General features: G+C 43.3%; 2 protein-coding genes across 16 annotated transcripts; one reads left to right on the top strand and one right to left on the bottom strand.

Annotated features, from left to right (window-relative positions):
* Positions 1-37,283: 37,283 nt before the first annotated feature.
* LOC109903761 (uncharacterized) lies at positions 37,284-58,721 on the top strand. Of its 6 annotated transcripts, none has more exons than XM_020500677.2 (7): positions 37,284-37,820; positions 37,989-38,103; positions 53,310-53,425; positions 54,155-54,254; positions 54,867-54,988; positions 55,234-55,328; positions 55,888-58,721. In XM_020500677.2, exons 1-7 carry the CDS (start codon positions 37,730-37,732, stop codon positions 55,927-55,929), a joined length of 681 nt encoding a protein of 226 aa, XP_020356266.1. In that variant the 5' UTR covers positions 37,284-37,729; the 3' UTR covers positions 55,930-58,721. The 6 variants fall into 6 exon arrangements, with proteins under 6 accessions (XP_020356266.1, XP_031658894.1, XP_031658895.1 ...); XM_031803034.1 differs by having other exon boundaries at positions 37,312-37,820; positions 54,101-54,254; XM_031803035.1 differs by having other exon boundaries at positions 37,317-37,820; positions 37,966-38,103; positions 54,047-54,254.
* On the bottom strand, positions 56,709-126,249 carry sec16a (SEC16 homolog A, endoplasmic reticulum export factor). Of its 10 annotated transcripts, XM_031803032.1 has the most exons (32): positions 124,641-124,913; positions 121,824-124,208; positions 120,672-121,199; positions 106,306-106,442; positions 105,903-105,991; positions 94,926-95,097; positions 93,679-93,877; positions 93,325-93,508; positions 92,907-93,049; positions 91,774-91,835; positions 91,351-91,489; positions 86,595-86,837; positions 86,217-86,314; positions 75,333-75,414; positions 74,421-74,538; positions 69,202-69,313; positions 68,616-68,721; positions 68,081-68,221; positions 67,719-67,832; positions 67,438-67,639; positions 66,880-67,280; positions 66,750-66,797; positions 66,526-66,669; positions 65,871-65,960; positions 65,641-65,697; positions 62,981-63,104; positions 62,354-62,494; positions 62,104-62,189; positions 61,907-61,978; positions 61,402-61,461; positions 59,382-59,465; positions 56,709-59,065 (listed from the first exon to the last, which is right to left on the bottom strand). In XM_031803032.1, exons 1-32 carry the CDS (start codon positions 124,674-124,676, stop codon positions 58,994-58,996), a joined length of 6,669 nt encoding a protein of 2,222 aa, XP_031658892.1. In that variant the 5' UTR covers positions 124,677-124,913; the 3' UTR covers positions 56,709-58,993. The 10 variants fall into 10 exon arrangements, with proteins under 10 accessions (XP_031658892.1, XP_031658886.1, XP_031658887.1 ...); XM_031803026.1 differs by lacking the exon at positions 124,641-124,913 and adding an exon at positions 126,123-126,249 and having other exon boundaries at positions 120,672-124,208; XM_031803027.1 differs by lacking the exon at positions 124,641-124,913 and adding an exon at positions 126,176-126,198 and having other exon boundaries at positions 120,672-124,208.
* Between the last annotated feature and the right edge of the window lie 17,930 nt (positions 126,250-144,179).

The raw sequence follows: 144,179 nt of genomic DNA, 5'->3' as shown, positions 1-144,179 counted from the left end.
TGTGGGGAAAAGAATTGGAAAACGTCAAGCGGTCTGAATACTTTTGGAAGGCACTGTAGATGACGAGTACCTTAGTCAGAAAATCCCAGGAGTGGTCAGTGCACGTCTCCTGACCCGTATGGTAAATGGAAAGAAGGAGAAAAGCCTATCGATATTATTGTTGTTTGAGGAGACGCTGCTTGGATATGTGAGGTATGCATGCGGTGAGAGCATTTGTGTTCAAACCATTACAGTGTGGGAATTGCCAAATATATGGTCACGTGTGACATGTTTGCAGATGGGAGAAGTATAGTGTTGACCTGATGTAAGAACCTGATTAGAATGACTTTTTTTATGGGAAAGCAGGTTGATTTTTTGTTTAGTTAATTTTTTAATTTTTATAGTTTGTATGATATTTGATTTATTTTTACCCACATTATTACCTTTTTTGTGATACTTATTATTCACCCGCACAGTAGGTGGCAGAAGCACATCAAATTGTTGCGAACGCCATTATACCATAGAAGAAGAAGGGACACTATTTGACAGAGCTTTGTCATTTGTCTCTTATGTCATCGCCTCTGTTTAGTTTGCATTATTGATTGAACAAACTGCACATGGATCCAATGGCTAGTAATATTTATTACATTTTAGGCTTAAACTAATTTTGAAAAAGATAGCTAATTGTCACGTTCTGACCTTAGTTCTTTTGTTATGTCTTTGTTTTAGTATGGTCAGGGCGTGAGTTGGGTGGGTTGTCTATGTTCGTTTTTCTATGTTGTGTTTTGAGTTTGGCCTGTCGTTAGTTGTCTCTGATTGGGAATCATACTTAGGTAGCCTTTTTCCACGTGTGTTTCGTGGGTGTTTGTTTCCTGTTGTAATGTTTGTTTCACATTTCAGGACTGGTTCGGTTTGTAGCATTCACTTTGTTATTTTGTATTCTTTACTGTTCAGTTTAATAAACTAAAATGGACACTTACCACGCTGCACATTGGTCCGATCTCTCCTACTCCTCCTCCTCAGAGGAGGAAGAAGAAACCCGTTACACTAATAGCTAAATCTAATAAAGCAAATATTCATTCAGTCAAGTAGGTATCAACGTTGTGGGAACATGTTTGATTATGACAACGGAACTGTTTTAAGACTTATGTCGTCCACAAGATTGAATTAATGAACAGAGACTGTGTGGGCGTAGAGAGGAGAGGCTGAAACAAGATACATGTGCAAGCTGTTCTCAAAGTAAAAGCTGTGTGTGTATCTGACGTTACGGCCCGTGTACACTACTGGTGAAACACCACTTCCCATTCATTTTCAATGGAAGGAAAGCGTTGAGAAGCGGAGAGGGCAGTGGACCCTCGCCCAACGTGGCGTGGCGTGGGAGGCGGTGAAAAAGTTCAGCATTTCCCAACTTTATGGAAACCACCAGCGGCGACCGCTGGGGAATGACCAATCATATCGAGTGGTCATATCGTCCCATGACGAATTTGACACTATGCGACCCATCGCTGGTGACTTTCTTCAGCTAAGATGGATGACAAAAATACTATGATGGAAGCAAATGTAAGTTATGTCATAACGAGTCATGCAAAAAATGTGCAGTTGAGATGAACATGTTACTTAATGTAGAGCAGCTGCGATTTTAGCATGTACATCTTGGTGGGGCCAAAAAAATTATATGTGGGACGCGTGCTAGCAAAGCCACTAAACGGCGACAAACGGTGCCCACAAACTGTTAGGGCCTACATAAAACTGTCCAACAGCAGAGTCCCAACACCTTACCACTGCTAAACCTGGCTTTCAGGGAAGACTTGTCTGGCAGCGAAACAGTTCATTCAGCCTCATTTACTGCCTTTAAAAAAAAACATAGCTGATTTGGCAAACTTGCTTAAACAATTGTGGCTTCCACTGACAATTTAGATGTAAAAGTTATGACATAAGGGGATGACAAGCGGATAAGAGGCAATACGGGGGCGACACAGCCACTCCATTGAATAGCAGGCTAACATTAGTGGTTTCTTTGTGATGCTTGCAGTTAGCCACTGATTCCTTCCAAACAACTCATTGTTGAATTTGCGATTTCCAACTTGTTGTGTAATCTTTATGTACAATGGCCATTGGACACCGATATGTTTTATCTATAGTTTCTCTTCAGTATTTATATTCATATAACCAGGATTAAAAAGGATTTGCCCGATTTGTCGACTTGATGACAACTGATGATGACTGCTAGCTAAGACTTTGAAAGTAAATCCAATCAAAACTACTGTAGATATGTGGTTTGATGTCATTCTATCTGTGGCCAATGACCTTGAGCCTTCTTTGATGGGCACATCTAATATAACACTATGGCAGAGCCCAAGGGGCAACATTTTTTGAGCTCTAACCTTAGAATTGGGGATGACGTACTGTCCCAAGAGTGACAGAAAACTGAGCTAATCGGGCACAACGCTCTGTATTTTCTGCTGACTAGCCCCACCACGACAGAAAGCACTGAGCTAGATTGAAACACCTCCAATTTGGAGCTGCCTTACTCAATAAAGCAAAAAGAGACCATGTTTGTATGCAGCTTTATTAACTCAATGCCATTAAATATATTTTTTCATTGTTTGAAAACTGACATGTGACATGTATTAATGCCAAAATAACAAGCAAAACAGGCAAGCCCTGAATGAAGGGTCGCTGCTAATGTAGAGACAAACGATTCTGCCTATTTGTTTGTCATAAAGTTAACATAAGCCAGCGTCGTGGAAATTTCCTATATTACCAAATCACGAGAGAGCAAACCACACACAAGTCAGAGTTATCATAAAGTCCATGTTTAATTATATGAGCTTCACCATAGTCCTGTGACTCTCAGATCAATTCAGTGTCTATAAATGAATTCTCTGAGAGTGCTTACATATTGCAACTGAGATCCTTTATAGCAAAGACACACATAGCCAGACAGCATTGGCTATAAATTATTGTTCAGTTTGGTCTCCTAAACGAAGCTCTTATCTCGTTCTTGGTACAAAATAGTACCAAGACATTACCTCATCCAATGGTATATATCAATTGTCATTTTAGACACTCCCATCCCAAATATAACCCATCCTGGACAAGCTCACAGAGAGGAAAGTGAGCCTCTAGGTCAAGATAGGGGCAACCAGAGAGGGAACATAGAATGGTTCCAGACACTGCCATCCTCCTCTTCCCGATGGGAAAAGTAGGAAGTGACTGGCACACAGACATTGTGGAGCCAAGAGATAATTGGTTCCCCCTCAATCATCCATTCACATGGTTTAAAAGATATGTTTACATATGAAGACAAGCTTGACCCCTCCCCTTTCTGGGGCCCAAGAAACTGAGCCCTGACAGGGAAATGATAACTGCAAACGGCCAACACTATAGTACAAAAAGATACATTCTAAATTACAAGTATCTCACAAGCATATTATGAAAATAAAACATCCTATCTATAAATGTTACCTAAAGATTTCTGATTCTGCCCCGACACCAGATAGCTGGCTTTATGGGTGTTGTGATATGAGTACGAAATTGTAAGTAGTGTTTAATGTTATAGGGACTCATGAGAGAACCAGCTGTCGTCTTGTGAAACAGTGGCTGTAAAGAATCAAGCTAGTTAAAGCATTTACTGCAAATTGAATGTACAATTTTGTAAGTTTGCCTTGCTGATTTTTCCCATGCAATGCAGCTGAAGTAACGTAGCTAGCTAACTATTTTCTTGCTTATTGTGCAGTGGAGGATAAAAATACCTGTATGCCTATGGATGTGTAGCTAGCTATGTAGCCAATCTGTGTTTGGACCCTAAAACGTTTAGTATAAATATTAGTTCAGAACCTAGCTATGAACCTCTGCTATCATAGCCTGTTGTATCGACGTCAAAACAGTTGGAATGACATTAATGAAGCCTATGGATTGAGGAGAATATAATATCCCTTTATTGGATGCAAGTCCTGCAGTTGTCGGAAGTTTACATACACTTAGGTTGGAGTCATTAAAACTCGTTTTTCAACCACTCCACAAATGTATTGTTAACAAACTATCGTTTTGGCAAGTTGGTTAGAACATCTACTTTGTGCATGACACAAGTAATTTTTCCAACAATTGTTTACAGACAGATCATTTCACTTATAATTCACTGTGTCTGACCCAATTCCAGTGGGTCAGAAGTTTACATACACTAAGTTGACTGTGCTTTTAAACAGCATGGAAAATTCCAGAAAATGATGTCATAGCTTTAGAAGCTTCTGATAGGCTAATTGACATAATTTGAGTCAATTGGAGGTGCACCTCAAGGCCTACCTTCAAACACAGTGCATCTTAGCTTGACATCATGGGAAAATCAAAAGTAATCAGCCAAGACCGCAGATAATTGTAGACCTCCACAAGTCTGGTTCATCCTTGGGAGCAATTTCCAAACACCTGAAGGTACCACGTTCATCTGTACAAACAATAGTACGCAAGTATAAACACCATAGGACTACGCAGCCGCCATACCGCTCAGGAAGGAGACGCGTTCTGTCTCCTAGAGATGAACGTACTTTGGTGCAAAAAGTGCAAATCAATCCCAGTACAACAGCAAAGGACCTTGTGAAGATGCTGGAGAAAACATGTACAGAAGTATCTATATTCACAGTAAAACGAGTCCTATATCGACATAACCTGAAAGGCCGCTCAGCAAGGAAGAAGCCATTGCTCCAAAATCACCATAAAAAAGCCAGACTACGGTTTGCAACTTTGCACTCCCATTTTTGGAGAAATGTCCTCTGGTCTGATGAAACAAAAATAGAACTGTTTGGCCATAATGACCATCATTATGTTTGGAGGAAAAAGGGGGACACTTGCAAGCCGAAGAACACCATCCCAACCGTGAAGCACTGGGGTGGCAGCATCCTGTTGTGGGGGTGCTTTGCTGCAGGAGGGACTGGTGCACTTCACAAAATAGAAGGCATCATGAGGAAAGAAAATTATGTGGATATATTGAAGCAACATCTCAAGACATCAGTCAGGAAGTTAAAGCTTGGTCGCAAATGGGTCTTCCAAATGGACAATGACCCCAAGCATACTTCCAAAGTTGTGGCAAAATGGCTTAAGGACAACAAAGTCAAGGTATTGGAGTGGCCATCACAAAGCCCTGACCTCAATCCAATAGAAAATGCGTGGGCAGAACTGAAAAAGAGTGTGTGAGCAAGGAGGCCTACAAACCTGACTCAGTTATACCAGCTCTGTCAGGAGGAATGGGCCAAAATTCACCCAGCTTATTGTGGGAAGCTTGTGGAAGAATACCCGAAACGTTTGACCCAAGATAACTTAAACAATTTAAAGGCAATGCTACCAAATACTAATTGAGTGTATGTAAACTTCTGACCCACTGGGAATGTGATGAAAGAAATAAAAGCTGAAATAAATAATTCTCTACTATTATTCTGACATTTCACATTCTTAAAATAAAGTGGTGATCCTAACTGGCTTAAGGCAGGGAATTTGTACTAGGATTAAATGTCAGGAATTGTCAAAAACTGAGTTTTAAATGTATTTGGCTAAGGTGTATGTAAACTACTGACTTCAACTGCATATACGTACCCAAGCGCTGAGACAACACAGCTCCTATCCCAGCCTCGGATGTGTCCACCTCCACTATAAAACGCCAAAGAGGGATCCGGATGAGCCAGCACGGGAGCCGAGGTAAACAGGGCCTTCAGGTGACCAAAAGCCCTGTCCGCCTCAGCCGACCACTGCAGTCGCACCGGTCCCCTCTTTAGCAAAGAGGTAATGGGTGCTGCTACCTGACCAAAGCCACAGAGAAACCCCCGGAAGTAGTTGGCAAACCCTAAAAACCGCTGCTCCTCCTTTACCGTGGTTGGAGTTGGCCAATTCCGCATGGCTGAAATGCGGTGCTTCTCCATCTCCACCCCTGTCGTGGACAGGCGGTACCCTAGGAAGGAGACGGACTGTTGGAAGAACAGACATTTCTCAGCCTTGACGTACAGGTCATGCTCCAACAGTCGACCAAGCACCTTGCGCACCAGGGACACATGCTCGGCGCGTGTAGCGGAGTATATTAGAATGTCATCTATATACACCACTACACCCTGCCTGTGCAGGTCCCTGAAAATCTCGTCTACAAAGGATTGAAAGACTGATGGAGCATTCATCAACCCGTGCGGCATGACAAGGTACTCATTGTGCCCAGAGGTGGTACTAAATGCCGTCTTCCACTCATCCCCCTCCCAGATACGCACCAGGTTATAAGCATTCCTGAGATCCAATTTTGTGAAGATGCGCACCCCGTGCAATGATTCTGTCACACTGGCTATGAGAGGCAGCGGGTAACTGTACTTTACTGTGATCTGATTTATACCTCAATAGTCAATACACAGGCGTAAACCTCCATCCTTCTTCTTCACAAAAAATAAACTTGAGGAGGCAGGTGAAGTGGAAGGCCGAATGTATCCCTGTCCCAGAGATTTGGAGACGTATGTTTACATAGCCGCCGTCTCCTCCTGTGACAAAGGATACACGTGACTCCTGGGAAGTGCTGCGTCTACCATGAGATTTATCGCACATTCCCCCATCAATATGGGGTGGTAATTGAGTCGCCTTCTTTTTACAGAAGGCGAGAGCCAAATCGGCATATTCAGGGGGGATGTGCATGTTGGAGACCTAGTTTAGACTCTCCACCGTAGTTGCACCTATGGAAACACCTACACACCTCCCTGAGCACTGACGTGACCATCCCTTGAGAGCCCCCTGTTTCCACGAAATAGTGGGGTCATGATCAGCCAACCAGGGACGCCCCAACACCACAGGAAACACAGGTGAATCGATCAGAAAGAGACAAATTCTCTCCTTATGATCCCCCTGCGTTATCATACATAGTGGAGTTGTGACCTCCCGGATCAGTCCCGACCCTAAAAGACAACTATCTAAGGAATGTACAGGGAAGGGCACATCAACAGGAACAATAGGGATCCCTAATCTATTTGCAAATGAACGATCAATAAAGTTCCCAGCTGCGCCTGAATCTACTAGCGCCTTATGCTGGGAATGCGGGGAAAACTCAGGAAATTCTATACATACACACATGTGCGAACCAAGAAGCTCTGGGTGAGTCGGGTGCCTACTCACCTGGGATGATCCACCAGTGCCCTTCCTGCTGCCCCAACTCCCTGGAGAACCTTCCCAGCACCGACCAGCAGTGTGCCCTCTGCTGCCACAGGTGGTCCAGGGAATGGCCCCCCCTCTGGTCCCCCTAATAGCATCACCTCCTAGCTCCATCGGTGTCGGATCTGAGGTGCTGAGGGATGGAACTGACGGACCTCGATCCGGACGTCTGCGGGAGGCCAACAGGTTATCCAGCCTGATGGATAGGTCCACCAGCTGGTCAAAGGTAAGGGTGGTGTCCCTGCAGGCTAGCTCCCTACGAACGTCCTCGCGTAGACCACACCTGTAGGGCCCGCTCATTCCATCCTGCGCCGGCGGCCAGAGTTCGAAAGTGCAGAGCGAAGTCTTGTGCACTCCTCATCCTCTGTCTGAGATGATACAAGCGTTCCCCTGCCGCTCTCCCTCAGGTGAATGATCAAAAACCGCCCGGAAACAGCGGGTAAAATCCTCATAATTGTCCAACGTCGGTCCTTCCCTTCCCCAGACTGCGTTGGCCCATTCAAGTGCTCTACCAGTCAGACAGGAGATGAGGGTGTTTACACTCTCGCGTCCTGAAGGAGCTGAGTGAACGGTTGCCAGGTAGAGCCCCAGCTGGAGTAGGAACTCCTGGCACCCTGCAGCCACTCCATCGTAGACCCTCGTGAGTGCGAGCCGAATCCCACTGGATCCAGGTGAAGGTGGGGTGAACAGCGGTATGGGTTGTTGTGGGAGCTGGGGTGATGATGATGAGGTTGCTGGAAATCCCCCTCTTTCCCATCGCTCCATGGTTTGCAGCACACGATCCATGGCTGTGCCGAGACTTTGCAACATAGTCACGTGCTGCTGGACTCGCTCCTCCTTAGGTAGAGGAGGGCTGTGTGCACCTGCTGACTCCATTGAAGGTGCATGTTCCTGTCAGAGTCTAGGTGATGTGGGTAAGGCGGATTCAGGCGCAGGACACAGAGATGAGTAATAATAGTAACTTTACTCAAAAATAATCTTCCAACAAGGAGAACGAAAATCCAGAATCACATAAACGAGACAACTGACAACAATAAACACGCACAAAACCATGATGGCCCCAAAGGGTTAAAAAAGGAAATAATTCAAACATAATGGGAACCAGGTGTGTACAATACAGACAAAACAAATGGAAAAAGAAATATAGATTGGTGGAGGTTAGAAAGCCGGTGACGTCGACCGCCGAACGCCGCCCAAACAAGGAGAGGCACCAACTTTGACGGAAGTCGTGACAATGAGTGAGTGTAAGAACAGAGGAGCAGGGAAGACAGCATATGATTAATGAATTACAATGAATTACTACCCTAATATTCTCTCAGTTCATCACAATTACATAATAGTGTCTCTAGTGGTGTCTCCTAACAGCCTTGGGCCCCCAGTTGGCGAGGATGGGACTGGCTTCCTCTGTCACATCAAAACATACCTGCAGATGAGAGACAGACGGATAGAGAGAGAGCATGATTAAGCCTGCTTTTTTTATTCTAACACTGTCAGTCATCATAATCATCAGGAGGTGAAATGCAAAACTGACCTTGGATCATTAACTCTGGGACTACTACATCTCTATCTGTATTTCAATGTAAAGCATCTCTTTAATAATAGTTCCTGTTGACCCGACCAAGTGACCTCTCACCTCTGATCATGCTGTGCCCTCTATGTGTCAGCCAGTTCAGATGCAGGAGGAGTTCACCGACACAGCTGATATAACCTAGATGATTTAGGGAGAAGAGGGAGAGGGATGAAGTGAAGGAGAGGAAATAAGGTAGTTAAAGAGACAATGTTCAACAGGAATGTGTGTGTGTGGTCTCACCGTGTGTCCACACTAAATGGCTGCAGGGTACTTTATACTGAAAAACATGCAGACACATGAGGACAAATAATATAGCGTAGTTTTATAAACAGAAATAATGAAGTGTCTTACTATTCTCCATGGTTGGTCCTCTTGCCTGTTTGTTGAAGGTGGAAAGAGCCACAGTTATACACCTGAGCCTGCTTACTGCACAACACAATCCATCAATCAGATTGATACATGAGTGTGTAGGTGTGGGTTAATGGGTGTCTAATTGTTCTAATTTTGTACAAAATGGGTGACTTAAAATAGCCTGTTTTGTTGTTGTACAGACATTACACCCTTACCTAAACAACACCCTCACCTCAGAAGTAGAAATGAAAAAGAGAGAAACTGGGAATTTACAACTGCCATTGACATAGCTAAGTACTGTATGTCCAATGGCCGATGAGCACAGATACGTTTTATCTATAATCTCTATAATATCTTGCTAGCTGAGATTTTGAAAGTATGATGTTGACATCATCAGTCCAATCAAAGCTACTGTAGATATAACGTGATTTGATGTAATTTTATCTGTGGCCAATGACCTTGAGCCTTCTTGGATGGGCACTTCTAATGTAACTCTATGGCAGCACCCAAGAGGCTTGAATTTTCGAGCTCTACCATTAAACTTGGTGGTGATGTCGTGTCTCCATGACTGACAGAACACTGAGCCAATCACGGTGCAACTAGAGAACTTTACCAACTATTACGCTCTGTATTTTCAGCTGGCTGCCCCACCACGACAGAAAGCGCTGAGCTTGGCTGAAACACCTGCATTTTAGAGTTGCCTTCGTCAAGAAAGCAAAAAAGAGACCATGTTTGTATGCAGCTTTATTAACTCAAAGATAAAAAAAAAAAGTTATATTGTTTGCAAACTGATATGTGACACGTTTTAATGTCAAAATAACATGAAAAACAGGTAAGCCCCCACCAAATTGTATTGACTTTTTTGCTAAAAATGTGGGTCTCAAAACTGGTGGGGTTCTGCACAACACTTATGCCATTCCTTGCATGATATGGCTTTGTATATACTAGAGTCCTCAAACTACACTCTGGACCCCGAAGCCAGTTCCATTGCCTTTTTTAATTTCCCCCCTCTAATCAGGGACTGATTTAGACCTGGGACACCAGGTGGGTACAGTTAATTATGAGGTACAATAGAAAAACGGCAGGGTCCGGACCTCTTATGGTAAGAGTTGAATATCCCTGTACTAGAGTATAATGCCATATTTACATCTGTTTTTCAGTGTGTAATGTGCAATGAACTAAATTGTATCTTACAATCCCTCTTATCCTACACATGTTCAGTAGACAGCAGAACATCCATAGACATGGAGCTGCTGCAGCAGCTCGACCACTTCCTACAGGTAACACGCACACACAGGAATGGATGAGCACACACACACATGGTCATAATTTCCACATAGAAAGGCTTAAAGTCTGCACGAGAATCTTATGAGTTTTATTTGTGTGTGTGTCTGTGTGGTGTGTATATGTGTGAGGTAAGGGGGCAGAGTGAGTGTTGCCCCGATGTGCTCTGTTAGAGGGTATGTATCTGAAGGCTGTAACTGTTTGTAGGAAGTGAGGAGGCAGACTTTGTCGTACCCACTGTTCTCTCTGAAGGGGTTAGTGTGTGAGGGCTCTGCTTCTGATGTTACTCCACCTGAGAAAGAACTCACCAGGACACACATCTCAACCGCCACATATGTGTCAATGTGTGCTTGCGCGCGCGTGTCAGTTGTTTAAGTCTGCCCTACTCATAAAAGTGTTTTCACTATTCTATGAAGTTGATGTGTGTTCTCAGTTGTTTGTTTAATCTCGTTCTCCGGACACTTCCGCCCAAATGCGGAGAGTCTGGTGGGCCAACACGTCAAACTGTGGTCAGAGGGAGCTGGGGTCCAGACAGGAGATAGTGGGAGAGGTGGAGAGGGCAGTGGACTCAGTGGAGGACACTGCTACCTCCTACCTGATGGGTAAGTAGACATACATACAGTGGGGCAAAAAAGTATTTAGTCAGCCACCAATTGTGCAAATTCTCCCACTTAAAAAGATGAGAGAGGCCTGTAATTTTCAAAATCCAGAAAATCACATTGTAGGATTTGGAATTAATTTATTAGCAAATTATGGTGGAAAATAAGTATTTGGTCAATAACAACAGTTTATCTCAATACTTTGTTAAATACCCTTTGTTGGCAATGACAGAGGTCAAACGTTTTCTGTAAGTCTTCACAAGGTTTTCACACACTGTTGCTGGTATTTTGGCCCCATTCCTCCATACAGATCTCCTCTAGAGCAGTGATGTTTTGGTGCTGTTGCTGGGCAACACAGACTTTCAACTCCCTCCAAAGATTTTCTATGGGGTTGAGATCTGGAGACTGGCTAGGCCACTCCAGGACCTTGAAATGCTTCTTACGAAGCCACTCCTTCGTTGCCCGGGCGGTGTGTTTGTGATCATTGTCATGCTGAAAGACCCAGCCACGTTTCATATTCAATGCCCTTGCTGATGGAAGGAGGTTTTCACTCAAAATCTCATGATACATGGCCCCATTCATTCTTTCCTTTACAAGGATCAGTCGTCCTGGTCCCGTCGCAGAAAAACAGCCCCAAAGCATGATGTTTCCACCCCCATGCTTCACAGTAGGTATGGTGTTCTTTGGATGCAACTCAGCATTCTTTGTCCTCCAAACACGACGAGTTGAGTTTTTACCAAAAAGTTATATTTTGGTTTCATCTGACATTCTCCCAATCTTCTTCTGGATCATCCAAATGCTCTCTAGCAAACTTCAGACGGGCCTGGACATGTACTGGCTTATGCAGGGGGACACGTCTGGCACTGCAGGATTTGATTCCCTTGCTGTGTAGTGTGTTACTGATGGTCGGCTTTGTTACGTTGGTCCCAGCTCTCTGCAGGTCATTCTCTAGGTCCCCCCGTGTGGTTCTGGGATTTTTGCTCACTGTTCTTGTGATCATTTTGACCCTACGGGGTGAGATCTTGCGAGGAGCCCCAGATCGAGGGAGATTATCAGTGGTCTTGTATGTGTTCCATTTCCTAATAATTGCTCCCACAGTTGATTTCTTCAAACCAAGCTGCTTACCTATTGCAGATTCAGTCTTCCCAGCCTGGTGCAGGTCTACAATTTTGTTTCTGGTGTCCTCTAGAGCAGTGATGTTTTGGTGCTGTTGCTGGTGTCCTTTGACAGCTCTTTGGTCTTGGCCATAGTGGAGTTTGGAGTGTGACTGTTTGAGGTTGTGGACAGGTGTCTTTTATACTGATAACAAGTTAAAACAGGTGCCATTCATATAGGCAACAAGTGGAGGACAGAGGAGCCTCTTAAAGAAGTTACAGGTCTGTGAGAGCCAGAAATCTTGCTTGTTTGTAGGTGACCAAATACTTATTTTCCACCATAATTTGCAAATAAATTCATAAAAAATCCTACAATGTGATTTTCCGGATATTTTTTCTAATTTTGTCTGTCATAGTTGAAGTGTACCTATACTGAAAATGACAGGCCTCTCTCATCTTTTTAAGTGGGAGAACTTGCACAGTTGGTGGCTGACTAGATACTTTTTTGCCCCACTGTAAATAGAAATCATAACCGTACCTAATATTTCATCATATACATTCATATATTTACACACGTGCATGGAGCTCTGTGTGTTCTGTCTTTTATACAAATATGTCCAAATCGGCTCTAACATAATATATTTTCCCAGCTTTATTTCTGTTAAGAACTTTATCCTCGATAATTTCAGTAACCTAACTGCTTTAGCTCTGATGTGATACATTTGTAAGAATTAAGTTCCAAATGAATCTAATGCTATTGTTTGGATAACTTTGCTGCCCTTATTCCCTAAGGATATTGTCATGTATACTCCAAACACATATCAATTCATTCAATCGGACAGCTGGCAAAGATGTTCAATAATTCATCAATTTAAAGAACTCCATGCAGTTACTAACAATTAAATGTTTTTATTGTAACTTAAACAACAATCAAATTTAACATAGAAACAAGCATTTAACATATTAACAAAACAAACAATTTCAAGTCAACCAACTTCACGTCAAGAAAAAAATGTCAGGTCCAACATTTTTGACACCCTTGATAAAGATAAAATAAATAACTATAATAAATAACTATAATAAATATAGAGCTATATTATATGCTCCCAGAAAATATTATTTTATACTCAGAGAAATAGATTATATTTAACAACCAATAATTTCAAAAAGGCCAATCAACCAACACTTCCAATTATTATGTAATTGCAGGGCTACAGCATATTGATGCCATAAGTTAATGGTGCCACCTGTCAATTATTTTAGAAGGTGGGATAATGGTGATTTAAATGGTTTCTCTGCCCAGATCTGTCTACACTTGTAAGATATCCAGATGCAATGTGTGCCCGACTACCTCCGGAGGTGGTAAGGAAGATCAGATCACAATGCGTCTTTTAATTGTCGACACCTGTCTGAAATGTGGGCACAATCAGAATTTGGACAAGATCGGGACAATGATGGATGTTAGAACAAGGTATAAACAGGGCTTTTGTCTCCTTTGCAACCTTGACCTTCTACCCCACCAAAACAAACTGTATTTATTATTTATTTTGCTTTGGGAATCTTTCAAAACTTGAAAAACAAAAATAACTCCATACAGCGCGGGCACCAACTGATTGTTGAATATGTACATATGGAACAAATCCTAATGACAACAACCCATCAAACAGCTGCATTCATTACGGTCTGGAATACATTACTAGTCCATCTGAATCTCATATCCAACTTATCAATTCAACCCCTTCATGTACACTCCAAAGTAATTGTCACTCGACTGTACAAAAGTTTTGTATCCCTACTTTGTGAGTTGTGTGTTGGTAGTTCTACCATAGGGTAAGAAGTGTGTCAAGTGCAGTAGCCAAGGGCCACAGATTGAAAGTAGTAAGCCTCCCCCTCCCAGAAGCCTCTTCACTATCAAGACCCTTGCAGTGCCTCCTCATGGCAACACATATGGTAAGTAGCTAACTTAATGCTCATGCTAAACTGCTTGCGATCTTGCAGCAGCAGTGGGCCACAGAGATATAATGTGCATGCCCACTCTCATGTGGACACGCCCAACCACTGCCCCAGCTATGGGTTAATAGTTCAAGAGCTCCAAGCATCAAAGGGTGGAGTGGGACTCTGAGCGCAAACAGCCAACAGCAAATGTCAGGAGGATCTGTGCCCCCTGATGGTCCAGGACTTGGGGAGATTGAGGCATAAAAGATGGTACCTATTGGCCACTAGTTTTCCAATTGTAGAAAAAAAACATTGTATTCTTTATTCCTACCTTAATATCCATTGATATGACTGTTTTCTATCAGTTATTCATAGAATTGCACCTGTGTCATGTAGGTAATTAGTCCAGACTCCTTAAAAAGTAGAGTTATTGTGAGTACACATGATATATAAGGAAATGATTTATTTGCAAATAAGCATGGAACTATGGTCAATGAATACAATGTCATATCTAAGGGCGAAACTGGATTGTATCAATACTATGTTGGGGTGTGGATAAGGCAATGGAGCTTAGATGTAAGAAGCGTGGGTTGTGTGAGAAATTGGGTTTAGGTGTTTACAGCCAAGCTGATGTGTGGTAGTAAATTACTGTTTTGTTGATTTAGAAGTACATGATATTCAGGAGATGTCGCCCTGCATCTCAATATTTGTTTTAAACTCTTTTAAGCCGCTGGGAGGAAGACCCCTCTTCCATCTAGAGAGTTTATAGCAAGATAGAGAAAATGGTTCTTGCAGCTGACTCCCATCCTGTAGTGGTGTAAAGTACTTAAGTAAACAAATATAAGAACTACTTAAGTATTTTTTTTGGTTATCTGTCATTTACTATTTATATTTTTGACATCTTTTACTTCACTACATTCCTAAAGAAAGTACTCCATACATTTCCCCTGACACCCAAAAGTACTCATTACATTTCGAATGCTTAGGATCACAGGAAAATGGTCAAATTCACAGACCTATCAAGAGAACATCCCTGGTCATCCCTACTTCCTCGGATCAGGTGGACGCACTGAACACAAATGCTTAGTTTCTAAATTGTGTTGGAGTGGGCACTTAGCTATCCATAATGAAAAATAAAGAAAATCGTGCCGTGTTGTTTTCTTAATATAAGGACTGTGAAATGAGTTTATTTTGTTACTTAAGTATATTTTAGCAATTTACTTTTGATACTTATAATTAAAACCACATACTTTTAGGCTTTTACTTAACGAGTATTTTAATAGGTGACTTATACTTTAGTAATTTTCTATTAAGGTATCTTTACTTTTACTCAAGTATGACAATTGGGTACTTTTTTCCCATCACTCACTTCCTACAGTGGTGGTTTCTGTGCACCTTGCTGACCAGGCTCCACCAGTAAATCCTTCAGCAACAGGTTCTGAAGGACACGTTTTCCTGTGCTGTATACAGAAGTGAGTGATCTCTGACCTTCTCACTGACTGCCACATTGAAAGCAGTGTGTAGGTCACACCAATCTTTTACAATTTGCATTTAATTTAGCTGAAAGTACTTGCACATCCAACATGACATGTGTTACACACAGCAACAAGCACTTGCCATGCCTGATGGTCCTGGGCCAATTTTTCAGCCAAAGACAGGCTCATGGTCTTCAAATCATTTGTATCTAGGCACAAGGCGAGACCCAAATGCAGACACAGGAGGCAGATGGTTGGAGTCTTACAATGTTTATTAATCCAAAGTGGTAGTCAAGAGAATGGTCATGGACAGGCAAAAAGGTCAAAACCAGATCAGAGTCCAGGAGGTACAGAGTGGCAGACAGGCAGGCAGGCAGGTCAAGGCAGGCAGAATGGTCAGGCAGGCAGGTACAAAGTCCAGAAACAGGCAATGGTCAAATTCAGGAGGACTAGAAAAAAGAAAATGCAAAAAGCAAGCGAACAACAAAACTGCTAGTTGACTTGAAAACATACAAGACAAACTGGCACAGAGAGTGTGCTGTCAATAACGAGGACAGGTGAAACTGATCAGGGTGTGACACATTCGTGGTTGAATCAGAGGTATGGATTAAAGTTTAAAGGACAACAAAACCATGTTGTCTTGACACATTTGGTAAAGGGCAGTTGAAAGTACGCTCAGCAAAGTATTCCATTCAGATCATACATACATAGCATTTCAGTTATACCTTCATTCTTACAGATTTATGGGGTGATCACATCAGAGCCAAAGTAAGGTAGCAGTTACTGAAATTATCACACTCGAGGATAAAGTTAATATACATGAAATATTAAATAATATTTTATTCACATCAATTGACAACTAACTCTTGCGACTGGCATATCAACAGAGTTGATTGGAATTTGTTTAATTGCAGCTCATACAGGGCCTCTACATACATACAAGACCTCTACATACATACAAGGCCTCTACATACATACAAGGCCTCTACATACATACAAGGCCTCTACATACATACAAGGCCTCTACATACATACAAGGCCTCTACATACATACAAGGCCTCTACATACATACAAGGCCTCTACATACATACAAGGCCTCTACATACATACAAGGCCTATACATACATACAAGGCCTCTACATACATACAAGGCCTCTACATACATACAAGGCCTCTACATACATACAAGGCCTCTACATACATACAAGGCCTCTACATACATACAAGGCCTCTACATACATACAAGGCCTCTACATACATACAAGGTCTCTACATACATACAAGGCCTCTAATGACAAGGCCTCTACATACATACAAGGCCTCTACATACATACAAGGCCTCTACATACATACAAGGCCTCTACATACATACAAGGCCTCTACATACATACAAGGCCTCTACATACATACAAGCCTCTACATACATACAAGGCCTCTACATACATACAAGGCCTCTACATACATACAAGGCCTCTACATACATACAAGGCCTCTAATGACAAACGCTCTACATACATACAAGGCCTCTACATACATACAAGGCCTCTACATACATACAAGGCCTCTACATACATACAAGGCCTCTACATACATACAAGGCCTCTAATGACAAGGCCTCTACATACATACAAGGCCTCTAATGACAAGGCCTCTAATGACAAGGCCTCTACATACATACAAGGCCTCTAATGACAAGGCCTCTACATACATACAAGGCCTCTAATGACAAGGCCTCTAATGACAAGGCCTCTACATACATACATACAAGGACTCTAATGACAAGGCCTCTACATACATACAAGGCCTCTACATACATACAAGGCCTCTAATGACAAGGCCTCTACATACATACAAGGCCTCTACATACATACAAGGACTCTAATGACAAGCGCTCTACATACATACAAGGCCTCTACATACATACAAGGCCTCTAATGACAAGCGCTCTACATACATACAAGGCCTCTACATACATACAAGGCCTCTAATGACAAGGCCTCTACATACATACAAGGCCTCTAATGACAAGCGCTCTACATACAAGGCCTCTAATGACAAGCGCTCTACATACATACAAGGCCTCTAATGACAAGCGCTCTACATACAAGGCCTCTACATACATACAAGACCTCTACATACATACAAGGCCTCTAATGATAAGCGCTCTACATACATACAAGGCCTCTACATACATACAAGGCCTCTAATGACAAGCGCTCTACATACATACAAGGCCTCTACATACATACAAGGCCTCTAATGACAAGGCCTCTACATACATACAAGGCCTCTAATGACAAGCGCTCTACATACAAGGCCTCTAATGACAAGCGCTCTACATACATACAAGGCCTCTAATGACAAGCGCTCTACATACAAGGCCTCTACATACATACAAGGCCTCTACATACATACAAGGCCTCTAATGACAAGCGCTCTACATACAAGGCCTCTAATGACAAGCGCTCTACATACATACAAGGCCTCTAATGACAAGCGCTCTACATACATACAAGGCCTCTAATGACAAGCGCTCTACATACAAGGCCTCTAATGACAAGTGCTCTACATACATACAAGGCCTCTAATGACAAGCGCTCTACATACAAGGCCTCTAATGACAAGCGCTCTACATACATACAAGGCCTCTAATGACAAGGCCTCTAATGACAAGGCCTCTACATACATACAAGGCCTCTAATGACAAGGCCTCTACATACATACAAGGCCTCTAATGACAAGGCCTCTACATAAATACAAGGCCTCTAATGACAAGGCCTCTACATACATACAAGGCCTCTACATACATACAAGGCCTCTACATACATACAAGGCCTCTACATACATACAAGGCCTCTAATGACAAGCGCTCTACATACATACAAGGCCTCTACATACATACAAGGCCTCTAATGACAAGGCCTCTACATACATACAAGGCCTCTAATGACAAGCGCTCCACATACAAGGCCTCTAATGACAAGCGCTCTACATACATACAAGGCCTCTAATGACAAGCGCTCTACATACAAGGCCTCTACATACATACAAGGCCTCTAATGACAAGCGCTCTACATACATACAAGGCCTCTACATACATACAAGGCCTCTAATGACAAGCGCTCTACATACATACAAGGCCTCTAATGACAAGGCCTCTACATACATACAAGGCCTCTAATGACAAGCGCTCTACATACAAGGCCTCTAATGACAAGCGCTCTACATACATACAAGGCCTCTAATGACAAGCGCTCTACATACAAGGCCTCTACATACATACAAGGCCTCTACATACATACAAGGCCTCTAATGACAAGCGCTCTACATACAAGGCCTCTAATGACAAGCGCTCTACATACATACAAGGCCTCTAATGACAAGCGCTCTACATACATACAAGGCCTCTAATGACAAGCGCTCTACTTACAAGGCCTCTAATGACAAGCTCTCTACATACATACAAGGCCTCTAATGACAAGCGCTCTACATACAAGGCCTCTAATGACAAGCGCTCTACATACATACAAGGCCTCTAATGACAAGCGCTCTACATACATACAAGGCCTCTAATGACAAGCGCTCTACATACAAGGCCTCTAATGACAAGCGCTCTACATACAAGGCCTCTACATACATACAAGGCCTCTAATGACAAGCGCTCTACATACAAGGCCTCTAATGACAAGCGCTCTACATACATACAAGGCCTCTAATGACAAGCTCTCTACATACAAGGCCTCTAATGACAAGCGCTCTACATACAAGGCCTCTAATGACAAGCGCTCTACATACAAGGCCTCTAATGACAAGCGCTCTACATAGAAGGCCTCTAATGACAAGCGCTCTACATACAAGGCCTCTAATGACAAGCGCTCTACATACAAGGCCTCTAATGACAAGCGCTCTACATACAAGGCCTCTAATGACAAGCGCTCTACATACAAGGCCTCTAATGACAAGCGCTCTACATACAAGGCCTCTACATACATACAAGGCCTCTACATACATACAAGGCCTCTAATGACAAAGCGCTCTACATACAAGGCCTCTAATGACAAGCGCTCTACATACATACAAGGCCTCTAATGACAAGCGCTCTAACATACATACAAGGCCTCTAATGACAAGCGCTCTACATACAAGGCCTCTATTGACAAGCGCTCTACATACATACAAGGCCTCTAATGACAAGCGCTCTACATACAAGGCCTCTAATGACAAGCGCTCTCCATACATACAAGGCCTCTAATGACAAGGCCTCTAATGACAAGCGCTCTACATACAAGGCCTCTAATGACAAGGCCTCTACATACATACAAGGCCTCTAATGACAAGGCCTCTACATACATACAAGGCCTCTACATACATACAAGGCCTCTAATGACAAGGCCTCTACATACATACAAGGCCTCTACATACATACAAGGCCTCTACATACATACAAGGCCTCTAATGACAAGCGCTCTACATACATACAAGGCCTCTACATACATACAAGGCCTCTAATGACAAGGCCTCTACATACATACAAGGCCTCTAATGACAAGCGCTCTACATACAAGGCCTCTAATGACAAGCGCTCTACATACATACAAGGCCTCTAATGACAAGCGCTCTACATACAAGACCTCTACATACATACAAGGCCTCTACATACATACAAGGCCTCTAATGACAAGCGCTCTACATACATACAAGGCCTCTACATACATACAAGGCCTCTAATGACAAGCGCTCTACATACATACAAGGCCTCTAATGACAAGGCCTCTACATACATACAAGGCCTCTAATGACAAGCGCTCTACATACAAGTTCTCTAATGACAAGCGCTCTACATACATACAAGGCCTCTAATGACAAGCGCTCTACATACAAGGCCTCTACATACATACAAGGCCTCTACATACATACAAGGCCTCTAATGACAAGCGCTCTACATACAAGGCCTCTAATGACAAGCGCTCTACATACATACAAGGCCTCTAATGACAAGCGCTCTACATACATACAAGGCCTCTAATGACAAGCGCTCTACTTACAAGGCCTCTAATGACAAGCGCTCTACATACATACAAGGCCTCTAATGACAAGCGCTCTACATACAAGGCCTCTAATGACAAGCGCTCTACATACATACAAGGCCTCTAATGACAAGCGCTCTACATACAAGGCCTCTAATGACAAGCGCTCTACATACAAGGCCTCTAATGACAAGCGCTCTACATACATACAAGGCCTCTAATGACAAGCGCTCTACATACAAGGCCTCTAATGACAAGCGCTCTACATACATACAAGGCCTCTAATGACAAGCACTCTACATACATACAAGGCCTCTAATGACAAGCGCTCTACTTACAAGGCCTCTAATGACAAGCGCTCTACATACATACAAGGCCTCTAATGACAAGCGCTCTACATACAAGGCCTCTAATGACAAGCGCTCTACATACATACAAGGCCTCTAATGACAAGCGCTCTACATACAAGGCCTTTAATGACAAGCGCTCTACATACAAGGCCTCTACATACATACAAGGCCTCTAATGACAAGCGCTCTACATACAAGGCCTCTAATGACAAGCGCTCTACATACATACAAGGCCTCTAATGACAAGCTCTCTACATACAAGGCCTCTAATGACAAGCGCTCTACATACAAGGCCTCTAATGACAAGCGCTCTACATACAAGGCCTCTAATGACAAGCGCTCTACATACAAGGCCTCTAATGACAAGCGCTCTACATACAAGGCCTCTAATGACAAGCGCTCTACATACAAGGCCTCTAATGACAAGCGCTCTACATACAAGGCCTCTAATGACAAGCGCTCTACATACAAGGCCTCTAATGACAAGCGCTCTACATACAAGGCCTCTAATGACAAGCGCTCTACATACAAGGCCTCTAATGACAAGCGCTCTACATACAAGGCCTCTAATGACAAGCGCTCTACATACAAGGCCTCTAATGACAAGCGCTCTACATACAAGGCCTCTAATGACAAGCGCTCTACATACAAGGCCTCTAATGACAAGCGCTCTACATACAAGGCCTCTAATGACAAGCGCTCTACATACAAGGCCTCTAATGACAAGCGCTCTACATACAAGGCCTCTAATGACAAGCGCTCTACATACAAGGCCTCTAATGACAAGCGCTCTACATACAAGGCCTCTAATGACAAGCGCTCTACATACAAGGCCTCTAATGACAAGCCGCTCTACATACAAGGCCTCTAATGACAAAGCGCTCTACATACAAGGCCTCTAATGACAAGCGCTCTACATACAAGGCCTCTAATGACAAGCGCTCTACATACAAGGCCTCTAATGACAAGCGCTCTACATACAAGGCCTCTAATGACAAGCGCTCTACATACAAGGCCTCTAATGACAAGCCTCTAATGACAAGGCCTAAGGCTCTACATACATACAATGCCTCTAATGACAAGGCCTCTACATACATACAAGGCCTCTAATGACAAGGCCTCTACATACATACAAGGCCTCTACATACATACAAGGCCTCTAATGACAAGGCCTCTACATACATACAAGGCCTCTACATACATACAAGGCCTCTACATACATACAAGGCCTCTAATGACAAGCGCTCTACATACATACAAGGCCTCTACATACATACAAGGCCTCTAATGACAAGGCCTCTACATACATACAAGGCCTCTAATGACAAGCGCTCTACATACAAGGCCTCTAATGACAAGCGCTCTACATACATACAAGGCCTCTAATGACAAGCGCTCTACATACAAAGCCTCTACATACATACAAGGCCTCTAATGACAAGCCCTCTACATACATACAAGGCCTCTACATACATACAAGGCCTCTAATGACAAGCGCTCTACATACATACAAGGCCTCTAATGACAAGGCCTCTACATACATACAAGGCCTCTAATGACAAGCGCTCTACATACAAGGCCTCTAATGACAAGCGCTCTACATACATACAAGGCCTCTAATGACAAGCGCTCTACATACAAGGCCTCTACATACATACAAGGCCTCTACATACATACAAGGCCTCTAATGACAAGCGCTCTACATACAAGGCCTCTAATGACAAGCGCTCTACATACATACAAGGCCTCTAATGACAAGCGCTCTACATACATACAAGGCCTCTAATGACAAGCGCTCTACTTACAAGGCCTCTAATGACAAGCGCTCTACATACATACAAGGCCTCTAATGACAAGCGCTCTACATACAAGGCCTCTAATGACAAGCGCTCTACATACATACAAGGCCTCTAATGACAAGCGCTCTACATACAAGGCCTCTAATGACAAGCGCTCTACATACAAGGCCTCTAATGACAAGCGCTCTACATACAAGGCCTCTAATGACAAGCGCTCTACATACAAGGCCTCTACATACATACAAGGCCTCTAATGACAAGCGCTCTACATACAAGGCCTCTAATGACAAGCGCTCTACATACATACAAGGCCTCTAATGACAAGCGCTCTACATACATACAAGGCCTCTAATGACAAGCGCTCTACATACAAGGCCTCTAATGACAAGCGCTCTACATACAAGGCCTCTAATGACAAGCGCTCTACATACATACAAGGCCTCTAATGACAAGCTCTCTACATACAAGGCCTCTAATGACAAGCGCTCTACATACAAGGCCTCTAATGACAAGCGCTCTACATACAAGGCCTCTAATGACAAGCACTCTACATACAAGGCCTCTAATGACAAGCGCTCTACATAGAAGGCCTCTAATGACAAGCGCTCTACATACAAGGCCTCTAATGACAAGCGCTCTACATACAAGGCCTCTAATGACAAGCGCTCTACATACAAGGCCTCTAATGACAAGCGCTCTACATACAAGGCCTCTAATGACAAGCGCTCTACATACAAGGCCTCTAATGACAAGCGCTCTACATACAAGGCCTCTAATGACAAGCGCTCTACATACAAGGCCTCTAATGACAAGCGCTCTACATACAAGGCCTCTACATACATACAAGGCCTCTACATACATACAAGGCCTCTAATGACAAGCGCTCTACATACAAGGCCTCTAATGACAAGCGCTCTACATACATACAAGGCCTCTAATGACAAGCGCTCTACATACATACAAGGCCTCTAATGACAAGCGCTCTACATACAAGGCCTCTAATGACGAGCGCTCTACATACATACAAGGCCTCTAATGACAAGCGCTCTACATACAAGGCCTCTAATGACAAGCGCTCTACATACATACAAGGCCTCTAATGACAAGGCCTCTAATGACAAGGCCTCTACATACATACAAGGCCTCTAATGACAAGGCCTCTACATACATACAAGGCCTCTAATGACAAGGCCTCTACATACATACAAGGCCTCTACATACATACAAGGGCTCTAATGACAAGGCCTCTACATACATACAAGGCCTCTACATACATACAAGGCCTCTACATACATACAAGGCCTCTACATACATACAAGGCCTCTAATGACAAGCGCTCTACATACATACAAGGCCTCTACATACATACAAGGCCTCTAATGACAAGGCCTCTACATACATACAAGGCCTCTAATGACAAGCGCTCTACATACAAGGCCTCTAATGACAAGCGCTCTACATACATACAAGGCCTCTAATGACAAGCGCTCTACATACAAGGCCTCTACATACATACAAGGCCTCTACATACATACAAGGCCTCTAATGACAAGCGCTCTACATAGAAGGCCTCTAATGACAAGCGCTCTACATACAAGGCCTCTAATGACAAGCGCTCTACATACAAGGCCTCTACATACATACAAGGCCTCTAATGACAAGCGCTCTACATACAAGGCCTCTAATGACAAGCGCTCTACATACATACAAGGCCTCTAATGACAAGCTCTCTACATACAAGGCCTCTAATGACAAGCGCTCTACATACAAGGCCTCTAATGACAAGCGCTCTACATACAAGGCCTCTAATGACAAGCGCTCTACATACAAGGCCTCTAATGACAAGCGCTCTACATACAAGGCCTCTAATGACAAGCGCTCTACATACAAGGCCTCTAATGACAAGCGCTCTACATACATACAAGGCCTCTAATGACAAGCGCTCTACATACAAGGCCTCTACATACATACAAGGCCTCTACATACATACAAGGCCTCTAATGACAAGCGCTCTACATAGAAGGCCTCTAATGACAAGCGCTCTACATACAAGGCCTCTAATGACAAGCGCTCTACATACAAGGCCTCTAATGACAAGCGCTCTACATACAAGGCCTCTACATACATACAAGGCCTCTAATGACAAGCGCTCTACATACAAGGCCTCTAATGACAAGCGCTCTACATACATACAAGGCCTCTAATGACAAGCTCTCTACATACAAGGCCTCTAATGACAAGCGCTCTACATACAAGGCCTCTAATGACAAGCGCTCTACATACAAGGCCTCTAATGACAAGCGCTCTACATACAAGGCCTCTAATGACAAGCGATCTACATACAAGGCCTCTAATGACAAGCGCTCTACATAGAAGGCCTCTAATGACAAGCGCTCTACATACAAGGCCTCTAATGACAAGCGCTCTACATACAAGGCCTCTAATGACAAGCGCTCTACATACAAGGCCTCTAATGACAAGCGCTCTACATACAAGGCCTCTAATGACAAGCGCTCTACATACAAGGCCTCTAATGACAAGCGCTCTACATACAAGGCCTCTAATGACAAGCGCTCTACATACAAGGCCTCTACATACATACAAGGCCTCTACATACATACAAGGCCTCTAATGACAAGCGCTCTACATACAAGGCCTCTAATGACAAGCGCTCTACATACATACAAGGCCTCTAATGACAAGCGCTCTACATACATACAAGGCCTCTAATGACAAGCGCTCTACATACATACAAGGCCTCTAATGACAAGCGCTCTACATACAAGGCCTCTAATGACGAGCGCTCTACATACATACAAGGCCTCTAATGACAAGCGCTCTACATACAAGGCCTCTAATGACAAGCGCTCTACATACATACAAGGCCTCTAATGACAAGGCCTCTAATGACAAGGCCTCTACATACATACAAGGCCTCTAATGACAAGGCCTCTACATACATACAAGGCCTCTAATGACAAGGCCTCTACATACATACAAGGCCTCTACATACATACAAGGGCTCTAATGACAAGGCCTCTACATACATACAAGGCCTCTACATACATACAAGGCCTCTACATACATACAAGGCCTCTACATACATACAAGGCCTCTAATGACAAGCGCTCTACATACATACAAGGCCTCTACATACATACAAGGCCTCTAATGACAAGGCCTCTACATACATACAAGGCCTCTAATGACAAGCGCTCTACATACAAGGCCTCTAATGACAAGCGCTCTACATACATACAAGGCCTCTAATGACAAGCGCTCTACATACAAGGCCTCTACATACATACAAGGCCTCTACATACATACAAGGCCTCTAATGACAAGCGCTCTACATAGAAGGCCTCTAATGACAAGCGCTCTACATACAAGGCCTCTAATGACAAGCGCTCTACATACAAGGCCTCTACATACATACAAGGCCTCTAATGACAAGCGCTCTACATACAAGGCCTCTAATGACAAGCGCTCTACATACATACAAGGCCTCTAATGACAAGCTCTCTACATACAAGGCCTCTAATGACAAGCGCTCTACATACAAGGCCTCTAATGACAAGCGCTCTACATACAAGGCCTCTAATGACAAGCGCTCTACATACAAGGCCTCTAATGACAAGCGCTCTACATACAAGGCCTCTAATGACAAGCGCTCTACATACAAGGCCTCTAATGACAAGCGCTCTACATACATACAAGGCCTCTAATGACAACGCTACATACAAGGCCTCTACATACATACAAGGCCTACATACATACAAGGCCTCTAATGACAAGCGCTCTACATAGAAGGCCTCTAATGACAAGTGCTCTACATACAAGGCCTCTAATGACAAGCGCTCTACATACAAGGCCTCTAATGACAAGCGCTCTACATACAAGGCCTCTACATACATACAAGGCCTCTACATACATACAAGGCCTCTAATGACAAGCGCTCTACATACAAGGCCTCTAATGACAAGCGCTCTACATACATACAAGGCCTCTAATGACAAGCTCTCTACATACAAGGCCTCTAATGACAAGCGCTCTACATACAAGGCCTCTAATGACAAGCGCTCTACATACAAGGCCTCTAATGACAAGCGCTCTACATACAAGGCCTCTAATGACAAGCGATCTACATACAAGGCCTCTAATGACAAGCGCTCTACATAGAAGGCCTCTAATGACAAGCGCTCTACATACAAGGCCTCTAATGACAAGCGCTCTACATACAAGGCCTCTAATGACAAGCGCTCTACATACAAGGCCTCTAATGACAAGCGCTCTACATACAAGGCCTCTAATGACAAGCGCTCTACATACAAGGCCTCTAATGACAAGCGCTCTACATACAAGGTCTCTAATGACAAGCGCTCTACATACAAGGCCTCTACATACATACAAGGCCTCTACATACATACAAGGCCTCTAATGACAAGCGCTCTACATACAAGGCCTCTAATGACAAGCGCTCTACATACATACAAGGCCTCTAATGACAAGCGCTCTACATACATACAAGGCCTCTAATGACAAGCGCTCTACATACAAGGCCTCTAATGACGAGCGCTCTACATACATACAAGGCCTCTAATGACAAGCGCTCTACATACAAGGCCTCTAATGACAAGCGCTCTACATACATACAAGGCCTCTAATGACAAGGCCTCTAATGACAAGGCCTCTACATACATACAAGGCCTCTACATACATACAAGGCCTCTAATGACAAGCGCTCTACATACAAGGCCTCTAATGACAAGCGCTCTACATACATACAAGGCCTCTAATGACAAGCGCTCTACATACATACAAGGCCTCTAATGACAAGCGCTCTACTTACAAGGCCTCTAATGACAAGCGCTCTACATACATACAAGGCCTCTAATGACAAGCGCTCTACATACAAGGCCTCTAATGACAAGCGCTCTACATACATACAAGGCCTCTAATGACAAGCGCTCTACATACAAGGCCTCTAATGACAAGCGCTCTACATACAAGGCCTCTAATGACAAGCGCTCTACATACAAGGCCTCTAATGACAAGCGCTCTACATACAAGGCCTCTACATACATACAAGGCCTCTAATGACAAGCGCTCTACATACAAGGCCTCTAATGACAAGCGCTCTACATACATACAAGGCCTCTAATGACAAGCGCTCTACATACAAGGCCTCTAATGACAAGCGCTCTACATACAAGGCCTCTAATGACAAGCGCTCTACATACAAGGCCTCTAATGACAAGCGCTCTACATACATACAAGGCCTCTAATGACAAGCTCTCTACATACAAGGCCTCTAATGACAAGCGCTCTACATACAAGGCCTCTAATGACAAGCGCTCTACATACAAGGCCTCTAATGACAAGCGCTCTACATACAAGGCCTCTAATGACAAGCGCTCTACATACAAGGCCTCTAATGACAAGCGCTCTACATAGAAGGCCTCTAATGACAAGCGCTCTACATACAAGGCCTCTAATGACAAGCGCTCTACATACAAGGCCTCTAATGACAAGCGCTCTACATACAAGGCCTCTAATGACAAGCGCTCTACATACAAGGCCTCTAATGACAAGCGCTCTACATACAAGGCCTCTAATGACAAGCGCTCTACATACAAGGCCTCTAATACAAGCGCTCTACATACAAGGCCTCTACATACATACAAGGCCTCTAATGACAAGCGCTCTACATACAAGGCCTCTAATGACAAGCGCTCTACATACATACAAGGCCTCTAATGACAAGCGCTCTACATACATACAAGGCCTCTAATGACAAGCGCTCTACATACAAGGCCTCTAATGACGAGCGCTCTACATACATACAAGGCCTCTAATGACAAGCGCTCTACATACAAGGCCTCTAATGACAAGCGCTCTACATACATACAAGGCCTCTAATGACAAGGCCTCTAATGACAAGGCCTCTACATACATACAAGGCCTCTAATGACAAGGCCTCTACATACATACAAGGCCTCTAATGACAAGGCCTCTACATACATACAAGGCCTCTACATACATACAAGGCCTCTAATGACAAGGCCTCTACATACATACAAGGCCTCTACATACATACAAGGCCTCTACATACATACAAGGCCTCTAATGACAAGCGCTCTACATACATACAAGGCCTCTACATACATACAAGGCCTCTAATGACAAGGCCTCTACATACATACAAGGCCTCTAATGACAAGCGCTCTACATACAAGGCCTCTAATGACAAGCGCTCTACATACATACAAGGCCTCTAATGACAAGCGCTCTACATACAAGGCCTCTACATACATACAAGGCCTCTACATACATACAAGGCCTCTAATGACAAGCGCTCTACATAGAAGGCCTCTAATGACAAGCGCTCTACATACAAGGCCGCTAATGACAAGCGCTCTACATACAAGGCCTCTAATGACAAGCGCTCTACATACAAGGCCTCTAATGACAAGCGCTCTACATACAAGGCCTCTACATACATACAAGGCCTCTAATGACAAGCGCTCTACATACAAGGCCTCTAATGACAAGCGCTCTACATACATACAAGGCCTCTAATGACAAGCTCTCTACATACAAGGCCTCTAATGACAAGCGCTCTACATACAAGGCCTCTAATGACAAGCGCTCTACATACAAGGCCTCTAATGACAAGCGCTCTACATACAAGGCCTCTAATGACAAGCGCTCTACATACAAGGCCTCTAATGACAAGCGCTCTACATACAAGGCCTCTAATGACAAGCGCTCTACATACAAGGCCTCTAATGACAAGCGCTCTACATACAAGGCCTCTAATGACAAGCGCTCTACATACAAGGCCTCTAATGACAAGCGCTCTACATACAAGGCCTCTAATGACAAGCGATCTACATACAAGGCCTCTAATGACAAGCGCTCTACATACAAGGCCTCTACATACATACAAGGCCTCTACATACATACAAGGCCTCTAATGACAAGCGCTCTACATACAAGGCCTCTAATGACAAGCGCTCTACATACATACAAGGCCTCTAATGACAAGCGCTCTACATACATACAAGGCCTCTAATGACAAGCGCTCTACATACAAGGCCTCTAATGACGAGCGCTCTACATACATACAAGGCCTCTAATGACAAGCGCTCTACATACAAGGCCTCTAATGACAAGCGCTCTACATACATACAAGGCCTCTAATGACAAGGCCTCTAATGACAAGGCCTCTACATACATACAAGGCCTCTAATGACAAGGCCTCTACATACATACAAGGCCTCTAATGACAAGGCCTCTACATACATACAAGGCCTCTACATACATACAAGGCCTCTAATGACAAGGCCTCTACATACATACAAGGCCTCTACATACATACAAGGCCTCTACATACATACAAGGCCTCTAATGACAAGCGCTCTACATACATACAAGGCCTCTACATACATACAAGGCCTCTAATGACAAGGCCTCTACATACATACAAGGCCTCTAATGACAAGCGCTCTACATACAAGGCCTCTAATGACAAGCGCTCTACATACATACAAGGCCTCTAATGACAAGCGCTCTACATACAAGGCCTCTACATACATACAAGGCCTCTACATACATACAAGGCCTCTAATGACAAGCGCTCTACATACATACAAGGCCTCTAATGACAAGGCCTCTACATACATACAAGGCCTCTAATGACAAGCGCTCTACATACAAGGCCTCTAATGACAAGCGCTCTACATACATACAAGGCCTCTAATGACAAGCGCTCTACATACAAGGCCTCTACATACATACAAGGCCTCTAATGACAAGCGCTCTACATACAAGGCCTCTAATGACAAGCGCTCTACATACATACAAGGCCTCTAATGACAAGCGCTCTACATACAAGGCCTCTAATGACAAGCGCTCTACTTACAAGGCCTCTAATGACAAGCGCTCTACATACATACAAGGCCTCTAATGACAAGCGCTCTACATACAAGGCCTCTAATGACAAGCGCTCTACATACATACAAGGCCTCTAATGACAAGCGCTCTACATACAAGGCCTCTAATGACAAGCGCTCTACATACAAGGCCTCTAATGACAAGCGCTCTACATACAAGGCCTCTAATGACAAGCGCTCTACATACAAGGCCTCTACATACATACAAGGCCTCTAATGACAAGCGCTCTACATACAAGACCTCTAATGACAAGCGCTCTACATACATACAAGGCCTCTAATGACAAGCTCTCTACATACAAGGCCTCTAATGACAAGCGCTCTACATACAAGGCCTCTAATGACAAGCGCTCTACATACAAGGCCTCTAATGACAAGCGCTCTACATACAAGGCCTCTAATGACAAGCGCTCTACATACATACAAGGCCTCTAATGACAAGCGCTCTACATACAAGGCCTCTAATGACAAGCGCTCTACATACAAGGCCTCTAATGACAAGCGCTCTACATACAAGGCCTCTAATGACAAGCGCTCTACATACAAGGCCTCTAATGACAAGCGCTCTACATACAAGGCCTCTAATGACAAGCGCTCTACATACAAGGCCTCTAATGACAAGCGCTCTACATACAAGGGCTCTAATGACAAGCGCTCTACATACAAGGCCTCTAATGACAAGCGCTCTACATACAAGGCCTCTAATGACAAGCGCTCTACATACAAGGCCTCTAATGACAAGCGCTCTACATACAAGGCCTCTAATGACAAGCGCTCTACATACAAGGCCTCTAATGACAAGCGCTCTACATACAAGGCCTCTAATGACAAGAGTTCTACATACAAGGCCTCTAATGACAAGCGCTCTACATACAAGGCCTATAATGACAAGCGCTCTACATACAAGGCCTGTAATGACAAGCGCTCTACATACAAGGCCTGTAATGACAAGCGCTCTACATACAAGGCCTGTAATGACAAGCGCTCTACATACAAGGCCTGTAATGACAAGCGCTCTACATACAAGGCCTGTAATGACAAGCGCTCTACATACAAGGCCTGTAATGACAAGCGCTCTACATACAAGGCCTGTAATGACAAGCGCTCTACATACAAGGCCTCTAATGACAAGCGCTCTACATACAAGGCCTCTAATGACAAGCGCTCTACATACAAGGCCTCTAATGACAAGCGCTCTACATACAAGGCCTCTAATGACAAGCGCTCTACATACAAGGCCTCTAATGACAAGCGCTCTACATACAAGGCCTCTAATGACAAGCGCTCTACATACAAGGCCTCTAATGACAAGCGCTCTACATACAAGGCCTCTAATGACAAGCGCTCTACATACAAGGCCTCTAATGACAAGCGCTCTACATACAAGACCTCTAATGACAAGCGCTCTACATACAAGGCCTCTAATGACAAGCGCTCTACATACAAGGCCTCTAATGACAAGCGCTAACCAGAACAGTATTGTCCTCACTAAAGTGCCAGTAGGAGGAATCTACAAGACTATTGAGACGCAGGCACAGTGTGTGTCCTCAAGGTGAGGAGGTATTGAAGGTATTGAAGCGTTGCCGGGAGGAGACGGGAGAGATGTCCTCATGGGCGAACATGAAGACATAGCTCGGTTTTCGTAGTAACAGGAACCGCAAGAAGTCGGCCATCATGGCACAGAGCTCCAGGTGCTTCCGCAGGTACGAGGCATGCTCCACCTTCAACTCGTCCTGTAATACACCCATCGGGTCATGTTGGAAACTTAGGGGTTGGTGGTTTAAGATTACGGGGCTAGGTGAGAGTAGGGGGTAATGGCAGGCTGTAGGGAAAGACTAATGTGTCACCTTTTTGTCCAGGAACTTGGGAGTGAATCTGCATGTCCTCCTCCCACACCAGACGGCTCTTTAAAACACTTGCTTAGCGTCCCTCAACTCTGACACACATACATGTAAATAGAGGAACATTCCTAAGAGTGTGTGTCTGTGTATCTGTGTATGTGTGCAAAAACTGTTTGTTTGGGGAGGGAGCTGCTGGAGCCTCATCTTGACGGGAAAGCCCAACTGCACTCGGCTGGCCAGGTACCTAAACAGGAAATAACACAGGGAAAAAGATGGCAGGAGCAGTGGTGCCCTGTATGTCCTGGGTTACCTTGGTGTAGGCTGGGTTACTGTAAAACCACTTGGTGCCAACTGAAAAGAAAATGCCATATATAATTTTGATTAATTGTATAAGTGATGTCTACTTACCTATCAGGTAGAAAGTAGCAGTGCCAACACTGCCAAGTGACTGGGATATCCTCCACTGAGTCCACTGTCCTCCCAACCCCAAACACATCCACCACTTTCACTCCCACAGTCTGGCGTTTACACCCCAGCTCCCTCTGACCAGTATGACCCACCAGACTCTTCACACATTTGGGCAGAAGCGAGATGAATTCAAACACAACTAAGAACACACATCAACTTCATAGAGCAGTGAACACACTTATCTCACAAAAACACAAGTATTATGAGTAGGGCAGACTAAAACAACTGACGCACACACACACGGATGAACACACTCAAATATGTGGAGGTTGAGATGTTCTTCCTCAGATGGAGCAGCATCAGAAGTAGCAGGCTGGAACCCTCACACACTAACCCCTTCAGAGAGGACACTGGGTACAACAAAGTCTGCCTCCTCACCTCCTACACACAGGTTAAAGCGTTCAGATACATACCCTCTAACAGAGCACATCGGGGAAACACTCACTCTGCCCCCTTACATCACACAGACTCACACAGACACACAACTGAGATTTTTTCTTTAATGAGTCCGACGTGAAGGAAATACTGCTTCTCCAAGACCTGGCCCAAATCCCACGTCATTCACGTGAAGAAAAGACGGAACTACAAGGGGCGAAGATCGGGGTGCCTTGTTAGAAATCGTTGGCAAGTGGGTAACCCGCCTTTACCATCCGTTCTATTGGCCAACGTGCAATCACTAGAAAATAAACTGGATGATCTCAGTTCAAGACTATCCTACCAACGGGACATTAAAAACTGTAATCTCTTATGTTTCACAGAGTAGTGGCTGAACGACGACACGGATAATATATTTGGCTGGTTTTTCCGTGCATCAGCAGCACAGAACAGCTACGTCTGGTAAGACGCGGGGTGGAGGTGTGTGTCTATTTGTCACTAAGACCTGGCACTAAAACCACACTCAACGAGCTGTATAAGGCCACAAGAAAATGTTCATCCAGAAGCGGCACTCCTAGTGGCCGGGGACTTTAATGCAGGCAAACTTAAATCTGTTTTACCTCATTTTTTCCTGCATGTCCAATGTGAAACCAGAGGAGAAAAAAACTCTAGACCACCTTTACTCCACACACAAAGACGTATACAAAGTTCTCCCTCGCCCTCCATTTGGCAAATCTGACCACAATGCTATCCTCATAATTCCTGTTTACAAGCAAAAACTAAAGCAGGAAGTACCAGTGACTCGCTCAATACGGAAGTGGTCAGATGACGCGGATGCTACGCTACAGGACTGACTTGCTAGCACAGACTGGACTATGTTCCTGGATTCATCCAATGGAATTGAAGAGTATACCACCTCAGTCACTGGCTTCATCAATAAGGGCATCAACGAAGTTGTCTCCATAGTGACCGTATGTATATATCCCGACCATAAGCCATGGATTAGAGGCAACACCCACACCGAGCTAAAGTCTAGAGCTGCCGCTTTCAAGGAGCGTGACACTAATCCGGATGCTTATAAGAAATCCCGCTATGCCCTCAGACGAACCATTAAACAGGCAAAGCGACAATAAAGGACTAAGATTGAATCCTACTACACTGGCTCTGACGCTCATCGGATGTGGCAGTCCTTGCAAACTATTACAGACTACAAAGGGAAACCCAGACGCGAGCTGCCCAGTGACGCGAGCCTACCAGATGAGCTAAATGCCCTTTATGCTCGCGTCGAGGCAATCAACACTGAAGCATGCATGAGAGCACCAGCTGTTCGGAACGACTTTGTGATCACGCTCTCCGTGACCGATGTGATCAAGACCTTTAAACAGGTCTTCACAAGGTCGCGGGGCCAGATGGGTTACCAAGACATGTACTCAGATCAGGCGTGGACCAACTGGCAAGTGTCTTCACTGACATTTTCATTCTCTCCCTGACTGAGTCTGTAATACCTGCATGTTTCAAGCAGACCACCATAGTCCCTGTAACCTACCTAAATGACTACAGCCCCGTAGCACTCACCTCGGTAGCCATGAAGTGATTTGAAAGGATGGTCATGGCTCACATCAACACCATCATTCCCGAAACCCTAGACTCACTCCGATTCACATACCACCCCAACAGATCCACAAATGACGCAATCTCAAACGCATTCCACACTGCCCTTTCCCACCTGGACAAAAGGAACACCAAAGTGAGAATGCTGTTCATTGACTACAGCTCAGCGTTCAACAGCCTAGTGCACACAAAGCTCATCACTAAGCTAATGACCCTGGGACTAAACACCTCCATCTGCAACTGGATCCTGGACTTCCTGACAGCTCGCCGTCAGGGTATGCAACAACACATCTCCCATACGGATCTTCAACACGGGGGCCCCTCAGGGGTGCGTGCGTAGTCCCCTCCTGTACCCCCAACACCATCATTAAATTTGCTGACGACACAACAGTGTTGGCCCACCGTCAACGATAATCAAATGGCCTCCCGGACTATTTATAATTGCCCCCCCCCCCCCCCCCACTTTGTTTTTACACTGCTGCTACTCGCTGTTTATTATCTATGTATGTCCCCAGATCCTCTAAAAAGTTATACAGCTGCACCATCAAGAGCATCCTGGCCGGTTACATCACCGCCAGGTATGGCAACTGCTCGGCATCAGATGCTCGGCATTTGTTAGCTAATCCAAGTTTATCATTTTAAAGGGCTAATAGATCACTAGAAAACACTTTTGCAATTATGTTAGCACAGCACAGCTGAAAACTGTTGTTCTGATTAAAGAAGCAATAAAACTGGCCTTCTAGACTAGTTTGTGGGTTCGATTACGGGCTCAAAATGGCCAGAAACAAAGAACTTTCTTCTGAAACTAATCAGTCTATTCTTGTTCTGAGAAATGAAGACTATTCCATGCGAGAAACTGCCAAGAAACTGAAGATCTCGTACAATGCTGTGTACTACTCCCTTCACAGAACAGCGCAAATGGGCTCTAACCAGAATAGAAAGAGGAGTGGGAGGCCTCGGTGCACAACTGAGCAAGAGGACAAGTACATTAGAGTTTGAGAAACAGACGCCTCACAAGTCCTCAACTGGCAGCTTCATTAAATAGTACCCATAAACACCAGTCTCAACAGTGAAGAGGTGACTCCGGGATGCTGGCCTTCTAGGCAGAGTTGCAAAGAAAAGGTTATATCTCAAACTGGACAATAAAAATAAAATATTAAGATGGACAAAAGAACACAGACACTGGACAGAGGAACTTTGCCTAGAAGGCCAGCATCCCGGAGTCGCCTCTTCACTGTTGACGTTGAGACGGGTGTTTTTGGGAACAGCTACACATTCAAGGGTTTTACTTTATGTTTACTATTTTCTACCTTGTAGAATAATAGTGAAGACATCAAAACTATGAAATAACACACGTGGTAACCAAAAAGTAACCAAATAGCTACCCGTTGTAACCAAATAGAGTAGAGAAAAGGAAATATTGGTCAGAAGTCAGTGATATAGGGAAACTGGTTGACAATTACATTGGTAGAAGTTTTTATGTTTTTTTACTACTTTTCACAGATGGATCCAAGGACCCAGATAGTGGAGCACAGGAGCAGGCGTTTTAATTTAAGATGTGTAGAAGACTAACAGATGAACTGTCAGTATACTCAGTTGAACTGTTGGCGATAATAGTTGCAGTGGGATAATAGTTCCAGTGGGCGGAGGACATACAACCTGCTAGAATTATAGTATGCTCAGATTCTCTGTCTGTATTGAATAGTTTATCATATGGTAAATCTGATAGAAGTTACCTACGATTGGAGGTATTCATGTTATTATGAAGAATTGAGAGAATGGGCGTTGTAGTGAGATTCTGCTGTGTCCCAGCACATTCAGGTGTGGAAGGGAATGAAATTGTAGACCAGTTAGCCAAAAGAGATTTGAAATGACATATAATTTATATTAATGTTCCACTGGGTAGAGATGAGGCCAAATGTAAGATCAGAGTCATTTTGATAGATGTATGGCAGAAGAGGTGAGACTCTGAGCACAAGGGCCAGCATTTATATGCCCTCCAAAGAAAGGTTGTGGACCAAGATTCAAAGGTCAGATTAGGAAGGAATAGGTGGTGTTTGCTCAATTGCGCTTAGGACATTGTACATTGAACTCATTATTACATCTGGTTGGTAAGCATGTGAATGGTTTGTGTCTGGAGTGTATGGTCGGTGAAATGGTGGAGCATGTCTTGTTATATTATATTGTTAAGTATGTTGAAAAGAGGGAAAGATTGAAGTGTAGGGTTATTGAGGTCGAGGGGGGGGGGGGGCGGGTTGGAAGGGATTTTGAGCGATGGAGGAGGGTCTATTAGAAGTTAGTATGGCTATTTTTATTTTATCAGAAGTACTGAGTTAAGTAGGAGGATTTAGAAATGTTGTAAACCGTGTGATTGACCACAAACTCCAGCACTGTAGGTGGCGGCATGCACCTTTAACGGTGGTTTGCGGACCGCCATTTTATCATAGAAGAAGAAGAATCTTTGCGGATGACATAAGAAAAATAAATTAATGCAGTCGAAATGATTATCAGTCTTAGTTGTTTGTTAGTTACTTAGTTCGGATATTGATTGAACGAACAGTACACGGATCCTATTGTTATCGATGTGCCTCTGAATCGTATCTGTGTCAACAAGCTAGCTAGCTAATTTAGCTATACATCATCAATTGAGTCTGTCACTGTCAGTCTGATCTAGCTCGTCGATCATAGTTAAGATGTGTTGCAGCTTTTGAAGATAGTTAGTTAGTTACCTCTGTACTTTTTGTCTCAAATATGAACTTGTAAGTCGGAGAACGAATCAGACAATAGAGAATGTCAGGTTAGCATTGTAAACAACAGCAGCGAATAACCAGTCATACGTCACATCATCATGGAGGATGAGGAAGATCTCGAGGTACTTGGCGAACAACTGTACGATTTAATTTACCCCAAGCACGCTGAGATCGCCGGGAAACTCACAGGTGAATCACCCCATAACGTTTTACATTTACACTCCCATTCAAATTGCAAAGCATTACGCAGCTATGTAGGCATATGCATTACTACCAATATGTTATAGCTAGGTAGTAGATTCCATTTTACAACATTGTTTCATGGTATATTGAGATGGCATTGTAATTGGGTCGGAGGCATGTTGCTGGAACTACCTGGTCCTGTCCTGACTCGGATGCAGCAGGATGAAGCGATGCTGTCAGAGGCCCTTGAGAAAGCCCTCAGAGCTCTGCAACTACCTCAGGGCCCCAGGTAAGACTGATAATACCACATTCTTAGACGCTAGCATTAACTACTTTAGCGCCTATTGACGATAGTATCTTCTGATCGGAGGAGTTTTGTTAAGAGTCCGGAGTCTTGCTTTAATAGGCTGGACATGACATTTTTAACTACACTTTTTTTTATAATAAAAACTTGGTCATTATGTCCGCCGTGGAGCCCCATTTCATAATATTTCCATCTGTCCCAACTGCTTGCCGTCGTCTTGAAGTAATGGTGAAAAAAACTGGCCTTATTTTATGGCATTTTTCAACCTGTCTACACCTAATGGTTCTATTGAGCACCGAGGCACCAACCCACCTTCTGAACGTTCTATTCCCAGCCCATTGTTCAATGCCAAATAATATAACTTATTGTGAATTCCAGTACCTGGCTGGTTGATGAATGACACAATGTATAAACTAGGAGAATACGTTTTTCTTTACCTGAGATGACTGAATTAATGTTCAGGATTATTGATAGTCGTTAATACAATTATAATTCCAAAATATGCACATGAATACAGGTAATATCCAAACATGAAGGGTGATATTAATTCACAGTAATCTGTGGCTGTGCAATAATTTAACACACACATACAATGGAAATTAGCCCTTTATTATGAATGATTTGGCTCTTAAAATAGCCTTTGGTTTTGTAAAACAAATGTATGTTTAAGATTGTTGCACTGGCACTCATATTCTAGTGAATGTAATCACAAGAACAAAGCGTTTTTGGTGCATTTTAATATAGCCCACACTAGACAGTGAGAGGCAGACACAATATAAAAGTCCTATAAACATAATATACTGTAAAGAGTATAATTAGCATGTCTTTCAATTAAGTACATTACATACATACATACACACACATCAAATGACTGAAGTTACCTTTTATAAACTGGCAATCAAGTTTAACAAGGATATATCTTTTGGCCCCCTGTCTCATATCACTGTCCTACAAGTTCTAAAGCAGCTACGGTGCCTCATATTACCATCCTGTCAGTATCTACTGGTATCGTATCCTAAGGAATAGATCCACTCTATGTAAGAATTCTGACCTCGTTTACATAATAATCAAATAGAAGTGGATATTCTGATACAGAACTACTCACTTCTTCATCCTCTTCTTCATAGTCTATTACAAATGTGAGTCCTTTAGAACTAATTACTTTACCCTGCCACCAGCACACACTCCTCGCTGCTAATATACATGTGTTAACAAATGTAGACGACCAGATCCTTTGCACAAACGGATACATTTTATACGGTTTTCCTGATATTCCAACCATAAGGGCAACCAGGGCATATTACTAGTTTTGTCATATTTTATTCTAAACTCATAAACGTCATCTGATTTTCTTATGTCTACCACTGTTGCATCATACTCTGTATCTAAAACGTTTCCACTAAATGTATGCTGAACACGTTCTACAAGAAACTGCAGTGGCATTTTAATACTTGGTAATCTAACCACATCTAAATGTCCTCTCGTACGACCCAGATCTTGTGCTTTAAGATGCTGTTTGGTAGCATCTCTCAAAATACCTCTTTACTTTGAGAAACAAGATCAGCTGGCGCAGTCATGCGTGCTTCATCTAAACTAGTGTCAAGTGGCTCACTCATAACAACTACTACACCCTTCACGTTACTGATGAGCTGATCCGATGACAGCCATTTCCCATATTTTGATAAGTAAAAAATGTAATTTTCGTTTTTCTGGCCTAATACAAAGCATCTCAATTTGAACTGCTCTGTCACGGCTGGTATTTACTTAAATTAGCTATCTGCTCGGTGACTTCCTCCACACTGGTCCAGAACCCACCATATTTGCCCATGTCTACAGTAACCTGTTGTTTTTACTGACTCCCTGAATGTCTTTTTGCTTTTGTCTATCTTGTTTCTCTTTAAGTGCCTGCAGTCACTCTTATTTTGAACATACGCTCACAATATATGACTCTCTGTCCTTTAACTGATGCCCTAGATGTTGTAAGGACCTCAGCTTTCATCTCAGGACCCAAACTAGCCAACCATTCCCAAGGCCTATTCTGTTTAAACATGATCATGCCCTCTAATGCTATTTTGCTTTCCCTAGACTTTAATCTTAGTACCGTAATTTCCGGACTATAAGCCACTACTTTATTCCCACACTTTGAACCTCGCGGTTTATACAATGACGCGGCTAATTTATGGATTTTTCCCGCTTTCACAAGATTCATGCCGCCAAAAAACGGAGCACCGTCACATAATGTGACGTAAATCGAGCGCGCTCAAACTTCCCATCATTCTGATTACGGTAGTAATTTTGTCACCCTCATCATGGCAAAGACACGGAGAAATGCATATGATGCAGCTTTCAAGTTGAAGGCGATCGATCTGGCTGTTGGAAAAGGAAATAGAGCTGCTGCACAGGAGCTTGGCCTTAATGAGTCGATGATAAGACGTTGGAAACAGCAGGGTGAGGAACTGACTCAGTGCAAAAAGAAAACAAAAGCTTTCAGAGGGAAGAAAAGCAGATGGCCCAAAGTATTTGCAGCCACTCGACATCAGTGTAAATCGTGCATTTAAGGTGGCGCTCCTTGTTCAGTGGGAGGCTTGGATGACAAGTGGGGAGAAATCCTTCACTAAAACGGGCCGCCGGCGAAGAGCATCTTATGGTCAAGTCTGCCAGTGGGTCCTGACAGCGTGGAGCATTGTCAAAAAATCCACTATCATCAACGGGTTTCGAAAGGCTGGACTGCTGCGTGTTGAAGGGGCAGCATGGGCTCAGCGGGGTATTTGCCTCCGGATGAAAGTGACGAGAGCGACAATGAAAACGATCCAACATCGGATGAAGCAATTCTGAGGCTATTCAACTCCGACACCGAAGGAGATGACTTCAGTGGTTTCAGTGCACAGGAGGAGGAAGATAGTGACCAATGACTTTCTTGGTAGGCTACTGTTTTAATTTTTGTTACATGCCGTGTTTCGTTAAAGCCTATTTATTTTTGTTACAAGCCGTGTTTCGTTAAAGCCTATTTATTTTTGTTACAAGCCGTGTTTCGTTTAAAGGCAGTGTAAAGTTCATTTGTTTCAATGTACCGGTAGGCACCTGCGGCTTATAGACATGTGCGGCATATTTATGTACAAAATACATATTTTTTTATAACTCAGTGTGTGCGGTTTATATTCAGGTGCGCATAATAGTCCAGCAATTACGGTAATTGATAAAAAAAAGTCCCAAAATCCCTCTCACACGCAACGTTAGTTTTTGGAGCAGATTCTAATGCTTTACACTGCTCGTCTGATACATTGTCGTACCGTCCATGCTTTAGGTGATATGCTGTCAACCTACAGCACACCTTCACTAGAATAGCAAAAAATGGCTCTAGAGCTTGTTTTGTCATGTCATCAAACTCTTCTGATTCTTGTGCTATGAGTTTGTCGAAGATGGGTCCCCTGTGGACATCTACGTCATCAAACAAATTGACCTCACCTCTAATGACGGTGCTGCTGTCTGCCTGTCACTCTGTGAGCTTTCTAACAAATTGACCTCCCCTCTAATGACGGTGCTGCTGTCTGCCTGTCACTCTGTGAGCTTTCTAACAAATTGACCTGACCTCTAATGACGGTGCTGCTGTCTGCCTGTGACTCTGTGAGCTTTCTAACAAATTGACCTCCCCTCTAATGACGGTGCTGCTGTCTGCCTGTCACTCTGTGAGCTTTCTAACAAATTGACCTCCCCTCTAATGACGGTGCTGCTGTCTGCCTGTCACTCTGAGCTTTCTAACAAATTGACCTGACCTCTAATGACGGTGCTGCTGTCTGCCTGTCACTCTGTGAGCTTTCTAACAAATTGACCTGACCTCTAATGACGGTGCTGCTGTCTGCCTGTCACTCTGTGAGCTTTCTAACAAATTGACCTGACCTCTAATGACGGTGCTGCTGTCTGCCTGTCACTCTGTGAGCTTTCTAACAAATTGACCTGACCTCTAATGACGGTGCTGCTGTCTGCCTGTCACTCTGTGAGCTTTCTAACAAATTGACCTGACCTCTAATGACGGTGCTGCTGTCTGCCTGTCACTTTGTGAGCTTTCTAACAAATTGACCTGACCTCTAATGACGGTGCTGCTGTCTGCCTGTCACTCTGTGAGCTTTCTAACAAATTGACCTGACCTCTAATGACGGTGCTGCTGTCTGCCTGTCACTCTGTGAGCTTTCTAACAAATTGACCTGACCTCTAATGACGGTGCTGCTGTCTGCCTGTCACTCTGTGAGCTTTCTAACAAATTGACCTGACCTCTAATGACGGTGCTGCTGTCTGCCTGTCACTCTGTGAGCTTTCTAACAAGCAAAGTATACGTGTTGGTCATGTTCTTTCTTTCCAAGAACTCTCCAGAATGGTTCTGTAACCTGTTTGGATATAAGGCCTAATGCCCTATTTTTATTTAATATATTTATTTACTTGCATACCCGAGAGAATACTATAGACATCAAGAAAGCCAATCAGTTGATTATTGACAAGTTTTTCCAACACTTTCGATAAACATGGCAAAATAGAAATAGGCTAGATCAGCTTGATCCTAACTTTAAATAAATTACGAACCGTGGCTGCCTTCCAAGCAATGGGAACCTCCCCAGAAAAGAGTGACAGGTTAAAAAGGTTGGAGATAGGCTTGGCGATGATAGGGACACCAACCTTAAAGAAGAAAGGGTCTAAACCATCTGACCCAGCTGTTTTTTTGGGGTCAAGTTTAAGGAGCTCCTTTAGCACCTCGGACTCAGTGACCGCCTGCAGGGAGAAGCTTTGTAGCGGGGCAGGGGAAAAAGAGGGAGAAGCGTTGGGGCTAGTCGCAATAGAAGAGGTGGGAGATGAGGAAATGTTGGACGGGCAGGGAGGCATGGCTGAGTCAAAAAGGAATCCTGACTTAATGAAGTGGTGATTAAAAATCTCAGCCATGTGCTTCTTGTCAGTAACAACCACATCAGAAAAAAGTGCATAGTGCTCCTATTTTTATTTGTTGTTTGTTGGTTTTCAATATAAAACTTGGTGAAATGATTTCAGTGTGTATCAGTACTTTTTGAACATATCCAGCACATTATAACAATCCCGCGATAATACTGATAACCGTGAAAATTATAGTCACTATAATCATGATATGAAATTTTCATACCGTTTCATCTCTAGTATTTTGTCAAATATCTCAAAATGTATGTATTTTATAGTTTTCAATTTCTACACCATTTAAAAATCAGCATAACCTATTATTTCTAATGATGTACGTTTGGGCAGCGTACAATGCTGTTGCCAATTGCTGGTAGTTAAAACGTCAACAAATGAAAAAAAAAATACTAATGGAACTCTGAGGTTGTCCCATTGTTACCTATAGGGGAAATATAGGTATGTCTGTGTATATTTAGAGTCAGACACCATTTTAATCAGGATAATCTCCTCTCTCTACTCCGTTGTCATCAAACGCTAGACCAGAAATAGTCAGAAGTTGCCATTTTTACCTACTGCCTTGTTATGCTGACATAAGCACACTTGACACCATCGAGATACGGATGTTTACTTTCTAAACAATTTGTTATTCTTCAGTATCGTCCTAAACAGATTGTAGTGGTAAAATAAAGGTATACCTTTTTTGGTGCCATTTAGGGAAAATTGAATTCTAAGGATCATCCCAGTCAGAGAGGCTCAGCGAGGGTTCTTTTCAATTAATTTGCTATGGCCTCGCGCTAGTGTTCCAGCTCCACCAACGTTCTTTGGTTGTTTTTCAGCCTTGGGTGAATTTGGACTCGTTCTATTGTCTAGCCTAGCTCTAAAAATGAACACGCATCGCTTGCAGCACTGTTTTGGAAACTAAAGTAACATATCTTTCATATCAGCGAGATATAATTTTCAAAAAACAAAAGGTAAATTACTACACAACTTTTCTAGGGTTAATGTTTCCATACAGCCATATATCCATTTTACAGCGCTTGTTTACAGAAGACAAAGGCAACCACCTATGCTAATTAGCTATCTAGCATGCTCCGAACACCTTTGTGTAAGCTGAGTTACAGTTCATATAAGGAAATCAGCAGATTGAAATAAATGCATTAGACCCTAATTTATGGATTTCACATGACAGGGCAGGGGTGCAGCTATGCCCACCCACTTAGGAGCCAGGCCCAGCCAATCAGAATGAGTAGTTCCCCACAAAAGGGTTTATTACAGACAGAAATACTCCTCAGTTTCATCAGCTGTCCGTCTGGGTGGCTGGTCTCAGACGATCCCCGCATGTGAAGAATCCGGATGTGGAGGTCCTGGGCCAAATTCTCAAAAAAAATGTCATCAAATTGTATTTGTCACATCCATCGAATAAAAGAGGTTACCGTGAAATGCTTATTTACAAGCCCTTAAACTGTAGTGACGCCCAGCCCGTGAACGGGACCATTATCATCATCTGACACTAATTAGCATAACGCAACGGACATAAATATTCCTATTCATGAAAATGACAAGTGAAATATATTGAGACACAGCTTAGCCTTTTGTTAATCACCCTGTCATCTCAGATTTTCAAAATATGCTTTACAGCCAACGCTAGACAAGCATTTGTGTAAGTTTATCATAGCCTAGCATAGCATAGCTCCTTGCTAGCAGCAGGCAAACTTGTCACGGAAATCAGAAAAGCAATCAAATAAATCGTTTACCTTTGATGAACTTCGGATGCTTTCACTCACGAGACTCCCAGGTAGACAGCCAAAGTAAATTTTTTCCCAAAATATTATTTTTGTAGGTGAAATAGCTCCGTTTGTTCTTCACGTTTGGCTGAGAAATCGCCCGGAAAATGCGGTCACCACAACGCCGAAAAATATTCAAAATTAGCTCCATAATATCGACAGAAACATGGCAAACGTTGTTTAGAATCCATCCTCAAAGTGTTTTTCTATTATCTATTCCATAATATATCAGTCGGGACAATTCGTTTTTTCACTCTGACCGATTGGAGTAATGGCTACCTCTGTATTTTACGTGAGAATCTCTCTCGGAGCCACCATGTGACCACTTACGCAATGTGGCTGCCTACGGCTATTCTTCAACAGAAATGCGTAAAACTACGTCACAATGCTGTAGACACCTTGGGGAATACGTAGAAAGCGTAAGCTCGTTGATGGTACATTCACAGCTGAATAGGGAGTCATTGGAACGCAGCGCTTTCAAAACCTGGGGCACTTCCAGATTGGATTTTTCTCAGGCTTTCGCCTGCAACATTAGTTCTGTTATACTCACAGACAATATCTTTACAGTTTTGGAAACGTTAGAGTGTTTTCTAGACAAAGCTGTCAATTATATGCATATTCTAGCATCTTTTCCTGACAAAATATCCCGTTTAAAACGGGAACGTTTTTTTCCCAAAAATGAAAATACTGCCCCCTAACACCAAGAGGTTCCAACAATGCAGTTTTAAGAAAAATAAGAGTTAAGAAAATATTTACTAAATAAACTAAAGTAAAAAAAATAAGAGTAACAATAAAATAACAATAATACAGTGGGTACCAGTACTCAGTCTATGTGCGGTGGTACAGGTTAGTCAAAGTAACTAAGGTATTATGTACATGTAGGTAGGGGTAAAGTGACTATGCATAGATAATGAACAGCAAGTAGCAGCAGTGTTAAAAAAAGGGGGCGGGGTCAATGCAAATAGTCCTGGTAGTCATTTGATTAGCTCTTCAGCATTCTTATGGCTTGGGGGTAGAATCTGTTAAGAAGCCTTTTGGACCTAGACTTGGCGCTCTGGTACCGCTTGCTGTGTGGTAGCAGAGAGAACAGTCTATGACTAGGGTGGTTGGAGTCTTTGGCAATTTTTAGAGTCTTCCTCTGCCTTCCTCTGCCTAGTATAGAGGTCCTGGATGGCAGGAAGCTTGGCCCCAGTGATGTACTGGGCCGTACGCACTACCCTCTGAAGCGCTTGTGGTCGGAGGCCAAGCAGTTGCCTTACCAGGTGGTGATACAACCATGCTCTTGATGGTGCAGCTGTAGAACTTTTTTGAGGACCTGAGGACCCATGACAAATATTTTCAGTCTCCTGAGGGGAAATAGGCGTTGTCGTGCCCTCTTCATGACTGTCTTGATAGGTGTGGATGATGACAGTTTGTTGGTGATGTGGACACCAAGAAACTTGAAGCTCTCAACCACTCCTCTCAACCTGCTTCCGTCGATGAGAATGTGTGCGTGCTCTGCCCTCCTTTTCCTGTAGTCCACGATCATCTCATTTGTCTTGATCACATTGAGGGAGAGGTTGTTGTCCTGGCATCACACTGCCAGGTCTCTGACCTCCTCCCTATAGGCTGTCTCATTGATGTCGGTGATCAGGCCTACCACCGTTGTGTTGTCGGCAAAGGTTGTTTATTTATTATACCATTTTATTTAAACTTTTACCCCTTTTCCTTCTCCATTTCGTGGAATCCAATTGGTAGTTACAGTCTTGTGTCATCGCTGCAACTCCCGTACGGACTCAGGGGAGGCAAAGATCGAGAGACATGCGTCCACCGAAACACAACCCAACCAAGCCACACTGCTTCTTGACACAATGCCCACTTAACCTGGAAGCCAGCCACACCATTGTGTCGGAGGAAACACCTGGCGACCGTGTCAGCGTGCATGCACCCGGCCCATCACAGGAGTCGCTAGAGTGCAATGTGATAAGGACATCGCTGCCAATCAAACTCTCTCCTAACCCGGACAACGCTGGGCCACTTGTGCGTCTCCCCATGGGTCTCTCGGTCGTGGCTGAGCCTGGACTCGAACCAGGATCTCTAGTGGCACAGCTAGCAACTGCGATACAGTGCCTTAGACCACTGCGCCACTCGGGAGGCCCAATCGGCAATCTTAATGATGGTGTTGGAGTCCTGCTTGGCCACGCAGTCATGGGTGAACAGGGAGTACAGAAGGGGACTGAGCACGCACCACCTGGGGGTAGCCCGTCAGGAAGTCCAGGATCCAATTGCAGAGGGAGGTGTTTAGTCCCAGTGCCATTAGCTTAGTGATGAGCTTTGAGGGCACTATGGTGTTGATCGCTGAGCTGTAGTCAATGAACAGCATTCTCACATAGGTGTTCCTTTTATCCAGGTGGGAAAGGCCGTATGGAGTGCAATAGAGATTGCGTCATCTGTGCATCTGCTGGTGCGGTATGTGAATTGGAGTGGTTCTTGGGTTTCTGGGATGATGGTGTTGATGTGAGCCATCACCATCCTTTCAAAGCACTTCATAGCTCAGGCGTGAGTGCTATGGGTCAGTAGTCATAAAACGACATTGGAGGCGGCTTATGGTAGAGAAATTAACATTAAATGATTTGGCAATAGCTCTGGTGGACATTCCTGCAGTCAGCACACGATATTTTGGAGAGGATTTCATTTCAAATAACCGAAAGTGAGTGAATGCAAGGGAAAAAGGCCATTCTTGAACATGGGGTGAGACGTTCTTACTAATTTGATGCAGATGCATCATGCAGGACTCTAGTGTCAGAGGAGAGACTCTGACTGAAAACGCCTCCATTAATTGCCACAGTTTACACAACCGATAGATCAGCGTTCTAACTCCCCCTTGTGATAGAATGGTGCAATGACTGAATGTCACCATCTACCACAAACGGTCGCAGCATAAGCTCGTAAATTTTAATGGAAGAACCACTGTACAGTCGTGGCCAAAAGTTTTGAGAATGACACAAATATACGTTTTCACAAAGTTTGCTGCTTTCAGTGTCTTTAGATGTAGTCAATGAACAGCATTCTTACATAGGTATTCCTCTTGTCCAGATGGGATAGGGCAGTGTGCAGTGTGATGGCGATTGCATTGTCTGTGGACCTATTGGGGCGGTAAGCAAATTGAACTGGGTCTAGGGTGACGGGTAAGGTGGAGGTGAGATGATCCTTGAATTGTCTCTCAAAGCACTTCATGATGACAGAAGTGAGTGCTATGGGGAGATTGTCATTTATTTCAGTTACAACTTTGCATTATTGGGTATAGGAACAATGGTGGCTATCTTGAAGCAGGTGGGGATCAGCAGACTGGGATAGGGAGAGATTGAATATGTCCAGCCAGCTGGACTGCGCGTGCTCTGAGGTTGCGGCTAGGGATGCCGTCTGGGCCGGCAGCCTTGCGAAGGTTAACACGTTTAAATGTCTTACTCACGTCGACCACGGTGAAGGAGAGCCCACAGTCCGTGGTAGCTGGCCATGTCGGTGGCACTGTTATCCTCAAAGCGGGCGAAGAACGTGTTTAGCTTGTCCGGAAGCAAGATGTCGATGTCCGCGGCATTGCTTGTTTTCCTTTTGTAGTCCGTGATTGTCTGTAGACCCTGCCGCATACGTCTCGTGTCTGAGCTGTTGAATTGTGACTCCACTTTGTCTCTATACTGATGGTTTGCCTTTTTGATTGCCTTGCGGAGGGAATGACTACTCTGTTTGTGTTCTGCCATATTCCCAGGTACCTTGCCATGGTGGTTTGCGCTTTCAGTTTTGCACGAATGCTGCCATCTCTCCACGGTTTCTCGCTAGGGTAGGTTTTAATAGTCTCAGTGGGTACAACATCTCCTATATACTTCTTGATAAACTCAGTAACCGTCTCGGTATATACATCGATATTATTCTCTGAAGCTACCTGGAACATATCCCAGTCCACGTGATCAAAACAAACTTGAAGTGTGGATTCCGATTGGTCAGACCAGTGTTGAATAGTCCTTAGCATGGGTACTTCCTGTTTGAGTTTCTGCCTCTAGGAAGGGAGGAGCAAAATGGAGTCGTGATCAGATTTGCCGAAAGGAGGGCGGGGGGAGGGCCTTGTATGCATCCTGGAAGTTGGAATAATAATGGTCGAGTGTTTTTCCAGCGCGAGTGCTACAGTCAATATACTAATAGAATTTAAGTAGCCTTTTCCTCAAATTTGCTTTGTTAAAGTCCACAGCTACAAAAAATGCAGCCTCCAGGATATATTGTTTCTAGTTTGCATAAAGTCCAGTGACGTTCCTTGAGGGCAGTTGTGGTATTGGCTTGAAGGGGGATATACACAGCTGTGACAATAACTGAAGTGAATTCTCTTGGGAAATAATACGGTTGGCATTTGATTGTGAGGTATTCTAGTTCGGGTGAACAAAAGGACTTGAGTTTCCTTTATGTCATTACAAATACACCAGGAAACATACACCCCCGCCCTTCTTCCCCTAGAGATGTTTATTCCTGTTGGCGCGATGAACTGAGAATCCAGATGGCTGGACCGACTCTGACCGTATATTCAGAGTGAGCCATGTTTTTTCATGAAACAGAGTATGTTACAATCCCTGATATCTCTGTAAAGAAACCATTGCCCTGATCTCGTCAACTTTGTTATCCAGGGACTGAACACTAGCCAGTAATATACTCTGAAGTGGTGGGTGGTGTGCGCCTTCTAAGTCTGACCAGAAGACTGCTCCGAATCCCTCTTCTCCACCTGTGTTGTTTTGGGTCGGCCTCTGGAATCAGTTCAATTGCCCTGGGTGGTGCGAACAAAGCATCCGCTTCGGGAAAGTTGTAATGCTGGTAAGTTACCGCCACTCTGATATCCAATAAGCCTAGTAGTTAGAGCGTGGGCCTGTAACCGAAAGGTTGCTGGATGGAATCCCCGAGCTGACAAGGTAAAAATCTGTTGTTCTTCCCCTGAGCAAGGCAGTTAACACACTGTTCCCCAGGCACCGAAGACGTGGATGTCGATTTTGGCAGTCCTCCCCCCCCCCCCCCCCGCACCTCTCTGATTCAGTTGGGTTCAATGCGGAAGACACATTTCAGTTGAATGTATTCAGTTGTACTAGGTAACTGACTAGGTATCCCCCTTTCCAATAGTTCTTCCCGGCAGTATGTAATAACACACACAATTCTCTGGGCTAACAATGTAGGGAATAAAACATAAAAAATGAAATACTGCAAAGTTTCCTAAGGACTAGAAGCGAGGCAGCCCCCTCTGTCGGTGCCATTTTATACAATTTTATACCATTATGTTTCGAAAACTGTTTAGAAAGCAATGGTTATAGATGTTTCTAAATGTTTAAGCACAGCATCGGAATTGTAGTTTACACAGAGCCAATTGTGGGCAAACGTTGGCCTAAAGGCTGAAAACCCTACATACGGAGAAGGTTTTTTGAGAGCTAGACTGAGAATATCCTGGAGAGTAGGAAAACTAGAGGTGAGGGCAGTTTGGGGTCTGTTAGTAAGGTTCCCCCCATCCTGCTAGATTAGTTGCCCATGTGTCTGTATTATTCATCCTGGGGCCCGACTCAAACAACTGGGAACTCGGAAAAGTACGAGGTCAAATCATGACATCAGTGATCTTCAGGTCAGAAAGTTGGAGCTCTAGAAAGAGGCCAAAGTTTCCGAGTTGGAATTCCGAGTTGGATGACTGTTCAAAACTGTTTTCCCAGTTGGAGCTAGTTTTTTTCCTGAGTTCACAGTCGTTTTGAATGCGCTGAAGTCTGAGATTTGGTATTCAGACTTTATTCAGTCGCGTAACGCGCTCTGCATGTGTGGCTGCCTTGTGCGCTCTGAATAAATGTAATTCAACCACTGAAAACTCTCCCACTTGCAGCTAACAGATTTTCTCATGGAGCTTTCTTTTAACAGGGTTTTCAATACATTTATCCATCCCTTTAAATACTGTGTACATTTTTAGTTGGAATTTGGACGACAGACTCACTAGAATACATTGAGTTCATTGAGAGAACGGGTTCAGAATATTAGGGAGAAATGTTTCAGTACCAATTGCTTGATAAAAACAAATACTCTGATCTTGTAGATTATTTAGATTTAGTAAAGTATTTATGAATCACAAAAAACAGGGTTGGAGGGCCTTTACGCACTAAATAAAGGAAATGGGTTGGAGGGCCTTTACGCACTAAATAAAGGAAATGGGTTGGAGGGCCTTTACGCACTAAATAAAGGAAATGGGTTGGAGGGCCTTTACGCACTAAATAAAGGAAATGGGTTGGAGGGCCTTTACGCACTAAATAAAGGAAATGGGTTGGAGGGCCTTTACGCACTAAATAAAGGAAATGGGTTGGAGGGCCTTTACGCACTAAATAAAGGAAATGGGTTGGAGGGCCTTTACGCACTAAATAAAGGAAATGGTGGTTTGATTAATTGAAAAAATTGCCACATTGTCACGGCCGTTGAGTGAAGAGGACCAAGGTGCAGCGTGGTGAGCGTACATTTTCACTTTTTTTCGGATGACGCCCGACAAAAACAATAAACAATACAAAAACAACCATGAAGCATAAGGGCTATGTGCCACAAACAAAGTTAAATACCCTCAAAGAAAGGAGGGAAAAGTGCTACCTAAGTATGGTTCCCAATCAGAGACAACGATAGACAGCTGTCTCTGATTTGAGAACCATACCCGGCCAAAACAGAAATACCAAATTATAGAAAATGAAACCTAGAATGCCCACCCCAAATCACACCCTGACCAAACCAAATAGAGACATAAAAAAGGCTCTAAGGTCAGGGCATGACACACATTTAGTTATTCAATTCATGGTAATGTTAGAATATTAGTGTACATAGAAATATAATAGGGCGAATAGTGTACAATAGTAGGCTATACCCTCGTCTATTGCCTGCACTAACCAAGGAACTGTGTGATGACACGGCCAAGTATTGTGCCATGACACAGCCAAGTATTGTGCTATGACACAGCCAAGTATTGTGCCATGCGTCAGGTTCAAACTGTTACGGCTTGGTCTGCGCTCCAGTCCATAACGATTTAATAAGCCTACATGTCTTTAAAATATATAAATGACCAACTTTTACTAATGTTCCTCAGCAGCAAGGCTGTGGACGGCATTTATAGAGGAAGCAAATTAAGGTAAACAAAACAATGTAATAGAATGATAATGTAGGCCTAACCAACTGAAGGCAACTAACAGTAAATTGGCAGTTGAATATGTGTGGTTAATAATAATAATAATAATAATAATGATGGATTGGATTTATGTAGTGCCTTTTTATCAACTGCGGTACTCAAATTGTTCTGGAGAGTTCTTGGAAAGAAAAAACATTCCCTCAGTGTTGTGTCTCTCTTGTTGTAATGTGTTTTGTCCTATATTTTTATTGTATTTTAATAAATCTTTTAAGCCCCCGTCCCCGCAGGAGGCCTTTTGCCTTTTGGTAGGCCGTCACTGTAAATAGGAATTTGTTCTTAGCTGACTTTCCTAGTAAAATATAAAAAATAATTTGAAGTGTTGCCCCCTATCGCAGCAATTTAGTTTTTTGCATGTTCTGCAGACAGGGTGACCGTCTTCGATTATGTCCCCCTCAGCACTCTTGTAAAACACAAAATACGGCCGCACTTTTTGGTCCAGATTTGGGCCTCTTAGAAGGCTGAAAAATCTCCCGAGCGCTGTCACTATCTTCCGCTATGTTTTCACACAAAACCCACGTTGCAGGCTGCGCCTGCATCAGACTGTTGCTAACTTTGGTTGATGCTGGGTAAGCAAACACGGTTTTAATAATAATTAAAATTTGAAATGGTAATACTAATTGTCAGGGAGTTTTATTGTGAAACCAGTAACCATTTCATCCCTTCCTCTGACCTATTTATGCTGTTTAATATTACATGTAGTCTATTTGAAATTATGTGCAAGTCTTACATTCACCTTTTTCATGTTTATTCAAATCATTTTGGTTGAAATCATATGGTTTGGTTTCAATACTTCAAAACCAAATGGTTGGTCCAGGTTGTCATAAAAATAGATGGGTGTTAAATTGTGATTTTAATAAATTAAGCGTATTTGGAGCTGCAGCTTTTTTCCCTGTGAGTACAGAACGGTTTTTAGCTAAGTGATTGGAAAAAGACCGGAGGGGTTGGATTTCTAACCACTCAACTCTGCTCACATACCCTGATCTGTAGACACCACCGCCACGCCTTCATTTATTTGATCTCCACCCCAAACAAATAGCGTTTTTAAAGACAGTAAATGAGGCTGAATGTAGAGAGAAAAGTTCATAAAAAGGGAATTGCGCTCCATTTACGCATGCTTAACTCGGGTTGAACTCCGCCCCATGTGAGTTTCTGTGTCACAATTTGGTTGAGTTTGATCTTAAGTAACCTCCAGAGCCCAGGTTTCTCGTAGTCTAGTCAACGAGACAGATTTGGAAGGATGGCCATGTGAGACTAGACCTCAACTAACTATGATCTCTCCATGACTTCAGCAATACAAGGATGTCAAAGGAGGAGGATGAAGCATCTGCCTCTTCTGACTCACTTGGGGAACAGCTGTTTGAGCTCGTGGACATCTACAACACTGGCCACACACAGAAAATCACTGGTAATCAACCTACTGATCAGTAAGCCAATCATCTCTCTCCAAACGTATGATTTATTTTATTTACTTAACCCTTATTGTACCAGATTACTCTCATTGAGAGAAAAAATCTTGCCAAAAAAGCAACACACAAAGTTTGACACTTTTCTGCTTGACCAAAAAGGTTGAGAACCTGGGTTAATTCCTTAAATCTCCTCCAATGGCAAACAACTGGTTGTGAGACACTCACTCCCTGTGTGTATTTCAGGGGGAGTTGGGATATGCAAGAAATACATTTCCATTACTTAACCAGACAAATATAGGCACCCCCCCCCAAATTAATATTATTATTATTAGGTGTTAACAAATACCAGGTGTAGGCAACTAGATTCAGCTGCGGGATGATTTTTGTTGGACCTGATTTTTGCTGAATTCCTGGTGATTTTAGTCTTTTTTGACACAAAACTAAAAATCTTTTTTATTACAAAAATATGTTTGGGTCCAAGAAAATCACTTGCTGGCCGCCTGTTGCTGACCCCTGCCCTATACAATGCGAATCCATACAGTGCAAGCGCAGGCTGATCCTTTATGAACCAACAGCTTATAATGCTTCCCTAACATGTATTTACCCATGTACCACTCCAGGCATGCTACTGGAGCAGCATAAAGAAGCATGTATTTACCCATGTACCACTCCAGGCATGCTACTGGAGCAGCATAAAGAAGCATGTATTTACCCATGTACCACTCCAGGCATGCTACTGGAGCAGCATAAAGAAGCGGTGCTGCATCTTCTCTCAGAACCCTCACTACTGGAGGAGCAGGTGAACCTGGCCTTGAAGACACTGCAGGAGTGAGTGTGGAGCTTGACATCATTGTGGGGAAGAAAGATATTATGAAGAACTTTGTTTGTATATCCAGACACAACGCTGATGAACCTCTGAATGGATGGAAACTAGACTGATTAGGCTACTTTCTGTTAATGGCCGTCATTAATTTTAGATCTGGCAGTCAAGCAGACTGAGGCCCTGTCCAAATACATCCCATATTACCCTAGAGTTGGGTAGGTATAAGCAATATGATAGTAGCCACTGATGAACTAATTATATTTTTCTGCCATATTGGTTACACCTACAGTATCCACACTCAGGTCTACCTAAAAGCCTTGAGGATACAGTACTAGGGGTTGTTTCTGAATGGGCCATTGGTCTCGAATGGAGAGCCTAGAAACCTGACACAGAAGGCTAAGACAGCGTTCCCCACTTACACAGTAATATAACATTATCCATCCATTTTATGGTGTCATTATTGTACATCCAATAGTAAATACATGGTGATACCAGAATAATATCTAATATCTCTCTAGTCGCAGGCCATAACGTGTGGGATACTTAGCCTATAATGTGCAGTTTTTTTTTACGATATTCATGGCGTGTTATGTTTCCCCTACCCTGATTTGCTGTAGGCTGGGTGTGGAAGAGACAGATGTGAGTGACTCATCAGATGCCGATGACACAGAGAGGCTGGAAGAGAGGCTGTTTCTACTGGTGCAGGAGATGGACACAGTGCACTCAAATGACATTACAGGTTAGCCCTGCCACTAGCCGGTCCCAATTTGATCCCTACTCTCCCTTTGGCCCTTTAATATTTGCAGATCTGTAAGGCGAAGCAATATGGCGGTAGCTTTACCACTAAACTGTTTAAACATAAGTCTCTAGAACAAAATGGCTCATTGAGTGAACTGTAATATCACAGATACTGCGAATGCTGTCTTTCATAAACCATTTTAGTGGTCTGTAATGGTTAGAATTTAGAAGGACTCTGTCTCATAGGCATGCTTTTGGAGATGGACCCTGCAGCTCTCAGACAGATGCTGAGCGACCGCACCATGTTGGAGGGAGCCGTTCAAAAAGCACAAGCAGCGCTGGTAACCTTCAACCGAAACTACCCATGTCAATATATTGATTGATTGTTTGGTACACTAATTAGTGCCCCGCCCACATGGACTTACAAGACACTATTTCATCAAGTATGTGTACACAGAGCACAAAACAAAAACTACATTTCTGGGGGAGGGTAGCCTCAGCACAGTCATAACACAACCATATGTTCCGGTTTTCAAGGGATATTGAAGAGAGATCCTGTGACTCCCGCTTTCAGACGTTAACAAGGCGACACTCCATTTTACTGGATTGGTTGAAAAACTGCAGAAGAGAACATTGACAGTTTTGTTACTCTCGTCAACAAGAGCAGAATGTGGGGTGGGGGTCTAGTTCTAGGCATTTATTTTACACTTGCCAAGTTAGGTTAGGAGGAAGGTGCTGTGGGAGATGATTGGTTGGTAGATTAAGCCGATTAAAAGAATGCTGATGCGGAGGTAGTTTATCCCAGCCTTTCTATTGTGTAATGACTCCCATATACAAGAATTACAATCTTGCTTTGTTAGCCTATAGATTCTAACTGCATTTATTTGGGGATTTTTACAGGAAAGCATTTGGATCCAAGAGGACAAAGAAATCACCAAATGAAGTTGGCCCAAATACTGTGACATTTCAGCTGAAGAAAACTACTTCATGAACACAAGAACATTTATGTGCCACTAACCCCAGGATCATAGCTGCCATGAAGGGATGTATGTATATACTGCATTCTAAGTGGCGATTCCTGATTTCAGATATTTTTCTCACTCCAACACTTGTCAGTGACTTGTTTCGGAGTGCAATGCACTTTAGTTAAGACCACACTCATGATTGGACAGGAAGGGGAATATGAGCCAGTGAAGTGTGCTGCGACGCCCTCACACACTTGCTAAAAATAAAACCAGGCACCCTACACTTCTTGAAATATACATGCAAATGCTCCTTTAGACTGCAGACTTCAGGAGTGGAGAATGGAACAGGCCTATAGTCTTTTTTTTGTTGCTTCCAATGCTATAGGAGAATTTGACAACTGTCTGGGTTGATTGGATTTTTCTACTTGCCAGAATTGTCAATGAGGGATAGGTAGTGCTGGTCCAAAATACTTTCATCTGTGAGAAAGGAACTACATCTGTAGTGCCACAGTGATGCCAACAGACTTGCACACATTTTAGGTCCACTGGTAGTTTGGGGGATATTTGTTTGTACTTCACTCAATAATAAAAATGAATTCAGTAACATTACACAAAGATTAAAGTATTCCATATTCAGACACTTTTAGCCAACTGTTGGGATGTACTGCAATAATGTGTGAATAGGAAATGTATTTTGAAATGTATATAAAACACAACATGATGAACCTTTGATACTAATCAGACAGAACAAAATTAAACATTCTTTCAAAGTGCTAAAGAGCGCAAAGATATCTTTATTACCATTTTACAGGGTTGAATTCTAAAACAGGAAAAATCAACAGCTTTTCTCAGACAAAAGGGACCTTTGGAAAAAATAATTGGGTGTTCAACACAAACCAAGTCAAGAACACAAAGGGGAAGCAAGGAATTCTGGATAACAAAGTTGACAGAAGCAATAGCAAAATCAAAAAGGAAATGGCAGTTTTGAGTAAAATTTGCTCCTTTCACAGATGTATTTAATGATGGGCTAGTTAATCTGCAGAAGCAGCCGTTACAAACGTGAATCCAGGTATTATATAATCTATTAATGACATTTCAAAGCTAAATCAGCAAAAACAATAGTTGCTCTCCACACTTTTGCTCATGACTACAGCTCATAAATACAATCGATCAGATAAATATTTGGATAGATTAATGACATTTAAAAATTGTAGTCAAATGACACCATGACTATTCCCTATAAAGTGCATGCACTACTTTTGACCTGAGCCACCTAGTTGTGCACTATATAGGAAATAGGGTGTCATCTCGATATAGTCCTGGGGCCTCATTTATAACTGTTCACACATTTCTGACAAAGAGTACAAAAATATTTAGATTCATACATTTGGTGTCCTGCCTTAGTATAGGGTCTGATTTAAATGGGCAATGTTGTGCTTCTATCTCACAGCAATACAATAGCTTACCTATACTCAAATATTTCACATAAACTACTGTGTTGGCAGAATGTTCCAATACAGTTTATGAAAGAGAAAACAAATGGCAAATTGTGGACCTGTCAGCAGAACGTTTAAATTCAACAATGTTTTGCATCGACTTTTCACCTAAATATGATGGGACTGGCCGTGAATTCTGAAAAATTGTCTAAGGCAGGCTACCAGTAGCATACATAGGTCTACTTCACTGTAAAAGAAACTTCACCTTTTAAATTTGACTGTAGGCTAGATGATAAACCGCACAATTTAATACAGCCTATTTATTTACTAGACTCCTAGGTCCAATTAAATGAGAGATGCACATGCAAATTTGTTGTATGGCTACTTCGGGAATATGAACCTATTACAGCTAGAAAAGGTGAGAAATGTATTCTGCAATGGTTATGAAAATAGAAAGATTCAAATGTTTATTTTAGATTAAATAAAGAATTTTGCTCTTCTGGCAAATGGCTGCATTTGTGTTATGTTGTTCTGTTTTTAGTTTTTTATGAATAAGGCTTTTCATCATATCCCCCATTTGCACAAAATACTTACTTGCCAGCTTGCAATACAATATTTCAGCCACTAGTAGATGTGCGTACGCATGGTCTGAACGGGGAGCTGAGCACCTTCTCACAACACATTACATTTTTATAAATGCCAACTTGATCGTGGAAACTGCCGCATGCACATTTTGGGGTATATTGTATGCACGCACGGTTTATAAATGAGGCCCCTGAATCCCAGCTCACTCCTTGTTCCTCTAAAGGCCTGCTTCTAAACTCAGTTGGGAGAGAGGAAGCCTAGTTGAGACTTAAGACCTTTGTGCATGATAATGAGGTGTTGGTAGGCAGCAACATTTTATAAATATCTAAAATGAACATTCCAACACTCAAACTTCTAAACTCCTAGGGTAGCGAGGCGTGACAGTCACTCCTATTGCCTCTGCTGGACCCCACATCACACCTGAGCACATCTGAATGAGGGAGAGTGGGCATTGCACTACTGATACTCCACACACATCAGCGCTACAGTACCTTCAGTGTCTGTACGGGAACACTGAAGAGTCATATACACTAGTATAAACAAGTGAGCTGAGCTCCGGAAGTGCTACGCTCTTTTACACACTAATACACTTAAGGGGCCAAAGACACACGTAATAGATCAAAATAGGACCAGAACAGTCCTTTGTCTCAGCATGTGTGTAGAGGGAATGTTGTCTAAGAGCTGAACACACTAGCATGTCTGTCTCCACAGTAGGTTGTTACATACAGTATAATCAAGCTAAGTATGTGCATTAAGATCCATTGTACCAACTAACTCAGTTTGGACACATGAAAAAGCCCTTTATGACAATCTTGCCTGCAAATAATTAACACATTTTCTTTCTTTTTTTTTTTAATTAGTGAAAGAGTGGTATAGTCGTTTGACGATGATGGTACTGGTGGTAGTGTTCGTCTTGGGTGTAAGGGGGGGTCCATCAGAGGGGGAGTTGAGGTGTCTATGCGCTTCCCAGGCGATGGTTAAACCCATAAAGTCTGTTTTAGGATGAACTAGGCTGGATATCTACTTCAGCACTGGGTATGCCCTCTGACCGCCCAACCTCCCAGACAGAAGCCGTCCCGATGGAGTACTCGCCTGGGGAGAAGGAGAGAGGGATACAAGGGTTGATTTGACAGTGTAAACATAGCTACTGGTGTGTCCTAGCACCTCAATGGTGGAACAAGCCTTACTTATTTTCTTACTAGCACTGATTTCACAGCTTTATTGAGTCAAGTTTTACTTGCAATGACTGATGTGGTTGTACCTTTCGGCCAAATTACCTTAAATGCAAATGGTGTCATCACAACTTCACTTGAGATCCTCGATTTTTCCCACAGATGTCAATGTACACATTTACATAAGTGTCAAGTCTTAATGGGAGCCCTGGCCTAACCGTTTTCAACTAACTTACCTGTGCAAACTGGGCGGGGTTATAGAACGTCACGCCTCCAGAGGGTGGAGCTCCCTGGGGAGGAGGCTGCGGAGTCGGGGGCACCTGGAAGGAATAGATGCAGGAGTTACCATGGTAACTAGGCAGTGAGGCAAGGCAATAATCCCCTTTCCTCCATGGCTACAGAGAGGACAATCTGTGACCACAGTGTTGTCGTGTTCATTAGGGCACACAATGTAAAAGTTTTGCAATGAAAAGCAAAAATGAGCATTTATTGTTGGACAAGTACAGGTAATGTTTGGTACCTAATGAACATGACCCAGGATTTTCTCTTCTGGGTTAATGATGTAACTATGGGAACAGGCCAGGGGGAGGAGCAAGTCTCCAGCTTGTCTCTAGTTTGTAATCAAAGGTATTTTTATCCGTTTTTGTGATATACACTGAACAAAAATATAAATGCAACATGCAATAATTTCAAAGATTTAATTTATGGATTTCACATGACTGGGAACACAGATTAAAAAAAGTTTTAAAGTAGGGGCGTGGCTCAGATAAAGTCGGTATCTGGTGTGACCACAATTTGCCTCATGCAGCGCAGCACATCTCCTTCGCATAGAGTTGATCAGGCTGTTGATTGTGGCCTGTGGAATGTTGTCCCACTCTCAAATGGCTGTGTGAAGTTGTTGCATATTGGCGGATGCTGGAAAACACTTTCGTATGCGTCAATCCAGAGAATCCCAAATATGCTCAATTTGTGACATGTCTGGTGATTACGCAGGCCACGGAAGAACGGACATTTTCAGCTTCCAGGAATTGTGTACAGATCCTTGTGACATGCTGAAACATGAGGTGATGGTGGCAGATGAATGTCACGACAATGGGCCTCAGGATCTCATCACGGTATCTCTGCATTCAAATTGACATCGATAAAATGCAATTGTGTTTGTTGTCCATAGCTTACGCCTGCTCATACCATAACCCCACCTTGGGGCACTCTGTTCACAACGTTGACATCAGCAAACCGCTCGCCCACAAGACGCCATACACGCTTTCTGCCATCTGCCCAGTACAGTTGAAACTGGTATTCATCCATGAAGAGCACGTCTCCAGCTTGCCAGTGGCTATTGAAAGTGACCCTTTGCCCTCTGAAGTTGGTTACAATACAGACCTGCAGTCAGGTTAAGACCCTGGTGAGGACGATGAGCACGCAGATGAGCTTCCCTGAGACGGTTTCTGACAGTTAGTGCAGAAGTTCTTTGGTTGTGCAAACCTACAGTTTTATCAGCTGTCCGGGTGGCTGGTCTTATTACAATCCTGATGGTGAAAAAGCCAGATGTGGAGGTCCTGGGCTGGCGCGGTTACACGTGGTCTGCAGTTTTGAGGCCAGGTGGACGTACTACCAAATGATCTAAAACGACATTGAGGCAGCATATAGTAGAGAAATTAACATTCAATTATCTGGCAACAGCTCTGGTGGGCATTCCTGCAGTCAGCATGCCAATTTCACACTCCCTTTGCTGTGTGACAAAACTGTACATTTTAAAGTGGCCTTTTATTGTCCCCAGCACAAGGTGCACCTGTGTAATGACCATGCTGTTTGATCAGCTTCTTGATATGCCACACCTGTTAGGTGGATGGATTATCTTGGCAAAAGAGAAATGATCACTAACAGGGATGTGCACACCTTTTGAGAGAAATCAGCTTTTTGTGCATATGGAACGTTTCTGGGATCCTTCAGCTCATAAAACATGGAACCAACACTTTACATGTTGCGTTTATATTTTTGTTCAGTGTAGTATCTTAACATTTCAAAATTGAGTCAGAGACACCATCAGAACAGCTCTAATTGGCTGCATTCTCCTCCAAATCTGAGGGATGTTGATTACCTCCAATCGGTTGAAAGTTAGCTAGCATGCTAGTGGGTGAGAGTGGTGCTTGAGACAGCCAGGGGGATACAGCTGATGGAATGTTAAGCAGCAAGGCAGTGAGATGGGGGATGTGGTGAGGGTGTGGGGGGCGATTGAGGCCCAGCTAGAGGTACCTGGTTTATATGCGGACTCAATTCAAGTGATAAAGAACTCATTGAGCTAGAACGCGACAGCTAAAGATGGCAGGGGAGGGAAATAAACACGGACAAACACAAAACCACAGAATTATTTCATCATCCCGTGCATGGATTAGATCAAGAACTGCATCCACTCCCAGTTTAATATAATCTCCTCAAAAGCAGATTTAAATCAAAATATCGACAATAAGGTTTGATTTCTGATGTTAAGATGCACAATCTTAGGGAGAGGATCCATAATTAGAAAATGTGAGTCTTTTACATGTCATCCTGCCCAGGTGTTAGCATGGTATGAGGCCCACACAGGAAAATAAAGGCTGGAAGTTGAAACATGCTCCCACAAACAAACACGCACGTACCAACCATCACTCAACCAAGCTAGATGACTGTTAAAAGTGGAAGGTAATCAATGGGGGCATGAGGGTTTATGATAGAGTAGCAGGGGTACTACAGTCCTCTAGGAGGATCGAGGTGCTTCTACCTCTCCTGACGGGGACCCAGCGGCAATAGGGGGCCCCACTGGACCGGGCGGTAACAATGTTGGGTTGAACATCTGGACAGATCAAACATCTTAATTCAGTTCGGCAGATATTGAATTGGTGTGTCTAATCTGATGGTCTTATGTTGTGAAATCTATTATACACAACTATAACCATCACTGGGAGTGTAATACGGTACCTGTGGCACAGCACTGGGGTTAGGGTCGCTCTGTTCCTGGTTCCCTCCTGTCTCTGGGACATTACCCACCATGGGCTGCTGTTCCTCTGGAGTCAGACAGGAGAGAACACATTACAATACAAATACTGTACACACACCGGTATCAAAACAACACGCAAACAAACTAATATTCCCAACCCAGTCACATTCAAAGACCTATGATGACCATCGCTAGAGTACATTGATAAATTTATTCAAAAGGTTAGCATACCTGCCCCAGGCACAAACAGGTTGGCTGGCATGGGCATGGGAGCCAACGGGGCAAAGAAGTCTGACGGGGCAGGTGCCGATCCACCGGGCTTGGCACGGGGTCCACCTGGGTTCAGGACATCCACGTAGCGGCTCTTTGTACCTGAGATGGGTGAGAACATATATATTTTTTAATCTGCTAAAAAAATCCCCCAGAAAATCTGACGTGCCAAAATGACAAGCACTATTAGTGTGGTTCCTAGAGGTTTGCAGCGGTTTCAAGTGCAATGTGACATGTATCATTATTTTCCTTCACATTCCCGAAAGCCAGGATCATGCACCTGCCTCTATTTCCCTCTACAATGCTCACAAGCCATGCAGGACTTGCTAGAACTGGGAGTGTGACAAACACACCTGGCTAATTCAAAGCATACTCCCTTCAGACAATATCCTAGTTGCCAAGTATGAGCAGGGAGTGATGCGCTCCCATAGCAGTCAATGAAACCTGATACACTGGTCATGTGAGCAGCAGCACAAGTGAAATGTAGCTGCAAGAGTTTTGCAGCACTGCATTGAATCTAAAACCTGTATCAGCTAAAAACCCACAATGAGGGGCTGCTTACGTTATGCCAACACGTGTAAATCTCACCTGCTCTCCTGGAGAACATGTTGACAGGCGGCCCACCAGTAGGGGGACCTCCAGGACCCCCTTGTCCCGGTATGGGTCCCAGCATTTTAGGGAAGCCCGAGGGAGGAGGAGGAGGGGGCTTGTACTGGTTACACAGACACAAACACACATCAATACTTTGTTATTAGGATCAAAGATATCTCTGTGTTAGTATGATAAACCAAAATACTGTATTAATACAGATGGTCATACACGTGCTAGGATATTAATATAAACCTCTTATTATGAGGACTAAGAATGTACATTTTGGGAAATGTTGCTGCCGACTAACCGACCCTCATTAAACAGTCACATTTTTTCCAAACAGTAATTTGATGTGATCAACAGAAAATACTATGCATGCGGACGTTGTTGATTAAGAGCATGATGGAAGCATGCAACAATAGCACGCCTATTGTCTTCCAGTCAAAACGCTATATAGTCTATTATTCAACATGCAACTCCTGTAATGAAGCAGCTAATAAAACCATTTCAAACATTTACCAAAATGCAATTTGTGGGAAAACACTGTTCTGAACAGAGCACCTAATGCGAGCGGTTCCGTATGTGACAGAGATGAAAACACTGTTCTGAACAGAGCACCTAATGCGAGCGGTTCCGTATGTGACAGAGATGAAAACACTGTTCTGAACAGAGCACCTAATGCGAGCGGTTCCGTATGTGACAGATGAAAACACTGTTCTGAACAGAGCACCTAATGCGAGCGGTTCCGTATGTGACAGAGATGAAAACACTGTTCTGAACAGAGCGGTTCCGTATGTGACAGAGATGAAAACACTGTTCTAAACAGAGCACCTAATGCGAGCGGTTCCGTATGTGACAGAGATGAAAACACTGTTCTAAACAGAGCACCTAATGCGAGCGGTTCCGTATGTGACAGATGAAAACACTGTTCTGAACAGAGCACCTAATGCGAGCGGTTCCGTATGTGACAGAGATGAAAACACTGTTCTAAACAGAGCACCTAATGCGAGCGGGTCCGTATGTAACAGAGATGAAAACACTGTTCTGAACAGAGCACCTAATGCGAGCGGTTCCGTATGTGACAGAGATGAAAACACTGTTCTGAACAGAGCACCTAATGCGAGCGGTTCCGTATGTGACAGATGAAAACACTGTTCTGAACAGAGCACCTAATGCGAGCGGTTCCGTATGTGACAGAGATGAAAACACTGTTCTAAACAGAGCACCTAATGCGAGCGGTTCCGATTGTGACAGAGATGAAAACACTGTTCTAAACAGAGCACCTAATGCGAGCGGTTCCGTATGTGACAGATGAAAACACTGTTTTGAACAGAGCACCTAATGCGAGCGGTTCCGTATGTGACAGAGATGAAAACACTGTTCTAAACAGAGCACCTAATGCGAGCGGTTCCGTATGTGACAGAGATGAAAACACTGTTCTGAACAGAGCACCTAATGCGAGCGGTTCCGTATGTGACAGAGATGAAAACACTGTTCTGAACAGAGCACCTAATGCGAGCGGTTCCGTATGTGACAGAGATGAAAACACTGTTCTGAACAGAGCACCTAATGCGAGCGGTTCCGTATGTGACAGAGATGAAAACACTGTTCTAAACAGAGCACCTAATGCGAGCGGTTCCGTATGTGACAGAGATGAAAACACTGTTCTGAACAGAGCACCTAATGCGAGCGGTTCCGTATGTGACAGAGATGAAAACACTGTTCTGAACAGAGCACCTAATGCGAGCGGTTCCGTATGTGACAGAGATGAAAACACTGTTCTGAACAGAGCACCTAATGCGAGCGGTTCCGTATGTGACAGAGATGAAAACACTGTTCTAAACAGAGCACCTAATGCGAGCGGTTCCGTATGTGACAGAGATGAAAACACTGTTCTGAACAGAGCGGTTCCGTATGTGACAGAGATGAAAACACTGTTCTAAACAGAGCACCTAATGCGAGCGGTTCCGTATGTGACAGAGATGAAAACACTGTTCTGAACAGAGCACCTAATGCGAGCGGTTCCGTATGTGACAGAGATGAAAATCTGTTAGAAACTTAGAAAAAGCTGGATTCTAAAGATGCAACAACTAGGTCGTGTTGCTAATACAACCAGGATTGTGCCATTGGCATGTAGAAGTCTAACTTTTTGATTGATGGATTTTGGCTAGGCTACTTTGAAGCAAGGTAAGACATGCTTCATTATTTGAAGTAAAGTAAAATAGGTTTCAAACAACTATACTGCCTCAAACTCACATTGCAAAGTTTAACATGTGATTGCATTTCGAATTGTTATTTGTTGCGCAGTGACTGGGCTTATAAATGCATACATTTTACTCCAGTACCAGCTTTTTGAGGAGCTGCTGTTGAGCTGTCTGACAGGAGATAGGCTATTCTGCTCTTCAAACTAGGCTCTGTAGCTGTACGTGTATGATAAATAAGATACATGAAGACTAACAGAAAATACATGCTGCAATTTAAACCATTAATTTATGCAAATTAACCTATAGACCGATAAGCATGACCGGTCTAATTAAGTTTTGCCAGCTACCGATTAACAGATACCCGTTAACATCCCTAATGAGGACTAAAAAAACAACAATACATATAGGCATGCTAATCATAATGGCTGGAACGCACGCACACAAAAAACTAACCTCCTCCTCTGGCTCATCCAAGTTCACCCATTTCTGTTTCTTCTCGTCCCAGACAATCTGACAGAACAGACCAGTCAACTGAAGATACTCATCAGCTCCAATACACACACATACTGACCACACTGCCATGTATAAACTGTGAGCTTTTACAGACAGGACTCAGTAGAGTAGTAAGGAAGAGCATGTACAAAAATGACTGGAAAACAAGGAGTGTCGAAGAGTTGACTTACAGATTTGTTTTTGTCATCCGGAAGGTGGGCTTCATTCTTCCCCTTCCTATAGAGCCAGTTGAGCCAACCGCCACCCCCACCCCCCCCTCCCTGAGAGAGAGAGAGAAAAATAAAATCAGAAATGGTTACAGAATTATTTATATATATGTGTGTGTGTGTGTGTGTGTGTGTGTGTGTGTGTGTGTGTGTGTGTGTGTGTGTGTGTGTGTGTGTGTGGGTGTAAGAGCTGAAATGATAAACTGAAAATAACCAACAACCACTAATCAAAGACATTTAGCTGATATCAATAATTACTATAAGTAGCCTATATAAAAAATGAGCTATTCTGCTAACGGGACAATTGATAGCTACAAAATACAAGTAGCCTTGCATGAGCCTTGGCTTATACCAGCCGGAACGGCACATAGACTCCTGCCCCATCTCCTGTTTCTGTAGCGTGAGTCAGCTTGGTGTACAAGTACACCCTCTGGACAGGACGCTAGTCTATCACAGGGCCGAACCCACAATCTATCTCCTTAATGCTGAACTCACAACATTCCAATCGCAGGATGGACACTAACCACATGGCCATTTGGGTAATAATAAAAAGTAACTGCGGTGTGTGTGGGATTGTGTGTGAAAGGGACACAATACGTAGTGTGTGTGTCTACATAACCTTTTTAGGTGAGTCCTTCTTGGCCTGCTCAGGGATGGAGGGTGGAGGCGGAGAGGACTGCTTGGCTGCCGAGTTGCTCCTCTCTCGTCCTCCGGAGTGTGTGGAAGATTCCGACATGGTGCGGGAGCGGCGACCTGGAGGCTGCTGCAGACAAAACAGAGCCAGTCAGACAAACACATGCACACACACTGCCAAAGGTAACAGTGATCTGGCACACACCCTACCATTTGCATTGAGGACTGTGAAGTAGTCCTGGATCTTCTTCCTGGGCCCTGTGCAAACAAGACAAGAGTTAGTGGTATCAGCATATCTCCTCAAACTATTCCAACAAGGCTGAATGCACGTAACACACACCATGTGAGCCATTTGGTCATAGAAGTCCATCTGAGGCGTGAAGGTGTTCCTCTGTGGAGAGGTGGACATGGGAGGAGGCTGTAGTTCCGGTGGACCCGTTGGCTGATAATTGTCAGAGGGCATCTTTTGTGGCTGCTGCATTTGCGGGGGCATCATCTGTTGCTGATGCTGTGGTGGCGCCATCTGCTGGTGCTGGGCTCCAGGAAACATGTCCTTTTTGTCCGGTTGGGGCTGCTGGGGTTGGTAAGGTTGTACAAAGCCAGAGCCTTGGGGAGGGAACCCTGATAAAGGGATCTGGCCAGGTGGTCCAGGGAGACTGGGGGGTACTGGGTAGAACTGGACCCCCTCGTTGGGGTGTGGCGGCTGGGAGTCCATTCCGTCCTGGAGGATAGTTGGGGGAGCTAGATGGGAGGAGAAGGTTTGTGTGTTTAGTGGTGGCTGCTTATATTTGTGAATTGCTATGGGACATTGGTCATTGCATTGATTAGGAGTCAACAAGTTCTAAAACATACATGAACAAACACACCTATCGTGTTACACGGTGGGCTTGTTGCTTACCTGGAGGCATCAGCTGCACACCTTGTTGAGGTGGTCCGGGCATGAGTGATGTCATCAGAGGGTTGTCAGAGGTGTGGCCAACCATGTCCAGAGGGTGGGCATATGGCTCAGGCGGGCTGGTCTGGTCTAACTCAGAATTGGGGGTGCTGCAGTCATACTGCTGAGGAGTAGCCCTGTCTGCATTGTATACAATCACTCCAGTCTATGGGGGGAAAAAATAACAGCCCGGTCAGTTACAGACACACCTACAACAACAGGCTTCTCATTAATAAAACACACACCCTCATCTGTCCATCCAGCTGTCTCAGATTAATCAGCCACTCTGGCTCGTTGAAGAGCTCCTGATCTGCCTTCTCCTTCAGTTGTGGATCGAAGAATCGCATCTTCTCAGACATCTACAATTAACAGCAGACCAGACATTCAAAATTCTCACACATAGTAACAATCAGCACCTAAGAGATAGGTATGTGAGAGTGAGTGAGAGAGACTGCGTGTATGAATGAGTGTGTGCGCGTGCGCACGCGTGTTTGTATTTGTGTGCAAGTATGAGTGAGTAAGTACATGTGTGTTGACAGTGCCCTTGTGTGCGTGTTGTGAGAGCGATTATATGTGGGTGTGTGTGTGCGCACATGTGTGTGTCTACCTGCATCAGCTGACTGGTGAACACAGGAGAGTGGTAGGACGGCTGCATGAGCACGCTCCTGGAGATAACCTCACAGTAATGGAAGGCCTGAGCACACAGCCCGGCCTCGGCCAGGCGACACGCATAGATCAGCTTGAACACCTAGAGGGAGACGGGAGGAAGAAAGGTCAAAGGTCATGATAGCCGATTTCATCGCACAGAGGCCAGGCACATTCACTTACATTAGGAGTGAAGAGGAAATTCAGCATCTCTTGGAGGTCAGTGGAAGTTGATCAAAATGTTTATTTAATGATAAAACCAATGTGTTTCAGCCTTTCACATCAGGGTTTTACTTAAATTCGGAGAACAGGGATCAGACGGCACTACTCATAGAAATAGAATGACTAGAAGACATTTCTATGCAGCTACTGCCATGCTATACAGCAGTACTAGATGATCATTCAGTCCATTTCTGTAAGATCATAGGGGGAAAGCTTCAGGAGGTATGTATGGCGTGTGCTCAAGTTCAGATGTGTGTGTGTGTGTGTGTACTCACCTGGAAGTTGGGCAGGGAGCAGGGCTGGGAACCTAGAGACTGGGCATACTCATATGCCTCCGTCCTCTGGATCGCTTCGTTAGACGCAAACTGGAAGAACGACAGACTAGCAAGAAAGAGGTCATTAAAGCCTTTGTATGGCATATGCATGAATGTTCATATGCCTGTGAGTTTGTTCCACAGTGTGGCAGCAAAAACAGAGGTGTGTGAGAAAACTGGACTGTCCGTGTCCAAATATCCATACCTGCATTCTGGGTATGTGAAAAAAGATGGTTTTACATTGTGAAATGTCAAAAATTGAGTATGTGTTAAATGCCAGGATGTCATACTCATTTCAGCTATTCCATCTAGTAGAATTCGCTGTGCACCATTGAGGAAGGGAATAGTCTTTTGAGCCTCAAATGTGTTTGACAACAGCTGATAATCAGCTGAGGGGACGCGCTCTTCCCAAATTAACGAATGGCGGGAATCAAGGCAATATGTAGTATGTAGTCTGATTACTACAGAGTAAGCAGTTTAAGTAGTAGGCAAGACATTTCCACAATGGCCAACAAGTGAGAAAGGGACAGAGCAGCAGATGTCTAACCTGTGGTTTGAGCCGATTAGAACCATCTTGGTGCTCTTTTTGGTGAACACCCCCAAACCAACCTGGGCCATCAGGTAACAGAAGTGGGCCGCATCGGTTAGCCCCTTGGAAGCTGTAACACACGTCAATCGACTGTTGAAAAGAGCCTGCCTGACTGTACTTCAAATTCAACTCAATTTATGAATATCACAGACCTTTGTTCTGACTGTTTTCGGTCAGGATTGCAGCAGGTAGTAATATTGCATTTATTATCATAATATATAGTTTGTCATCAACATCATAACCATTAGTGATGGGTGGGGAAAAACGATAGTTACATATTGCAATATTACTATGACCAATATCATATAGATACTTTGACTCCAAGTATTGATTTATAAAAAGTTAGCGTTAGCTAGCGCTAGTCGGATGTACCTGCGTCAATAAGCTGGTATTTTTCATCCTATAACTTGGTCTCCATCTTTACAAAAAAATTGTAGTACGCCAACATGTTTTCAGCACGTTTTATTTTCATGACTGATCAAAACTAGTTTATTATGGCTCGTCTCTGTAGCAGACATATAGTGAGCAACATGTTTGGAACATCAAATCACAAAATCAAATGGCAACAATGGAGGCTCCTCAGAAGAGGAAGGAGAGGACCATTCTAAGAGAAATAAAAAGTGAAACATTAAAAAGTTATTAAATTCACTATACTACCAAAAGTATGTGGACAGCTGCTCGTCGAACATCTCATTCCAAAACCATGGAATCGGTCACTCATTTGCTGCTATAACAGCCTCCCACTGGGAAGGCTTTCCACTAGATGTTGGAATATTGCTGCGGGGACTGGCTTCAATTCAGCTACGAGTTCATTAGTGAGGTCGGGCACTGATGTTGGCCGATTAGGCCTGGCTCGCAGTCAGCGTTCCAAATCATAGCAAAGGTGTTTGATGGGGTTAGACATCGCTTTGTGCACAGGGGCATTATCATGATGAAACAGGAAGGGGCCTTGCCCAAACTGTTGCTACGAAGTTCAGAATATCATTGTATACTGTAGTGTTAGGATTTCCCTTCACTGGAACTAAGGGGCCTAGCCTGAACCATGAAAAAAAAACAGCCCCAGAACATTATTCCTCCTCCTTTACAGTTGGCACTATGCATTGGGCAGGTAGTGTTCTCCTAGCATCCACCAAACCCAGATTTGTCTGTCAGACTGCCAGATGAAGTGTGATTCATCCATTCCGAGAACGCATTTCCACTGCTCAAGTCCCCAATGACGGCGAGCTTTACACCACTCCAGCCGACGTTTGGCATTGCACATGGTGAACTTATGCTTGTGTGCGGCTGCTCGGCCATGGAAACCCATTGCTTGAAGCTTCCGATGAACAGTTCTGGTGCTGACGTTGCTTCCAGAGATAGTTTGGAACTCGGCTGTGAATGTTGCAACCGGAGACAGGCGATTTTTACGCGTTACGCGCTTCAGCACTCGGCGGTCCCGGTCTTTGAGCATGTCTGGCCTACCACTTCGCAGCTGAGATGTCGTTGTTCCTAGACATTTCCGCCTCACAATAACAGCACTTACAGTTGACCGGAGCAGTTCTAGCAGGGCAGTGATTTTTTTGCTAATTTAAATATATTTACATACAGTGGGGGAAAAAAGTATTTAGTCAGCCACCAGTTGTGTAAGTTCACCCACTTAAAAAGATGAGGCCTGTAATTTATCATAGGTACACTTCAACTATGAGACAAAATGGAGAAAAAAAAAGTTTTTCCTCCAGAAAAATCACATTGTAGGATTTTTAATGAATTTATTTGCAAATTATGGTGGAAAATAAGTATTTGGTCACCTACAAACAAGCAAGATTTCTGCCTCTCACAGACCTGTAACATCTTCTTTAAGAGGCTCCTCTGTCCTCCACTTGTTATCCATATAAAAAGACACCTGTCCACAACCTCAAACAGTCACACTCCAAACTCCACTATGGCCAAGACCAAAGAGCTGTCAAAGGACACCAAAAACAAAATTGTAGACCTGCACCAGGCTGGGAAGACTGAATCTGCAATAGGTAAGCAGCTTGGTTAGAAGAAATTAACTGTGGGAGCAATTATTAGGAAATGGAAGCCATACAAACCACTGATAATCTCCCTCGATCTCACCCCGTGGGGTCAAAATGATCACAAGGTGAGCAAAACGGTGAGCAAAAATCCCAGAACCACACGGGGGGGACCTAGTGAATGACCTGCAGAGAGCTGGGACCAAAGTAACAAAGCCTACCATCAGTAACACACTACACAGCCAGGGAATAAAATCTTGCAGTGCCAGACGTGTCCCCCTGCTCAAGCCAGTACATGTCCAGGCCCGTCTGAAGTTTGCTAGAGAGCATTTGGATGATCCAAAATATTACTTTTTGGTAAAACTCAACTCGTCGTGTTTTGAGGACAAAGAATGCTGAGTTGCATCAAAAGAACACCATACCTACTGTGAAGCATGGGGGTCGAAACATCATGCTTTGGGGCTGTTTTTCTGCAAAGGGACCAGGACGACTGATCCGTGTAAAGGAAAGAATGAATGGGGCCATGTATCGTGAGATTTTGAGTGAAAACCTCCTTCCATCAGAAAGGTAATTGAAGATGAAACATGGCTGGGTCTTTCAGCATGACAATGATCCCAAACACACCGCCCGGGCAACGAAGGCATTTCAAGGTCCTGGAGTGGACTAGCCAGTCTCCAGATCTCAACCCCATAGAAAATCTTTGGAGGGAGTTGAAAGTCCGTGTTGCCCAGCAACAGCCCCAAAACATCACTGCTCTAGAGGAGATCTGCATGGAGGAATGGGCCAAAATACCAGCAACAGTGTGTGAAAACCTTGTCGAGACTTACAGACAACGTTTGACCTCTGTTATTTACCCTTTGTTGGCAATGACAAAGTATTGAGATAAACTTTTGTTATTGACCAAATACTTATTTTCCACCATAATTTGCAAATAAATTCATAAAAAATCCTACAATGTGATTTTTCTGGTTTTTTTTCTTCTAATTTTGTCTGTCATAGTTGAAGTGTACCTATGATGAAAATTACAGGCCTCTCATTTTTAAGTGGGAGAACTTGCACAATTGGTGGCTGACTTTTTGCCCCACTGTATGTATTCAGATCTTTTACTCAGTACTTTGTTGAAGCACTTTTTGCATTGATTAGCCTTGAGTCTTCTTAGGGTATGACGCTACAAGCTTGGCATACCTGTATTTGGGCAGTTTCTCCCATTCTTCTCTGCAGATCCTTTCAAGCTCTGTCAGGTTGGATGGGGATATATATAGAAGATCGGTGAAAAATCCAGCTACGAACTGGTCCGTTTGTTACAACTTGGGGAAGCTCATGGGAGAAGGTGGCCACATTACCATAACGCTGTTTATATAATAGCCTCAGATATGAGGTTTACATCTAATTGTTGTATAAGATGAATGAGTATGATATTGTTTACACAATTTTACAATGTGATTTTGGACTGTTTAATGAAGGAAAACTCAAAAAGGGAATTGGAGTTAACTAAATCAGAGGTCCGCCCCTGAGCCCAGTTAGGGTCAGGCGTCCTGGGACAGCCCTTTTCTGCAATTCCGAATAAAACCCAACTTTGAGAAATGATCACCAGACCATGTTTTTCTCTATAAGGAGAGAACAAAGGTTGTCGACCATTGCTGAATATTTTAACTATACCACGTGATTAAACTCTTACACTATCGATACTGACAGAATAAGAACAAGTCTTTGATATCAATTACTAGTCTGCAGCTAGGAATTCTGTATCATTGAATGCGAGGAAAGACAACCGCCGAAACATTCATCTATAACAAATGAATGAATGTCACTTTGAACTATCCCCTCTAACCAAGACAGAGAGAGAGCGAGAGAGGTCGCGATGCTGGTTTAGCCCACTAGGGCACATTCCCCTATCATTTCTTGTAACCACATTTACCTTGTTTGTTTATGCATTTCTGTGAATTACTTAGTTAGTAATAAATAAATGATTTAAGACAATTGATGTATGGCTGACTCATAGTGAAGACTGGGTTCGTGCAGATAACCAACAATTTACGACGTTTGGAATGAGACTAACGTGAGGTAAAGTAAATAATGCATTAATTCGAAGACTAATTGATCAGATAAAATATCTGAAAAGTTATTTTAGGAAATGATAACTTTGTAATCTGAATATTTTTCCTTGGTGCCCCGACTTCCTAGTTAATTACAGTTACATGATTAATCAGTTGATCGCGTAATACTAATTACAGAGAATCTTTGATAAAAACTATAAGTCTTCAATTTAATGATAGTAAAGACATGACACGTGTTAACCCTCAAGGCTGCAGGCCCAGACAGCATCCCTAGCCGCGCCCTCAGAGCATGCGCAGACCAGCTGGCTGGAGTGTTTACGGACATATTCAATCTCTCCCTATCCCAGTCTGCTGTCCCTACTTGCTTCAAGATGGCCACCATTGTTCCTGTACTCAAGAAAGCAAAAGTAACTGAACTAAATGACTATCGCCCCGTAGCACTCACTTCTGACATCATGATGTGCTTTGAGAGGTTAGTCAAGGATCATTTCACCTCTACCTTACCTGACACCCTAGATCCACTTCAATTTGCTTACCGCCCCAATAGATCCACAGATGATGCAATCGCACTGCCCTATTCATAGGCTAGGTTGTAGCAACCTCATGATGGGTATAGGGCAAATTAGAGTATCATGTAGTAACCTAAATCTATCGTTGTTACATTAGGCTGGGTGAATGGAATAAGAATGACAGTCATCCAAATTATGCTGTAATAGAAATAAGTCCATGCTTATAAAATGAATAAATAATCGCCCTCCCTAAGCTTAAAAACAGCACTGACCACCACTGAATCGCAATACATGTAGAACCATGAGGATCGCTATACATATTGTACCGGCACCTAAGTATCGTGACCATATCCTAAGGACCCTAGCAATTCCCAGCCCTAATAACCATCATAATTATCATGATGATGATGGTCATGGTTGATGACAAACTATTATATACTATGATGATAAATCTTAATCTTATATTCATGATAGGGAACATTTCAATGACTTTTACTTGTCAGCGCACAAGAGTTCAGCAACAAACATCCTCCATACATCCTATGCATGTAATGTGATTAAGGACCAGAGTTTCTCCTGAAACTTCTGGCCCACAAATGTGTCCTTTGATGTCTCACCCAGAGTGTCTCCCATGGTGGTGATGGTACGTGTGTCCAGGTCCAAAGTGTGGGTCAGGTTGGACAGCACCATGGCCAGATGGGGGCGCCAGTCGCCCCACTTCTCATCCCCACAGCACTGCAGAGACACACACTTATGTAACTTTTACAGTATAGTGCTGACCCCAAATTAACTTTCTTGATCCGTTCTTCAATAAGTGCAGTTCAGTATTGAACAGCCAACTTTAAATGTCACATTGCTGAAAGATCACTTTTTTATTACTTGAAAATGTTCATTAAGCCACAAGAACAATTTCATTTTAAACATTTAATGTTAAAGGTCCAATGCAGCCATTTTAATCTAATATCATATCTGGGTAACAATTAAGTAACTTACTATGATTGTTTTCAATTGAAATGGTCAAAAACAAACAAAAATATAGGTTAGCAAAGAGCAATTTATTGTGCAAGAATTTTGCTAGGCTTGTGAGTGGGGAAGGGAAAACTGAAATCTAAGAGGTTTGGAATTCTCTCTTATTGGTCTATTAACCAATTTACCACCTGGTGATGTCACCAGGCAAGCCAACACTTCATCCCACCAAAACAGAATGAACTTTCAGGCAACCTTTTCAACAAGCTATTACACTAAAAGGGCATTGTCATAATTTCCCCGATTTCACAGTATTACTCCAACCTTATAGTGTGGAAATATATATTAAACACAAGACAATATCATTTTTGAGATTGGGCCTTTAAATGTAAATTCCTGTTTAAATTAATAACGAATTAAATACATTTAAATACATTTTTAAAAATCCTCTGTTCTTTTTGATGAAAAAAATAAAAAATACTCTCTCAAAATGTAATTTCTGAACAAGACAGCAGTGTGGTTCTGTTATCAAAATAGAAAATGTATCACAGGGTCATACTCACAGTGGCTGAGGCGGGCATCCTCCCAGACATCAGTTGGTACACTGTCTGCAGAGGGTCGTTGATGGGCAGACTGTTCGCAAACCTGACCACCCGAAGAAAAAAGGATCACAAGTTTAATCTTTTTCAGTCAATACATTCACCTCTTTTTTGGATAGCTAACGTCTTCTGGCCTCCTGACTAATTCTGCTATTGTGTGTTTTTTCTACGTTGAGCAACTTTTTGGAACATACAATGCCTTCAGAGTATTCTTACCCCTTGACTTATTCCACATTTTGCTGTGTTACAACCTGAATTCAAAATGGATTGAATATATTTTCTCGTCCCCTATCTACACACAATATTCCATAACGACAGAGAGAAAAAACATTTGTACATTTATTGAAAACAAAATACAGAAATAAACTAAATGACCAAAAGCTTGTGGACACCTGCTGGTCCAACATCTCATTCCAAAATCATGGGTATTAATATGGAGTTGGTACCCCCTTTGCTGCTATAACAGCCTCCACCCTTTTGGGGAGGACTTTCCACTAGATGTTGGAACATTGTTGTGGGGACCGGCTCCTATTCAGCCACAAGAGCATTAGTGAGGTCAGGCACTAGCTCGCAGTCAGTGTTCCAATTCATCCGAAAGGTGTTCGATGGGGTGGAGGCCAGGGCTCTGTGCAGGCCAGTCAAGTTCTTCCACACCGATCCTGACAAACCATTTCTGTATGGACCTCGCTTTGTGCACGGGGGCATTGTCATGCTGAAACAGGAAAGCGCCTTCCCCAAACTGATGCCACAAAGTTGGAAGCACAGAATGCCATTGTATACTGTAGAGTTAAGATTTCCCTTCACTGGAACTAAGGGGCCTAGCCCGAACCATGAAAACAACAGCCCCAGACCATTATTACTCCTCCATCAAACTTTACAGTTGGCATTATGCATTGGGCATGTAGCATTCTCCTGCCATCTGCCAAACCCATATTCATCTGCCGGACTGCCAGATGCTGAAGCATGATTCATCACTCCCGAGAATGCGCTTCCACTGCTCCCGAGTCCAATGGCGGCGAGCTTTACACCACTCCAGCCAAAGCTTGGCATTGCATTAGGCGATCATAGGCTTTTGTGCGGCTTCTCGGCTATGGAAACCCATTTCATGAAGTTCCCAACAAACAGTTAATGTGCTGATGTTGCTTCCAGAGGTAGTTTGGAACTCGGTTGTGAATGTTGCAACTGAGGACAGAGGATTTTTACACGCTTTGTGCTTTAGCACTCAGCGGTCCTGTTCTGTGAGCTTGTGTGACCTACCACCAGACAGCTGAGCCGTTGTTGCTCCTAGACGTTTCCACTCCACAATAACAGCACTTACAGTTGACCGCGGCAGCTATAGCAGGGAAGATATTTGACGAACTGACTTGTTGGAAAGGTGGCATCCTATGAAGGTGCCTCGTTGAAGGTCACTGAGCTTTCCAGTAAGGTCAAGCTACTGTCAATGTTTGTCTTAAATAGTACCCGCAAAACACCAGTCTCAATGTCAACAATGAAGAGGAGACTCCGGGATGCTGGCCTTCTAGGCAGAGTTGCAAAGAAAAACCATTCTCTGTCCAGTGTCTGTTCTTTTGCCCATCTTAATCTTCTCTTTTTTATTGGCCAGTCTGAGATATGGCTTTTTCTTTGCAACTCTGCCTAGAAGGACAGCATCCCGGAGTCGCCTCTTCACCGTTGACATTGTGACTGGTGTTTTGCGGGTACTATTTAATGAAGCTGCCAGTTGAGGAGTTGTGAGGCGACTGTCTCTCAAACTAGACACTAATCTACTTGTCCTCTTGCTCAGTTGTGCACTGGGGCCTCCCACTCTTTCTATTCTGGTTAGGGCCAGTTTGTGCTGTTCTGTGAAGGGAGTAGTACACAGCGTTGTACGAGATCTTTAGTTTCTTGGCAATTTCTCGCATGGAATAGCCTTCATTTCTCAGAACAAGAATAGACTGATTAGTTTCAGAAGAAAGTGATTTGATTCAGGCCATTTTGAGCCTGTGATCAAACCCACAAATACTGATGCTCCAGATACTCAACTAGTCTAAAGGCCAGTTTTATTGCTGCTTTAATCAGAACAGTTTTCAGCTCTGCTAACAATTGCAAAATTATTTTCTAATGATCAATTAGACTTATAACCTTGGATTAGCTAACAACATGCCATTGGAACACAGGAGTGATGGTTGCTGATAAATGGGCCTTTGTATGCCTATGTAGATATTCCATAAAAGATCTGCAGTGTTCCAGCTACAATAGTAATTTAAAACAATAACAATGTCTACATTGTATTTCTGATCAATTTGATGTCATTTTAAAATTGACAATTTGTTGTTGCTTTTCTTTCAAAAACAAGGACATTTCTAATTGACCCCAAACCTTTGAAAGGTAGTGTATATTTTCAAAGAAGCATGGATCATAATTATTTTGCCTGTATAGGTTAACAAGCCATATCTGTTTATGGTCCAATAACATATTTAAAATCATCCATCTACCTTCAGGATATGTTTGCACATTTGATACAAATGTATGTTAATTAATATCACCCCCTTTGCCCATGGTGGTTGAATTGGAACAGAGATGAGGTAGTCATTCAAAAATAGTGCTAAACACTCTTATTGCACACAGAGTGAGTCAATGCATCTTATTATGTGAATTGTTAAGCAAATGTTTACTCCTGAACTTATTTAGGCTTGCCATTGTTGGATTCGGGGCACACTTTGAACATTGTTATACGCATAAGCATAGTATATAAAACTGTTTTTTATGTCAGAGGTTAATGGTTCTCTGTAGAAAGACCGATGGCTTTGGAATGTGTTGGGTGGACGGGAGGAAGTAACAGGATTGCTATAGGGGAAGCGGATGGACATCTGTGGATTTGGCAAAGGATGGGTTGAGGTCAGGTCAAATCCCCTGAAGGGAGAAAGTATGGTTTATTATCCTCTTCCTGTCAAACCATAAGATTTAAGGATTGGCGAGAAGGAGGAGTGCATAAAGTGGAGTATATATATTTGTAGCATCTTTGTCTGAATACAGCTGTGTCGACCCTTTGGGAAAAATTGAACTTGGTAAAGCTTCTCGTGTCCGTGAGTTATTTACTCTAAAATATTAGAACCTAACACCATAAAGGGGTTGAATACTTCAACGAGTCGCCAGCACTGGATTCTATGCTTACCCCAGACAAGGAAAATGGAGGCGTGTTGAGCCATGAGCAGCCTTTCAAAGCATTTCATAGCTACAGATGTGAGTGCTACGGGGCGATAGTCATTTAGACAGGTTACCTTTGCGTTCTTGGGCACAGGGCCTATAGTGGTCTGCTTGAAACATGTAGGTATTACAGACTGGGTCAGGAAGAGGTTGAAAATGGCAGTGAAGACACTTGCCAGCACATGCTCTGAGTAAGTATCCTGGTAATCCGTCTGGCCCTGCAGCCTGTTTAAAAGGTCTTATTCACATTAGCTATAGAGAGAGTGATCACACAGTTGTCTGGAACAGCTGGTGCTTTCACGCATGGTTCAGTGTTACTTGCCTCGAAGCGGGCATAGAAGGTAATTTTCTAGTCGGGTAGGCTCGCGTCACTGGGCAGCTCGTGGCTGGGATTCCCTTTGTAATCCGTGATAGTTTGTAATAAGATGGGATCTCAGTCGTAGCGATGCTTTGCCTGTTTGATGGTTCGTCGAAGGGCGTAGCAGGATTTGTTTTAAGAGTCCAGTGTCCCGCTCCTTGAAAGCAGCAGCTTTTGTTAAAATATAAAATGAAGAGCTATTTGGTTATTTTCACCAGGTAAGCTAGTTGAGAACAAGTTCTCATTCACAACTGTGACCTGGCCAAGATAAAGCAAAGCAGTGTGACACAAACACAGTTACACGGGCGGCAGGGTAGCCTAGTGGTTAGAGCGTTGGACTAGTAACCGAAAGGTTGCAAGTTCGAATCCCCGAGCTGACAAGGTACAAATCTGTTGTTCTGCCCCTGAACAGGCAGTTAACCCACTGTTCCTAGGCCGTCATTGAAAATAAGAATTTGTTGTTAACTGACTTGCCTGGTTAAATAACGGTAAAATATAAAATTAAATAAAACACATGGAATAAAACAAACGTACAGCCAATAACACAATAGAAAAGTCTATATACAGTGTGTGCAAATGAAATAAGATTAGGGAGGTAAGGCAATAAATAGGCAGTAGTGGCGAAATAATTACAATTTCGCAAATCAACACTGGAGTGATAGATGTGCACAAGATGAATGTGCGTGCAAGTGGAGATACTGGGTTGCAAAGGAGCATTTTATTTTTACAAAAATTAAAAAGTAGTTGGATGGGCTATTTACAGATGGGCTATGTACAGGTGCAATGATCTGTAAGCTGTTCTGATAGCTGATGCTTAAAGTTAGTTAGTGAGATATGAGTCTCCAGCTTCAGTGATTTTTGCAATTCGTTCCAGTCATTGGCAGCAAAGAACTGGAAGGCGGCCAAAATAGGAATTGGCTTTGGGGGTGACCAGTGAAATACACTTGCTGGAGCGAGTGCTATGGGTGGGTGCTGCTATGGTGAGCTTAGATAAGGCAGGGTTTTACCGAGCAACGACTTATAGATGACCTGGAGCCAGTGGGTTTGGCGACGAATATGAAGTGAGGGCCAGCCAACAAGAGCATACAGGTCATAGTGGTGGGTAGTATATGGGGCTTTGGTGACGAAAAGGATGGCACTGTGATAGCAAACTGGATGCAGTCTGAGTGTTGGAGGCTATTTCGTAAATGACGTCGCCAAAGTCAAGGATCGGTAGGATAGTCAGTTTTACGAGGGTATGTTTGGCAGCATGAGTGAAGAATGCTTTGTTGCGAAATCGGAAACCGATTCTAGATTTAAGTTTGGATTGGAGATGTTTGATGCAAGTCTGGAAGGAGAGTTTACAGTCTAACCAGACACCTAGGTATTTGTAGTTGTCCACATATTCTAAGTCAGAACCATCCAGAGTAGTGATGCTAGCCAGGCGGGCAGGTGAGGGCAGCTATCGGTTGAAGAGCATGCATTGAGTTTTACTTGGATTTAAGAGCAGTTGGAAGCCACGGAAGGAGAGTCGTCAGTGGAGAGGTGGATCAGAGAATCACCAGCCGCAAGAACGACATCATTGATGTATACAGAGAAAAGAGTCGGCCCAAGAATTGAAACCTGTGGCACCCCCATCGAGACTGCCAGAGGTCCGGACAACGGGCCCTCCGATTTGACACACTGAACTCTGTCTGAGAAGTAGTTGGTGAACCAGGCGAGGCAGTCATTTGAGAAACTAAGGCGGTTGAGTCTGCCGATAAGAATACTGTGATTGACAGAGTCGAAAGCCTTGGCCAGGTCGATGAATACAGCTGCACAGTATTGTCTTTTGTCGATGGCGATTATGATATTGTTTAGGACCTTGAGCGTGGCTGAGGTGCAACCATGACAAGCTCGGAAACCAGATTGCATAATGGAGAAGGTACGGTGGGATTCTAAATGGTCAGTGATCTGTTTGTTAACTTGGCTTGCGAAGACCTTAGACCTATGTCTTTCTAACAGTTTTTGTCTAGAGTGTCTCCCCCTTTGAAGAGTGGGATGACCGCGGCAGCTTTTCAATCTTTGGGGATCTCAAACCATAAGAAAGAGGTTGAACAGGCTGGTAATAGGGGTTGCAACAATTGCGGCGGATCATTTTTAGAAAGAGAGGATGCAAATTGTCTAGCCCAGCTGATTTGTAGGGGTCCATATTTTACAGCTCTTTCAGAACATCAGCTATCTGGATTTGGGTGAAGGAGAAATGGGGAGGTTTGGGCAAGTTGCTGTGGCGGGTGCAGAGCTGTTGACTGGGGTAGGGGTAGCCAGGTGGAAAGCATGGCCAACCGTAGAACAATGCTTCCTGAAATTCTCAATAATCATAGATTCATCAGTGGTGACAGCATTTCCTAGCCTCGGTGCAGTGGGCAGCTGGGAGAAGGTGCTCTTATTCTCCATGGACTTTACAGTGTCCCAGAACATTTTGGAGTTTTTGCTACAGGATGCAAATTTCAGCTTGAAAAAGCTAGCCTTTGCTTTCCTAACTGCCTGTGTATATTGGTTCCTAACTTCCCTGAAAAGGTGCATATCGCGGGGGTTATTCAATGCTAATGCAGTAACGCCACAGGATGTTTTTGTGCTGGTCAAGGGCAGTCAGGTCTGGAGTGAACCAAGGGCTATATCTGTTCCTGGTTCTACATTTTTATTATGGGGCATGCTTATTTAAGATGGTGAGGAAAGCACTTTTAAAGAATAACCAGGCATCCTCTACTGACGGAATGAGGCCAATATCTTTCCAGGATACCCGGGCCAGGCTGATTAGAAAGGCCTGCTGAAGCTCCTTGTGAATTTGGATTTGTGAATTGAACACGCGAACAAAAAGGAGGTATTTGAACATACATGATGGACTTTATCGAACAAAACAAACATTTATTCCTGGGAGTGCATTCTGATGAAGATCATCGAAGGTAAGTGAAAATGTATAATGCTATTTCTGACTAATGTTGACCACCCAAATATGGCAGATATCTTTTTGGCTGCTTTCTTGTCTGAACGCTAGACAGATTATTGCATGGTTTGATTTTTCCGTAAAGTTTTTTTGAAGTCTGACACAGCGGTTGCATTAAGGAGAAGTATCTCTAATTCAATGTATAACAGTTGTATTTTCATCAACATTTCTAATGAGTATTTCTGTAAATAGATGTGGCTCTCTGCACAATCACCGCATGTTTTAGAACTACTGAACGTAACGCGCCAATGTAAAATTCAAATTTAATATAAATACGCACTTTATCGAACAAAACATACATGTATTGTGTAACATGAAGTCCTATGAGTGTCGTCTGATGAAGATCAAAGGTTAGTGATTCATTTTCTCTCTATTTCTGCTTTTTGTGACTCCTCTTTGGCTGAAAAAATGACAGTTTTTCTGTGACTAGGTGCTGACCTAACAATCATATGGTGTGCTTTCGCTGTAAAGCCTTTTTGAAATCAGACACTGTGGTGGGATTAACTAGTTTATCTTTAAAATGGTGTATAATACTTGTATGTTTGAGGAATTTTAATTATGAGATTTGTTGAATTTGCCTGCACTTTCACTGGCTGTTGTCAAATAGATCCCGTTAATGGGATTTCAGCCGTAAAATGTTAATCTACAACTCTACCAAAAGGACAAGACTATACCAAAAGGAGCATTGGCTACACGGCTGGAAATGGTTAAACTGAGACTATCGATCCTTACAGAATAAGAGCAAATCTTAGACAAGAATTACTAGTCCGCAGCTAGAAATGACAAACCTGGAACGAGAATACAGACAACCGCCGAAACATCTATTCTATGAAAACATTTTTGAACGTACTCTGAAATATCCATTCTAACCACCTACAACCACGAAAGACAGGCTGACCTTTTCTTTGTATCATTGTTAGTAACCAATATCTACTGTTTGTTATGTATCACATTTAATGATAGTAAAGACACGACACTGTTGCCTAGTCACTTTACCCCTACCTAAATGTACATATCTACCTCAATTACCTCATACCCGTGCACATCAACTCAGTACTCGTACCCCGTGTATACACTGCATTTGGAAAATATTCAGACCCCTTGAATTTGTGAGATTACAGCCTTATTCTAAAATTGATTAACCTCTGCCTAAAGCCAGGGAAAATGCAGAGCGCCAAATTCAAATAAATTACTATAAAAATCAAACCTTCATTAAAGCACACATGCAAGATAGCAAATTAAAGCTACACTTGTGTATCCAGCCAACATGTCAGATTTCAAAAAGGCTTTTCGGCGAAAGCAAACGATGCTATTATCTGAGGATAGCACCCCCGTAAACAAAAAGAGAACCCATATTTCACCCATGCAGGCGCGTCACAAAACGCAGAAATAAAAATCTAATTCATGCCTTACCTTTGACGAGCTTCTTTTGTTGGCACTCCAATATGTCCCATAAACATCACAAATGGTCCTTTTGTTCGATTAATTCCGTCAATATATATCCAAAATGTCCATTTATTTGGCACGTTTGATCCAGAAAAGCACCGGTTCGAACTTGCGCAACGTGACTACAAAATATCTCAAAAGTTACCTGTAAACTTTGCCAAACTACTTTTGTAATACAACTTTAGGTATTTAACGTAAATAATCGATAAAATTGAAGACGGGATGATCTGTGTTCAATACAGGAGCAAAACAAACTGTAGCTAGCTTTCTGGTCACGCGCCTTTAAGAGTACACTTCAAGTGACCCTCGTTCAAGATGGCCGTACTTCTTCATTACAAAAATAAATAACCTCGACCAATTTCTAAAGACTGTTGACATCCAGTGGAAGCGATAGGAACTGCAATAAGGTCCCTTAAAAATCTGGATTCCCAATGAAAACACATTGAAAAGAGTAACCTTAACAACAAAAAATCTGAATGGTTTGTCTCTGGGTTTCACCTGCTACATATGTTCTGTTATACTCACAGACATGATTCAAACAGTTCTAGAAACTTCAGTGTGTTTTCTATCCAAATCTACTAATAAATGCTGGGGATGAGTAGCAGGCAGTTGAATTTAGGTATGCATTTCATCCGGACGTGAAAATACTGCCCCGTCACCAAGATGTTAAATCAATCTACACAGAAAACCCCAAAATGACAGAGCAAAAACAGGTTTTAGAATTTTTTTAGCAAAATTTGGTAAAAATAAAAAACAGATACTTTACATAAGTATTCAGATCCTTTGCTATAAGACTCAAAATTGAGCTCCGGTGTATCCTGCTTCCATTGATCATCCTTGAGATGTTTCAACAACTTGATTGGACTCTACCTGTGGTAGATTCAATTGATTGCACATGATTTAGAAAGGCACACACACACCTGTCTATATAAAGAACCACAGTTGACAAATGCACGTCAGAGCCAAAACCAAGCTATGAGGTCAAAGGAATTGTCTGTTGAGCTCCTGAGATAAGATCGTGTCTTGGCTGATCTGGGCGAAGGTGATGGGAGAACCTTCCAGAAGGACAAACATCTCTGCAGCACTCCACCAATCTGGCCTTTATGGTAGAGTGGCCAGATGGAAGCAGCTACTCAGTAAAAGGCACATGATAGCCCGCTTGGAGTTTTCCAAAAGGCACCTAAAAGGACTCTCAGACCATGAGAAAGATTCCCTGGTCTGATAAAACAGAGATGGAACTCTTTGGCCTGTATGCCAAGCGTCACGTCTGGAGGACACCTGGCACCATCCCTACAGTGAAGCATGGGTGGCAAAATCATGCTGTGGGGATGTTTTTCAGCGGCAGAGACTGGGAGACTAGTCAGCATCGAGGGAAAGAGGAACGGAGTAAAGTACAGAGAGATCCTTGATGAAAAGCTGCTCCAGAGCGCCCAGGACCTCAGACTGGGGGCGAAGGTTCACCTTCCAACAGAACAACAACCCAAAGCACACAGCCAAGACAACACGGGAGTGGCTTCGGAACAAGTCTCTGAATGTCCTTGAGTGGCCCAGCAAGAACCCGAACCCGGACCTGAAAATAGCTGTGCAGCGACACTCCCCATCCAACCTGACAGAGCTCGAGAGGAACTGCAGAGAAAATGGGAGAAACTCCAAATACAGGTGTGCCAAGCTTCTCATCATACCCAAGAAGTCTTGAAGCTGTAATCACTGACAAAGGGTGCTTCAATAAAGTACTGAGTAAAGAGTATAAATACTTATGTATATGTGATATTCTTTGGGCTCCCGAGTGGCACAGCAGTCTAAGGCACTGCATCTCAGTCATCACTACAGACCATGGTTCGATCCCAGGCTGTATCACAACCGTCCGTGATCGGGAGTTCCATAGAGCGGCGCACAATTGGCCCAGCATCGTCAGGGTTTGGTCGGGGTAGGCCGTCATTGTAAATAAGAATATGTTCTTAACCTTTATTGAACTAGACAAGTCAGTTAAAATAAATATATATACAGTACCAGTCAAAGGTTTAGACACACCTATTCATTCCATGGTTTTTATTTATTTACTATTTTCTACATTGTATAATTATAACTATGAAATAACACATATGGAATCATGTAGTGACCAACAAAGTGTTAGTGTTAAAATATATTTTATATATGAGATTCTTAAGAACCTAAGTGTTTGAGCTTTGAGTTGAGGACCAATCAAATTAGATTTCCTCCATCATCCCTTCATTCTCCAGGCCATTTTTGAGGAAGACAAATGAAACATTTCAAATGCTGTGTTAAAAATAGTTGTATCCAAATACAAAATCACGCCACCCATTTATGACAGGGTGAATTTGAAACTTAAATCGCAATGAAACTTTCATATAACTTAATACAAAAAAAAACTTGATAGAGGTGCTTGTGCATTTCTCACCAAAGATGGCATTAATGACACGAGGAATAAAAGAAAGACTGCTCTTCTAGTAGCCTATTTCCCACCTTAGGCTGCTGAATAACTTCTTTCATTTTCGTAAAGAGTTCGGCGTTTGACTAGCTGGGATGTCCACATGCAACATGTATGCGCAGTTACAAGCATGGCCGAGTTCTACTCAAGCTAGCGGTAGCTTAAGGATCACTATCCATCCACCTTCGTAACATGGATGAAGCTAACTGAAACTGGCTAGCTTTAGAAAACCCTGAGTAGATCTAGCTAGATTCCTAGTATAACCCTCTGGTCCCAGATCTGTTGCTGTATAGCCAACTCCTATGATCGTTATCATACCATGTTTGGCAGATCTGGGACCAGGCTAGCAGCATAGATCTGTGTTTAGAATCTTCTTTTTTTTTGCTGAAGCCCCTGACTAAAGCCATTCGATGTGCATCGTTTGCCTGCGTTCTCTTGACTCACCTGGTCATGACGCGAGCATGTGTGCGGCTGTCCATCTTACTGGCCAGCAGCAGGGCGTGGCCCCACAGAGCTCCCTTCATGGCTGCCTCCAGGGCATCCTACACAAGCACAGGTAGTAAAAAGGATAACACATATAGCTATAGTACACGTAATTACACCACACAGTCAAAATGTCTGAATATGCATCAAGTTCCCATACAATCACATTCTGCAATTTTATCCTGCTTTCACTGCATTTTAGAAGTAATGAAAGTTCTCATACGATTCTGTTACAATGTCGCAAAGCATGTTTTTCACATTGTCTCCTAAAAAGACAAATTTCCTCCTACTCTCCCACTTAACATAAACCAGTAAATTCAAGGTAGATGGCATTCATACCTTCTTGCGACCAAATAGCAGCAGTTCCCTGAAGCGCTCCGTTTCCTTGCCTATGTTCTCGGGGACAGTCATAAAGGTGTCTGATAGGAGGGACAATGGTCCCGTCCCAGGCTCCTCCTCGGCCCGCGCCAGTGGCTCGTTGTTGAAGTCAATCAGGTTGGCCTCGTTAGGTGACTTGCCCGGCAACCACACTGAGCGATGCTCCTTCAGCAACAGATCAGCTATGTCAGTCCCAACCACGGTCTGGGAGAAAAGGGAAGATCGAGGAAGAGGGTTGTTTAGATATATGCCTACACCACAGTCATGGCCAAAATTATTGGCACCCTTGATAAAGATAAACAAAAATGACTATAAATATAGAACACTGAGCTATATTGTATGCAACAACAAATTTACATTAGAATTATTTTAGACTAATACAAATTGATAAAAATAATTTATTTGCCAAAAACCTGGTTGCCTCTGTCAGGAGGCTGAATCTTGGCCGCAAGTTGATCTTCCAGCAAGACAATTACCCCAAGCTACTGGGCTATATGGCCTAAAAATCATATCTTGATTCTGTCAAACTTATGGGTGGGTCACGATATACATCTCAATGTGGTTTTTTTCTCTAAATAAGCTTTGTTTAAATGTAAAAAAATACCTAAATAAGCTTTGATGCGGAATTAAAGGTCAATATACTACATTTCTAACAGTCAGGAATAATCTAATGCTATGCGCGTCAGAAACTGAGTAAACATTTTCCACAACATGTTCATTGATACTCTCGTTTTATTATGGTCTGCTTTGTTCTACATTTTGAGTTGAGACATAAAAAGGGTATCGTTAGGTTAAGGTCTCATCTATTACAGTAAAATAATGTCTAAGCAATTCGGTGTCCATATGACGATTCGGTTGGACCAACCCACAAATGCAAATGGCGAGTTTAAACTGCTTGTTGTCAGAGAGGAAGAAGTGAATGTGTGCGAGTGGGAAGGTGCACAGTGCACACAGCACAGTAGGAGCGAAGGAGACGAGACCAACAAGACATAGAACGCTCGTAAAAACAAGAAACTTGATTTGGGACATTGAGCTAAAACATGAATTCAAATTAATTCTCAAACTCAAATTAATTCACCCAGCCCCACCCCATCAACATCCACAAAGAAATTGTTAATTGACCACAAAATCAACATATTGCAATGGTCAGCTCATTCTCCGGACTTGAACCCCATTGAAAACCTGTGGATTGAATTAAAGAGGGTAGTCCATAAGCGCAAATAAAGAATATCAACAGTCTGGAAAGATTTCTGCATGGAAGAATGGTCTAAGATCCCTCCCAATATGTTCTCCAATCTCATAAAACATTTTAGAAAAAGGCTCAGTGCCATTATCCTCACAAGGACAGGGTGTAGGAGTCTTGAAAGAAAGGGTACCAATAATTTTGACAACAATCTTTGAGGAAAAAAAAGATTACTTGTTAAATAAAATGTCTTTCCCTGAGCATTTGTAAAAAATAACAAGCTACCAATTTTTTGGGACATACAAAATAGCTCAGTATTTGTATTATACAGTCTTTTTTTGCTCATATTTTTCAAAATGGTGCAAATAATTTCAGTCATGACTGTGCAAACCAAGACATACCGTCAGTCACACACTATCCCCACTGCTTGATAGACTAGACCTCAAGAGAAGTAGACTTTTGCCATAGACACACTCGCGCCCTCATAAAGAACCATACTGACACACACAGTAACCACACAAAAACACCAAAGAGTATGTGGTCTTCACAATCGTCTGATGTCTGTGTTTGATTTGATTTATTAGGATCCCAATTAGAGACAGCTTGTCTTACTGGGGTCTGACACACAACAAAAATACATTACAGACCAGACTTTACAATTGACATACATTTAAAAACATTAACATGCAGTGTGTGTGTGTGTGTGTGCATCAATCAGTTACACATACAGTGCCATCGGAAAGTATTCAGACCCCTTGACTTACTCCACATTTTGCCACAGCAGCAGTATTCTAAAATGTATTAAATCACCCCCCCCCCCCTCAATCTACAGACAATACCCCCTGACAAAGCAATTTATATTTATATATATATATATATTATATTTTTTAAAATATTTTTTATATCATATTTACATAAGATTTCAGACCCTTTACTCAGCACTTTCTGAGTTCTATTTTTTATTTATTTCACCTTTATTTAACCAGGTAGGCTAGTTGAGAACAAGTTCTCATTTACAACTGCGACCTGGCCAAGATAAAGCAAAGCAGTGCGACACAAACAACAACACAGAGATACACATGGAATAAACAAGTGTACAGTCAATAACACAATAGGAAAAAAAAGTCTATATACAGTGTGCGCAAATGGCATGACGAGGTAAGGCAATAAATAGGCCATAGTAGCAAAGTAATTACAATTTAGCAGACTAACACTGGAGTGATAGATGAGCAGATGATGAGCAGATGGTGTGTAAGAAGTGATACTGGTGTGCAAAAGAGCAGTAGGTAGGTAGATTGGGTAGGCTATTTACAGATGGACTATGTACAGCTGCAGCGATCGGTTAGCTGCTCAGATAGCTGATGTTTAAAGTTAGTGAGGGAAACGTAAGTCTCCAGCTTGAGTCCTCTTGAGTATGACACTACAAGCTTGGCACACCTGTATTTGGGGAGTTTCTCCCATTCTTCACTGCAGATCCTCTGGGGAGAGTCACGATACAGCTATTTTCAGGTCTCTTCAGAGATGTTCGTTCAGGCTCTGGCTGGGCCACTCAAGAACAGTCAGACACTTGTTCCGAAGCCACTCCTGCATTGTCTTGACTGTGTGATTAGGGTCATTGTCCTGCTGGAAGGTGTCCTGAGGTCCTGAGTGTTATGGAGCAGGTTTTCATCAATGATCTCTGTACTTTGCTACGTTCATCTTTCCCTCGATTCTGGCTAGTCTCCCAATCCCTGCCCCTGAAAATCAAGTCTCCCAGTCTCCCATTTCTAAAAACCTGTTTTCGCTTTGTCATTATGGGGTATTGTGTGTAGATTGATGAGGAAAACATTTTATATAATCAATTTTAAAATAACATAACAAAATGTGAATACTTTCTGAATGAACTGTACACACAACAATTATGTCTGATGCAACGGTCTATAACAGGGGTATTTCAATTCGACCCTGAAGTGTCTAGTGTACTAGAGGTCGACCGATTATGATTTTTCAACGGCGATACCGAATTTTTTTTTAAAGCCGATTTTTAAACATTTTTTATTTGTAATAATGACAATTACAACAATACTGAATTAACACTTATTTTAACTTAGTATAATACATCAATAAAATCAATTTAACCTCAAATAAATAATGAAACATGTTAAATTTTGTTTAAATAATGCAAAAACAAAGTGAAGTAAAATGTGCCATGTAAAAATGTGTGCCATGAAAAAAAGCTAACGTTTAAGTTCCTGGCTCAGAACATGAGAACAGTTGGTGGTTCCTTTCACATGAGACTTCAATATTCCAAGGTAAATCGAAAACAGCCACACTCGAAGCATCATTACCCATCACTCCACAAAAGCCGCGGCCCTTGCAGCGCAAGGGGAATAACTACTCCAAATCTAAAAGCGAGTGACGTTTGAAACAGTATTAGCGCACACCCAGCTAACTAGCTAGCCATTTCACATTGGTTACACCAGCCATTAGGCTGATAGGCTTGAAGTCATAAACAGCGCTGTGCTTGCGAAGAGCTTCTGGCAAAACACACTAAAGTGCTGTTTGAATGAATGATTACGGGCCTGCTGCTGCTCAGCCAGACTGCTCTATAAACTCAGAATTAATTATACCATAATAACACAAATACGAGCCTTTGGTCATTAATATGATTGAATCCGGAAACTATCATTTCGAAAACAAATGTTTATTATTTCAGTGAAATACGGAACCGTTCGGTGTTTTATCTAACGGGTGGCATCCCTAAGTCTAAATATTCTTGTTACATTGCACAACCTTCAATGTATGTCATAATTACGTAAAATTCTGGCAAATTAGCAAGGCAGCCCAAACTGTTGCATATACTGACTGTGTGCAATGAACGCAAGAGAAATGACACAATTTCACCTGGTTAGCCTGCTAAACTGCTAAACTGGATTAGTAGTTATAACTAGTGATTATGATTGATTGTTTTTTTTAAAAGATAAAGTTTAATGCTAGCTAGCAATTTACCTTGGCTTCTACTGCATTCACGTAATAGGCAGGCTACTAGTGGAGTGCAATGGTTAGAGCGTTGGACTAGTTAACTGTGCGTCTTGCAAGATTGGAACCCCTGAGCTGACAAGGTTCTGCCCCTGAACAAGGCAGTTAACCCACAGTTCCTAGGCAGTCATTGAAAATAAGAATGTGTTCTTAACTGACTTGCCTGGTCAAATAAAGGTATAAAAAAAAAAGAAAATACATCGGAAATCGGCGCCCAAAAATACCGATTTTCGATTGTTATGAAAACTTGAAATCAGCCCTAATTAAATCGGCAATTCCGATTAATCAGTCGACCTCTATAGTGTACTGCTGGTTTTCTGTTTTGCCTGAAATAGCACCCAAAATCAGTCGCTTATTAGAAAGGAAGAATGAAAAAGCAGTGAAACTGGCTTCAAGGTCCAAATGTGAATTTTGAGGGGTCTACACCATGTTTATAATTGTATTGTCTTTTAATGCGTGATATAGAAAATGAAACTTTTATAATATAAGAGTCCCACCTCCGACCACCAGTCTTACCCCGTTCTGCCTACACAGCAGCACGATGAAGTCCCAGAGGAGGGCAGCCGAGTCCTTGTCCAGGAGGTCGTTGTTGCGGGCACACTCCAGGCCTTTGTTCTGGGAGAACTTTATCACGTCGACCTTGTGAGTCTCCTCCCTTTGAAAAGGAACACACAGCTTGTTTGAGGGAACCAGTTTGAGCAAGGCAAAGCACAGAATTGCTCATTTTTAATCACAGAATTTGGGATACAAGGGGATTTGTAAATCAATCCTTCTGCATAGTCCGCCTGCAATGTAGTCAATCTCACACAGAAAGACAAGCAGGTAGAACACGTAGCTAAGCAGTTGGGTATGAAAATAGCTAGGATGTGGCCTAATCTTTATCTCATTGTAGAAGACTAGGCGTCAGGGGTTAAGGTTAAAAGTTCAAAACGCTCTTACTTCAAAAGCGGTCCGGGGAAGGAGCGCAGCTCGGATTGGTCTGGTGTGTCCTGCAGCATCGTCTGTAGGAAAACCATTGATGCTCAATAAATACACTTCAAAAGGCCATTTAATGGTCATAATTTCAAATTGTGTTTTTTCCTATGGTGGATAATAAAACAATGACTTTGTTTAGCATTTCTATTGCCTAATTTATAAAAGCCTAGTTTATTAGCTACGCAAAATGGGTGTCACAAATATACACAAGTGTGCAGGTCAAAATCTGTAACATGATGCAACTACGAAAGAAAGCAATTTTGCTTAGGGTACTTACGTTGGGTATAAAATATGCTTTATACAGAAACCAGCTGTGGTAAACCCTTCATGTATGTTTAGTTCTGTATCGGTCTGATGATACATGAGCTGCAAGTGAACTGCCATCTCCTCTAGTGATTGCCAATCTCAATCCATTTGCTTCCTACACCCATGTGCTAAAATGCTGATCATACCGCACACCTCACAATCAATGACAGAACCCTAGTTAAGGATGTCTTACACAGACTAGCTAACTCATCAGAAGCATCAACACCACTGAAGCAGACGGTGAAACACCAGGGTCATGTTCAGCACCTAGCTGACGTAAAGTAAGTAAGAGCCCATAGCGCAACTACCTACTATACCAGAAGTATTCAAATCGGACCCTGACGGATCCTGAGTAATGCTGTTTTACCTGATAATTAATAGCACCCAGTTGGTGTTCCAGGTCTAAAGTCCCTGATTAGAGGGGAAGAATGAAAATAAGCAGTGGAACTGGCTTCAAGTTCCAGATTTGAATTAGCCTAAACTGTAACATTCTTCTCAGCAAAATTATGCTATATTGGAGATATCAACCTCATTATGGCCAACACACTTCACAAGCTGCTTGGTAGACATCCCATCACCTCCTTGTGTTTTTAAAGGTTGACATCACATGGATATTACCATGGGATATTATTGACACAAAGCCACACCGTACAGGTATTTGTTTGAATCCCAATCAAGCACAGTATAGATTGATTATTTCCAGTGCTCTTTAAAAATCGATATCGGTGACAACTGAATTCCGGCCTTAGCCGATTGGAAGGCTGGGTCGTGGGTTGGGTTCTCAGGGTTACCTCCATGTTGTGGATCTCCACTAGAGCAGGCTGGCCGGCCGAGGGGAGGTTGGGCAGGACCTGGATCAGCTGACCACCTGGGCCGAAGCGGGCACAGCGGTGGGATACCGAGTACTTCTCTGGAGTAACGGGACGAGGAGGAGCTGAGGGGGGAGAGGGAGAACTTTAAACAATCCAAAATCTGAACAGACTGAAAATTCTGTCCCAATGTCCACAACATCATGACAGTGAACAGCACAATTGAGACAAATCAAAGGGAAAAAGGCTATAAGCCATTTCAAGAATCAGATAAGGTCAGCAATCAGGAAAATCCCAAGATCAGTCAGAATCACTCATGGGACTCAACACCTTCTGGTTCTTTCTTCTATTCTGCAAACCAGAAATGACAAATTAATGTTGCCAGTGACAACGTTCTTACGCTGCTCAGCGACGACCCAGGTGCTGTTGTCTGCCTGGTAGCCCGAGGTGTAGGGGTACTGGCTGAAGCTCTGTCCGGGATCCATCTGTTCTGGGTATTGTCCATAGGAGTAGTCCACAGGCAGGGTAGAAACAGTGGGGTCGTAAACTGCTGTCAGGTCAGGCTGGGACCTGTACACCTCGCTCTACAGGGCAGAGGGGGGGTACATAAGTTAATATTTTGGAGGGTTTGAAGAAACTACAACACACAAGTGATTCACACACTGACGTGATGATCCATACTAATAACCAATAAAAAAGTACCAGCACTGGAAGGAAATTAAGACAGTTTTCCCAAATCCATATAGACACACACCTGTTGTGAGCGGGAGCTAAAGCTGCTGCGTCGGCTGCGATGGCTTTGGGAGCTGTGTAGACTGTGGGCCGACTGTTCGCTGTGGACGCTCCGTCGGTCAAAATCGTCCTTGTACTGGTCCCTCTGCCGCCGGTAGTCATCGTCAAAACTGGCATCGTAACCAGGATAGTAGCGCCACTTGTCGTCATAGCCTTGTGGCCTACACACAGAAACTCCATTAGAACTGGATTTGGCCATGTTAGGCGGCACAACACTGACATCAAACTGGGGGGTGATTACTAACACAGATTGGAATGCAGAACAATCATTTCAGGGCTCGTCTCTCATTAAAGGGGTAGTTTACCCCCAAAATTAGGTGGTGGCAGTGGCTATGGCAACAAACCTAATCCATGGATTGCACCATGTCCTTGTCCATAAATTGCTTACAAGGCAAAGAAACAAATATGTAATTTTGTAATTCGGGTGAACCATCCCTTCAACATAAATATATGATATGCATTAACGTCAAGCTCCTGTAGTGTGTGATGGATGCTTCAAGTTGGTTGTAGATGAGGCAAGTTTATCAAAACACAAAATGTAAACCAGTATGACTGAGTATCTGGAAGTGCTAAAGAAGCCATACTCTGGTTTAGTGGTAGCACTCCTAACTCGGGACCACACATTGCCCCTTGTGGCATGTACAAGTGGAAACACTTATCTCCCTCACTAGCTTTAAGCACCAACTGTCAGAGCATCTCACAGATTACTGCACCTGTACATAGCCCACCTATAATTTAGCCCAAACAACTACCTCTTTCCCAACTGTATTTAATTTTAATTTATTTATTTATTTTGCTCCTTTGCACCCCATTATTTTTTTATTTCTACTTTGCACATACTACCATTCCAGTATTTTACTTGCTATATTGTATTTACTTTGCCATCATGGCCTTTTTTGCCTTTACCTCCCTTCTCACATTGTATATAGACTTGTTTATACTGCATTATTGACTGTATGTTTGTTTTTACTCCATGTGTAACTCTGTCGTTTTATCTGTCGAACTGCTTTACTTTATCTTGGCCAGGTCGCAATTGTAAATGAGAACTTGTTCTCAACTTGCCTACCTGGTTAAATAAAGGTAAAATAAATAAATAAATAATGTGTTCAAACCCTGCACCTTCATTCTGTATTCCTCTACCCAGCGGTCTTTCCCTATCATTAGTGACATATCTCAATGAAAAACAATCAAGGCTGTATAAGCGAATACCTGGTGGTAGCGGCAGGGTACTGCTGGGAGGGATGCTGGTTGTAGTAGGCTGCCTCCCTGCCCCGGTAGGCCTCAGGGTTGTAGTTGTACCAATAGTTCTGGTCGTAGTAGTCTCTGTAGCGGGGGTCATAAGTGCCTGCTGAAGCATTGTAGCCCTCCCACCTGCTCCGGTCTGAACAAACACAGACAGGTGGAGACCATCAGGACTATGTCAATGTTAACACTACATTAGAGTTCTTATTATATTATTGTTGTTGCAATTAATCCTGATGTTTACGGTATTTATATTGTCAATTCTGTATGTACACTTTTTATGTTGACTTTGTGTCTGTATTCTGTTTGTACATTGTCTATTGCTTGGCAGCACCGATCATCTAAGCGCCCGATTCAGACTTAAGAAATGTACGCCTTTCCTATGCACTTCTCCGCAGTTGGTATTCAGGTGCATAACGGGCTTTGCAGGCATGGTTCCCTAGTGTGTGCTAAATACATTTAATTAAACCGCTAAAAACCCTGCCACTTTCTCATGGAGTTTTCATTGAATAGGGTTTTCAGTCCATTTATTTAAAGCCATCCCTTTACATTTGGTGTACCTTTAACAAGAATTTTCAACAGACTCACTAGAATATGAAGAGAATGGTTAGGGAACAATGAAAGAAAGTGATGCAAACACACACATTTTCTCCTTTTCAGCACCAGCTGGTACATTTAAAAAATACTCTGATCTTGTATATTATTAGGAAAGTATTGATGCAAAGAAAAAACGGTTTGGTTTATTTGTGCATAAAAAATTAAAAAAGATTAATCCTGGAAGTTGCCATATTGAAATTGTTCAATCTATGAAATAGGTTTAAAAAGTATAAAATAGGGGTTGAACTGTAGTCCTATAAGTGGAATTGTGATGACAACGGTCCAGTTGTCGTGAACCATGCGCCAGGCTTAAAAATGCTACATATGGTCTGCGTTCCATAATGATTCAAATAGGTTACATGTCCCGAAAATTATTGCACAACTTGTAAAGGCCTACGTTAGCCTAATATGATCCACTTTTACTAGCAATCCTCAGGAAGAACCACATAAACGTGACAGAGGAAAGAAAGGTAAACTAACGATGTAATGGAATGATGCAAAATGTAAGGGAACTAAATCTAAAAACAGACAGTTGACAGTACACTACCGTTAAAAAGTTTGTGGTCACTTAGCACTTGTTGGTCACTTGTTATTGAAAGAAAAATCAATGTTTTTGTCCACTAAAATAACACCAAATTCTACAGTCAAGACATTGTTAATGTTGTAAATGACTATTGTAGCTGAAAAACAGCAGATTTTTATGGAATATTTACATAAGCGAACATAGGCCCATTACCAGCAACCATCACTCCTGTGTTCCAATGGCACGTTGTGTTAGCTAGTCCAAGCTAACCCTAATTTTAATAGGCTAATTGATCATCAGAAAACCATTTTGCAATTATGTTAGTACAGCTGAAAACTGTTGAAATTATTAAAGCAATAAAACTGGCCTTCTTTACTCGAGTATCTGGAGCAACAGCATTTGTGGGTTCGATTACAGGCTCAAAATGGCCAGAAACAAAAGGACATTCTTCTGAAACTCGTCAGTCTATTCTTGTTCTGACAAATGAAGGCTATGCCATGCAAGAAATTGCAAAAAAACTGAAGATCTCGTACAACCCTGTGTACTACTCCCTTTAAAGAACAGCACAAACTGGCTCTTACCAGAATAGAAAGAGTGGGAGGCCCCGGTGCACAACTGAGCAAGAGGACAAGTACATTAGAGTGTCTAGTTTGAGAATCAGACACCTCACAAGTCCTCAACTGGCAGTTCAATAGTACCCGCAAAACACCAGTCACAATGTCAACGGTGAAGAGGTGACTCCGGGATGCTGGCCTTCTAGGCAGAGTTGCAAAGAAAAAGCCACATCTCAGACTGGCCAATAAAAATAAAATATTAAGATGGGCAAAAGAACAGACACTGGACAGAGGAAGATTGGAAAAAATTGTTACGGGCAGACGAATCTAAGTTCGAGGTGTTGGGATCACAAAGAAGAACATTCATGAGATGCAGAAAAAATTAAGATGCTAGAGGAGTGCTTGACGCCATTGGTGGAGGCAATGTGATGATCTGGGGGTAATGTGATGATCTGGGAGTGCTTTGGTGGTGGTAAAGTGGGAGATTTCTACAGGGTAAAAAGGGATCTTGAAGGAAGGAAGGCTATCACTCCATTTTGCAACACCATGCCATACCCTGTGGACGGCGCTTAAATGGAGTCAATTTCCTCCTACAAGAGGACAATGACCCAAAGCACAGCTCTAAACTATGCAAGAACTATTTAGGGAAGAAGCAGTCCGCTGGTATTCTGTCTATAATGGAAGGACACAATTATTATTTCAATTAAAAATAATTATTTATTTATAACCTTGTCAACGTCTTGACTATATTTCCTATTCATTTTGCAACTAATTTCATGTATGTTTTCATGGAAAACAAGGACATTTTCAAGTGACCTTTTTGAACGATAGTGTAAATGTATTTGGGTATAACTGACGGTGGCTAATATTTAACACAATACAAATTTGAAAATAAACTTAAACTGTGGAAAGTCTAGGCATGTAATTAAAACATTCTAGAAATCATAACTCAACTCGGTAGGTTTGGTGCTATACTGTCATTTTCACATGACTACAGAAGCCTATAGTCTGGGTCTCCACATTTCATCCCAAGTTACAGTGAGCACCATAATTCATTGGACAGTGACAATTATTTTTGTGTTATTTTGGTTCTGTACTCTAGCACTTTGAGTTTGAAAGGATACAATGAAAATGAGGGTGAAGTTTAGAAATACCCAGCATCTGGTGATGTCGATGTTATCTTCCCAGGTGATGCTCTGCCAGGCCTGTACTGCAGCCATCTTCAGTTCCTGCTTGTTTCGGGGACTTACTGCCCTCAGTCTCCTCTTCAGAATGTAAAATGCATGTTCAATTGGATTCAGATCCAGTGATTGACTCCCGCCAGTCAAGGATTTTCCACTTTTTGGCCATCAAAAACCCCTTTGTTGCTCTAGCAGTATGTTTAGGGTCATTGTCTTGTTGCATGATGAAGTGCCGTCCAATGAGTTGAGGCATTTGGTTTGTCCGAGCAGATAAAATATTTCTGTAGACTTCAGAATTCATTGTTCTACTTCTGTCTGCAGTCACATCATCAATGAAGACAAGTGATCCTGTCCACTGGCAGCAACAGGCCCAAGCCATAACACCCCCTCCCCCATGTTTCACAGATGAGGTGGTATGCTTCGCAAGACTGCGGGGACAAGACGGTATCCCGAACCGCATCCAGAACCTGTGCAGACCACCTGGCTGGAGTGTTTATGGACATATTCAATCTCTCCCTATACCAGTCTGCTGTCCACCATTGTTTGTATACACAAGAAAGCAAAAGTAACTTAAAGAAATGACTATCGCCCCGTAGCGCTTACTTCTGTCATCATAAAGTGCTTTGAGAGGCTAGTTAAGGATCATTTCACCTCTACCTTACCCTCTAGACCCACTTCAATTTGCTTACAACCCCAATAGATCCACAGACGATGCCATCGCACTGTACACGGCCCTATCCCATCTGGACAAATCAAATCAAACTTTATTTGTCACATGCGCCAAATACAAAAAGTGTAGACCTTACCGCAAAATGCTTACCTACAAGCCCTTAACCAACAGTGCAGTAAATAGTCCAGTGGCCAATTTATTAATTGTTTACCAGTCTTATGGATTGGGGCTAAAAGCTGTTAACCTGTTTGGGCTAGGGGGCAGCATTTTCACTTCTGGATGAAAAGCGTGCTCAGAGTAAACTACCTCCTACTCAGTCCCAGATGCTAATATATGCATATTATACGTAGTATTGGATAGAAAACACGCTGAAGTTTCTAAAACTGTTTGAATGATGTCTGAGTATAACAGAACTCATATGGCAGGCAAAAACCTGAGAAAAAAATCCATCCAGGAAGTGGGAAATCTGAGGTTTGTAGTTTTTCAACTCAGCCCCTATTGAAGATAGTGTGATATTGGTCATATTGCACTTCCTAAGGCATCCACTAGATGTCAACAGTCTTTAGAACCTTGTTTCAGGCTTCTCCTGTGAGGGGTGCTGAATGAGAGGGGAATTAGTCAGAGGTCTGGCAGAGAGCCACGGGCTCGTGACACGCGGTCATGAGAAAGTTACCTCTCGTTCCATTGCTTTTCTACAGACAAAGGAATTCTCAGTTTGGGACATTATTGAAGATTTATGATAAAAACATAAAGATTGATTCTATACATCGTTTGATATGTTTCTACGACCAGTAACTTTTTGGGATTTTCGTCCGACCTTTCCGCTGGACTTGTCCGTGCCTCGTGAGTTTCGATTTGTTTACGAAGCGCGCTTACAGGAGGTGTTTAGACAAATTATTAACTTTATCGAACAAATCAAACATTTATTGTGGAACTGGGATTCCTGGGAGTGCATTCTGATGAAGATCAAAGGTAAGTGAATATTTATAATGCTATATCTGACTAATGTTGACTACACAACATGGCGGATATTTCTTTGGTTGCTTTGGGCTCTGAGCGCCGTACTCAGATTATTGCATGGTATGCTTTTTCCGTAAAGTTCTTTTGAAATCTGACACAGCGGTTGAATTAAGGAGAAGTTTATCTAAAGTTCCATGATGTGGCTCTCTGCAAAATCACAGCATGTTCTGGAACTACTGAACATAACACGCCAATGTAAAAGGAGATTTTTGGATATAAATACTCACTTCATCGAACAAAACATACATGTCTTGTGTAACATGAAGTCCTATGAGTGTCATCTGATGAAGATCATCAAAAGTTAGTGATTAATTTAATCTATATTTCTGCTTTTTGTGACAACTCTTTTTGGCTGGAAAAATGGCTGTGTTTTTCTGTGACTTGGTGGTGACCTAACAATCGTTTGTGGAGCTTTCGCTGTAAAGCCTTTGGAAATCAGACACTGTGGCTAGATTAAAGATAATTTTATCTTTAAAATGGTGCCTAATAGTTGTATGTTTGAGAAATGTATTTATGATATTTCTGTTGTTTGAATTTGGCACCCTGCAATTTCACTGGCTGTTGGCGAGGGGTTCCCCGTTCCCAGGCAGGTTAAGGAGCCTTTTGGCCCTAGACTTGGCACTCCGATACTGCTTGCCGTGCGGTAGCAGAGAAAATAGTCTATGACTTGGGTGCCCGGAGTCTGACAATTTTATGGGCTTTCCTCTGACACCATCTATTATGTAGGTCCTGGATGGCAGGAAGCTTGGCCCCAGCGATGTATGGGCCGTATGCACTACCCTCTGTAGCGCCTTGTGGTTGGAGGCCGAGCAGTTGCCATACCAGGCAGTGATGCAACCTGTCAGGATGCTCTCGATCGTGCAGCTGTAGAACTTTGAGGACCTGAAGACCCATGCCAAATCTTTTCACTCTCCTGAGGGGGAATAGGTTGTCGTGTCCTCTTCACGACTTGTCTTGGTGTGTTTGGACCATGATAGTTCGTTGGTGATGTGGACACCAAGGAACTTGAAACTCTCGACCTGCTCAACTACAGCCCAGCCAATGTTAATTAATCATTTTCTGTGATAAGGCCTACCACTGTTGTGTTGTCAGCAAACTTAATGGTGTTGGAGTAAGTAAGCATTTCACTGTGACATCTATACCTGTTGTACTAGGCGCACGTGACAAATAAACTTTGATTTGAGTCGTTCTTGGCCACGCAATAGTGGGTGAACAGGGAGTACAGGAGAGGACTAAGTACACACCCGAGGGGCCCCAGTGTTGAGGGTCAGCGTGGCAGACGTGTTGTTGCCTACCCTTACCACCTGGGGGCGGCCTGTCAAGAAGTCCAGGATCCAGTTGCAGAGGGTGGTGTTCAGTCCCTGTATCCTTAGCTTAGTGATGAACTTCGTTGGCACTATGATGTTGAACACTGAGCTGTAGTCAAGGAAGGTGTTCCTTTTGTCCAGGTGGGAAAGGGCAGTGTGGAGTGCGACTGAGATTGTGTCATCTGTGGATCTGTTGCGGCGGGATGCGAATTGGATTGGCCCTAGTGTATCCCGGAGGATACTGTTGATGTGAGCCATGACCAGCCTTTCAAAGCACTTCATGGCTACCGACGTGAGTGCTACAAGGCGGTAAGAGAGGTGAGGGCCCTGGGAATGTGGTACCAGGAAAATAACCTCTCACTCAATGTCGACAAAACAAAAAGGAGCTGATTGTGGACTTGAGGAAACAGCAGAAACAGCACGCCCCTATCCACATCCACAGTGAAGCAGGTGGAAAGACTCAAGTTCCTCCGCATACACATCACTGCCGATCTGAAATGGTCCACCCACACAGACAGCGTGGTGAAGGCGCAACTGTGCCTCTTCAACCTCAGGAGGCGGAAGAAATTTGGCTTGGCACATAAGACCCTCAAACTTTTACAGGTGCACAATTGAATACATCCTGTCGGGCTGTATCACCGACTGGTACGGCAACTACACCGCCCGCAACCGCAAACCTCCCCAGAGGGTGGTGCGGTCTACCCAATGCATCATCGGGGGAAAACTACCTGCCCTCCAGTACACCTACAGCACCTGATGTCACAGGAAGGTCAAAAAGATCATCAAGTGCAAAACCACCCAAGCCACTGCCTGTTCACCCCGCTATCATTCAGGGGTCAGTACAGGTGCTTCAAAGCTGGGACCAAGAGACTGAAAAACATCTTTCTCAAAGCCATCAGACTTAAATAGCCATCACTAGGCAACGTCCACCCAGTTACGTAACCCTGCACCTTAGAGCCTGCTGCCACATATACATACTTGAAATCACTGGCCATTTCAATAATGGTAGACTAGAAGGGTAGGTAACAACACATCCTCCACGCTCATCCTCAACATAGAGGCCCCCTCATGGTTGCGTGCTCAGACCCCTCCTGTTCTCTGTTCACTCATAACTGTACGGCCAGGTACGACTCCAACACCAGTGGTAGGCCTGATCACCGACAACAGTGAGACAACCTATAGGGAGGTCATCAGAGACCTGACCGTGTGGTGCCAGGACAACAACCTCTCCCTCAACGGGATCAAGACAAAGGAGATGATCGTGGACTAAAGGAAAAGGAGGACCGAGCACACCCCCATTCTCATCGACAAGCTGTAGTGCAGCAGGTTGAGAGCTTCAAGTTCCTTGGCATCCACATCACCAAACAACGGTCGAAGCACACCAGTCGTGACAGATGGCATGACAAAACCTATTCCCCCTCCCCCCAGGAGACTTAGATTAGATAGATTTAGCATCGGTCCTCAGATCCTCGAAAGGTTCCTCAGCTACACCATCAAGAGCATCCTGACAGGTTGCATCACTGCCTGGTATGGCAACTGCTTGGCCTCCGACCGCAAGGCACTACAGAGTAGAGGTCGACCGATTAATTGGAATGATTAATTAGAGCCGATTTCAAGTTCATAACCATCGGTAATCTGCATTTTTGGATGCCGATTATGGCCGATTCCATTGCAAATCCACGAGGAAACTGCAGGCCGACCACCTGTTACGCGAGTGCAGCAAGTAGCCATGGTAAGTTGCTAACTAGCATTAAACTTATCTTATATATTTTTTTAATCTATCAAAACATGATCAATAGTTAACTACACATGGTTGATGACATTACTAGTTTAACTAGCTTGTCCTGCGTTGCATATAAATTAACAGGCACCGCATTGATTATCATCGAATCACAGCAGACTTCGCCAAACGGGTGATTATTTAACAAAAGCGCATCTCACGTCAGGGTATATGCAACAGTTTGGGCCGCCTGGCTCATTGCGATCTGTGTGAAGACCATTTCTTCCTAACAAAGACCGTATATAATCATGACATAACATTGAAGGTTGTGCAATGTAACAGCAATATTTAGACTTAGGGTTGCCACCCGTTAGATAAAATACAGAACGGTTCCGTATTTCACTGAAAGAATAAACGTGTTTTCAAAACGAGTTTCCATATTTGACCATGTTAAATGACCTAAGGCTCATATTTCTGTGTATTATATTATAATTAAGTCTATGATTTGATATAGCAGTCTGACTGAGCGGTGATAGGCAGTAGCAGGCTCATAAGCATTCATTCAAACAGAACTTCCTGCGTTTGCCAGAAGCTCTTTGCAATGCTTGATGCACAGCGCTGTTTAGGACTTCAAGCCTATCAACTCCTGAGATTAGGCTGGCAATACACTATAGTGCCTAAAAGAACATCCAATAGTGAAAGATATATGAAATACAAATGGCATAGAGAAAAATAGTCCTATAATAACGAAAACCTAAAAATTCTTAACTGGGAATATTGAAGACTCATGTTAAAAGGAACCACCAGCTTTCATATGTTCTCATGTTCTGAGCAAGGAACTCAAACGTTAGCTTTCTTACATGGCACATATTGCACTTTTACTTTCTTCTCCAACACTTTGTTTTTGCTTTATTTAAACCAAAAACATGAACATGTTTTTTTTTTTTTTTTGAGACTAAATTGATTTTACTTATGTATTATATTAAGTTAGTGTTAATTCAGTATTGTTGTCATCATTACAAATGTAAATATATGTTTAGCAGACATGCCGAAATGCTTGTGTTGCTCAAATGTAAATATATGTTTAGCAGACATGCCGAAATGCTTGTGTTGCTCAAATGTAAATATATGTTTAGCAGACATGCCGAAATGCTTGTGTTGCTCAAATGTAAATATATGTTTAGCAGACATGCCGAAATGCTTGTGTTGCTCAAATATAAATATATGTTTAGCAGACATGCCGAAATGCTTGTGTTGCTCAAATATAAATATATGTTTAGCAGACATGCCGAAATGCTTGTGTTGCTCAAATATAAATATATGTTTAGCAGACATGCCGAAATGCTTGTGTTGCTCAAATATAAATATATGTTTAGCAGACATGCCGAAATGCTTGTGTTGCTCAAATATAAATATATGTTTAGCAGACATGCCGAAATGCTTGTGTTGCTCAAATGTAAATATATGTTTAGCAGACATGCCGAAATGCTTGTGTTGCTCAAATGTAAATATATGTTTAGCAGACATGCCGAAATGCTTGTGTTGCTCAAATATAAATATATGTTTAGCAGACATGCCGAAATGCTTGTGTTGCTCAAATATAAATATATGTTTAGCAGACATGCCGAAATGCTTGTGTTGCTCAAATATAAATATATGTTTAGCAGACATGCCGAAATGCTTGTGTTGCTCAAATATAAATATATGTTTAGCAGACATGCCGAAATGCTTGTGTTGCTCAAATATAAATATATGTTTAGCAGACATGCCGAAATGCTTGTGTTGCTCAAATGTAAATATATGTTTAGCAGACATGCCGAAATGCTTGTGTTGCTCAAATATAAATATATGTTTAGCAGACATGCCGAAATGCTTGTGTTGCTCAAATGTAAATATATGTTTAGCAGACATGCCGAAATGCTTGTGTTGCTCAAATATAAATATATGTTTAGCAGACATGCCGAAATGCTTGTGTTGCTCAAATATAAATATATGTTTAGCAGACATGCCGAAATGCTTGTGTTGCTCAAATGTAAATATATGTTTAGCAGACATGCCGAAATGCTTGTGTTGCTCAAATGTAAATATATGTTTAGCAGACATGCCGAAATGCTTGTGTTGCTCAAATGTAAATATATGTTTAGCAGACATGCCGAAATGCTTGTGTTGCTCAAATGTAAATATATGTTTAGCAGACATGCCGAAATGCTTGTGTTGCTCAAATGTAAATATATGTTTAGCAGACATGCCGAAATGCTTGTGTTGCTCAAATGTAAATATATGTTTAGCAGACATGCCGAAATGCTTGTGTTGCTCAAATATAAATATATGTTTAGCAGACATGCCGAAATGCTTGTGTTGCTCAAATATAAATATATGTTTAGCAGACATGCCGAAATGCTTGTGTTGCTCAAATATAAATATTTTTTAAAAAAAGGCAGATTAATCGGCATCGTCTTTTTTGGTACTCCAATAAATCGGTATCAAAAAGAATAATAAATCGGTCGACCTCTACTACAGAGGGTAGTGCGTACGGCCCCAGTACATCACCGGGGCCAAGCTTCCTTCCCATCCAGGACCTCTATACCAGGCAGTGTCAGAGGAAGACCCTAAAATGTTTTACTTTACTAATGTTCACATATTTTTGCTTTACTTATCTCACAAGTATATAATATTAGGATGAGCAATGTTGGAGTGGCATAGACTATATACAGTAGTACAACATTGCTCATCCTAATATTTATATATTCCTTAATTCCATTCTTTTAGTTTTAGGTTGTGTGTATTGTTGTGAATTGTTGGAGCTAGAAAAACAAGCATTTCACCACATCCACAATAACATCTGCTAAACATGTATGTGACAAATAAAATTTGACCAAGACACAATGGTCAATCTGACAGAGCTCCAGAGTTCATCAGAGGAGATGGGAGAACCTTCAAGGACAACCATCTCTGCAGCACTCCACCAATCAGGCCTTGATGATAGAGTGGTCAGACGGAAGCCACTCCTCAGAGAAAAGGCACATGACAGCCTGCTCGGGAGTTTGCCAAAAGGCACCTAAAGGACTCTCAGGCCATGAGAAACAAGATTCTCTGGTCTAATGAAACCAAGATTGAACTCCTTGGCCTGAATGCCAAGCGCCACGTCTGGAGGAAACCTGGCACCATCTCTACGGTAAAGTATGGTGGTAGAGGCATTATGCTGTGGGGATAAGGTGTTTAATGTTTTGTACACTCAGTGTAAGTTAGGAATAACCAAATGTACATTTCTATGTATAGTAATAATTGTAGGTTTTGTAAGTTTTACCTAACTTTCTACCATAGTTATCGCAATGTAACTAAGCCATTGGTGGTTGGTACTGTTCCTCTTACCTCCGTACTGGTTTTTGTAATACTCTGCATAGTAGTCATCATAAGCACTTCGGTTAGCTCTCTGATATTCTTCGGGGGGGAAACCTTGCCTGGGATATGCAGAAAACAGGGAGGATTGAGTGTCCAAAAGCTCACGGAGGGGTGGTCAAAAAGGTCAGACGATAGGTTCTTCAACTAACTGACAGTTACAGGTGGTACTTACCTAAACGTTAGGCCCTAAAGCAACTACACACACAAACAAAGGCTTTTCCAGTCCCAAACTGTCAATGGAGGTGCGTGGGCATTTTTACCATCTAACCCACCCACGTAAACAGTACAGCTGTAACACGCATGCACACACTTCTCCACAGTTTGCATTGATAATAGGGTACTGTTACTGGTCAGTGGAGAATTACACTAGTACCTGGAGGAGGGTCTGTCTGAGTACTGGCTGGTTCTGGAGCTGGGTCTCTCTGGCTGGGGCTCTCTGTATGGGGGGTAGGCCGGGTTGGCTCCTTCATATCTGCCATAGCGAGGGTCCGCTATCATGTATGGGTCATCCTGAGGGACAAAAAACATGGTCAAATTGGAATGTGGAAGGACATACACATGGGAGCATGGCTGTGTTGTTTTACCAAGCACCTGTGTGAGAAATACAGGATCTGAGTACGTTGACGTGACAGTGCCCATCCCTATCTCAAATTCATTTGAATGTACAGTACCATTCACAAGTTTAGACACACATCCTCATTCCATAAAAAAAAAACTATTTCCTACATTGTAGAATAATAGTGAAGACATCAAAACGATGAAAAAACACATATGGAATCATGTAGTTACAAAAAAAAGTGTTAAACAAATCAAAATATATTTTATATTTGAGATTCTTCGTAGCCACCCTTTGCCTTGATGGCAGCTTCACACACTCCTGGCATTTTCTCAACCAGCTTCATGAGGTAGTCACCTGGAATGCATTTCAATTAACAGGTGTGCCTTGTTAAAAGTTAATTTGTGGAATTTCTTTCCTCCTTAATGTGTTTGAGCCAATCAGTTGGTTTGTGACAAGTTAGGGTTGGTACTGTATACAGAAGATCACCCTATTTGGTAAAAGACCAAGTCCATATTATGACAAGAAAAAGCTCAAATAAGCAAATAGATACTACAGTCAATCATTACCTTAAGACATGAAGGTCAGTCAACACGGAAAATGAATAACTTTGAAAGTTTCTTCAAGTGCAGTCGCAAAAACCATCAAGTGCTACAGTGGTTCCTCCTTTAAAAGTTGTGTCATACTATGGCACACCTTGAGGGCTGCTGTAGCATTCTGTGGCACGTTTTCAATTTGTCAGCCTTTTTTTCTATTAATGCAAGTTATTGCTAGTTTGACCACCAGATGACATCTTTGAGAAGCATTTGATAGTCTTCCGTATTGGAATTCACATAGAATGTAATACCTTTATTGTAATAACATAGTATATGAGATTGATTAAGAAATTTGTATAACAGGTGGAAGGAGTAGGCTGTCCTTGTAAATAAGAATTTGTTCATAACTGACTTGCCTAGTTAAATAAAGGTTACACTAAGAGCATAACATTTCTGCACCCTAATTTTGTAATTCTTGTCTAATACCCAACCAGAGATGAAGTGAAAATAAAAAACTATTGATTTATCAAGACCAGTCCCCATGCTTGCCTCAGAGCAGTGCGAAACGGTGCTGAAATGGAAGATTTTGCTTCCAACTTCAATATGCTCTATAAATAAATAAGATCTACAGCATTTTGAACAGCACATCACTAGTGAGACTCCTTTCGCCTATGGTAGGCCTAACTTACATATAAAAAACAATTACATTTAGAGGATTGGAGGCCTCTAAATAAATATCTAAGGTGCATTTTTCATTAGATATTCTCAGATATTCTCACAGATCCTAAGGGGCATTTATATCATTCTAAATGAATTAATAGTAAATGGCTTTGTTTAAAAAAGTAACAACATTTTGGAGATTTCGTTTTCATTTAACCTAGAGTGAGAAAAAGGCAATTATTGAACATGGGGTGAGACACTCACTAATTTGTAAATAAAGCCCGTTAGTTATTTAGAATGATTTACTTATGGAGAAACCCAACTTGATTATTTAGCAGATATCACTTGCTTATATTCATGAAGATGATGAGCAATCGGCAAAGGCAATCTGTAATCTGCTGACATCACATCAACATCGCTCTAATTACAGTCAGAAGACAGTTGAAGAAACTTGCGTGGACTTATGGAAAGGCCCTGTAAGAAATGTTTATATATAAATATATTTTAATTATCAGAACATTAACCATGTGTGTTCGCTTATTTTGTACTGTTCTGTAGTTTTGACTCAATGAGTCGTCTGACAAACAAAGGACTTTGTAGGCCCAGGCATGGATCAAAGCTGGCGAAACATTCAATAATGTTATCTTCACAGATGAATCAACCATGGCCCTTGAGCAATTTGCTCAAAATTGCTACAGAAAAAAAAAAAAGTTAGACTGTCAAGCAAGCCGAGTCCCAAGCATCCGCTCAAAATCCAAGGGTGGTGGTCAATTTCCGCCAGGGACCAGGCCCATATTGGATTTTTTTATGGTAAGTTTGGCTATTTACAAAGCAAAAAGGTACAGAAAATATTGTAGCCAACACCTCACGGAATGTGTTGCACAATAATTCTCTCTTGCCTTCTTTTTCAGGTATCATGGCACAAGATTTCTTTGAGGAAGAAATCAAGAGACATTAGATATGCTGACCCAACATTTCTTTCAAGGTAGGATTATAGCAAGATTATGTTACGTTTAGGCCTATTTACATGTATATTTCTATTATTGTACCTAATTTTGGCTGTTATAGGATAAATGTATTTTTCTTTCTTCTCCAAATGCAGACAAAGACCCAAAACATACTGCTGCCCAGGTTTGCATTGCAAATGAGGACATAAACTGGGTCAAGACGCCAGCAGAGTAAGTAGACCTTTATGTCGTAAAATAAAGGTTAAATAAAAATAAATAAGACCTACAACACCTTCGGTAGGCCTACACTATATATTAAAAAAAATCTAAATCAAATCTAATTTTAGATTAGACATGGTTAGCAGATTTTAATGCAAGTGTAGCGAAATGCTTGTGCTTCTAGTTCCAACCATGCAGCAATATCTAGCAATTTCACAACAACTACCTTATACACACACACAAGTGTAAAGGAATGAATAAGAATATGTACATATACATATTTGGATGAGCGAGCGATGGCCGAACAACATAGGCAAGATGCAGTAGATGGTATAGAGTACAGTTTATACCCTACTTTACTCATCTTGTATGTAAACATTATATAAAGTGGCATTGTTTAAAGTGACTAGTGATACATTTACATCCAATATTTAATTGTTAAAGTGGCTAGAGATTTGAGTCAGTGTGTTGGCAGCAGCCACCCAATGTTAGTGATGGCAGTTTAACAGTCTGAGATAGAAGCTGTTTTTCGGTCTCTCGGTCCCAGCTTTGTTGCACCTGTACTGACCTCACCTTCTGGATGATAGCGTGGTGAACAGGTAGTGGCAGGTAGTGGCTCGGGTGGTTGTTGTCCTTGATGATCTTTTTGGCCTTCCTGTGACATCGGGTGGTGTAGGTGTCCTGGAGGGCAAGTAGTTTGCCCCCCGGTGATGCGTTGTGCAGACCTCACTACCCTCTGGAGAGCCTTACGGTTGTGCAGTTGCCGTACCAGGTGGTGATACAGCCCGGCAGGATGCCCTCGATTGTGCATCTGTAAAAGTTTGTGAGTGTTTTTGGTGACAAGCCAAATTTCTTCAGCCTCCTGAGGTTGAAGAGGTGCTGTTGCGCCTTCTTCACCATGCTGTCTGTGTGGGTGGACCAATTCAGTTTGTCTGTGATGTGTACCCCCGAGGAACTTAAAACTTACTACACTCTCCACTACTGTCCCATCGATGTGGATAGGGGGTGCTCCCTCTGCTGTTTCCTGAAGTTCACAATCAACTCCTTAGTTTTGTTGACATTGAGTGTGAGGTTATTTTCCTGACACCACACTCCGAGGGCCCTCACCTCCTCCCTGTAGGCCGTCTCGTCGTTGTTAGTAATCAAGCCTACCACTGTTGTGTCGTTTGCAAACTTGATGATTGAGTTGGAGGCGTGCTTGGCCATGCAGTCATGGGTGAACAGGGAGTACAGGAGAGGGCTGAGAACGCACCCTTGTGGGGCCCCAGTGTTGAGGATCAGCGGGGTGGAGATGTTGCCTACCCTCACCACCTGGGGGCGTCCCGTCAGAAAGTCCAGGACCCAGTTGCACAGTTTCCTCTTGTCCAGATGGGTTAGGGCAGTGTGCAGTGTGATTGCGTCGTCTGTGGACCTATTGGGATGGTAAGCAAATTGGAGTGGGTCTAGGGTGGAGGTGAGATGATCCTTGAATAGTCTCTCAAAGTACTTCATGATGACAGAAGTGAGTGCTGCGGGGCGATAGTCATTTAGTTCAGTTACAACTTTGCATTATTGGGAACAGGAACAATGGTGGCCCTCTTGAAGCATGTGGGAACAGCAGACTGGGACAGGGATTGATTGAATATGCCCATAAACACACCAGCCAGCTGATCTGCGCATGCTCTGAGGACGCGAGGGTTAACACGTTTAAATGTTTTACTCACGTTGGCTGCAGTGAAGGATAGCCTGCAGGTTTTGGTAGCGGGCCATGTTGGTGGCACTATTGTCCTCAAAGCGAGCAAAGAAGTTAAGTTTGACTTGCTCCCAAACATCGGGGTCCGCGACGGGTCTGGTTTTCTTTTTGTAATCTGTGATTGTAGACCCTGCCACATAAGTCTTATGTCTGAGCCGTTGAATTGCGACTCTACTTTGTCTCTACTGACGCTTAGCTTGTTTGATTGCCTTGGAGGAAATAGCTACACGTAGGTCTCCTGATTTAAACCCGATAGAACTTGTTTGGCATCAACTGAAAACATTCATCCATAACTGTGCCAAGCCGACAGGCAAAGATGAACTAGTCAAGGCCATCAAGATGTTTTGGCTAGAGAAATCCACGATACAACAACGTAACTAATACATTGATAATCTCAGCAAGGTTTTACCTGTGGTCGTGGAGCTGGGTGGAAAAGTGACTAAAATCTAGTTAATATAAACATTCGCATTTGAATGTCTTTTCTCATAATTTTATTAACAAAAGCATAAAGATGTTGATGAATAAATACTGTACTGCTGTTTTGAGTTAGAAATGTAACACTTTAGAGTACATAAGCATCGAAAACATTGCAAGTTGAGGAATTTTCACAACAGTAGCCGGGTCATGGTCTATTGTCCTGCTAATAGAAAACATTTGCATGATGGCTACACCTGCTACAGTTGTGATGTCTTTAGTATTATTCTACAATGTAGAAAATAGTACAAATATAGAAAAATCCTGGAATGAGTAGGTGTGTCCAAACTTGACTGGTACTTGCTTAATTAATTTGAAACCCTCTGGGTTTCTGTTAGGATGGAACGGAAAATATGGCGCTGTAAAACGTGACGGTTGGCAGTACAGTACTGGGCTATTTAGCTAAAGAATCCCTGTGCCATGCGGACGGGAGACCGGTTGCAATTGTAAGTCGGTCTAATAAAATTTTAAAAATCCTACTCCCTAATCCTACTGTTAAGCCTCATAGCTGGCTGAGGTAGACTTAGTTACTTTATTTAGGTTTTGGCTTTAAAGAAATAGACTACAATTACGCCCTCTTGTTGTCTTGGGGGGGGGGGGGGGGGTCACACACACCTAGCTCGGATATGAGACAATTCTTTAGTTAAAGTTGAATAGTCTATTCAGCTAATAGCTCATCCTGCTACGCTTGTGAAAAACTAATAATAATTTAAAAAAAATCGCTTTCCACATGTTAAAGTGTTTTTAGCCACAATCGGCCTCAACCCCAATTAATACATTTGGGCACAGTCGATAGCATGCTGGACTTCGGGCTGGAATGTTGAGGGCTCGAAACCTGCTCCCTGCTTGTTTCATTACAATATTATGCCGGTCTCAGAGCAAATAGCCTAGATTGTTACTCCCATCTCGTTCCTGCTCTCTTCCACGTGTCATTCTCCACCTGAGTGGCTACTGTTTTTCATTCTGTATATATGAATTACAATATGTATATATGAATCAGCCTTTACATAAATCATGTTCCATCTTTTGCATAGTTACAATGTGTAATCATTGATGTCCCAGGAGCAGGAGTGGTAAACACTGTTGAAGTGTACAATTGTAATACATACATGCAGACACAGCAACATTCAAAGAATGGAGTTTGATACACCTGGTATTGGATATGACTGAACAAAAAAAACAAAAAATACTTGCTATATACCAATTTTCATAAATGAACTTGATGACAACAAAATATGCACAATCATTTGTCTATAACATATTCCTTTCAACTGGAAATGTTTTTCTTGACTCGTTATGACGTTATAATTACTTAACTTAGCGTTCACCATGTTTTGTCAGCCCTCTTCGCTGAAGAAAGTCACCAGGGACAGGTGGCTCGCGTCAAAATCGTCATTGGAACCACTCAATATGATTGGTTATATAAAAACCTTGGGACCCAAATGCATAATGAGTGCTCTAACTCCCCCTTGTGGTGGTCTGGAGCTATGAAGCCCTGATGCTGGGTACCTCTAATTCCCGCAGTGTAAGCTCGCAACGTTTAAAGAAGGAACCACTGTATGATGAAACTGGCTCTCATGAGGTCCGACACAGGAATGGAAGACCCAGAGTTACCTGTGCTGCTGAGGATGAGAATTAACTGCACCTCAGAATGCAGCACAAATAAATGCTTCAGAGTTTAAGTAACAGACACCTCTCAAACATCAACTGTTCAGAGGAGACGACGTGAATCAGGCCTTCATGATCAAATTTCTGCAAAGAAACCATTACTAAAGGACACCAATAAGAAGAGACTTGCTTTGGCAAAAAAACACAAGCAATGGACATTAGACCAGTGGAAATCTTTCCTTTGGTCTGATGAGTCCAAATGTGAGATGTTTTGGTCTTTATGAGATGCAGAGTAGGTGAACGGATTATCTCCACATGTGTTGTCCACATCATGAAGCATGGAGGGAATGTGATGGAGTGGGGTTGAAATTGTGTCAGCCGGTGATTGTCAAGCAAATAACTGCCTGTCTCACAGTAATTGATCGATAATTAAACACATTTTGCATCTCCTGGCTTCCACACTTCCCTACAAGCCACTGATGCAGACCTTTGGAACATCTACATTCTAAAAAGCCTAATAAAACCATGCAATATAGCCTACACCATCACAATAAATCCATGATTTATTTTAGATAGGTCTGAAGAAACATGATATGAAGAAAATGTAGTTTATTTCAGAAGAACAGAATAGCATACGCTGCATTGTCCTTATATTAGGCCCTGATATGACTATGCCATATGGCTGTGGGTTACACTAGTTCATTTAGCAGACAATATTTTCTTAGAATTACGTGGCATTATTTTATACTATTTTATAATATGAAGAATATAACCCAGCTGAATAAAATAGAAAGGATACTTTCTACAAACGATTTGAGGGAGTGCAGACATGCGGCTATTCTGTGTTGAGTGGTTAACAAAGAAACAGTGACTCTTATTTGCTTAATTTAGAGTCATTTATGTAACTGTAGTTGTGATACAAATGTTGGGCTATATCTCTCATTCACAATTGACAAGCACTTGATAATGGCTCAAATTTCCAAGCTGCATCCCCTTTGTGTGGCCATAAACCCCTAAAGAATCCATGTTTTTTGCAGTTGTGCCCTTGGGCTGCATATAATAATTATAATTCCCTTCTCCCCGCTGCATGCCAAAGCACCTCTCACTCGCATGGTTCTCAGTCACGTGATCCGGTCTTTTTCCCAGGCTACAAGTTAAGACACATCGGGGACGCAACTACACGTGTCCTAATCCAATTCCGAGGCGTATACTGAAGATATTAGAACTGTTCACATTTACTTTTTTGTATTGTTAGCTAGCTAGCCTAACAAACAGCAAAAGCAGTAGCCTATGTCAACCTAATATTCCCCATAGTACAAAAGTTGACATTCTATTCTGTGCAAGAAATAAATCTTCCAAACATAGTCCGGGACATTCTCAAAAAAGTGACCACAAATGTGATTTTGCATGTAATGCTTTTACTATAAAAAGGTGCATTTTGGTGAAAATGATCTTCCCAAAACTTTAAACTCACGTGCTGCGTATGTATGCCAGCTAGGCTCGTTTTTTTTGCACATTCAATTAGCTGGCTAGCTAGCTGAAAACCATTTACATCTAGCCAGCTAGTAAATATGAAGCTAAATATATACTGAACAAAAATATAAAACGCATCATGTAGTGTTGGTTCCATGTTTCATGAGCTGAAATAAAAGGATCCAGAAATGTTCCATATGCACAAAAAACTCTCTCATATAGTGCACAAACTTGTTTACATCCCTGTTAGTGCGCATTTCTCCTTTGATCAAGATAATCCATCCACCTGACAAGAAGCTGATTAAACAGCATGATCAGCATGATCATTACACAGGTGCACATTGGGCTGCGGACAATAAAAAGCCACTTTAAAATGTGTAGTTTTGTCACACAACGCCACAGATTGGCATGCTGACTGCAGGCATGTCCACCAGAGCGGTTGCCAGATTGTAGAGAAATTAACATTCAACAATAAGCCGCCTCCAACATTGTTTTTGAGAATTTGGCAGTACGTTCAACCGGCCTCACAACCACAGACCACATGTAACGCCAGCCCAGGACCTCCACATCTGGAGAGCTACTGTAATTGGAGGAGAATTTCTATCTGTAATAAAGCCCTTTAGTGGGGAAAAAAACTCATTCTGATTGGCTGGGCCTGGTTCCGGCTCCCAAACGGGTGGGCCTGGCTCCCAGGTGGGTGGGCCTATCCCCTCCCAAGATGCATGTTATAATGGCTGCGCCCCATAGATTAGGGCCTAATTTATTTATTTAAATTGACTGATTTCCTTATATGAACTGTAACTCTGTAAAATCTTTGAAATTGTTGAGTTTATATTTTTGTTCAGTATAGATGGTTGTTTGGTTGGAAGCAGGTTGAGTGTGTACCAGAGGAGGCCGGTGGGAGGAGGTATAAGAGGACGGACTCAATGAAATTGTCAGGAATGGAAAAAAAGGAACATTGTCAAACACATGGAAACCACTTTTTTCCTCTGTTCCATTTATTCCATTCCAGACGTTACAATGAGCCCTTCCTCGTATAGCGCCTCATACTAACCTCCACTGGTGTGTAAAGGGCATTTTAGTACAGCTGTACCAGTCAACAGGCAACAACAAGCTATAGGGGATTAATTAATTAGTGTTTTAACCTATTTTTCTGGAATTTGTCTTTCAGCATAAACCTGCTGTCACCACAAGTAGGAGATGAGCGAGGGAGAACAAGAAACATTACAGGTATTTTTTCTTTGTACTTTTAGCTTATTGCTTGAAGTTGGGGGTCAATAAATGTTATTTTGTCATGCAAAGTTTCAATACTTGGTCTATTTTTGTTTGATTTCATCCTTTACAGCTTCTATTGTCTGTAGCCTGCTGGATATTGGTGGGAACTGGAACGCGCTGTTGTACAGGTTGTGCCAGAGCATCCCAAACCTGCTTAATGGGTGACGTCAGGTGAGTATGCAGGCCATGGAAGACCTGGACATTTTCAGCTTCCAGGATTTGTGTCAAGAACCTTGAGACATGGGGCCAGGCATTATCATGCTGAAACATGAGGTTATGGCAGCGGATAAATGGCATGACAATGGGCCTTAGGATCTCGTCACGGAGTGCACTCTGTGCATTCAAATGGAGATTGATAAAATGCAATGGTGTACATTGTCCATAGGTTATGCCTGCCCATACCATAACCCCACAGCCACCATGGGGCACTCTGTTCATGCCTGTGGTCATCGAAGGTGAGCATTTGCCCACTGAAGTCAGTTATGACGCCAAACTGCAGTCAGATTAAGACCCTGGTGAGGACAATGAGCATGCAGATGAGCTTCCCTGAGACAATTCCTGACAGTTTTTGCAGAAATTCTTTGGTTGTGCAAACCTACAGTTTTATCATCTTCCTGGTATGACATGGCGCCGGTTGAGATGGCTGCCGTTTTACAGACTCCTAACCAACTGTGCTATTGTGTGTGTTTTTTTCGCATTATTTGTAACTTATTTTGTAATGTTTCTGCCACAGTCTCATATGACCGAAAAGTGCTTCTGGATATCAGGGCAGGGATTACTCACGTACTGGACAAAGATTTTTTTCTTTAACAAGTCGGATGCGAAATATTTACTTCAGACATCCGACAAGGCCCAAATCCCCATCATTCGCATGAGAAAGAGACATATCAGGGACGTAGTTCGGGGTGCCTTGTAAGGATCCGACGGCGAGTGGGTAATCTGCCTCTACCATCAGTCCTATTAGCCAACAAAATAGATGAGTTACGTCCACGAATATCCTACCAACGGGACATTCAAAACTGTAATATCTTATGTTTCATCAAGTCGTGGCTGAACAACGACATGGATAACATACAGGTGGCGGGGTTTACGCTGCATCAGCAAGATAGAACAGTTGCCTCCGGTAAGACCAGGGATGGTGGTCTGTGCACAAAGTCTAATATTAAGGAAGTCTCAAGGTTTTGCTCGCCTGAGGTAGAGTATCTCATGATAAGTTGTAGACCACACTATTTACCTAGACAGTTTTTACACTATATTTTTCGTAGCTGTCTAATTTACCACCATAAACTGATGCTGGCACTAAGACCACACTCAATGAGCTGTATAAGACCATAAGTAAACAGGAAAACAACTCCTCCAGAGGTGGCGCTCCTAGTGGCTGGGGACTTTAATGCAGGGAAACTTAAATCTGTTTGACCTTCTACCAGCATGTTAAAATGTGCAACCAGAGGGGGAAAAAAAAACTCTAAACCACCTTTATGCCACAAACAGAGACGCATACAAAGCTCTCCCTCACTCTCCATTTGGCAAATCTGACCATAATTCTATCCTCCTGATTCCCACTTAGAAGCAAAAACTAAAGCAGGAAGCACCAGTGACTCACTCAATAAGGAAGTGGTCAGATGATGCAGATGCTAAGCTACAGGACTGTTTTGCTACCACAGACTGGAATATGTTCCAGGAATCCTCCAATGGCATTGAGAAGTACACCACATCAGTCACTGGCTTCATCAATAAGTGCATTGATAACGTTGTTCCCACAGTGACCACACGTACATACCCCCAACCAACTGGATTACAGGCAACATCCACACTGAGGTAAAGGGTACAGCTGCCTCTTCCAAGCAGCGGGACTCTAACCCGGAAGCTTATAAGAAATCCCGCTACACCCTCCAACAAACAGGCAAAGCATCAATACAGGACTAAAATTGAGGACTAAAATTTAATTGTACTACACAGGCACCGAGGCAGGTTGGATGTGGCAGGGCTTGCAAACTATTAGACTACAAAAGCACCACCACGAAGCACCACCGCGAGCTGCCCAGTGACACGAGCCAACCAGACGAGCTAAATTACTTCTATGCTCGCTTCGAGGCAAGCAAAACTGAAGCATGCATGGAAGGATTGTCTTGGCAAAGGAGAAATGCTCACTAACAAGGATGTAAACCAATTTGTGCACATCATTTGAGAGAAATAAGCTTTTTGTGCATACAGAACATTTCTGTGATCTTTTCTTTCAGCTCATGAAACGTGAGATCAAACCATTTCCTGTTGTGTTGATACAGTGCATTTGAAAAGTATTCAGACCCCTTGACTTTTTCCACATTGTTACGTTACAGCCTTATACTAATATTTATTTCAAACATCCTCATTAATCTACACATAATACCCCATAATGACAATGCATATACAAAAAATTCTAAAATCCTGTTTTTGCTTTCACAATAAAAACAGAAATATCTTATTTACAGAAGTATTCAGACCCTTTGCAATGACACTCAAAATTGAGTTCAATTTTCCCATTAATCATCCCTGATGTTTCTACAATTTGATTGAAGTCCACCTGTGGTAAATTTAATTGATTGGACATGATTTGGAAAGGCACACACCTCTGTATGTGTGTGTGTGTGTGTGTGTGTGTGTGTGTGTGTGTGTGTGTGTGTGTGTGTGTGTGTGTATGTGTGTGTGTATGTGTGTGTGTGTGTGTGTGTGTGTTATATATATATATATATCCCACAGTTCACAGTGCATGTCAGAGCAAAAACCAGGCCATGAGTTCAAAGGAATTGTCTGTAGAGATCTGAGACAGGATTGTGTCGAGGCACAGCTCTGGGGAAGGGTACCAAAACATTTCTTCAGTATAGAAGGCCCCCAAGAACAGTGGCCTCCATCATTCTTAAATGGAAGAAGCTTGGAACCACCAAAACTCTTCCTAGAGCTGGCTGCCCGGCCAAACTGAGCAATCGGGGAGAAGGGCCTCGGTCAGGGAGGTGACCAAGAACCTGATGGTCACTTTGACAGAGCTCCAGAGTTGCTCTGTGGAGATGGGAGAACCTTCCAGAAGGACAAACATCTCTGCAGCACTCCACCAATCAGGCCTTTATGGTAAAGTGCCCAGACAAAAGCCAGTCCTCAGTAAAAGGCACATGACAGCCCGCTTGGAGTTTGCCAAAAGGCACCTGAAGAACTCTCAGACCATGAGAAACAATATTGTCTGGTCTGATGAAAATAAGATTTAACTCCTTGGCCTGAATGCCAAGCGTCACGAATGGAGGAAACCTGGCACCATCCCTACGCCGAAGCATAGTGGTGACGGCATCATGATGTGTGGATGTTTTTCAGCGGCAGGGACTGGGAGAGTAGTCAGGATCAAGGAAAATATGAACGGATCAAAGGTAAGATAGATCCTTGATAAAAACCTGCTCCTTAGAGCTCAGGACCTCAAACTGGTTTGAGGTTAACCTACCAACAGGACAACGACCTTAAGCACACAGCCAAGACAATGCAGGAGTGGTTTCGGAACAGGTCTCAATGTCCTTGAGTGGTACCAGCCAGAGCCAGGACTCCATCGAACATCTCTGGAGAGACCTGAAAATAGCTGTGCAGCAACGGTCCCCAGCCAACCTGACAGAGCTTGAGAGGATATGCAGATAAGAATGGGTAACGCCCCAAATACAGGTGTGCCAAGCTTGTAGCGTCATACCCAAGAAGACTCGAGGCTATAATCGCTGCCAAAGGTGCTTCAACAAAGTACTGTGTAAAGTGTCTGAATAATTATGTAAATGTTTTCAGGTACATTTTTTTATTCATTTGCAAACATTTAAAAAAAACTGTTTTTGCTTTGTCATTATGGGGTATTGGGTGTAGATTAATTAGGAAAAACATGATTTAATAAATTTTAAAATAGGGCTGCAATGTAACAAATTGTGTTAAAAGTACTGAGTACTTTCCAAATGCACTATTTTTGTTCAGTATATTTTTGAGAAGATCAGGACTTTGCATGTCCTGCTCTAAAGGGCTGGACAGAAATATGCTCTCCGGCTAGATTCCTTTGCTCATATCATCACCTGAACCAAAGTCACTCAAATAATTATATGATACAGGCCTAGGTAGTGTTTTTACCTAAGCCTTTGTGTTTTTCCTAATTGTAGGCTACTACCTTTAGTTAATAAAATATTTTAATGTTGAAATCATTTTTGTTTTTTAAGTACTTACAATGTGAATTCTTTAAGAGATGGGTGGGTCTAAGGCTTTAGACTAGACGGTATGAACGATGCTAAATGGGTGTACACAAAGAGCAGCACTGTAGCTGTTCAATGTCAAAGGTTATCTTTATTACACAATAGGCAATGTAATCCTGTTAATGGTTTGCCTAATGGAGGAACTTGGTGAGAATGTTCAGAAAATCCAATTTGGCAAAAGTATTCCTTTTGTAAATATTAGTGCTGAGCGATTAGTTCTTTTTGAGGTAGGTTCGGTTTCGGTTCGATTATTTAAAAAAAAATGACATTTTCAATTTCGATAAAATTTTACATTAAATGCACTATGCATTATGTGGGTTGAATGCTGTAACAGAATAAAATAATGAATAAAAGTGCCATTACCGCTTATCACTTATTTACCATAATTAATTCACATTACTTTAATAAAATAATTCAGGTGTACATTTTATTTGATGACTATTATTTTATTCCAAGTCATCATCTCATCTCTATAGATCTACTGCATATGATATGTTACATCTGAGAAGTTAACATTCCTAGAGAATGTGCATGGTTCTGGTTAAACTTGTAACAGAAAGTTTGAAAGACATAAGTGATTAAACTATTTAGATAAAATAATATAATGATTAGTGGGTCTCAATGTTGTGGTAGGCTTATATTTAGCCTAGGTATAATTTCACACGCCCTGAATTCATTAGATTACTCCTGACTGGTTGAAATGCAGTGTACTTAACGTTTATTTGTGCAAGAAATCTTATTTAGAGAAAACGAAAAATGTAGATATATATTGTGAATCGCTCATAAAATTTGGGGAAAAAATATATGATTTTTAGGCTATATCACCCAGGCCTACAGAGTACTCCCCCGCCCTAAACTCCATTACATCCCACAGGCAAATTAAACCGTACAAATACTGTAGCGTCACTCCACAATAGTTTGTGAAATATACGGTCTCAAGAGAACCAGATATCTTAGACCTGTGATTCAACATATAACCTGCTGCAAGCAACACTGATTGACTTGTGAGTATGTGTACCTGATAATACTGCTGTGCTCTGGGGTCCACAGGTGCGGGTGGGTACTGAGCAGGAAGATATGATCCTCTGCCATCTGGGTACTCCGGGTAGGCACCTCCGTAGTATCCCCCATACACCTGCCCTGGGGGAGGTGGGCCGTACCCCAGCTGGCTTCCCAGAGACGAGGGAGGTCGCGGTGGGTCTGTAGGGGCTGGCTGGGCTGAAGGAACCCCGGTTCCTGGTGGATGGGGATTGGCTAGAGGCACATGTCCCCGAGGTCCAGGGTAAGCCGCAGAGGGGGTGGGTGCATTCCCTGTGGCAGGACCCTGCATTGGAGTTGGGTACTGCCCTTGCGGTGGTGGTGCTCCACTGAGAGGGGCTGCAGGGTCATCTCCTTGGCCTTGGTGCCCAGGCTGTGGCACCATGGGTGGCTCAGAGGGTGGTTGTTGGGTGTTTGGGGCCACTGGGGGGGGCATGGGATCGGCAGGCATCTGTGCTGTGGAGGCGTCCCCATTGCCTCTACTCACCTGCTGAGCATCTTTGGTGACCTGCAGGTAAAACCCAGGAGCGTTACTCGCGAGGGGCGGGCCCTGCTGGAGGGAGAGAGGTGGCAGCCCTGCGGCTTGGTTTGGGATCTGAGATTGGTGCATAGAAAAATCAAGCAGCTCGTAATTTGAGAGCTGATTATAATTGGCGGCACCAGGAGCAGCAGGAAGAGGAGCCTGCAAATTAACAGGTAGAGAAGAATGGTTGTTTCTGCACGTTGATTGGACCTTTGAGAGAGGGGAGCGAGCAGGCTGGGACTGGGATGGTGGGGGTGTGATCTCTGGTTTAACCCCTTCCCTGTCATCCCGAACAAGATTGAGAGGGCTCTGACTAGAGGCGACGCTGAAGCTCATTGGTGTAGGGGCAAATAATGGGTTCTGATTGGAGCGCAAGGGAGGACCGGGCTGTGCGGCACTGGCCCCTTGAGCCTGCGAGGGTGGCCTCACAGGTACTGTGGCCTCCCTGGGGCTGACCTGATTGGCTGCGAGTGCAGGGTTACTGGGAGGAATCACGCTGTAATTGGAGGTGGGTGGGGCAATCAACACGGGCTGGTGGAGCGATTCAGACACCAGGAGAGAGGCATAGCCCAGATTGGGCTGCGAGTCAGACGTGTCCCCCTCACTCACCTTAGGAGGGTTCTCCAGGTTCTCAGAGGGGTGCTGGGAGGGCGGAGGGGCGTGTTGAGGGGGCTGAAGGTCCAAGGAGCCATCCTCGGGGGGCTGGATGACCTCGGCACTGGGCTCTCGCAGTGGGGCAAGGACCGGAGGGGCAGCAGGGACCAGCAGGATGTTGGTTCCCAGGCTAGCGGGGTCATGTTGGGCCCACAGGGTGGTGGCAGGGCTCTCACAGGGCCGGTGGGCCACATGAGCCCGGGACGAGGGCCTGGAGTGGGAGTGACTCAGAGGGTATGCAAGAGGAGGTGCCCCAGCTCCATCCCCAGCTTGAGTGTGCCCTGTAGCTGCTCCGTAGATATTCTCAAGGTTGTCTGGAGGCTGCTCCAGGTTCCCAGGCAGAGAGTCAGAGCCCCTCTCTGCCACCATCCGGGCACGGTCCACCTCCGCTGGGCGCACTGCGACACTGTGTGAGCGCACAGGCTCAAAGGAGGAGTTGGCACTAGCCTGGAAAATGCCGGTGGGTTTGGGAGGACTGGGCGTAGGGGGTTGGCTGTGGCACATTCTCTCCGGGATGCTCTGGTAAGCAACAGCCATATCCCCGGCCGGAGAGGTGTCAATCTGCTCAAAGTAGCCTCCGGCAGCAGCTGAGGAGAATGCGTCCTCTGAGGGCCGAGGGCTCTCCTGCTGGATGAAGGTGCCCACCACTCCTTGGTGCCGGCGTGGAACTGTACCAGTGCCACTGCCGTGGCTCAAGTTGCTGTAGCTAGAGGACACGCTAGCAGAACGTATGGGTCGGGGGACAGAGTCGGGGGTCTCCAGATTGGGGCCTGCCTCGTAGCAATCTCCCCCGTGGGCGGCTGCTACAGCAGGGTTGCTCTGGGGCTCGCTGGGTAGGACCTCCTGGTTGGGCACACACTCCAGGTTCTCCACATGGTCAAACTGGGCCTCAGCAGGTTTCTGTTGGATGGGTTTGCCAGCTCCAGGAAAGTTACCATCGTTCATGTAGGTTAATGATTGGCCAGCTTGTGGGGGTGGCCCACGGTAACTGTGGGTGGCCTCTGCACCCACCACCGGGTTGGCTTGGGGTTGAGGGGATGACATCTGCTGGTGATTATGGGAGGGCTGGAAGTCCTGGAGCCCATTCACTGCTCTGGCTCCCTCTCCGGCGAGGGTCTCCTCGTTCTCCACGTCGTTTCCTTTGAAAAACATGGAGATGGTGCCGTCTGGGATGAAGGGGACCGGCGCTGGGCCAGGGGTTGATGCATGGTAAGATCCATAGTGGGATCCATGGTGAGACCCGGCCGAGTCGTGCCGATAGTGAGTTCTGGCTGAGTCGGGCCGAGCCAGGCCAGGGCCAGCTCCCATCTGGTGGTAGACCAGGTCCTGGGGATGCTGGTTGAACCAGGAGTCCAGGGTGTCTGAGCTCTGGCTGAAGTAGGTCTGAGCCTGAAAATGGGCGTTGTGTTGCTGGGGTGTGTTCGCACCTGCCAGGTCAGGCCACTGGGAGCTAGTTGGCCTGTCTGGGTGCTGAGGTGGTGGTTGGGGTTGGTGTTGCTGCTGGGGGTGTGTTGGAGGGGTGTTGTGGGGCAAGGGTGTGTGTGGAGATATTTGGGACTGGGGAGGGGCATTACAAACCTGGGGTAGAGGATCACTAGTGGGTTGGAAATAGTTCTGAACCGACGGGGGGCGGCTCCCATGGTCGGGCACCCACTGAGACAAAACGGGAGGCACAGGCTTAAAGGGCATCGCCTGAGGGTGATGGTCTCCTCCGTGGTCCTGACCATAAGGCGCTTGGCCAGACATAGGGGCTGAGGCCATGGGAAGGTGTCCTGGGGTCATCGAGGGTGCTGGCTCCCTAGAGTTAAAATAGCCCTGCTCTGCACTTGGTGGTGCATGGCCTGGCGGGCCAGGTTGCTGTCCAGGGAAAGGGACAGGGGACGCAGTACCGTGAGGGGTTAAGATGCTTACCCCAGGGGTAGAGGGCGGTGGTGGGCCAAGGGGCACAGCCCCAGCCTGTGCACTATCCAGTGGTTGTGGTTGGTGCAGCCCCTGACCCATGCCAGCCTGGTGGTACATACCGGGAGGCAGGGCTTGCAAAGGCAGAGGGCTGTTATTGGGTGGCGGCAGGTGACCTGTAGCCATAGGAGGAGGGGCTTGCCTGCCAAATGCAAAGGGGTCTGTCATGGGCTGGGCTGTTAGTCCCGCCATGACCGCTGCTCCTGTATGCTTGTGGGGCCTTGTCCTCCGGAAGGCATTGGGCCCAACGCCGGCAGGAGGGGGGCCGGATGCACCAGGGGGGCCGGTCCGAGGAGGGGGCTGCATGGCTGCAGTTCTGACAGGTCCAAGGACCAGGCCACTCGATAGTGACGTCACTAAAGAGGTTGAGCTCAGACTTGGCTGTAGGGAGAAGAGAGAAAACAGTAGGGTCATTACTGTGCTTTTGTTGGACTGACCCACCACACCTATATTTGCTCCAAGCTATGTACCTAACCATCTTTTACAGCGTGGCAGTTCTAATGTAAGCCTGATAACAGGCTAAAGATTCTAGAAGATTGTGAAGCTCCAGAACAAAAGCATTGAATTCCAGAACACAAGCACCCCACTTTCCTTGACCAACAGGATTGCATTTGTTACATCCGATTCTCTGCAGCACCCTGAATTCCAGTCTAGCAATTTGGCCATATTTCTGCTAGTGTACAGGAAATGCAGAAATTCCTGAGTAGCTTAAGGATTTATGGAGGATAAACCCTTTACACCCGCTTATCCACACAATCAGACCAAGATATTTGTGTATCGGTGAAGTTGTGTATGTGCGGTATCTCACTGTACCGAGTAGCTCAGTTGTTGGAGCATGGCGCTTGCCATTCCAGGGTTGTGAGTTCGATTCCCCAGTGCAAAAATGTATTCACTCACTTTTGTATGTCGCTGTGGATAAGAGCATCTGCTAAATGATAAAAATGTATCTCCAACAACCGCTTGACTTCAAGGCAAACTGAGCATATTTAAAAGGCTTTTGTGGTAAGTGTGCTACATCCAAAAGCAAATGGTGTGGCAGAGATAAAGACTGCTAATCTCACATTGAACTTTGGAGTTATGGTCATTTTCACAACAGGAAAATGAAGCTACGCTACAAGCAATAATGCATACACATTTTACAACATCCAGAGCCATGTTAGCTATGCATTTATATATATATATTTATAATATGACACTTGTCACTGAGGGAGCATGGCGAGGGGTTTGCTGACATAAGCAGCTGAAATGTCAGTATGTCAGAGGATTAACGAGCGGAACTCTGATCGGCCAGATCTAGCTAGCTTTTGTTGGACGACCACTTTGCGCCTTGTATGCGCCACTACTGTCACGACCTAGAAGGCAATCGTAGCTATATAGCTTGTTCCAGTCGCTGGGTTTCATCATGAAAGCTAGGTAGGATCCTAGCTTGCTCGCTTCCATGGATTAAACATCAAGGACGACAAGACGGCAAATTTCAATTTGGAGACATCGTAGATAAATATTGCACAACGATGTTAGCAATAGGTTATGAAAGCGGAAAAAGAACCTAGAGCTTTTGTGCTAAGCGTCAGTGCTATCCGGAATCCTTGGGACGTCCCTACCCTAAACCCTACCATTTTAAATGTCAACTTCAATGGGGTAGGGACGTCCCAAGGATCCCGGCTAGCACAGACCGTGTGCTAAGTGTCAACGTCAAACTGAGCTGCCTTCTAGCTAGCCAACTAGGCTACCACTATGAAATAGATAACAAGCTAACTGCTATAAAATATAGTTAGCTAAAGTACTGTCCTAACATTGTCAAACCAGGTTACATCCTTCAGACAACGTGTCCAATGTTAGTTAGCTATTTAACAACACAACTTCGTGAGTGAATAATTTTGAGAGTCCGTACAGCTACCGGACATCGGTGTCTACAGTCGCTAGCTACCTACCTAACGTTAGCTATCCAATTTAGCTAACGTCGGTTAACTGATTTATTGCAGCCAACATTTGTTCACAGATTGAGAGAGCAGCACATCAAATGGATGACACAAAACGTATTGATTAACTTAGATAACATACAAAATATTACAGGACTGGATGTGTATCATCAATACGCTGTTATTACAAGATTTAGCTACAAATCCGGTATCAGGAACTTCGGATATAGCTAGCTATAGCCTCTTCACGATTTACTTGATGACTGACAGGTAAGGTATAGCTAGCCAACGTGTACTTAAATAGCGATTTATTTCTACAATACTCTGAATACCAAAACACTGACCATTTGTACTTACGAACAACACATTATCTTACCTCTTCACGATAAAATAAAAGATGAAATGAAGGATTAAATAGGAAGTTCTTACAAATGTACAGGACAGTGAGGCTGAAACACAGCCGCCATATTCAATGAACACATCCTACTAGGCTACGTGTATGCTACCAGCAACGTCACTCTTGTGCCACGTTCACAACAACTGGGAATTAAAAAATCTCCGACTTCAGTGCGTTCAAAACAACTAGGAACTCTGAAAAAAACGAGCTCCGACTGGGAAAATTCGATTTGAACGGTCATTCAAGTCGGAATTCCAACTCGGGAACTCGAGCCTCTTTCTAGAGCTCCGACCTCAATATCGCTTAAGTCATGATTTGACCTTGTATTTTTCGGAGTTCCAGTTGTTCTGAATGCGACATAATAACAAACACGGTTGCCTCAAGGGGCCAGGGTTCCGGTCTAGATTCACGGTTTCGACTGATCCTACAGTCTTGCTTCGTTACTGCAGTTTAACTGACGCCCGGCCCAGAAAGACAATAGAGCCCCACACAGTGGTGTCACAATATTCATGAGAACCTTGTGGTCAAGCGAAAATGGTTCCAAACGTTTTTCCACCATTCATTTTCCCGTAGGGGTTTTTAGAAACACTTAAAATAAGGGCTCAAATCAAATCAAATCAAATTTTATTTGTCACATACACATGGTTAGCAGATGTTAATGCGAGTGTAGCGAAATGCTTGTGCTTCTAGTTCCGACAATGCAGTAATAACCAACAAGTAATCTAACTAACAATTCCAAAACTACTGTCTTATACACAGTGTAAGGGGATAAAGAATATGTACATAAAGATATATGAATGAGTGATGGTACAGAGCAGCATAGGCAAGATACAGTAGATGGTATCGAGTACAGTATATACATATGAGATGAGTATGTAAACAAAGTGGCATAGTTAAAGTGGCTAGTGATACATGTATTACATAAGGATGCAGTAGATGATAGAGTACAGTATATACGTATGCATATGAGATGAATAATGTAGGGTATGTAACATTATATTAGGTAGCATTGTTTAAAGTGGCTAGTGATATATTTTACATCATTTCCCATCAATTCCCATTATTAAAGTGGCTGGAGTTGAGTCAGTGTCAGTGTCAGTGTGTTGGCAGCAGCCACTCAATGTTAGTGGTGACTGTTTAACAGTCTGATGGCCTTGAGATAGAAGCTGTTTTTCAGTCTCTCGGTCCCAGCTTTGATGCACCTGTACTGACCTCGCCTTCCTTCATGGATGATGGACCAATTCAGTTTGTCTGTGATGTGTATGCCGAGGAACTTAAAACTTGCTACCCTCTCCACTACTGTTCCATCGATGTGGATAGGGGGGTGTTCCCTCTGCTGTTTCCTGAAGTCCACAATCATGTCCTTAGTTTTGTTGATGTTGAGTGTGAGGCAGCCCGTCAGGAAGTCCAGTACCCAGTTGCACAGGGCGGGGTCGAGACCCAGGGTCTCGAGCTTGATGACGAGCTTGGAGGGTACTATGGTGTTGAATGCCGAGCTGTAGTCAATGAACAGCATTCTCACATAGGTATTCCTCTTGTCCAGATGGGTTAGGGCAGTGTGCAGTGTGGTTGAGATTGCATCGTCTGTGGACATATTTGGGCGGTAAGCAAATTGGAGTGGGTCTAGGGTGTCAGGTAGGGTGGAGGTTATATGGTCCTTGACTAGTCTCTCAAAGCACTTCATGATGACGGAAGTGAGTGCTACGGGGTGGTAGTCGTTCAGCTCAGTTACCTTAGCTTTCTTGGGAACAGGAACAATGGTGGCCCTCTTGAAGCATGTGGGAACAGCAGACTGGTATAGGGATTGATTGAATATGTCCGTAAACACACCGGCCAGCTGGTCTGCGCATGCTCGGAGGGCGCGGCTGGGGATGCCGTCTGGGCCTGCAGCCTTGCGGGGGTTAACGCGTTTAAATGTCTTACTCACCTTTGCTGCAGTGAAGGAGAGTCCGCATGTTTTCGTTGCAGGCCGTGTCAGTGGCACTGTATTGTCCTCAAAGCGGGCAAAAAAGTTATTTAGTCTGCCTGGGAGCAAGACATCCTGGTCCGTGACTGGGCTGGTTTTCTTCTTGTAGTCCGTGATTGACTGTAGACCCTGCCACATACCTCTTGTGTCTGAGCCGTTGAATTGAGATTCTACTTTGTCTCTGTACTGACGCTTAGCTTGTTTGATAGCCTTGCTGAGGGAATAGCTGCACTGTTTGTATTCGGTCATGTTACCAGTCACCTTGCCCTGATTAAAAGCAGTGGTTCGCGCTTTCAGTTTCACGCGAATGCTGCCATCAATCCACGGTTTCTGGTTTGGGAATGTTTTAATCGTTGCTATGGGAACGACATCTTCAACGCACGTTCTAATGAACTCGCACACCGAATCAGCGTATTCGTCAATGTTGTTATCTGACGCAATACGAAACATCTCCCAGTCCACATGATGGAAGCAGTCTTGGAGTCAGCTTTGTCAGACCAGCGTTGAACAGACCTCAGCGTGGGAGCTTCTTTTTTTAGTTTCTGTCTGTAGGCAGGGATCAACAAAATGGAGTCGTGGTCAGCTTTTCCGAAAGGAGGGCGGGGCAGGGCCTTATATGCATCGCGGAAGTTAGAGTAACAATGATCCAAGGTTTTTCCACCCCTGGTTGCGCAATCGATATGCTGATAAAATTTAGGGAGTCTTGTTTTCAGATTAGCCTTGTTAAAATCCCCAGCTACAATGAATGCAGCCTCCGGATAAATGGATTCCAGTTTGCAAAGAGTCAAATAAAGTTCGTTCAGAGCCATAGATGTGTCTGCTTGGGGGGGGGGATATATACGGCTGTGATTATAATCGAAGAGAATTCTCTTGGTAGATAATGTGGTCGACATTTGATTGTGAGGAATTCTAAATCAGGTGAACAGAAGGATTTGAGTTCCTGTATGTTTCTTTCATCACACCATGTCTCGTTAGCCATAAGGCATACGCCCCCGCCCCTCTTCTTACCAGAAAGATGTTTGTTTCTGTCGGCGCGATGCGTGGAGAAACCCGCTGGCTGCACCACCTCCGATAGCGTCTCTCCAGTGAGCCATGTTTCCGTGAAGCAAAGAACGTTACAGTCTCTGATGTCCCTCTGGAATGCTACCCTTGCTCGGATTTCATCAACCGTGTTGTCAAGAGACTGGACATTGGCGAGAAGAATGCTAGGGAGTGGTGCACGATGTGCCCGTCTCCGGAGTCTGACCAGAAGACCGCCTCGTTTCCCTCTTTTACGGAGTCGTTTTTTTGGGTTGCCGCATAGGATCCATTCCGTTGTCCTGGTTGAAAGGCAGAACACAGGATCCGCTTTGTGAAAATCATATTCTTGGTCGTACTGATGGTGAGTTGACGCTGATCTTATATTCAGTAGTTCTTCTCGACTGTATGTAATGAAACCTAAGATGACCTGGGGTACTAATGTAAGAAATAACACGTAAAAAAAAAAAAAAAACTGCATAGTTTCCTAGGAACGCGAAGCGAGGCGGCCATCTCTGTCGGCGCCGGAAGTCCGGCTGTGTTTCGTTTTGTGTTATCTTCCCCTGGAGTGACGATTTGATAGCCAAGTAAATCTCTTTCGGACAAGGTGACTTTTATCAATATTTTCAGCACTATTTACTCAAAGATTAGAAAATTAAAATTATCATCAAAGTAGAAATCATGCAAAACTACAAATCCCTGCTGTAACGACGTTCTTCGTTTGTCGAAAGAGAGGACCGAAATGCAGCGTGGTGGTTACTCATGTCTTTAATGAAATAAACGACGATACATGAAATAACTTATAAATACAAAAACAACAAACGGAACGTGAAACTTATTACAGCCTATCTGGTGAACACTACACAGAGACAGGAACAATCACCCACGAAATACAAAGTGAAACTCAGGCTACCTAAATACGGTTCCCCATCAGAGAAAACAAGAATCACCTGACTCTGATCGAGAACCGCCTCAGGCAGTCAAGCCTACACTCGACACACCCCTAATCAACCACAATCCCAATGCCTACAAAAAAAAACAATACGACAACACAATAACCCATGTCACACCCTGGCCTGAACAAATAATTAAAGAAAACACTAAGACCAAGGCGTGACACCTGCAAGCTCCTGCACATAATCTCTAGGTGACACCTTTGCAACCAGGTATTGTGTCAATTTAAAACCAGCAGAAGACAGTTCACAGAATTGTCAATTTTAAGAAATGTAGTCAATTTATTCATTACAACATTTAGCTAACATTAGATAGTTAATCCAGAGATTCTTAGCCTTGCCTGGATTCAGCAGTCTAGTCCAGATCATCATGGCATTTGTAGTTCTTTATGATAGCCACATTAGCAGTGAATTAGCATTTCCTTTTTGGGGGGTAAATAGAGGCAAATATATTGCTATATATTCCTGTATGGGAAATATGAATGGTGGAAAAATGATTGGAACCATTTCCCCGTTTGACCACTAGGTTTTATGGGTATTATGACTCATACTATGGCACTCTATTTCCATAGATAGCCACATCACCTGATTAGTCTACAAACAGGGATGGGCAAAAATTTAAAAATACAATGACAAAATACAGATACAAAATACCATAGAGAAATGTATTAACATAAACTACAAAATACATGTATTTTGTATTTTAAAATAGAAAAATGTATTTGCAAGTAGCTGGCCTAAACAGCAACAACATTATCAGTAACGGTTCCAAAAACGTTTTACTAGTTATTGTAGTATAAAGGACCGCGCACTTAGTCTGAAAGGAGTTCCGGTCTTGAAGCTACTGATGAGTTGTGATCTGTTAATAAACCTTGTTATTTTATATTTTAAGTTATGTTTCACTAGTCATCTATATACCCACCTAGTCAACTAGTCCTCCGCCAAACCGAAGTTGAGCGTGAGCTAGCTTGCTGAATTCTCCTCAGAGCTAGCAGCAAGTGTGACAGCGCAAAGTTACTGACGACAACCAATGAGTTTTAAACAGTCAGTAAAAGTGATCGTAATTACCTTAGCTAAATACTGAAGATGTACTTCAAGTTACCACTGTTACAGGTGACCATATTACTGCCACACCAGCGGTCACAAGTCATGATGGCAGTCAAATTCCACGTGACCATTTAGTCACGGTGATTAGGCTTCTCCAAGCTCTGATGCTGCTGATGGTCATTCGTAGCCTACCAAACTTGCTAACTGCCAGGTACTCAGCACTCTATTGTCCCTCTAATCACTCTGACATCAATGTAAATGTTATCGAAAATCTAATTAAACACTTCATGAGAGCCCATGAGCTCATGTTGTGCAACATTTCTCTAGGCTATGCAATTGTGCAAGAAAACAGAGTGATGGCCCCTATTAAAAAGAGGAGTATTCCATCAGCTTTCTATAGGCTAGGCCGACTATATTATTTTCTCAACTTTCCTAATATTAAGCACATTTATTATCTTTACAACAGGAGTATAGCCTACCTAGCTGGCATGAAAATGAACTATGGGAAACGTACTCCATAGCGTACTCCATTCGCTATTTAAGTGCAATGATTACATGTATTTTCCCCCCCTGTTTCGAGACAGGTGCATGATAATGGTCCATTCTATATCAAATCAATTTTCACACATACATTATTTAGTATAAGACAAGTTTAAATCAAGAATAGTGTGATGGGTGACAATATTAGCCTATCACTTATTAATGATATATTATCACTTGTGAATGATGCCCAGTTTAAGGCATGTCTTTTTTTGCAACTTTTTCAAATCATAGTTGCACACCTCATGTAGCCTAGCCCATAGGCCAATATGTTTTGATAAGGTTTGCATCAAACACTAAAGTGGACAAATAACTTCTAAAAATGAAGCACATTAATCCGCTTTACAATGAGCCCAACTGGCGCCGAAGATGTGGATGTCGATTATGACAGCCTCCCGCACCTCTCTGATTCAGAGGAGTTGGGTTGAATGCGGAAGACACATTTCAGTTGAAATATTTGTATTTGTAAATATTTGTTGTACAATTGACTAGGTATCCCCCTTTCCCCTTACACAGTGAGTGAGTTTAAAGTTTGGGGAAGATCATTTTCGCCAGACAAATGCACCTTTATAATAAAAGCATTAGGTGCATAATCACATTTGCTCTCACTTTTGAGAATGGTGTTTTCCACTAATGGAATATTCATGGTTATAGCCTACTGCCTTGTGGGCATTGCTGCACTCATAATGTGAAGAAATAGGCTAATAGTTTATCAACATTTTCAGCTAAACTTTCTGATCTGTTGCATCAGGCTCATTGCTTAAAACAGTTTTTGATGCTAGTTTTTGTATTAATTTGGCATCTATCGCTTCCCACAACTGTCCTAGACTATGTTTGGAATATATATTTCTCGCACAGAACCGTGTTAGAAATTAGATATGTAGACGGGTGAGTCGGTCAAGGATCGATTCAGACAAGGTGGTAAATTGTATGACAAGCGACAGTTTATTCAGAGTGAAGATATCTAGTACAGCGTAATTACGGCTCCTCCGTTAGTTCGTATGGAACAGCAGGCAAAGAGACCGTTACAATCAGTACACCACTAATATACAGAACAGAAAGTAGGTTGATTCTGGAAGATCGGATCTTTGGATTGGTTCAGCTGGGGTGTAGTCTGTAGTCTTCCGCCATTGGCTCAGTTGTCTGCCCGTCATCGTAGAATCCTCTTCGGGCACACAATGTTCAGCTACAAAGGAGATTATGTGTGTGCGCTGGTTTTGGCAGTTAGTGTAATGCGGGAGCTATCCTGTAGGGGACCCCACAGGCTTTACTTTGAGTTGTAGCCCTGTATTAGCAATAGGTTGGTCACCTGCATAAGAAATAGCATTTCTCTACAACCGCCACAGCCCTAGTTACCACCACCGTTAGTGCTATCAGCCAACTTAGTGACTTCCGGCGCCGACAGAGATGGCCGCCTAGCTTCGCGTTCCTAGGAAACTATGCAGTTTTTTTGTTTTTTTTTACGTGTTTTTTCATACATTGGTACCCCAGGTAATCTTAGGTTTCATTACATACAGTTGGGAAGAACTACTGAATATAAGAGCAACGTCAACTCACCATCAGTACGACCAGGAATATGACTTTCCCGAAGCGGATCCTGTATCTTGCCTTTCACCCAGGACAACGGAATGGATCCCAGCCTGCGACCCAAAACAAAGATGTCGTAAAAGAAGGAAACGAAGCAGTCTTCTGGTCAGGCTCCGGTAAGGGCACATCGCGCACCACTCCCTAGCATACTTCTTGCCAATGTCCAGTCTCTTGACAACAAGGTTGATGAAATCCGAGCAAGGGTAGCAATTCCAGAGGGACATCAGACACTGTAACGTTCTTTGCTTCATGGAAACATGGCTCACTCGAGAGACGCTAACGGAATCGGTGCAGCCAGCTGGTTTCTTCACGCATCGCGCCAAACAGAAACAAACATATTTCTGGTAAGAAGAGGGGCGGGGGCGTATGCCTTATGGTTAACGAGACGTGGTGTGGTCACAACAACATACAGGAACTCAAGTCCTTCTGTTCACCTGATTTAGAATTCCTCACAATCAAATGTCGACCGCATTACCTACCAAGGGAATTCTCTTCGATTATAATCACAGCCATATATATTTCCTCCCAAGTAGACACATCTATGGCTCTGAATGAACTTTATTTGACTTTTTGCAAACTGGAAACCACATATCCTGAGGTTGCACTCATTGTAGCTGGGGATTTTAACAAGGCTAATCTGAAAACAAGACTCCCTAAATTGTATCAGCATATCGATTGCGCAACCAGGGCTGGTAAAACCTTGGATCATTGCTATTCTAACTTCCGTGAGGCATATAAGGCTCTCCCCCGCCCTCCTTTCGGAGAAGCTGACCACGACTCCATTTTGTTGCTCCCTGCCTACAGACAGAAGCTACAGTGCCTTGCGAAAGTATTCGGCCCCAGTGAACTTTGCGACCTTTTGCCACATTTCAGGCTTCAAACATAAAGATATAAAACTGTATTTTTTTGTTAAGAATCAACAACAAGTGGGACACAATCATGAAGTGGAACGACACTTTTTTAACAAATCAAAAACCGAAAAATTGGGGGTGCAAAATTATTCAGCCCCTTTACTTTCAGTGCAGCAAACTCTCTCCAGATGTTCAGTGAGGATCTCTGAATGATCCAATGTTGACCTAAATGACCAATGATGATAAATACAATCCACCTGTGTGTAATCAAGTCTCCGTATAAATGCACCTGCACTGTGATAGTCTCAGAGGTCCGTTAAAAGCGCAGAGAGCATCATGAAGAACAAGGAACACACCAGGCAGGTCCGAGATACTGTTGTGAAGAAGTTTAAAGCCGGATTTGGATACAAAAAGATTTCCCAAGCTTTAAACATCCCAAGGAGCACTGTGCAAGCGATAATATTGAAATGGAAGGAGTATCAGACCACTGCAAATCTACCAAGACCTGGCCGTCCCTCTAAACTTTCAGCTCATACAAGGAGAAGACTGATCAGAGATGCAGCCAAGAGGCCCATGATCACTCTGGATGAACTGCAGAGATCTACAGCTGAGGTGGGAGACTCTGTCCATAGGACAACAATCAGTCGTATATTGCACAAATCTGGCCTTTATGGAAGAGTGGCAAGAAGAAAGCCATTTCTTAAAAATATCCATAAAAAGTGTCATTTAAAGTTTGCACAAGCCACCTGGGAGACACACCAAACATGTGGAAGAAGGTGCTCTGGTCAGATGAAACCAAAATTGAACTTTTTGGCAACAATACAAAACGTTATGTTTGGCGTAAAAGAACACACCATCCCCACTGTCAAACATGGTGGTGGCAGCATCATGGTTTGGGCCTGCTTTTCTTCAGCAGGGACAGGGAAGATGGTTCAAATTGATGGGAAGATGGATGGAGCCAAATACAGGACCATTCTGGAAGAAAACCTGATGGAGTCTGCAAAAGACCTGAGACTGGGACGGAGATTTATCTTCCAACAAGACAATGATCCAAAACATAAAGGAAAATCTACAATGGAATGGTTCAAAAATAAACATATCCAGGTGTTAGAATGGCCAAGTCAAAGTCCAGACCTGAATCCAATCGAGAATCTGTGGAAAGAACTGAAAACTGCTGTTCACAAATGCTCTCCATCCAACCTCACTGAGCTCGAGCTGTTTTGCAAGGAGGAATGGGAAAAAATGTCAGTCTCTCGATGTGCAAAACTGATAGAGACACCCCAAGCGACTTACAGCTGTAATCGCAGCAAAAGGTGGCGCTACAAAGTATTAACTTAAGGGGGCTGAATAATTTTGCACGCCCAATTTTTCCGTTTTTGATTTGTTAAAAAAGTTTGAAATATCCAATAAATGTCGTTCCGCTTCATGATTGTGTCCCACTTGTTGTTGATTCTTCACAAAAAAATACAGTTTTATATCTTTATGTTTGAAGCCTGAAATGTGGCAAAAGGTCAAAAAGTTCAAGGGGGCCGAATACTTTCGCAAGGCACTGTAAAACAAGAAGCTCCCGCGCTCAGGTCTGTTCAACGCTGGTCCGACCAATCTGATTCCACGCTTTAAGACTGCTTCCATCATGTGGACTGAGATATGTTCCGCACTGCGTCCAACAACAACATTGACGAATACGCTGATTCGGTGAACGAGTTCATTAGAAAGTGCATTGACGATGCCGTTCCCATAGCAACGATTAAAATATTCCCAAACCAGAAACCGTGGATTGATGGCAGCATTCGCGTGAAACTGAAAGCGCAAACCATTAGTACAGGTGCATCAAAGCAGGGACCGAGAGACTGAAAAACAGCTTCTTTCTCAAGGCCATCAGACTGTTAAACAGCCACCACTAACATTGAGTGGCTGCTGCTTACACACTGACTCAACTCCAGCCACTTTAATAATGGGAATTGATGGGAAATTGATGTAAAATATATCACTAGCCACTTTAAACAATGCTACTTAATATAATGTTAACATACCCTACATTACTCATCTCATATGTATATACTGTACTCGATACCATCTACTGCATCTTGCCTATGCCGTTCTGTACCATCACTCATTCATATATCTTTTTGTACATATTCTTTATGCCTTTACACTTGTGTGTATAAGGTAGTAGTTTTGGAATTGTTAGGTTAGATTACTCGTTGGTTATTACTGCATTGTCGGAACTAGAAGCACAAGCATTTCGCTACACTCGCATTAACATCTGCTAACCATGTGTATGTGACAAATACATTTGATTTGATTTGATTTTGATTTGTGGCCCCTGTCTCCCGCATGACAGGGGGGGATACTCATCAAGATACTAACGAGGAGCAGGTGGGTTGTACCTTTGAAAAAAAGTGGAGCATTGGGCTTAAACCCTTCTAACAAAAATATCTATAGAGACTGAATGGTTGGAGCTAGGAACTACTACTACTACTACTATAGCTGTTCCCTCCACCTGCAGGCAATAATGATCATTGAATAAAAAGTCATTGTTAGTCAGGCTGATTTCTAATAGTTGTAATATTTCTTTGTCCGGTCTAGTGTTGTCTGGGTATCTCTTAAAGATATTTCTAATTGCTTGTATTCCTGTTGCTGTATTTATGTTGGTGTATAGGGTTAGGGTTAGGTTGTTTGGTTGAGCAAACAAAGAGACATGGAGGAAGGCAGGAGAGAGAAGCTATGAGCAGCAGACCAAGACGCGACTGTGGGCTTTGTTCCAAACAGAATATCGTGCGGCTAGACCGACATTTCAAGTCTGTACATGCACTTAAGTCCGGTACTATGGAATGGACGAATGCTATGCAATTTAGCCGGTTTTCGACTGAGAGACAGCAGCCCGAATCAGGGCAGTATATGTAGCCTGACAACGGTGTTGAACCGCGGCCGGAGGACCCTATGATTTTGCAGTGTTTTGAAAGTGAGTTGTCCGTGGAGCAGCAGCTGGTGGACGAGGGTGAGCAGCAGCTGGTGGACGAGGGTGATCAGACGGCAGGTGCGTCGGCGGCGGTGCAGCCAACCAGTCAGTCATTTCGCATCCACAGGTACCTATGTGCCCTGTAACATGTACTTTTTTCCCAAAACTTAAAACACAATCTCCTTTAAAAAGTTTTATACAAAAACGGTTTTAATTAAATGAAAATGCTTGTCTATATGTGCCCTTTCGCCCTTTCCCCATCCAGATTGGAGGTGTACTTTTTGATTTATTTACGTTTTGGTGTACCTGAATTTGACCCAAAATGGCGGGGCACACAGAATCCTTGTGAGGTTCTGGACTTATGTCGATAATTTGGCCTGCCCGTTGATGACACGCTCAGTGGCGGGTCGACCAGACAGGTACTGGCGCGAAATCATAAACCTGGTTTTTGACAACATGACTTCCATGTCCTAGAGAGACGGGGGTGGTGCCAAACTGTTCAGCCCGTATAGAACATGAGTAATGGACACTTTTGAGGGATGTGAGCCCCTCGGAACCATGGTATTTTCCGCCGACGACTGATTTAGTGGTTTGACCAGCCCCTTCGGCGCCCGATTTGTCCTAACTTATGATCCACGTTTCCCAGCTTGGTGATGGGAGGATATTGAGCCTTGTCCTGGGCAGGTGCTCTATCCCAGCTATTACCTTGTGGGTAAGTCCAGAGTCCATAGGCCCAGAGAGAGAGTGGGCAAGCTGTGTGTGTCCTCTCATACCCATATGAAGGCATGTAACCCGGGTAGGGATGTAAGGCTTTTAGGCCTGTATGTCCCTTCATCCCATGAGAGAGAGTCCTGACCTTTATGCCTGTCTGTGTCCTCTCATGCCCAGATAAAGGCTTGTAACCCGGTTAGGTCATATAAGGCCTTGAGGCCTGTTTGTGTCCTCTGATGCCCAGATAAAGGCATGTAACCCGGGTAGGGATGTAAGGCCTTTAGGGTTAGGGTTAGGGTTAGAGGGTTAGGGTTAGGGTTGGGTTAGGGTTAGGGTTAGGGTTAGGGGTTAGGGTCTAGGGTTTAGGGTTAGGTTGTTTGGTGGAGCAAACAACGAGACACGGAGGAAGGCAGGAGAGAGAAGCTATGAGCAGCAGACCAAGACGCGACTGTGGGCTTTGTTGTAAACAGAATATCGTGCGGCTAGACCGACATTTCAAGTCTGTACATGCACTTAATTCCGGTACTATGGAATGGACGAATGCTATGCATTTTAGTCGGTTTTCGACTGAGAGACAGCAGCCCGAATCAGGGCAGTATATGCAGCCTGACAACCGTGTTGAACCGTGGCCGGAGGACCCTGTGATTTTGCAGTGTTTTGAAAGTGAGTTGTCCGTGGAGCAGCAGCTGGTGGACGAGGGTGATCAGACGGCAGGTGCATCGGCGGCGGTGCAGCCAACCAGTCCGGTCGGTAGTGAACTGTGCTCGGAACCGAGGGAGCAAGGCTGCGTCGTGGCGACTTCCACGGAGAGCGAGAGTGATGAAGACGGCGGCGTGCCCTCCAGAATTGAGATTTGGAGTAATGCAATTTTGACTCAATATGAACACTATATTATGGGTATACACCCTTCAGTTAAATTAATTGACAATAGTCGCACCAGTATATCCCGAGTACGGGAATTCCTCTGCATTATGTCAGAGATCAAGGACTGTGTTTTCTGGATAACTACAGACGTGTGTCTGAGTGGTATGGTCAATGTGACGACCGTGGTGGGGTTAGGTTAGGGTTAGGGTTAGGGGTTAGGGTTAGAGGGTTAGGGGTTAGGGGGGGTTAGGGTTAGAGGTTAGGGTTAGGGGGGTTAGGGTTAGGGGTTAGAGGTTAGGGTTAGGAGGTTAGAGGGTTAGGGTTAGGGGGGGTTAGGGTTAGGGGTTAGGGTTAGTGGGTTAGGGTTAGGGGTTAGGGTTAGTGGGTTAGGGTTAGTTTCTAGTTTTGAGTCGGTTGATCCACTTCCATCTCTGACACGTGGAAGCCGAAGGGGGGGAAGTGAGGGGTGTACACTCCGCATCATATACGCGCGGGCCGGAGGGGTAAGGGCGCGGCCGGCCAAAGTAGTAGGCCCCATGGTTGCCCACTTGTAGATTAACCCATTGGTTGGGTTAAAAGACTGTCTGTCTGAAGGGTTAGGGTTAGGTATAGTTTTTAGAATGGTTAAGGTTAGGTTTAAGGTTAGGGTAAGGTATAGTTTTTTTGGAATGGTTAAGCTTAGGGTTAGGTTTAGGGTAAGGTATAGTTTTTTAGAATGGTTAAGGTTAGGTTTAGGGTTAGGTAAGGGTTTTTAGAGTGGTTAAGGTTAGGGTTGTATGGTCAATGTGACGACCGTGGTGGGGTTAGGTTAGGGGTTAGGGTTAGAGGTTAGGGGTTAGGGGTTAGGGTTAGGGGGGGTTAGGGTTAGGGGGGGTTAGGGGGGGTAGGGTTAGGGGGGTAGGGTTAGGGTTAGGGTTGGGTTAGGGGTTAGGGGGGTTAGGGTTAGGGGTTAGGGTTAGGGGGTTAGAGGGTTAGGGTTGGGTTAGGGTTAGGTTAGGGGGGGTTAGGGTTAGGGGGGGTTAGGTTAGGTTGGGTTAGGTTAGGTTAGGGTTAAGGTTAGGGTTAGGGTTAGGGTTTAGGGGTTAGGGTTAGAGGGTTAGGGTTAGTGGGTTAGGGTTAGTTTCTAGTTTTGAGTCGTTTGATCCACTTCCATCTCTGACACGTGGAAGCCGAAGGGGGGGGAAGGGAGGGGTGTGCACTCCACATCATATACGCGCGGGCCGGAGGGGTCCGGGCGCGGCCGACCAAAGTAGTAGGCCCCATGGTTGCCCACTTGTAGATTAACCTGTTGGTTGGGTTAAAAGACTGTCTGTCTGAAGGGTTAGGGTTAGGGTTAGGGTAAGGTATAGTTTTTTTGGAATGGTTAAGCTTAGGGTAAGGTATAGTTTTTTAGAATGGTTAAGGTTAGGTTTAGGTAGGTCTGTAAACTCGATGTAGGATCAGGCAAAATCCCTTGAGTTGCGCACCTTGTGCAGGTTTGGTCCTCGGTTGGTTGCCATGTGCCATATCGAGTGGTGTGGTCATGATGTCTAGGTCTGCTTTGTCAACGGATGTGGAAAGCATAGTGCAACCTAGGAGTTTACTCCCCCTCGGATCCTTTTCTCTTAGCTCCATGTTGTCTATGTATTTACTTCCGTGTTCGTCAGTCGTTAGGTCCTGGATGTTTTCAATCATGTTGTGTAATTCAGGGGTTATTCCCTTCCAGGATCTTAACTCTGAATCAGCCCATGTCTAGTCGAATCCAGCTGGTCTGTATGGGTATACTCGGTGTAGGATCAGGCAAAACCATCGAGTTGCGTACCTTGTGCAGGTCCGGACCTCAGTTGGTTGCCATGTGTCCCTGTCAAGTGGTTAGTCTTTAAACTACCAGTGGTTTGAGCAGACAAAAACCCAGAAGGCGAGGCCTCTCTACGGTTGTCATGCATCCGCCCTTGGAGTTCCGTCCTGTGTTTCAGTGGGTGTATGGAGGGTTTAGGAACAGGCAAACCTTCTCTGGCTTACGTATGAAACGTCCGGCAGTAGTAGAAGTTAATTGTCATGTGTCCATCCCCACCATCTCAGTCGTAGGTGATTCAGTGGTTTTGGGTGATAGTGACCCGTGGAGTTACTCCCTTCCAGGATCGTAACGTTTCCAAAGGTATATCCTCCCTAGACAGTGAATTTGTTCGTAGTCCAGGTCAAAAAAGTGGATCGGTTGTCCAGGCTTAGTGCGGCTGGGTAAGGGGTCCCCCAGTGAAAATTTGTGGGATCCAATTCTCTGCCAGACATAATCTGGGCACCCCAGGGATTACACGGCAGATGCGAGCCTCCAGGCGCAGCACCCGACCCGAAAGCCCCACTTTTAGCTGCCCCAACCCGCTAGGATGAAACACGCGCTACTGGACATACTGCCAATCCAGCTCTAATCTGGGGTAGATAGTCGTCCAGCGCGGTACGTGAGTCTCCTGTTTGTATAGGTCTGCCAACAGGCCCCAGAGGGGTCCCGGAGGAGTCCGGTCTCTACCATTTCCTCCCGTCTTCTTGCTTGGTGTATGGTCGGGCCTAATTGCTTATGGTCTACTTGCTGCGGGTGAGTCGCCAAAGCCGTGGTCCCAAGAGTAGTTGGAGAAAAAAGGTTCTCGTCCGTTGGGGGTGCTGGTGGGTGTAGATGAGGGGTATTTTGGAAGGTTGGTGGGTTGGTGAGGGTTTATTAGTTGTAATTGATTTATTTGGTTCTATTTTATTGTTTATTTTCATCAAGGCCCATGGTAACCCTGAGTTCAAGAAACTTAAAGATAATATATGTATGTTTTTTATTTATTTATTTAAATGTTTTGTTAAATATAAATTGGTTCCCTAGTGATTATTGGTACAGGATCCGAGGGATCATATAGGATAAATATAAAGAAAATGTTTAAGAGTCCGTGGTCACGGTAACTCTGAAATGCTAGTAAAGATCTATGTTTACGGTCCTAATGGCCACCAATCTATTTTTAGGGTAGCCTACTGGTAAAAGGGCCCTGCGGTGCGATGGCTGAGTGCCAGTGTCTCTCCGTCAGTAGGGTTGGGACCAAGGATGGGGTGGGGATAAACATGCATACACACATGAACATAAAAGGGGATGTGCCTATACACATATTTTTAACATATACAAAAGCATACACATACATCCCCACAAGTGGTGTGAGGGATAACATACAACGTCACACTCCACTACATCCTAGTGTGTGCATATATATGAGAGCTGTGTAAAAATCCAATTAAGGAAAGAAGTGTACAAATAAAATAGTAGCCAAAAGGAGACTCCTCCGACGTCTGTGTGGAATCTGCCTTCCTTACAGCACCACTACAGATCTAGAGTCGTCCCAGCCACGACGCGTTTCTGCCTTATTCGGCTTCATCAGGTAGCAGGGAGGAGAATATATGAATAAAATTGAAATAAAAGGTGCAAAAAGTAGTAAAAATTTATATATCAAATCAAATCAAATTTTATGTCACATACACATGGTTAGCAGATGTTAATGCGAGTGTAGCGAAATGCTTGTGCTTCTAGTTCCGACAATGCAGTAATAACGAACAAGTAATCTAACTAACAATTCCAAAAAACTACTGTCTTATACACAGTGTAAGGGGATAAAGAATATGTACATAAGGATATATGAATGAGTGATGGTACAGAGCAGCATAGGCAAGATACAGTAGATGATATCGAGTACAGTATAACATATGAGATGAGTATGTAAACAAAGTGGCATAGTTAAAGTGGCTAGTGATACATGTATTACATAAGGATGCAGTCGATGAGTACAGTATATACGTATGCATATGAGATGAATAATGTAGGGTAAGTAACATTATATAAGGTAGCATTGTTTAAAGTGGCTAGTGGTATATTTACATCATTTCCCATCAATTCCCATTATTAGAGTGGCTGGAGTTGAGTCATTGACAGTGTGTTGGCAGCAGCCACTCAATGTTAGTGGTGGCTGTTTAACAATCTGATGGCCTTGAGATAGAAGCTGTTTTTCAGTCTCTCGGTCCCAGCTTTGATGCACCTGTACTGACCTCGCCTTCTGGATGACAGCGGGGTGAACAGGCAGTGGCTCGGGTGGTTGATGTCCTTGATGATCTTTATGGCCTTCCTGTAGCATCGGGTGGTGTAGGTGTCCTGGAGGGCAGGTAGTTTGCCCCCGGTGATGCGTTGTGCAGACCTCACTACCCTCTGGAGAGCCTTACGGTTGAGGGCGGTGCAGTTGCCGTACCAGGCGGTGATACAGCCCGCCAGGATGCTCTCGATTGTGCATCTGTAGAAGTTTGTGAGTGCTTTTGGTGACAAGCCGAATTTCTTCAGCCTCCTGAGGTTGAAGAGGCGCTGCTGCGCCTTCTTCACGATGCTGTCTGTGTGAGTGGACCAATTCAGTTTGTCTGTGATGTGTATGCCGAGGAACTTGCTACCCTCTCCACTACTGTTCCATCGATGTGGATAGGGAGGTGTTCCCTCTGCTGTTTCCTGAAGTCCACAATCATCTCCTTAGTTTTGTTGACGTTGAGTGTGAGGTTATTTTCCTGACACCACACTCCGAGGGCCCTCACCTCCTCCCTGTAGGCCGTCTCGTCGTTGTTGGTAATCAAGCCTACCACTGTTGTGTCGTCCGCAAACTTGATGATTGAGTTGGAGGCGTGCGTGGCCACGCAGTCGTAGGTGAACAGGGAGTACAGGAGAGGGCTCAGAACGCACCCTTGTGGGGCCCCAGTGTTGAGGATCAGCGGGGAGGAGATGTTGTTGCCTACCCTCACCACCTGGGGGCGGCCCGTCAGGAAGTCCAGTACCCAGTTGCACAGGGCTGGGTCGAGACCCAGGGTCTCGAGCTTGGAGGGTACTATGGTGTTGAATGCCGAGCTGTAGTCGATGAGCAGCATTCTCACATAGGTATTCCTCTTGTCCAGATGGGTTAGGGCAGTGTGGTTGAGATTGCATTTGATTTGATTTGATTTATATATGAGAGCTGTGTAAAAATCCAATTAAGGAAAGAAAAGTGTACAAATAAAATAGTAGCCAAAAGGAGACTCCTTTCCTATATCTACATGTACAGTAGGGTGTACTGTGTAATTTACTTGCCTTGAATGTAGTCCTGGTTGGGTGTGTGGAGCGAAATGCTGCCTGTCCGGTGGTCTCCCTGTAAAGTTGTGAGGAGTGCTACCTCTCTGGTGTGTGCATGTGTGGGCCATGTGGCTTAGGTTATTTTGATTGGTCTGTACTGTTACTAGGTAGGATAGCCGCTAACAGGTTGTGGTGTGGAGGAATCATATAAAGGTGAGAGTGGAATGGGGATGCAGTAAAGTGGATGGGCAGTTAGAGTAGAGGTCAGGCACACCTAACAACAATACAATGGAGACCCAATGTGATAAAAGTTCAACCTTGTAGTGACACAAGGTTTTCAAAATGTTATTTGGTATGAATGAAGAATGGAGTGTGACAAAACAGGGGACACAATACATTGTAAGGGACAGACAAGGTTAACAACATGAGGTCAGGTACAGATACATGTACACACACAC

The sequence above is a fragment of the Oncorhynchus kisutch genome, linkage group LG23, assembly GCF_002021735.2.
Source record: "Oncorhynchus kisutch isolate 150728-3 linkage group LG23, Okis_V2, whole genome shotgun sequence".
Classification (NCBI taxonomy): Eukaryota; Metazoa; Chordata; class Actinopteri; order Salmoniformes; family Salmonidae; genus Oncorhynchus; species Oncorhynchus kisutch.
Note: the sequence above shows the minus strand (reverse complement) of the source record. Positions and strands in the feature narration are given on the sequence as shown.

Coding starts and splice junctions, on each gene's coding strand:
- LOC109903761 (XM_031803033.1), top strand. CDS start 37,730: ATGGAGGATGAGGAAGATCTCGAGGTACTTGGCGAACAACTGTACGAT. Junction 38,104..53,309: donor CAACTACCTCAGGGCCCCAG/GTAAGACTGATA, acceptor CCATGACTTCAG/CAATACAAGGATGTCAAAGG. Junction 53,426..54,046: donor CCACACACAGAAAATCACTG/GTAATCAACCTA, acceptor GTACCACTCCAG/GCATGCTACTGGAGCAGCAT.
- sec16a (XM_031803022.1), bottom strand. CDS start 124,676: ATGGCAAGCGCCATGCTCCAACAACTGAGCTACTCG. Junction 75,415..86,216: donor CATGCTCGCGTCATGACCAG/GTGAGTCAAGAG, acceptor TCGGGTGGTCAG/GTTTGCGAACAGTCTGCCCA. Junction 66,798..66,879: donor ATGACCAAATGGCTCACATG/GTGTGTGTTACG, acceptor TTGTTTGCACAG/GGCCCAGGAAGAAGATCCAG.